At 40.8% G+C, this 144,179-nt stretch overlaps 2 protein-coding genes and 1 pseudogene across 4 annotated transcripts in view; 2 read left to right on the top strand and 1 right to left on the bottom strand.

Annotated features, from left to right (window-relative positions):
* Positions 1 to 55,088: 55,088 nt before the first annotated feature.
* On the bottom strand, positions 55,089 to 113,182 carry LOC307053646 (SH3 domain-binding glutamic acid-rich protein-like; the record flags this gene model as incomplete). Of its 2 annotated transcripts, XM_079705146.1 has the most annotated exons (6): positions 55,089 to 55,208; positions 63,469 to 63,498; positions 71,796 to 71,888; positions 90,846 to 90,926; positions 105,309 to 105,494; positions 113,138 to 113,182. In XM_079705146.1, the coding sequence occupies 6 exons, from the start codon at positions 113,180 to 113,182 to the stop codon at positions 55,089 to 55,091; spliced, it is 555 nt and encodes a 184-aa protein (XP_079561272.1). The 2 variants fall into 2 exon arrangements, with proteins under 2 accessions (XP_079561272.1, XP_079561273.1); XM_079705147.1 differs by lacking the exon at positions 71,796 to 71,888.
* LOC307053173 (dihydrolipoyllysine-residue succinyltransferase component of 2-oxoglutarate dehydrogenase complex, mitochondrial-like) lies at positions 58,911 to 60,311 on the top strand (annotated as a pseudogene). The gene has a single exon. The product of its transcript is annotated as a dihydrolipoyllysine-residue succinyltransferase component of 2-oxoglutarate dehydrogenase complex, mitochondrial-like (transcript).
* A 25,257-nt stretch (positions 113,183 to 138,439) lies between the features above and the next one.
* Positions 138,440 to 144,179, top strand: part of LCA5L (lebercilin LCA5 like) — a gene marked incomplete at both ends in the record, with an annotated part of 21,137 nt that continues 15,397 nt past the window's right edge. The window contains 2 exons of the mRNA XM_079704409.1: positions 138,440 to 138,755; positions 138,992 to 139,138. Coding sequence (XP_079560535.1) covers positions 138,440 to 138,755; positions 138,992 to 139,138 — 463 coding nt within the window. The remainder of the gene's footprint in view (positions 138,756 to 138,991; positions 139,139 to 144,179) is intronic.

Raw genomic sequence — 144,179 nt, 5'->3', positions numbered from 1 at the left:
GAAATTCTCTTCAAGGATCAGTTTTCTCACCTGTATAATGTGGTTCATAGAATCCTAGGTGTGTCATAAGGATTCAGTGTCAAGGTAAAGGTGAAAAAGCCTTTTGGAAACTAAAACATCTATGCACAAATATTCTCATTTTAGTCACCATATGAAAAAGGAGGTTTGAAAAGAAAAAGAAAAGCAACGCTCTGATTACTATGCCCCAGGCAAATCGTGGTTGGACCAACTTTTACAAAGCCCTGTAGTTAGCATCCTGGTCCCACACCAGCCCCGTAGATGGTGCACAGAGCAGGAGGATGGCTCAAGATGTGTATGCATGTGGCTGCCCCGACAGAGAGACCTGGCCAAGCCTGCTTCCTGGTGACTGTGGCCTCCTTGTTCCCAGGATGTACTGGTTCAATTGAGTCAGCAAATGTTTCTGGGCACTGACTGTGTGTAGCCTGTAAGCTCCACGAGAACAGGGCTCAGGCCTGATTTAGGTATCACTGTGTCCACCGCCACCTGAGACACGTCTGCCCAGCACAGCATAGCTCCTCAATAAATATTTCATTGACAGACCATCAGGCAGTAGCCTAGGGACAAGGGCACCAATCATTAAAAGTCAGAGGAGACAAGGAGTGGCCATGATACAAACAAGTGACAGTGTGTACTGGACCAAGGCAGGAGCCGAGTTCTATGGCACAAAGATAGAACTTTGCTCCATAGATTGTGATTGATTCTGTTGGGCCACTGGGACGAAGGAAGTGCCACTCAGAGGAACTGCCAGAAAAACTGGACCCCCCAGGACAGGTGGAACTTCAAACAAAGTGGAGAAATAGAGAAAAGGTGTTCCTGGAAGCAGTGTAAGCACCAGCAAAGGCTCACAGATGCCAAAATGGATAGGGTATGGTTTTTCATTGTGGCTGAAACAAACTACTACAAGCTTAGTGGCTTCAAATCACACAAATTTATTATCCTACATTTCTGGAGGTCAGAACTCCAGTGGGCTCTGCTGGCTTCTTTGCTTTGAGTCTCTCAAGGCCAAAATCAAAGTGTCACCAGGACTGAGCTCTGAGGGAGAATCCATTTTCAGCCTCACTCAGGCTGCTGGCAGAATTAAGTTAGAGGAATGAAGTCCTTGCTTCTGACCAAGGTTAACATCAGCATACCAAGGGGAAAGGTGGAAAGTCTTACTCAATTACTTTGATGTTTATTTTTTGCCTTCCTTTTGATCTAGTCTTCTTTTCCTGGTGTGGCAATTTTATGGCTTGAATCTTTTTTTTTTGAGAAATATATTTTTTTATTAGTTTCTGCTTTATAACAAAGTGAATCAGTCATACATATACATCTGTTCCCACATCCCTTCCCCTATGGCTTGAATCTTAAAGGAAAAATTGGACGGAATTTGTACTGAGAACTAATGTGTGCTGGGCACTGGGCTTCAAACGTATGTAAAGAAAACCTTCCCACTTTACAGCAGCAGTTGGCAAGTACTTATCAAAATAGATGCTGTGTTTCTTCTCAACTGGCTCCAACCAACTGAAGGGACCTGGGATGTCAGACCCATTGGACTTAATTGAAGACACTTTCCTAAGCAGTGAGCAATGGGACTTCTTTTGACCAACAGTGTACAGACCTATGGAGTCATTTCATCCTATCCAGAAGATTCTTCATTAGCATAATCGCTATGAACTTCCCCTTTCTGGCATTTAAAGCCCCCTGAATTTTTCCCTCAAGCAACTACTTGTGTTGGCCAGGGTTCTCTAGAGGAACAGAACCAACAGGACGTGGACAGAAAGAGAAAGAGATTTTAAGGAATTGGTTCATACAATTGTGAAAGCTGGAAGTCCAGAATCTGCGGGGTGAGCTGGCAGTCTGTTAACTGATTAGATGAGACCCTCCCCCATTGCAGAGGGCAATCTGCTTTACTCAAAGTCCACTGATTTAAATGTCAATCGCATCTAAAAATACCTTTACAGTTACAGTTGAGTTTTGAGAATTCTTTATATATGTGTCTGTATATGTATATAATTTAGTAGGTTCTTTTGTTTTGTTTTGTTTTTGGCCTCGCCATGCAGTGTGTGGGATCTTAGTTCTCTGATCAGGGATTGAACCCATGCCCCCCAATGGAACCACAGAGTCTTAACCACTGGACTACCAAGGAAGTCCTACCAGTATTTTTACTTTACATACACTAGTCCTTTGTCAGATACATGGTTTGAAAATATTCTCTCTTTGTCTGTAGCTTGTCTTTTCATCCTCTTTCACAGAGCAAAAGTTTTCCATTTCAGTGAAGTCCAGTCTGTCAGTTTTTCCTTTTAGGGATTCTGCTTTTGCCTAGTCCTAGATCCCAAAGGTTTTCTCCTATATTTCCTTTCCACAAGTTGTATAGTTTTACATTTTAGTACATGATCCATTTTGAGTTAATTTTTGTATAAAGTGTGAGACTTTTGAAGACTTACTTTTCTGCTTATGCATACCCAATTGTTCCAGAACCATTACCTGGAAAGGTTATCTTTCCTTCACTGAATTGCTCCACCTTTGTCAAAAACCAGTTGGGCTTACTTGTGTGAGTCTATTTCTAGGTTTCTGTTCTGTTCCATTGATCTATGGGTCCACCCCTCTGCCAATACCACAGTGTCTTGATTACTGTCGCTATGTAATAAATCTTGAAATTGAGTAGACTGTCTCTTCCCACTTTATTCTTTTTCAAAATTGTCTTAGCTATTCTAGGTCTTTTGTCTTCTCATATAAATTTTAGAATAATGCATATTATTTTTTTCTTTATATGTACTTGTAGCTTTGTTTGTTTAGTTTCTTAAGGTGGAAGCTTAGATTATTGACTTGAGAGCTCTTTCTTCCTATTAAAAGCATTTAGTTCTGTACTATTTAATTCCAGAAGCGTTCCTCTATGCACAGCCTTAGCTGAATTCCACCAGTTTTGATAGGTCATATTTTCCTTTTCACTCAGCTCTACATATGTTCTAATTTCCCTTGTCACTTCAGTAATCCCTATGGATTGCTTATAATTGCCAAGTGTTTGGGGGTTTTCCAGATATCTTTCTCTTAGTGGTTTCTAGTTTAATTCTACTATGATGAGAGAACATAGTTTTAATGGTTTCAATTCTTTTAAATGTGTTAAGGTTTGTTCTGTCCCCCAGAAGGTGGTCTGTCTTGGTCAGTGTTCTGTGTGCATTTGAAAACAATGTACATTTGGGTGAAATGTTCTATAAATATCAATTATGTCAAACTGGTTCTTAGTGTTATTAGGGTCGTCTATATCCTTGCTGATTCATTTGTTCTATCGATTACTGAGAAAGGAGTGTTGAAGTGCCCAAGTATAACTATGGATTTAACTACTTCTACTTTTTAATTCTTTTCAATTTTGCTTCATGTATTTTCAAGTTTAGGTGTATACACATATTAGGATTGTAATTCTTCCTGGTGATTGACCATTTATCAATGTATAATGCCCCTCTTTATCCCTGGTAAGCTTCTTTGCTCTAAAGTCTACTCTGTGTGATACTAGTGTAGATTATTGATTAGAATTTCTATTGATTAGAATTCTTATCACACATCTTTTTAACTTATGTCATTATAGTTAAAAATTGGTTTCTTAGACAATACCATATGATATTGCTTATATGTAGAAACTAAAATATGACACAAATGAACTTATCTGCAAAACAGAAACAGACTCACAGACACAGAGAACAGACAGGTGGTTGCCAAGGGGGAGGGGAGGTGGGGAAGGGATGGACTGGGAGTTTGGAATTAGCAGATGCAAACTACTATATGTAGAATTGATAAACAACAATTTCCTACTGTATAGCACAGGGTACTATATTCAATATCCTGTGATAAACCATAATGGAAAAGAATATGAAAGAGAATGTATGTATATGTATAACTGAATCACTTTGCCATACAACAGAAATTAACACAACACTGTAAATCAACTGTACTTCAATTTTTTTTTAAATTGGCTTGTAGAAGTCAGCATACAGTTAGGTTTTACTGACATTTTATTAGCCAGTCTGACATCTCTGGATTTTAATTGACATTTTTAGATCATTTACATCTCATATAATAATATGGTTAGTTGCCATTTTATTAAATATTTTTATCCCTTTGCTTATTGTTCCAGTTTTCCCCCTTCCAGTCTTCCTTTAGATTATTTCAATGGTTTTTAGTTTCCATTTTACTTTATCTATAGGCTTCTTGGCCACATTATATATATATATATATATATTTTATATATATATATATATATATATATAATATATATATATTTCATATACATATATATATATATATATATATATATATATATATAGTACTTTTTTAGTGGTTGCTCCAGGGATTATAATATGAAATGTGTGTGTGTACATATATATATATATATATATATATATATATATATAAAATATAAATTTCACAGTCTACATAGAGTTAATAGTTTACTGCTTCAAGTAAAATGTAGAAGAAGATTTATAACCGTATAGTTTTATATGGCTTATATCATAAAATTTATAGTTGTCATATGGATTATGTCTTCATATATAATCAGTCAGTGTTATTATTTTTTTATTTCAATGGCCATACATATTTTGAAACACCTAAGAAGTGAAGAAGAGTCTACTATATTTACCCAGATAGTTACCACTTTTGTTACCCTTCCTTTGCTCCTGTTCTAAGTATCCTTCTGGTATCATTTTAGCTTAGCCTGAAGAACTTCCTTTAGCATTTCTTTTAGAGCAGGTCTGATGATGACAAACTCTCTTAGTTTCCAGTCATCTTAGAATGTCTTCAGTTTGCCATCAATTTTGAAGACTGTTTTTACAGGATGTTGAATTTTGTGTAGACAATTCTTTTTTCAGCACCTAAAGATGTTATTCCACTGTCTTCTGGCCTCCATGGTTTCAGGTGACAAATCTGTAGTCATTTGAATAGTTGTTCCCCTATTTGTAAAGTGTAGTTGTCCTGTGACTACTTTAAAGTAGTACAATGTGGACTAGAGAAAACATTACCCTCATGCAGACCTAACTTACAATATCCCACGTTCCCAAGGCCCCTCCAGCTTGTGCATAGGGCTTCCATTTTTCTGTTCAGAGGTCTTGCCCGGGACCTTGGCCAACTGGCTAATACCCTAAGTGGCCAGCAGGGGCAGCAGCATCAAACATCTCTGCAAGCACCTCCCAAGAGGTGGGTCACAACCCCCAGGCCCACCTGCCCAGTTGCACTTATGCTGTCATTGAAAAGAAAGGTCAGGAAGAAAGGGAGAGTGTATTTCTGGTCATCTTTCAAATTCAACTGCATTACAGAGAGCCCAGATACTCCATCAGGCAGGACAATGCCAGGCATAAAGTAGGACTGAGCTGGCAAAACTAGGACGTCTGGACCGCATTTCCTCTCAGATCTCATCACCCCCTTCAGGTCTGAAGGCTGAAAGTTCTATTCAGATTCAAGTGCATTCATCCAATCTCCTCCCTCAGACACAGGATTTCAGGCTGCCCAGTGGCCGAGTCTAGTTATCCTTCCAGATCTGGCATGAATCTCTGTCCTCAAAGACATCCCTACAGCTGTGTCCCTGCCTGGGCCAGAAGCCAGCCTGAGCTGTCCGTTCCCCCACATTGTCTGGGAACCCCACCTGCCCAGCCCTGGACTGACTTAATCCACGCAGTATTCGGCCAGAAACAGAACAGATCAGATTGCATCCAGAAAAAAAAGAGTTAAGGAAAAGCAAATTTTACCACTCCCTTGAAAAAGTACAGGAAATATTGAGTGAACAAAAATTTAGATAAAGATATGTTGAGTAGAGAAAGGAGATTAAATAGGAATATGTACAAATAAAATGAGACAGCCCTTTTTTATCTTCCAAGGCCAATAGTGAATAGAGGCAACAGAGCTTATGCTTTAAAAAACAATAAACTGGGGAGGCTCATGACTGGCTCACACACCAAACATGACCACACAGCTGCCCACAGTGTTGGACAAGTCCATGGTCTAAAAAAAAAAAAAAAAATGAGACAGCCCTATACAGTGAATCTAAAGGCAAAGCCCTTCCATATACAAGCTCATAACCTTGGGCAAGCCTCTTACACGTTGTCAGACCTCAGGGTTGTCCAGATTCAGTAACAATGGGGCCTGGCACACGGTGACCCCAGCAAGTGCTAGATGAAAGAGGGACGGAGGGAGGGGCGGAGGGAGGGAGGGAGTGAATGAGTGTAGGATGGGCTGAGTCCAGAGCAGAAGGTGTTAAAAAAAATAGGTAAAATTTTATTTAAATCTTTTATTGCTAACTAAAATTGTATGAAGGCTGGCCAAGACCCGTAGAGTTAAACCCAAAAGGAGTATATGTTTTTCTGGCAGGAAAGCAGTGAACTCTCCACACCCCTGAGAGCAGGATCAACGTGGATGTGGAAGACACCCCTTTCCGTGCAGGGCACTGAGGTCTTGGAGGGTCTTGCGTGGAAAGCCAAGTCCAGAGATTCCCACATATTTAGTAAGTGGACCGCTTGTTTTTGGGGGGTTCTTTTCTTGACATAAAAAAAGACATCCTGCATTCCTGACGTCTGTTGCCTGAGAAGGTAAACACTGTTGAAAAAGCCTCATAAATTTTAAATGATTTTGCACCTTCTGTTTCACAAGTGTCTCTACACATAGTTGAACAACAGAGAACACGTAGGAGGAAAACTCTTTATCTGGGACATGCACGATGCTAATGGCACACACATGGGTTTAAAGTCCCTTTACAAAGCTCTCTGATCCTCAGGAGTTTGGAAACCCTAATGAGGGGAAAACATCCTGGCCTCTGAGTCAGAGTGACATTTAAAGTTATATCCGGCCTCATAAAAGCTGTGTGATTGTGAGCAAGTTAAGAAAACTCTCCGAGTGAGCCTTGGCTTCTGTATCTCGAAAATGGGGTGATACTCCCTTGTAGGCGTCCTCTGATGATGAACTCAGACAATGTAGCCAAAGAGCTGGCATACAGCAGGCACTCAGCAAAGGCCTGTGCCCTCCCTCTCAACAGGGGAGTCACGTTTAAATTCACATCCAATAATAAAACCCCAAGAGAAGAGGATCAATATGATTTTAATTTTTTTTTTTTTTTTTTTTTTTTTGCAGTACGCGGGCCTCTCACTGCTGTGGCCTCTCCCGTTGCAGAGCACAGGCTCCGGACGTGCAGGCTTAGCGGCCATGGCTCACGGGCCCAGCTGCTCTGCGGCATATGGGATCTTCCCGGACCGGGGCACGAACCCACGTCCCCTGCATCGGCAGGCGGACTCTCAACCACTGCGCCACCAGGGAAGCCCTTGAATATTTTATATCAAAATAATTATTCGATAAATCAAGTTTTCTCTCTATACATTTGGAAATTATGCCTTCCCCTTTCTATTCTTTGGGTGGTTATCCTTAAAATTAGACTAGACATACATGGCAGACGCCCAAAATTAATCCATCCTCTCATCCCACCCGGCAGCGCAGACCTTACAATGTGGAGTCTCCAGCCCTCTTCCTGCTGTATCTCCCTGCCTTGTTGTCCTGCATTTTCATTCCCTTTATTTAGAGCCCCAAACTAGTCATCATTGTTTTTGTTATTTTATATAGTCCATGCTTTTTTCTTTCCTAATAGCTGTTCTCTTCAGTGAATTCAGTGAAGGTCTACTGGTTTCCATCTGGTTTCCGTTTTATTTGTCTGAAAATGCCCTTGTTGTGCACTCACACTTTAATGATCACCCCAGGTATAGAGTTCTAAGTTGAAGGTATTTTCTCTCAGCTATTTGAAAATGTTCCTGTATGGTGTGAGAGTTATAGGCACAGGCTCTGCCTGGCTTCACCAACTACTAGCTGTAGGAACTTGGCACGTGACTCGGAGACTCTGGGCTTAGCGTCCTCATTGGCAACACCCGGATAATATAGGTCCTACCTTGTAGGATTGTTGTAAAGACATAGTAAATGTAAAACCCTGAGAACATAACAATGCCTGCCATAAGGTTAACTATTCTTTTTATCGTCACTTTACTGTCTTCTGACTTTACTGCTGCTGTTGAGAAGTCTGATGATGTCTAATTTTTGTTCTTTTTTTTTTTTTAGATAACCTGACTTTGCTCCCTGCTTCCATGTAGGATCTTTGTTTTACAATTTCGTTCCCATGTGTATCTAGCTGTTGTTTATTTTTACTTATTTAGGTCTCACTGAACTTCCTGAATCGAAGAACTTGTTTTCTTCCTTGAGATTGGAAAATTCTCAGACATTATTTCTTTGAATATTGCCTCTATCTCTTGCAAGCTCAACCTTGCATTTAGAAGGATCTTTTTTTTTATGTCATCCAGTATTTCTAGGGTTTTCTTTAATAGCAGTAATGTTTTCCGTGTATGTGGATAACCTCATTGAGAGAAATAAAAGTCCTAACCTGTGCACTTTTCACGTTCTTTAAATTTAGCATTAAATTCAAATATAATGCCAAAGAACTCTTTAGAGCCCCAAATTACTTATTTAAATGGGAAAATCTGAATACACTGCATACAATGACATTATTCTTATAACAGTGCTAAGCTGATCATTGAAAGCAAGGGAATGTTTGAACTTAAATTTCCTCTGACTGACACTCAAAGGATATTCAAAAACCTTATTGTGCCAACATCTTTTTCCCAAAAACTTATCTGCCTGCAGAAACCTCTTACCAAGGCCAGTGAGTAAAAGAAGATACACCATGCGTTTCTTTTTTCGGGTCACCAACCTGCCCATTTCTATTCTCTTGTCTGTGGGCTAATTAAGCATCATGATTTCATTCCATTAAACATACCAACATTAAATTTATATTTTTTTCAGAATACTTGATAGCATTTTATATACCTGCCAACTTTTGTTTCTTTTTGCCTAAATTCACACTCAGAATCAAATTTCCCTATTTCTTTTCTTTCAACTTAACTCTGCTGAGAAAAAGAGAATATATTCATTTCTAAGTTAAATGTTCCACTGCATAACTACATGCCTTCGGTTTTTCCAGTCTCCTGCATTGGCATTCTTTAAGTCTGGACTTTGTTGAAATCATTAAATCATAAAATGTGAGCTCCGAAAGGGCAAGGACTTGTTCTTATTCAGCCCTATATCCTCAGCCCTGTAGGATGCACTCAACAAATATCTGTTGAATGAATGTAAGAAACTTTAAGCTTTTTCAAATGAACTTCCCTCCCAAAGCTGGAATCCCTTTTAGTGGCATCAGAGTAATCCAAACTCTGCCTAAATATCTCCAGTGGCAAAGAGCTCTCAACAGCATACAGAAATCTATTCCACTCACCCCTAGACCTTTCCCCTACTAGACCCAGTTGTTTGGTTAGTTTGGGCTTTTTTGTTTGAGTCACTCTACTTCCTACACCTAGTCTATCTGGGCCCCAGTTGATTCTTCTGCAGTAATGCTTCCTAGGATTATACTTGATTCTGCATGATAACCTATCTTAAAAAATCTCTCCCTTATCTTGTAATAGATTGTTAGAGTTGGACAGGATCTGAGGTTGGGTCAGTTTTTGGAATTTCCCCAGTGGCTTTGGATGCAATTGGTTTATGGGCCTGCACTAATTTGGTCACTATTCTGGCAACAAATTCTCCTCCAAATTTCTCCTCTCTTCAGTGAAACAGTCCTCATCCTTTTAACTGGGTCTATAAAGTGATGTTCTCCAGTTGCCTTCTTCTGTATTTAGTCTAATCTGGACATTGCTTCCAAAACTATGTCACACATATAAATGGATTCAATACTCTATGTATGATCTGCCCACCACAGGCCATAATGAGACCAGATGGACACCATTTTTCTATTAGTGTGGACTGAGCTTTTCCGTGGCCCCAAGTTTTGTCCCATTTTTAACTCATTGTCAGCTAATTCACAGTCCACTTTTTTCTCATAGGCATAGCACCTGTAGTTGGAGGGGGTGGGGGAGACAATAAACTCAATGCAGAAATTTATGTTCACTCTTTTAAAATCTTATATTGGCTTTTGGCAAATGTTTCAGGAATTGGAGAAATATTTTAATCTTGAGTATCCAATAGGAATTTCCATTCAGCTTTTTGGGATTTGCAAATTTAATTCACATGCATTCTGTTTCTTCATTTATTCACTCAACAAACACTGATAACCCACCATGTGTAAGTCATTAGCTAAACCCTCATGTGGGACATGAATTTCTACAAGACACAATGACTGTTTGCAGGGACCCTGCACTCTAACAAGCACATCTAAGTCTTCATTTGTATGACTGACAACAAAAGCCACCCCGGGCCAGAGACTTGTGGCCCAAGATTACAACTCTTTACCTCCAGACGGTGTCCTTCATCAATGCTATTTGAAGACAGTCCTTCATCAGGTCAGAATCCACCTCCTGGACCTTAGCCCATAGTTCCTTATTTCTCCACTGTATCAAAGAACATTTCTATAAGAAACTTCATCAAGTATTTTAAGGAGATGAAAACATGCATACAGTATTCCTAAATTCACTAATTAAAAGCAAGAAGAAAATGAGGCTAATGGTGATGGTTTTATTCATCAGGAACCTCAGCTGGCACCCAGTGTTTGTTATCTCCTCTTGTACATATTCAGACGCCATCTGTTTCATGTACCATTCCCAAGGCTACCAGGGACTGACCTGAAGTTCACCAGTCCAGAGTCTCCATTTTCCCATTTCATGAAGGGACTCACATGAGTCCAGTGTCTGGAGCCCCTTCCCAGGACTGTGACTCCTCAAAGGTGCCTGGTGGGAGCTTTGGGATGTGACTGGTCTGAAGCTGAAGGATCTACTTGCCATTTAAATGCTTGACCAATTTTCCGACTATCTTTTCACTTCTCCTGTGTCTACCTCCCTTTATATGTTGTTCTATGCTTTCTAACCAGAAGACCCCCTTTGAAAGACCATAGATTGAGTGAGTCTGTTGGCCTTCCTCCATCTAGGGACAAGAGCATCTTCCTCATAGAAAGGTCTTACACTTCTCGGTCACCTGACCCTCTTCTTACAGGTCCCTGCCAAAGAGTTTTATTCTATTTATATAGAGCACCTCCCCCTCCTTCCTTTGTACATTATTTCATAAAGTTGAGCTCAAAGACCTTCTTATGCAGCCTTCTGTCTTCTCTAGATGTCTTTCCCTTTAGTATTATTTGTGAGTTCTAAATCATCATTTTATTTTTTTTCAAAGCTTCTATTCCTTACAGATGAATATCCCTTTTAAGAGTCTGTAGTCAGATCACTGAATCTTAACATCCTTTTAAAATAAATAGAAAAATCCAGAAAGTAGGGAAAGTTGAGTACTAGTAAGAGATTAAGTCGAGAGGATGCCAAGAAAATAATTTGAGAAGTTTGTAGCTGATGAAAAAAGCTCACATTCAAAATTTCAAATACAAGAATGCAAAAGTAGGAAGGCACTTTAGTTACTATCGGAACATAAAAGGGCTATTTGGGAATGAAAGCAAAGAAGCACATGATTTTTCCCATACTTGCACTAAAAACATCAAAAGTACACGTGCTTGCTGTGGAAGAACCCAGACATTCCAGAGCTGCACCGAGTTCTACAAATGCCATGATCACTACCCAGTTACAAACCACAGTAAACAATTCTGTATGTCTCTTCCTAAGATGTAGGATTTCTTCAAGACAGTCTTTATTGAACCTGAAGATTCAAATGAGGTTTCATGGCAGAGAGATCAGAAGCATCAGACTTAGTAATGTTTAGCAAGCAGGATGTTCTAAACCCAAACTGACAAAATCATTTCTAAATAAGTCATTCAGTCTTCAGGGCACCTACCCAAGGTGAAATTCTAAAGCAGCCTCTCATAATGTTGCCATATAACTCACCTTCCCTGGAGGACAGAGGGTGGCAGCTTAGCCCCCAGCCAAATACACTTACTGAAGAGTTCTCATATTTTCCTATTTAAAAGGATGCCCCATTCCTCATACATAAATAAAATGAGACTACAAACATATGTATCTTCATCTGTATCTGTATACATATGTACATATACATCCCTCTTTCTTGCCATCATACTTCTCTTGAACAGGAGGTTTCCTAAATAACTCTGAATCTGTCAGTCACCCCGTTTTAATGTTCTCAGGCTGCCATAACAAAGTACCCCAGATGGGGTGGCTTAACCAACAGAAATGTGTTGTCTCACATTTCTGGAGACTAGCGGTCTGAAATCAAGGTGTTGGCAGGGTTGGTTCCCTCTGAGGGCTGTGAGGAGAAGATCTGTTCCAGGCCTCTCTCCTTGGCTTGTTCATGGCTCTTTTCATGCTCACATGGCACTATCCCCATCTGCAAGACTGTCTCCAAATTTCCCCTTTTTATAAGGACGCCAGTCATATTAGACTAGGGGCCACCATAATGACCTCATTTTAACTTGATAAAAACCCATCTCCAAAAACAGCCACTCTGTGAGGCTCTAAGGGTCAGGACGTCACCATATGGTTAGGAGGATTACACAATTCAGCCCGTAAAACACTCCCACCTCCAGCCTTTGCCCTAAAAGTCACTTTAATCTAAAAGAAGCAGCTCTTCAGCAACAAACAACAAAATCACCTGAGAAGAACCAAGGCTCCAAAGACTATGCCCAGTTCTTGTAGAAATCCATGTTCTAGCTGGCTGAGTCTCTATGGAAAACCAGCCTTTCCCAGGAGAGTAAGAAACACAGGAGACATAAGAAAGGAAAAAAAATAGGAAAGGAAAGAAAAGTACAGCAGAGAAAAGTCCCCCAAGCAGGATGAGAGTTGCAGAGGGAGCTGCTGAGTATCTGTTTGTTTAGCCCATCCATGCAATCTCTCTCTGGGAAACAAAGTCAGCCATGCCTGTGGCTGGAAGCCCCCGGGCCCTGACAGCAGACAAGAAGGACTCCACGCGCCCGCCGTCCAGACCTGTACAGGCACTCGGGGTCGTTAGCTGCCACGTTTCACACCTACAAGGTCACAGTCGTAGCCTACCAACTAGATTGCTGTGTAGATCATTCATTGTCACTGAGATCCCTTCCACACTGTAGATGTGGGTGAGGGTGTCGCAGGATACGGGAGTGAATCTACATGCAACCCAATCGTTGGTCCACTACATGCCAACATGTATTTATTGAGCTCCTGCTCTGGACCAGGCACTGTGCTAAATATTGTATTTCAGTGTAACTGGGAGTCTAAGTGGAGATCGAGTGTTGATGGGGTGTAGGACTCTGGTTCCTTCCACCCCACCCAGGCATCCATTTTCATAAGCTGATTGGGGGTGGGGAATGGCATTGGAGTTAAAGAAGGAGGGGAGAGATGGTGCTTGGGGTCTGGGGAAGAGGCTTGGAGGGAACCAGGGGAACTTTGTGGGAGAATGTGGGGAACCCAGTCCCTCCCTTATTTCCCCTTCAGAAAGTAAGGTTGTAAGTCAAAGGCAAAGAGAAAGGTTTGATTAAGACTTTGTGACTTTGGGGCTCAGGGACAAGTTTCTCCCCTTTCCTGTGTGGACCCTGTAGCCACGTCCAGTGGGGGCCTGAGAAGGTCAGCAGAGCAGACTGCTCTTCCCTTAGGATCTTCTAAAATTGCAAATTTTCCCATACTTTAGTCAACAATTTATTTTGCAGGTATTTACTGAACCAGTTTTTCTTTCATATCCTCAAAATATTTTGTTTCCATGAACAAAGTTCTGAGACTTGTAAATAATTGCAAATGTTTTGACTTAACTAATTGTGAATTATTGAATTACATACATTCTTCAATTACTTAGGTAGCCATTACAAGAGACACATCTCCATGCTGAGACTAGTCACTGGGGGAGTTTTTCAATGATGCCCTTTGAGAACTTATAACCACACCTGTTTAAGAAGGAACCACAGGACTTCCCTGGTGGCGCAGTGGTTAAGAATCTGCCTGCCAATGCTGGGGACATGGGTTCGATCCCTGGTCCGGGAAGATCCCAGATGCCACAGAGCAGCTAAACCCATGTGCCACAACTACTGCTCGCCTAGAGCCTGTGTGCCACAACTACTGAAACCTGTGCACCTAGAGCCCGCGCTCTGCAGCAAGAGAAGCCAGCGCAATGAGAAGCCCGTGCACCGCAGTGAGAAGTAGCCCCCACTCACCGCAACTAGAGAAAGCCCGTGCTCAGCAACAAAGACCCAACACAGCCAAAAGTAAATTAAAGAAGGCTTCCCTGGTGGCACAGTGGTTGAGAGTCCGCCTGCCGATGCAGGGGACACGGGTTCGTGCCCCGGTCCGGGAAGATCCCACATGCCGCGGAGCAGCTAGGTCCATGAGCCATGGCCGCTGAGCCTGCGTGTCTGGAGCCTGTGCTCCACAATGGGAGAGGCCACAAGAGTGAGAGGCCCACGTACCGCAAAAATTAATTAATTAATTAATTAATTAATTAAAGAAATTTATTAAAAAAAAAAAAGAAGGGACCGCTACATTATAAAAGAAAGCATATTAAATTCTTGGCTTGGTTTTAATATTCACAATAATGTTTTAGAATTTGCCTCTCCACATTTTAAAAATCCATTTCTATCCCACTTAAATAGCCATGATTGACTCTGGGCTTGCAACCTGCAAGGGTATTTCAGGCTTAAGAACACCATATTGTCTTCTGTGCGTTATTCCGATAAGGCTACTAAGTCATTAATTTTGCTTTTTTTATCCAAGAAAAAGGCTATTTCCTAAAGTATAATTTCTCAAGCAGCAGTTTATGGTTCTCTTTCCTCCACCAGTGTATAAAGGCTTCTGTTATGATTTGCATAAACTTGCCAAGTGAATTAGATCAGTGTGCAAAATGCAAATGTTACCATGCAAATGTAGAACCCTGTCTGAGTGTGAAGGAAACCCACCCACCCTCATGCCACAGAGCCGGGGAGCTGCCCAAACACAAGAGAAGTTTGGCTGAGGGCATAAAACAGTCATTTTATAAACCATTTATTGGGTTCCAGAACAGTTCATAATTCAACTTCCTGTAGTCTCAACTCAAGGCTTTCTTTGTTAGCGGACTGATGCTCTGTGCCGTCTGCAGATGGGCCAGCCACTCGCCCAAAGATTGGTTTCTATGTGCTTCCAGCTATTCCCTGGAGAGTTCTTCTGATCTTTCACCCAAAATTAAAATAAACATGGCCATCAACTGGTTTTAAAGTCTGTACATATCTTTTCAGGATGCATTTATAAGCAATAAATATAAACCATACTTTAAAAAATTCTAAATTTAGCCAAAATCGTCATTCCTTCCTTTCTCACCAATATTTAAATTTCTTCTCCCCATCTTCTTCTCTCTAACCCCACCCCACAACCATCCAACCTCTCCTCCTGGTCTGTAATATTTCCAAGATAGAAATGGAGAGCAAAGAAGCGGTGCTGAGAGAGAGGCACGTTACCCTCCTTAGCTCCTCTCCCTACAAGATGTGCACCTATGGTACCCAGCTTCTGAGGGACTTTGGAGGAACTCAGTTGCTTGAAAGGAAATTACAGCAATGTACTGAGGGAGCATTTTTCCCCACTCATCTTTGTCTTTTGTCAAATTCCAAGTGCCCTCTTCTTCCCTGAATCCCTGATTAGAGCTGTGAGATGCTCTCCCTAAGGAGAAGGCATTTATTCTTTCTGTGCCTTCCTTGGTTCCTTTTTTTTTTCTTCCAGTTTTATGGACATATAATTGACATACAGACTGTATAAGATTAAGGTGTACAGTATAGTGATTTGACTTACATACATCATGAAATGATGACCACAGTAAATTCAGTGAACATCCATCCTCTCATATGGATACAAAATTAAAGAAAGAGAAAAAGATTTTTTTTTCCTTGTGTGAGAACGCTTAGGACTTCCTCTCTTAACACCTTTCATATATAACGTACAGCAGTGTTACTTATATTTATCACGTGGTACTTTACATCCCTAGTAGTTAATTATAACTCAAAGTTTGTACCTCTTGACCACTCTCCCCCAACCCCCTCCCCCCACCTCTGATAACCACAAATTTTATCTCTTTTTCAATGCATTTGTTTCTTTTTGAAGTATAACTGACCTACAACACTATGTCAGTTCCTGTTACACAACATAGTGATTTGATATTTCTATACTTTTAAAAATGATCACCAAGATGACCTAAATGGGAAGGAAATCCAAAAAAGAGGGGATATATGTATATGTATAGCTGATTCACTTTGCTGTACAGTAGAAACTAATGCAACATTGTAAAGCAACTATACTCCAATAAAAATTTTTTTAAAAAGAAAATTAACAAAAATGATCACCATGATAACCCTAGTTATGATATATCACCATAGAAAAAATATTATAGTTATTGGCTATATTCCCCACACTGTACACTTAATACTTGTGACTCATTTATTTTGTAACTGGAAGTTTGTACCCCTTAATCTCCCTCACCTATTTCTCTCCTCCCCCAACGCCCCTCTCCTCTGGCAACCACTTGTTTGTTCTCCATATCTATGACTGTCTTTCGTTATGTTTGTTCATTTGTTTTGTTTTCTAGATTCCACATATAAGTGAAATCATACAGTTTTTGTCCTTCTCTGTCTGACTTATTGCACTTAACATAATATGCTCTAAATCCATCCATGTTGTTGCAAACGGCAGGGTTTCATTTTTTATAACATATATATTATTATATATCACATATGTCACATCTTCTTTATCCATCCACTTATTGATGGGCGCTTAGATTGTTTCCATATCTTGTCTATTGTAAATAGCGCTGCAATGAACATAGTGGTGCATATATCTTTTTGAATTAGTGTTTTCATTTTTTTTTCAGATAAATATGAAGAGTGGAATTGCTGGATCATATGGTAATTTTAGTTTTAATTTTTTGAAGACTCTCCCTACTGTTTCCATAGTGGCTCCACCAATTTACATTTCCACCAAAGTGCACGAGTTCCCTTTTCTCCACATCCTCACCAACACTTGTTATTGGTTGTCTTTTTGATAATAGCCACTCTGACAGATGTATGGTAATATCTCATTGTGGTTTTGATTTGCATTTCCCTGATGATGAGTGACATTAAGCATATTTTCATGTGCCTGTTACCAAAATCTGCACATTATTTAGTTTCAAGGAGCAAAATTGTATATTCTGCTGTTGTAAAACTTGGGAGTGCTTAGGAAACTGAGTACTTAGCAGACCACAGATTCAAACAATGAAGGTCTATACAACAAGAGGAATGAACTATCTACAACAACATGCAAAAAAGTAGATGAAATCTCACACACATAATGTTGAGAAAAGCCAGACAGCAAAGAAGACCTACAGTAAGTTTCTAATGACACAAAATTCAAAAAAATAAAAGGCAATATTAACCTCCAGTGTTAGAGGTCAGGAGAGCGGTCACCCTGGTGGCATGGGAGTGAATGGAAGGGGGCCTGAGGGGCACACCTGGGGTTCTGGTTATGCTCTGAGTCTTAATCTGAGCTCATACACAGGTGTGCTCTGTCTATGAAAATTCATTGACTTGAGCACTTAGGATAGCTGCTCTTCTCTGAATGTACATTATATGCCAATAATTTTTTTCAAGTGTGTGCCTTTTTTGGTCCATTTCCTACTTTGGCCCTCACTAACACTTTTTTCCTCAACTTTGAATTTCAACACAGATTTTCAGAGACAGAATCCAAGTCCCACTCTACCGTGAATGTAGTTCAGTATTTGTGCTACCTCATTGTCTGAGTACATTGCACAGATGGAGAGGTGAGCCCTAGGAAACCAGGCTTTAAAACAAAACACACAAAAAAATTTTTTAAAGAAAGCATATTCAACAGCAGCTGGATACCACAGGGGAAAAATGTCGATTTGCAGATTTAACCAAAATAAGTCACTAAACAAAGGAACAAGGGAAAAAAACCAATAAAAACATTTGGGGGAAAATCAGAATTGAGAGTTGATACAATATACAACCTCAGAGATCAAGTTTTCAAAAAAAAATTACAAGATGTAAATAAAACAGTGACCCATACTCCAGAAATACAAAAATTCAATAAACCCTGTCATTGAGTGTCCCCAAATGTTGGGTTTAGCTGACAAAAACTCCAAAGTAGCTATTATAAATATATTCAAGGAACTAAAGAAAACCACATGTAAAAAATTTAAAGGAAATTATGAGAACAATGAATCAACAAATGGAGATTTTCAATAAGGAGATAGAAAATTGTAAATTCTGAGGGTGAAAAATCCAATAACTGAAATGAAACTTTCACCAGGAGGACTCAGCAACAGATTTGAGAGAGCAGAAGAAAGTTTCTATGGACTTGAAGGTAGATCAATAGAAATTTCCAATCTGAAGAATAGAGAGAAAAACGATTAAGTAAAAATGAACAGAGCCTCAGAAACCTATGAAAAACCATCAAGTATAATATCTGCATGCAATGAGAGTCTCAGAATAGGTGAAGAGAGAAAAAGAAGCAGGAAAAAAATTGAAGGAATAATGGCCAAAATTTTCCAAAATTTATGGAAAAGTATTAATCTACCATCTTAATTCAGTCTGCTAAAGCAATTACCATAAACTGGGTAACTTAAACGTCAAGCATTTACTTCTCACAGTTCTGCAGGATGGCATCCAAATCAGCATGCCAGCAAGGTTGGGTTCTGATGAGAAACAACTTCCTGTTGTATCCTCAGATGGCAGAAAAAGACCACGCTAGCTCTCTGGCCTCTTCTAATAAGGGCACTAATCACCTAATTACCTCCCAAAGACCATTCCACCTCCAAATACCATCACACTGGAAATTAGAATTCAACATATGAATTCAGTCAATATTCAACAAATATACAGTCAATAACATCTATGTATCCAAGAAGTCCGATGAATACTGAATAGGATACATTCAAACACTGCGTAGTCAAATTGTAGAAAGACAAAGAGAAAATCTTGAAAGTATCAAGAGAAAAACAATTCATGTACAGAGAAACATCAGTATGATTGATGGATATCTTTTCATCTGACAAGTGGAAACCAGAAAGCTGGAGAATGACATATTCAATGTGCTTAAAATTGAAAAAAAAAAACTATCAATCAAGAATTCTACTTATTGTAGTAATCATTTTGCAATATATCGGTACATCAAATCACCATGTACACTTAAAACTAATGCAACTGTTAGATGTCAATTATTTCTCAGTAAAACTGGTGGGGAACACAGGGAGGTCAGCTCAGTGCTGTGTGAACACCTAGAGGGGTGGGATAGGGAGGGTAGGAGGGAGACGCAAGAGGGAGGAGATATGGGGATATATGTATATGTATAGCTGATTCACTTTGTTTTAAAGCAGAAACTAACACACCATTGTAAAGCAATTATACTCCAATAAAGATGTTAAAAAAAAAACTGGTGGGGAAAAAAGAATTCTATATCCACCAAATCTGTTCTTTGAAAATGAAAGCAAAATAAAGATATATCCAGATGAACAAAGAGTAGGAGAATTCGTTGCTAGCAAAACTGCATTACATGAAATACTAAAGGAAGTCCTTCAGGGTGAAAGAAAATGGTACCAGATGATAAAAAAAATCCAGGGAAAGAAATTAATAGTTCAGGAAATGGTAAATATGGAGGTTAAAGTCTATAAATATTTTTTTTCTCATTTATCCTCTTAACTTCTTCAATAGACATAGATTCTACAAAGCCATAACTCCAACACTGTATTGTGGATTTCGAACATCTATAGATTTAATATATAAGACAATAACAGTACAATTGGAGGAGGGAATAAAAGAAGAGGGGAATGGAACTATATTGGAGCAAAATTTCTACATTTTTGCCAGAATTAAGTTAGTATTAGTCTGAAGTGGGTTATGATAAATTAACAGTCATATTGTAATCCCTAGCTTAACCACTAAGAAAAAAAAAACTCAGAAGAGATATAATTTTTTTTACATCAACAGGAATTTAAATATGTTTTAAAATACTTATTTAAAACAAAAAGTCAATTTTTAAAAAAGAATAGAACATTTATATTCATAATATGATTCTAAGCATTGTAAGCAGCATTATTGTTTTCAGAATTTTTTTCTCATCTCAAGCAGTTTGGTTGGAAGGAACATCAGATCCAGTAAAAAGGTGGTTTAGAAACATGCCTGGGCCTCCCAGGCACTGTGGATGTCCCAGGAGCCACTCCCCCTCTGAGACCCCAAGGATTTTGGTCTGTGCTCCTTTCCGCACGTCTGCCTCCTTCACCGTCCAGCTTCGGTGTTGGTTTATCAGCACATACAGAGCTCCCAGTGGTCGCCAGCCCCTGGGCTACACGCGACCTTACAGACCTGGCTCACCTGTCTGACCAGGTGCATTCCTTCTCTCAGATGGGCTCAGAAGAGGTTCTGGTTGGTTGCTGGTAGGCAGTGGATAGGCAGGCATGTGTCAACCCGCGGGGATCACCTTTCCTTCTTGGTGGTGGGAGAGGCTGGGCAGGAGGATCTCAGCACGGGCTCAGAAGGGGCCAGCAAAATGACTCACGTGGCTACACTACTTTCTTTTACTGAAAAGGAACATCACTTGGCTTTTTTTCCCGTGTGCTGGCTTGTTGGGTGGACACGTTTAGTTCCATGCATTCCTTTTTAGTCAGAAATCTTAACAAACGGCCAGAACCTAAGCAGTGGTTGGTGGCCCACAGAGGGGCCTCCCCTAGGAGAAGCAGTGAGTGTGAGCTGCAGCTGGGGGACTGGGGGCAGGGCCCCAAGGAACCCGGAGGAGGGCAGGCAGACCCTGGCAGTCGGTCTCAGCCCTAGATGCACAGCAGAAGCACTGGGGGAGCTGTTAGTTCCAGGAGATGCCAGGGCTGCATCCAAGATGGACTGAATGGAAATCTCTGGGCAGGGAGGCCCCAGGGGACTTTAATGTGCTCCTAAAGCTGAGAGCCACCTCTGTAAAGGAAAACGTTGTCAAAATAGTGACGTCGGGCTTCCCTGGTGGCTCAGTGGTTGAGAATCCGCCTGCTGATGCAGGGGACAGGGGTTCGTGCCCCGGTCCGGGAGGATCCCACATGCCGTGGAGCAGCTGGGCCTGTGAGCCATGGCCGCGGGGCCTGCGCGTCCGGAGCCTGTGCTCCGCAACGGGAGAGGCCACAAAAGTGAGAGGCCCACGTACCTCAAAAAAAAAAAAAAATAGTGATGTCAGGAATTTTAAACGACCTCAGAAAAACTCAGGTGATATGGGGAGGCATGTGTGAGAATATAGCCAGGGAAAGAAACATACTCCAAAGGATTGTATATCATATCCTGGACATTGTGAGCCTTGTATTTTGGAGACTGAGTCCTCTGAAGGATGTGGGTGTTTGTTTGTTGAGCAGGTATTCATTTTTTGGACTCAGACTGCACACTCTCTCTCTCCAGCAGGAGCTCGTTTCTCAGTTGACATCCTTTCCCTTAGCTGGGCTCTGTGCCATCTCTGCTCAGTTCAGGGAATCAGGCAGGATGGTGAAGCTTCCACCCAGAACTGGGGACACCCTCCCTCTAGTCCCCTCCTTCCCAGGATCACCCGCTCACTCTCCAGTGCCTGTAGTTTCACCAAACTCTGTCCTCTGACCCTTCAGGAAAGAAAGAACAGGGGGGTTTGCTGGGGTTTTGTCTTCTCCACAGGGCTTGGCCTGCTGCCAGACTAAACGCCATGGAAATGGGGAGCTCGTCCCAGGCCACTCTCATCTTTCAAGGGTCAATGCTGAATTATGTGCTTTTTCTCATTCTCGTGTGTTGCTTTTGTGTTTTTGTCCAGAGTTTTACTTGTCATCTGTTGTGTGCTCGGAATGAGGGGGGCAGGAACAAGCTGGGGTTCCAGGGCACCTGGCAGTGACTGACACAAATAAACTAAAAGACACATGGACATGAGTCACGGGGGACACAGGCCAGTGCCTGTTGAGGCTGTGGGTGTTGGAGGTGAAAGAGGTACAAGATCCAGGTTCCCTCCACCCCAGCCCGCCCAGATGGAGGCAAGGATTCTGGGAGAGAATAGCATCTGAGGCTCCCGCTGGGGCCTGTTGAAACCCATTTTGGTGGATTATACAGACCAAGAGAGCCGTGCTCCTCTTCCGGGGCAGGAGTGCCCCTGACACTGTGGACCAGATCAAGGGAGCAGGTAAGACAGCAGGCTCACAACCTGAACCCCTTCCCTTCTCCTTGTAGGTCTGTCCCTTACCAGCCCCCACGTCCAAGCAGCCTTCCAGCCCCCCGCCCTGGGTCTAAGGTGGACACACTGGCAGTGTAGTCTACCTGCAAGAGGATGGACCCATGGGACTTCCCTCGCGGTCCGTGGTTAAGACTCTGTGCTTCCACTGCAGGGGGCATGGATTCAATCCCTGGTCAGAGAACTAAGATCTCTCATGTCCCGTGGTGCAACCAAAAAAAAAAAAACAAAGAAAGAAGGAAAAAGAAAGCACTGGGAAAATAATCTAGAAAGGAGTAGATATATGTATATGTGTAACTAATTCACTTTGCTGTGCGGCAGAAGCTAATACAACATTGTAAATCACCTATACGCCAATAAAAATTTTTTTTAAAAAAGAAAGAAGATGGACACAGGAAGCGCTCACACTGGCCCTAGAAGTGGCCTGGGACACTGAGGTTGAGGTGTGCTCAGTGGTGATGCCCCAAACTTCCCAAACTCGAGATGTAGAATTTGAATCACACACCAGCTACCCTGCTTTGGAGATAGTTCCTGCTAAGCCACCACATCTTCTGGAAACTGTCTTCTGGAAACCTCTGGATAAACAAATGGATGGGAATATGGGCACTAAACTTACACAGGAAAGAATCAAGTGATATTGAATCCAGTCCCAGACCAACCCACACTGTAGGTAAATACGGGTAGATCAGGAGCTGGGATGCAGGAAGCGGAAATGAACCAGTACTGCCCAGGTGCCACCCAGTGAGACAGCTGCTTTTCAGGGCACCAGAAACTAATCCTTTAGTCCCTGGATTGCTGCACTCCAGGAAGTTACAACAGGTCATATCCCTGGCAGCGGGCGATTTTGATTACTCACATGACAGTAAGCCCAGAGTTGTATCTTTCCAGAGGACCCAGGAGGAGCTGCCTAGGGTTATGGAAGTGTCTGCAGCCATTCCTAAAGTGATATTTCCCACATTCTTTCATCCTTTGCCAGAGGTGGCAGAATCCATAAGCCCCTCGGTGAAGGTCTGGTGCTATTACCAGAAGCTATGCCAATGTGCGGTCATTATAGATGATGTTAAGCCACCATTTGCCTCTTATTCAAGAGAATATTCTTCTACAGAGAGGATGTGCCACAATCTGACCAAGAGCCCAAACGATAAAGACAGTGAGTCAGATACCTTTCAACGTGCCTCTTCAAGACCCGCTCCCCAGGCTTCTCCGCCATGGCTTTCATGGGGATTGGGTCGACCACACACACAGCCCTGGTGATCAACAAGCCCCCTTGCTCTCTGGCTTCAAAGTTGATTCAGCAAAGGGGATCCCCACAGGAGATTGGAAGGAGGAAGAACAGTACTTTCTTGGCATTAATTCTCTTGACTGCCTCCTGCAAGGTGACTTGGTCACTGCTCTCCTTAAGGCAGGATTAATCATTCTAGGAGAGAGACTCTCCCCTTCTTGATCCTTTGGACCATTTCCTCTTTCTCATTCTTTGATCCTAGTGTGGCAACAGCTATTACACCTTCCTCCTGCTCTCACTACTGCACTCACCCCAATGGTTTCCCTATACCCTGCCTCCACACCTTTGTACCTGGTGCTTTTTATTAAGCCCTTCTTGGCTTTGCCCTGTGTGATGTACTTCCTACAGGGACTCGGACTGATCTTGATGCCCTATCGTTATGATAAGATCCAGCTCTCTATAACTGTATGCCTGGGCCCTCAAATGGGCTTATTTAATGACTTGCTTTTAAGAAACACCTATATCACCAATCATTTTCATTGTATATGGTTTGCTGGAGTCTTTTCTCAGTTCTTAAGTTTTAAAGCTGTCCTATATTGAACCTTTATGATATTCCAACTAAGCACCTAAACACTCCAAATGCATTTTTCCTTTTTAACTCAAACAACTCCAATAAATAAAGCACATCGCCATCCTCATTTTGTTAGTGAGGACTCTAAGGCTCTTGGCAAGATCACCCAGTCAATAAAGATTATACTTATCTATGGGATATTACCAAGAATCCTTGATCAAGATCTTTACTGATTTGGCATTATCATTTTGTGGAAAATTTTACTGGTGATAAGTTTCTTCTCAAAATGGCTCGGCTTGTAATACTCTTTCAAATTTACGTCAACAATTGTCAATTCTGTACCAGTTACTTGGAGCTCTCAGATGATTAGAGTATTGAAAATGAGTCTACATTTACCTAAAGTTTTAAGATTATTTGCCTCAATTAATATAATGGGCTAAATAGTGTTGTAGTGAACCAAATGGACTAAATCCCCAAAATTCATGTCTACCTGGATCTTCAGAATGTTGTTTTATATGGAAATAGAGTCTTTGCAAATATAATTAAGTTAGAGATCTCAAGATGAGATGATTCTAGATTTAGAGTGGATCCTAAATCCAATGGCTGGTCTCCTTATCAGAGGAGGGGACACACAGAGACATGGGGGTTGTAGGGTGACCACAGGAAAATGGAGACAAAGATTAAGGTGATGCGGCCACAAGCCAGAGAATACTGGAAACCACCAGAAGCTGGAAGAAGCAAAGAAGAATGCTCCCTAGAGCCCCTAATGACTCCTTGATTTTGGACTTCTGGCCCCCAGATCTATGAGAGAATTGAGAGAATAAATTTTTGCTGCTTTAAATCACCAAGTTATCATCAACAAGTGATAACTTGTTACCTAGGAAACTAATACAGTTAAATTAAATGTGGAAACATGAACCTTATTTGAATCACGGAAATACTTCATAAGCAAACAATCTGAAAGAATCATAAAAAATAATGCAAAATTGGAAAACTTTGGTGATTGTGGTTTGCTAACCCATCATTCCATGTCTGCAAGAGAGAGTCTGACCAAGTCACTGACTGGACTAATGTCTCTGGATTTGTCTCAACTGACATCCTTTGGGTTTTCCCTGGAAAACCCAAGGGATGTCTACAAGGGAAAAGGAAGATATTTTGGTTGCCACACACCCTGTACCTATTCTTTGGGCTTTTCACCCAAGCAGCTGTCTCAGCAGAAAACTCGGGAGCTGGATCAAGCAGAGCTTACCCTATGAACTGGGACCAAAGGCCCACATCCCATGACATTCAGTAAATCAGGCAGAGCAAGATCTCATTCCCATAGGAGACATCTACAGAGGTGTGCCCCTGCAGTGGGCTGCTAACCACAGATCCAGAAGCATTCCTGTGAGCACTAGGGTGGAGATATTTTGGTTAGACTCCCTGAAACTTCCTCAGGGTAACAAAGTAAGGAAAGCAGCCATTGTTCTACAATGACTCAGCTGCTTCTCCAATCTCAAGACCTTCAATAAATAAAGCATCGCCACTGCTATAATACAAGGTCAACCTCAAGAAAGGGTCCTCCTTAGCTAGTTAAAGACTGCTGGTCCCAGCAGCCATAAAAGATGCTGGTAATTTAACTCTGTAACCCTTCTGAACTTCTGTGTGAAGAAAAAAAAACAAAAAACATCCTAACCAAGACAAATGACAAATGATTAAGCTGTTCTCAATAAGCATGGTGTATATACACAAGAGCCTGTTTCTTCACTTTACAAAGAGGTCTTACAAATCAGTAAAGAGCCACCCAATAGCAGAAACAAAATGGAATTTAAATAGGTAGTTCACATAAAAGTATAGGAAAATAGTCTCAAACTGGCACATAATTACAGAAACTAAGACAAAAATAATAAAAATCATTTCCTTTCAATGTTGGCAAAAATTTAAAGGTTAGATATGGGAAACAAGCATTCTTATACAGCATGGGCTGGAGTGTAAGTACCATATCTGGGGAGGAATTTGGCAATATATATTTAAAATGTACAAGCTAACACAGTTTAAACTCTTAAAATACTCTTTAAGAATTTAGCTTATGCAAAGAAGACATTCAGATGACCAATGGGTACACGGAAAGACGCTCAACATCACTAATTATCAGAGAAATGCAAATCAAAACTACAATGAGGTACTACCTCACACTAGTCAGAATGGCCATCATTAAAAAGTCTATAAATAACAAATGCTGGAGAGGGTGTGGAGATAAGGGAACCCTCCTACACTGTTGGTGGGAATGTAAGTTGGTGCAGCCACTATGGAAAGCAGTATGGAGGTTCCTTAAAAAACTAAAAATAGTGTTGCCATATGATCCAGCAATCTCAATCCTAGGCATATATCCAGACAAAACTATAATTCCAAAAGATACATGCACCCGAATGTTCATTGCAGCACTATTTACAATAGCCAAGACATGGAAGTAACCTAAATGTCCATCGACAGAGGAATGGATAAAGAAAATGTGGTACATATATACAGTGGAATATCAGCCATCAAAAAGAATGAAGTAACGCCTTTTGCAGCAACATGGATGGACCTAGAAATTGTCATACTGAGTGAAGTAAGTCAGACAGAGAAAGACAAATATATGCTATCACTTATATGTGGAATCTTAAAAAAAATGGTACAAATGAACTTATTTACAAATCAGAAATAGAGTCACAGATGTAGAAAACAAACATATGGTTACCAGAGGAGAAGGCACCATGGGGAGAGGGATAAATTGGGAGATTGGGATCCACATACACACACTACTATATACAAAATAGATAACTAATGAGGACCTACTATGCAGCATAGGGAACTCTACTCAATACTTTATAATGACCTGTATGGGAAAAGAATCTTAAAAAGAGTGGATATATGTATATGTATAACTGATTCATTTTGCTGTACACCTGAAACTAACACAACATTGTAAATCAACTATACGCCAATAAAAATTTTAAAATAATATAAAATAGATAAACAACAAGGTCCTACTGTATAGCACAGGAAATTATATTCAATATCCCGTAATAAACCATAATGGAAAAGAATGTGAAAAAGAATATATATATATATATATATATATATATATATATATATATATATATATATATGTATATATATAAAACTGAATCACTGTGCTGTACACCAGAAACGAGCATAACATTGTAAATCAACTAGATGTCAATTAAATTTTTTTAATTTAAAAATTAAAAAAAGAATTTAGCCTATGGATAGTTGCATAAATATATAAAATGACTGCTCAAAAATGTTCGTAATAGCACTATTTGTTACAGCAAATAAGTAGAAGCTACCCCCAAATTCTACAGTGTATGTCTGGTTAAGTCAGTGTAGTAATATTATATGGTTTTTCAAAAAAAATAAGAAAAATTTATATATGCTGATATGGAAAGATTGCCAGAATATTTTAAGTAGAAAGAAAAAAAAGTCAGAAAGGAATGTAAATCCCATAATATACTATATTTATTATACTATACATAGTCTTCTTAACCATTCTACAACTTGGTTTTTCACTTATAGAAAATATATATTTGAATTCCAGAAGAATATACAAAAACCATATTAATAGTTTTTATTCATTATGAATAAATTACTAATATTAGCCATTATTAAATGGTTACTTCTAAAGACTGGGAAAAGGATCAGCAAGACAAAGGGAATTTTGACTTTCTCTTCTGTTTGAACTTTTTTTTTTTTACCATAAACATGTATTCTATTTATAATTTTTTTAAACTGACGCTTATGTTGAAGGAGATCCCGAAGGCGGAGGGCTCGCCTTGTAGGTCAAGGGCACTTGGTGCAAACTTCTAGGCTTTGTTCCTGTAAGTCCTTGTTTATTGATATCCCAACATATTTTATACCCACACTTTGGGGCCTTTACCCCTTCAAGAAAGTTCTTGACTTTCCTTGGGTTGTTACTCTACATGTGTACAGTTAATTTGGTCTTCTGGAGTGTGGTAGGGTTTGCCCCGCCCTGTAGCTTCTATTGCTGCCTTACTGAGAGTGACAGAGACACAGAAAGGGACAGAGAGAACTACCTCTCTATTCCAAGCCAGCTTTGCAGAGGTGTTGGGTCCTGCCACAGAGATCTCTGAAGGCTCTAGGAGCCAACAGCCTTTGGCAAGCTGGTTACTTTTCCCAAACATGTTGCCCAAGGAGACTCCATGAATTTTTGCAGCCCAAGGTGGTGGGACAGGCAGAACATTTGTGTCTACAGCCCAGAGTCCCACAAGTCCCTGCCCACCCCATGCCAGCCCCACAGGGAACTCACCTAATTTGGAGCTACAGGGGGATGTTGCAGGGAAGCCCTTGCATTATGGCATTTAGAAGTCCCTACACCTAATAGGAAGCCCTTATGCCTAATTTGAGCTGGGGGCTTCGGAGGCACCATGAGTTGTGCTGGACACTTGGAGTATATTTTCATATGATCAACATATCATCCTGTGGGTTAGGTTCTAGTATTCTTCACAGCTCTCCTGATGAACCAAGGCTTCTCGAGGCCACACAGCCACAGAGCAGAAGAGCCGGGAGGCCTGCCCTTTCCCCACCAGAGCCATAGACTCATGACCTCACACACGGGCTCCTGGCAGATCCCGTTCTTAGGACCTTATGAATTGAGGAACCAAAACCCAAGCCATCTACTGGAAGACACAGTCCGACTTCCAACTGTTTTCATGCTCGAATTTAAGATCCACAGAATACTCTGCTGTCAGGGATTTGTACCCACAATTCAAGCCTCCAGAGATGGAAATGGGCTGGACCCTCGTCTATGATTCTTTGTCCTTAGAATTCCCCTTAACGCTCCCTTTTCCTTGCTCTAGACCCCAGGCCAGCAGTTGTCCAAGGAACACAGTGCATTTCTAACTCTTGCCTGTTGGAAAAAGAACTTCCCTCCCGTTACCAGGGCAGGATGTTGCATAAGGAGCAGAATGGTTTTCCAATCCCATAGTGAATCCTATGGTGAGCTGTCAAGTCCAGAAGTTGAAGCTAACGTCTTGAATAACTTCCAATCCAAGCCAAGAGATCGGCTAACTTTTACTGTACCCTTCCACCACCACATTCTCTACTGCATAATAGTTTCCAAAGAAATGCACACATGATCTGATGAATGTACCCATAATTGATCCATTAAGCATGCACTGATTTTATAAAGCAGTACTGAACCCTTACTGTCACAGAACTAAGCACATCACATCGATTATCTCATTTAATGCTCACAATATTCTGAAGGGTAGTGTTATTTTTATCCCCATTTTAGAACTCAAGAATCCAAAACATATAAAAGGCGCATACAACTCAACAACAAAAAACCAAACAACCCAATTTAAAAAGTGGCCAAAGATCTGAATAGACATTTTTCCAAAGGAGACATACAGATGGCCAACAGGCACTTGAAAAGATGCTCAACATCACTGATTATTGGGGAAATGAAAATCAAAATCACAGTGAGGTATCGCCTCACACCAGTCAGAATGGCTGTCATAAAAAAGACAACAAATAAGTGTTGGCAAGGATGTGGAGAAAAGGGAACCCTGCACTGTTGGTGGGAATGTATATTGATGCAGCCACTGTGGAAGCCATTATGGAGATTCCTCAAAAAATTAAGAATTGAACAAAAATACTAATTTGAAAAGATGTATGCACCTCCATGTTCATTGCAGCATTATTTACAATAGCCAAGGTATGGAAACAACCTAAGGGTCCATTGATGGATGAATGGATAAAGAGGATGTGGGGTATATATATATACATATATATACACATACACACACACACACACACAATGGAAAGCTATTCAGCCATAAAAACAAATGAAATCTTGCTATTTGTGACAATGAAGATGGACCTCGGGGGTATTATGTTATGTGAAATAAGTCAGGTGGAGAAAGACAGATACCATATGATTTTACTCATATCTTTTTATACTCTAAAAAAATTAATGAACGAACAAAACAGAACAGAAACAAACTCATAGATACACAGAGCAGTTTTGTGGTTACCAGAGGGGAAGGGGGTTGCAGGTGGGCGAAATGGGTGAAGGGTGTCAGTTGTGTGGTGACGGACGACAGCTGGACTTCCTGGGCTGATCACTGTGCAGTGTACACAGATGTCAAATTATAATGTTGTATACCTGAAAGATAATAATGTTATATACCAAGTTTGCCTCAATTTTTTTAAAAAAGAAATCGCCTAAAAAGAGGTTAAGTAATTAATCCAAAATCTTACACATGGAAGATTAAAAAAACAAGACCAAACCACAAAGCCTAGGATTTACCGTTGTAACTTCCAACATAGCTGTTGTCATTGATCAAAATGAACTGGAATTCAGACACATTTTCGTTGTCACTAAAACTTCCAAACTTAGCAATTCTCTTTCTTTAAAATTCAAAATTAAACCTTTTTCCAGGCTCAATACTTCCCATCCCAAACATTTTATTAACTTGGGATCTATTTTAGTCTTGAATTTGTAACACGCTTATTATCTGTTAGTTGACAATAAACTCGCTAAACAATGGGACTAAAGTAGACAACTTTGGGAATCACACATCATGGAAAAGGTGCTACTTTGTTTTTAATTTTTATTGGAGTATAGTTGATTTACAATGCTGTGTTAGTTTCAGGTGTACAGCAAAGTGAAAAAGGTGCTACTTTTTTTTTTTTTTTTTTTTTTTTTTTTGCGGTACGTTGGCCTCTCACTGCTGTGGCCTCTTCCGTTGCGGAGCACAGGCTCCGGACTCGCAGGCTCAGCAGCCATGGCTCAGGGGCCCAGCCGCTCCGCGGCATGTGGGATCCTCCCGGACCGGGGCATGAACCCGCGTCCCCTGCATCGGCAGGCAGACTCCCAACAACTGCACCACCAGGGAAGCCCAAAGGTGTTACTTTTAATACTACTTCATTTCTGAGTGGGGAACTAGTGGCAAAACCAACTAAAGCAGCACCTAATGGAAGCATAATGTTCTAATAGTGGAGGTTATTTTAAAACAAACTCTGAGAGACGATGGCTTTTACAGTCCCTTCTAGACATTCGAGACAGCTTTGGCTACTGTGCAATTTGTATATAAAATGAGAAATAGTTAAAGAACACATTCAGACTCTGTGGACCATCAAATGCGTTTATGTGGTAACATGTCGAATGAAGCAAAGATAACCTTTTGGGAGAGGAGCCCGAATCACATAGGCACATTCATCGGGTTTGCTGACATTTTTCATTCATCTTTTCATAAAATAATTAACGGTGCAACAATTAAGACACATTTTTCCCTCACAGATCCTCGGGCTGAAGGCTTGTCATGGCCACTGTCACAGCCTGTGCCTTTACTGGGTCCACCTAAACACAGAAAAGACTTTGTTGTAGGAATTAGCCTCTCAGCCTGAGCCCCTTGAGCTCTGAGAGCCATTTCATGTGGCAATGCTGTTGCCACAGTTACCAGGCCCTCCTAGGGTGCTTTCCAGATTACAGATATTGCTTGAAAACAAACTGGCATCTTGGTCTCCATTCACACAGTTTCCTCTGTTTTATTCTTGGATGAAAAACCATCGTGACCCTCTGACATCAAAGAAAAATCCATCTCGGTTCCAGTACTCAAGAGCATTGTGAGCTTCATGTGGTTTTATCAACCATGGTGCACACTGCTTGGTTTGACGAATGGAATTTATGCCTTTATGTAAATGTCCTTACGTTATGTCTATTTCACATCTTGGTGGGGTTTCCTGCCAGGGAATCCTGTGATGAGTTACTTCAATAAGCAAAAGAAAAAACAGAAAAACACTCCTCTTCAAACATGTATTACTGATATAATAAAGTACGAATTGCAGTGACCAGCTGAAAACCATCGTTAATGTCTTGCAGGCATAAGTTCTTTCCCAGTGGTCAGAATTACTTAAGGTGAAGCACGGATGGACCATACTGGGCCCTAGAGGAAAGCAAAGATCTCGGGGACATTGTCTGCATCACTTCAGCAGCCGCAGCTCCAGGAGGGCTCTCTCAGAGAGAACCTGCCGGAAGCTGGCCACACACACTAGCCAAGGTGAGGGCGGCACATGCCCATATGGGCACCAGGTCCCGACTGTCATTATGAAGTTAAGTCAACCCAATCTACGCTAGTATAAAACAATACCAAGGGCGTTATTACTGATCTTGGAATATTTTTTTAATTTATTTATTTTATTTTTGGCTGCGTTGGGTCTTTGTTGCTGTGCACAGTCTTTCTCTAGTTGCGGCGAGCGGGGGCTACTCTTCGTTGCGGTGCGCGGGTTTCTCATTGCGGTGGCTTCTCTTGCTGCAGAGCATGGGCTTCAGTTGTTGTGGCTTGTGGGCTTCAGTAGTTGTGGCTCACAGGCTCTAGAGCACAGGGTCAGTAGTTGTGGCACACGGGTTTAAGTTGCTCCGCAGCATGTGGGATCTTCCTGGACCAGGGCTCGAACCCGAGTCCCCTGCATTGGCAGGCGGATTCTTAACCATTGTGCCACCAGGGAAGCCCCTGACCTTGGAATTTTAAAAAACATACAAGGCCTGAGCACCACTGAACCCATGCCAAGAGGGAAAGCTATGTGCTTTTTTTTGCACAATTAAGATTTACAGATAAGTGGATATAAAGGCACTGTGCTTCATGATAGTTTAAGAGCACCAGCTATAAAGTCAGGGAAATCTGGGGTCAAATCCCAGGCCCTTGCTAGCCCTGAGAACTTAGGTGAGCCACGTAATGTTTCTGAGTGTCAATTTCCTCGTGGCAAAATGGGAATGATGACACCAGTTGTATGAGAAAATGTATTGAGATACTGTAGGTGAAATGCTTGATACAATACTCAAGACACAACATAGTAAACATTTGATAAGTGGTGGCTATACTAATAATAATGAGAAGAAGGAAGGCCGGGAGGAGGAGTGGGGGGAGAAGGCAGAGGGGGCAGTGGAAGGAGGAGCCCTGAGCAGGAAGAAGAAGCGAGAAAGAGGAAGAAGGTTCAGGAAACGAGTATTTACAATACTTACAGTGTTTACACCATCTGTCATGTATAAACAGGGATGGAGATGGTGAGTCATGGCCTTGAGACACGGAGTGATCTGGGCTCAAATCCTGATTCTGACGTGTACCTATTCATGACTCTGGAAACATCTCTATTTGTTTCACCTTCCCTTCAGACCATACAGATTCACTTTTCTGCTTATAGTTTAACTAAATGAAAGAATCCACCCAACCACCCCCGACTTTCACAAGAACATTATTTAGAAGATAGAACAAGGATCCAGCATTAAGAAACTCTCAGTTTTACCCACTTTCTCTGCAGAACAGTCATTTTGTCCCAGTGTCCATTCTCCAGAGCATAGCTAAGGAGGAAGCCTCAGAGACTGGGTTGTGACTCAGAATTCGTTGGGGCCACTTAACCACCGTCCTCATGAAATTGGCCCCTCCAAGTGCCACCAAGCAACAAGGAGCCGTAAAATCAAGTATTGGCTGGACTTCAAGGAATAGGAACTATATGAGGTCATCTGCTGCCTTTTGCAACGTTTGTTGGCTTCAGAACTGGGCCTGGGAGGCAGAGAGTAAGGATTACCAAAGAAACAAGGCTTAGGGAAACAATGCTGGGCTGATTTTCATCTTTCGCTGAGACATTTCCCCAGCATATTTCAAGCTAAGAAGCAGAGTTATTTCCCTGATTCCAAGAGCAGGGTAGCTGTGCCATTTTAGGAATTTGGAGTGGCATATCCAATTGTGTGTGTGCGTGCATGCATGCAAAGTGTGTGCGTGCGTGTGTGTGTGTGTGTGACCTAAGCATTTGAAATACAATTAACAATTAGAAATTGTTAGACATCAACTCTCAGTTTTCACACACAACAAACAGTTTGTTTGATAAAAATACAAGCTGGACAGAATACTAAAGTATGGTATACATTCTCAACTTCCAACAGAACAACTTGAACAAGTCTAAGGTTATAGAGAGTAATAATGTCTGGGTGTTGGCCAAAATTTTAGTGAAGAGCTCATAACTTAGTTCAATTATTTTACAGTGTGCCTGGAACTGATAACATATAAGCCCCTGTGAACATTACAACCACTTTAGGACACAGGTCCCTGGCACCTTCCAGGATCTGTTCAGCATCTTCATAGACTTAAGGTCCTCATAGACTTGGCTTGTTCCATCTGGCTGTTATAATTGCTTTTCAGACCCAGCTCCTCAATGCTTGGCCACCCCAACTGTTGGAAACCCCTTTATAGATGGCCTCCATGCACATTCCAGTATATACTTGACCTGCAAACCCTTCTGTATTCTCAAAACAAGACACCTCAGGATTATCTTGGTTTCCAAGATCTAAGATCTAGTGCTATTTACCCTTCAGGTGTATTAACCATGACATTTTCTGTGTCCTGATGCTTTGGCATCCGGGATCTTGCTGACCCTTGAAAGATTGCCCCTCCCAGGGCTAGCTAATTCCTAGAGATAGTCAACAACTCACGAGATCTCCAAATGCACACCAACCTGTCTAGAACCCACTCTATGACCACTTCTTCTCACATTCTGGGCTACTATCCCCCTGTCCTAATCAGGGCCAGGTACCAGACAAGTAGGCAGTCCCTAGGCCCCAGAGTCCACTGGAATTATTCAAACTAGCCCATCCTAAGCCTGCTTGCCTGCCTAGGCTGTTCCTTTCCACAAGAGCCACAATCAAGCCTTTTGCCCATATTTCTCTCACTCCCTTTGCTTTCTGACCCACCCTGGTGCTTCCCCGTGTGGCCCCCACCATGGCACAGAAGCACCCCCTCCTTTGGGAACTGTAACAAACGATCATTTCAATGGCAATCATTTCCTGATCAGTTGGCCTTAATGAGCCTCAAGTTTTCTATTAATACACTATAAGTTTTCCTGGGGGGAAGAGAGTAAAAGATTGAACGTTCGTTGCTGGGCCCACACAGTTGTAGGCAAATTGACCCCAGAAAGGAGCCTTTAGTTACTCACTGAGAGAAGAGAGTCTTACATCTTATAAAGTCCTAAGTCTATACTGAGGTTTTCAACCCAAACCTAGTTTCACTAAGTCACTTTCTCATGGTAACCTAACATGAAAGTGTCTCCATGTCTGCTCTCTTTTCCTCATCTGAGCAACAATCTTCTTATCCTCTTCTGGAAAGGACATCTCTGCCAGCTTCAATGTATAGACAGTGGACCCTGGAACAACACAGGTTTGAACTGCGTGGGTCTACTGATACATGGATTTTTTTAAGTACTAAATACTACAGCACTACACAATCCAGGGTGGTTGAATCTGTAGATGTGGAACCCCAGATAGAGAAGACGGCTGTAAGTTATAGTCAGATTTTCAACTGTATGAAGCATCATCGCCCCTAAACCCCACAGTTGATATTGTTCAAGGATCAACTATATAGTCACATTTATTCAATCAACTAGACAACACATATTTATTGAGCACCTACTGTATGCACTATTCTAGGCTCATGGGATACAACAGTGAACAATACAGACAAAAATCTCTAATCACTTACCTCGGTGAGGTAAGACAAACAGTACACAGAATAAATGGTATAGTAAGTTGAGATTAGCAGGAAGATAAATCAAGAAAGGGAGATAATGAGTGTCAGAAGGACAGGGAATTCACTTTTTATGTTTAATAACAGCTTTATTGTGATACAGTTCACCCTTTAAAACTGCCCAGTTCTGTGGTTTCTAGTGTATTCACAGAGATGTGCAACCAAACCCACAATCTACTTTCAGGTCATTTTCATAACCACCAAAAAAAAAAAACCATACTCATTAGCAGCCACTCACCTTTATGCCCTCTCCCCAGACCCTGGCAATCACAGATCTCCTTCCTGTCTCTGGATTTGCCTGTTCTGGACATTTCATATAAATGGAGTCCTACAATATGTAGCCTTCTGTGTCTGGCTTCTTTCAATCACATAATGTCTTTAAGGCTTATCTGTGTTGGAGCCTGTGTCAGCCCTCCATTCCTTGCTGTGGATGAATAATACTCCACAGTATGGAGAGACCACCATCTATTTATCTATTCGTCAGTTGATTGAACATCTGGGCTGTTTCCACTTTGTGGTTATTGTGAGTAATGCTGCTGTGAACATTTGTGTACAAGTTCTTACATGGACATATGTTTTCCTGTCTCTTGGGGATAGACCTATGAGTGGAATTGCTGGGTCATATGGTAACTCTATGTTTAATTTTGAGGGAGAGAGTTCCATTTTAAATTGAGTGGTCAGAGGAGACCTTATTGATAAGAAGACATTGAGCAGACATCTGAAGGTGGTGACCTAAGTGAGTCATACATGGAGACAGAAGGAGGACATGCCAGGCAGAGAACAAAAAGAGAGAAGGCAAGAGGAAATGCGGTGTGTCCGAGCAACATCTAAGTACACTGTGTGGCCAAGATAGAACAAGAAGGAGACCACACATTGACCTACAGGGCCAACCACCGAGTTAGAAATATCACATTTAAGTACAACTTGTTAATATGTTCTTGAGCAAATGGGGCCACATAGTCCAGCCTCATGAACTGAATTTCTTGCCTCAATATATTCACAAGAGTTTCCTTAACTGACTGATTCCCATTTCATCCAGTGTCATCCATGATTCTGTGTTCTCCAGACACGTTTCATAAAGGAATATGCATAATGTAAGAGCACAATGGTTATAGAACAAAGACTCAGTTACAGAGGTGTCTCTGGGTTCGGGGGTGGCATGGACAGGTACACCGCTGCCCCAGCCGAGTAAAGAAAGTGAACTGGAAAGCCCATCACCAAGTTCTCGTAGTGCCCACCATTTCCCAGCCCTGGCAAAGCAAACCAAGTGAAAGCTCAGGAACAGCTGCATGATCACAGACCCCAGCAAGCTGCAACGGTGGTCACTACAGTTCCTGGATCACCTCTTCTTCTGTGCTGGTCAAATAGGAGAACTAAAGAGTGACCTGATGGGCTTAACCACTCACTCCTCCTGGAAGTCTTGATTTCTGTGGCTGTCACCCAGTTTCCCAGGACAGCCTTGGGTTATGATTTAATAGGGTGATCAGAGTTCTAAACAAATGGAGTGTGTGAATGGCTAGGGGAGGCTCACTAGACACAGAAGAGATAGGGGCGGGGGAGCTGTGGTCAGGTGGTGGTGCACTGAGGAAATGATGGCTTGGCTAAGATCTGAACAAAAAGGTTTTTCTAGGTATGAGCCAAAGCACTCTAGGAGAAAGAATAGCACGGACAGTGGCTCAGTAGGACCCTTTAAAAAAGCAATTAACTATGGCTCAAGTGTGATGGGGAATGCATAGAGAAGACCAGCCCTGGAAAGCACAGCCTCATTGTAGAGCGTTTTTAGACACACAGAAGAGTCTGGACTTCGTGTTAAAAGCAACAGGCAGGAAAGGGAGGATTTCAAGGAGGTAAGTGACATGATAAGGTTTGATGTGGCTGATGGTTATGGATTGAACCTGAGCAAGACCAGAGGAAAAGCATTTAGATAAAATTCACAGTTCTCTCCATGACTTTGGACTGACTGAGTGTGCCACTTTGGGATGTCATATATGCAGATTTGAATCCCACCTCTGCCACCAATTTTACTTAATATGAAGAGCATAAATACTCACTGACACAACAAATACACCCCAGTGAGCCAAAGCTGACAAGATCAGACCAGTCCAAATTCAGCCACATGAATGCTGTAATTATTTTGAAAAAGACCCATGTTAAGAGGGTTGGTTTGCCTACCTATCCTTGCTGAGTCTTTCTTTTTAACTTAAAAATTATTTCAGTTGAGTGAAAGCAACTATAACAGATATGTGTATATACACATGTTATATGTATACAGAAACACACTCATTGTAGTTTTTCTCTCCACTAAACTAACATGTCATCAATATAATCTTTTGCTTTGGAAACTTCCCAATGGGGGATGGGTTTTCTTCTATGAATGAAACGGGGGTTTGAGCCAAATTTTCGTAGATCTTAAAGGACAGCTACCTTTACCTGACATCAAGATTATACTGGTAAAAGGAAAGAGGACTCTGGGATATCCATTTTATTACTATTTTTCATAAAACAAAGAAAACCTTATCTGCAATTGCATCTTTGAAAATAATCTCCCATCATCATCACTTACCAAAAAAAAAATCTTTCCTTTTCTTAGGTATATTTCTAGTTTCTTCCTTTGTCTTCCCCAAGATACATCCAATGAACTTTTAACCAAGAATAGGTGTTCACAAAGGAAGCACTCTTATATGAAAATGGTCATAATCTTTTAGAAAAACTTATCTACCATCTATAGTCCTTTCTCCTTGGCTCTGTGTGTGGATGAAGGAAGAAGCAGTGGCTTAATGCACTGCCATCATGAGGACTGTGCATTTGAGCTAGAAGCTCCCTGCTCTCCATTTCTTGCTCAATGCTTCCATTTCTTTGGTGTTATTCTCTTCTACACACACACACACACACACACACACACACACACACACACATACACACACACCACAAAGCCTATCTTTCCATCTTATTTCTTGACACTTTTAGGACAAAAGCTGCTATATAGCTTTTGCCCTTAAAGCTGTGCCTGTCACATGAGATGGCCAACAGGCACATGAAAAGATGCTCAACATCACTAACTGTTAGAGAAATGCAAAGCAAAACTATAATGAGGCACCACCTCACACTGGTCAGAATGGCCAACATCAAAAAGTCTACAAATAACAAATGCTGGAGAGGGTGTGGAGTAAAGGGAACCCTCTTGCACTGTTAGTACGTAAATTGCTGCAGCTGCTATGGAGAACAGTATAGAGGTTCCTTAAAACACTAAAAATAGAGTCACCATATGATCCAGCAATCCCACTCCTGGGCATATATCCAGAAGAGATGAAAACTCTAATTCAAAAAAATACATACATCCCTATGTTCATAGCAGCACTATTCACAATAGCCAAGACATGAAAACAACCTAAATGTCCATAAACAAATGAATGGATAAAGAAGATGTGGTACATCTATATAGTGAAATACTACTCAGCCATAAAAAAGAGTGAAATAATGCCATTTGCAGCAACATGGATGGACCTAGAGATTATCATACTAAGTGAAGTAAGTCAGAAAGAGAAAGACAAATACCATACAATATCACTTATATGTGGAATCTAAAATATGACACAAATTAATTTATGTACAAAACAGAAAAAGCTGCACAGACATACAGAACAGACTTGTGGCTGCCAAGGGGAGGGGAGGTGAGGGAGGGATGGACTGGAGTTTGGGATAAGCAGATGCCAACTATTATATATAGAATGGATAAACAACAAGGTATAGCACAATGAACTACATTTAATATCCTGTTATAAACCATAATGGAAAAGAATACAAAAAAATGTGTGTATATATATATGTGTGTGTGTGTGTGTGTATGTGTATGTGTATAAGTGAGTCACTTTGCTGTACAACAGAAATTAACACAACATTGTAAATCAACTATACTTCAATAAAATAAAAATTTTTTAAAAAGCTGTGCCTGTCATTTCAATTCAGAAATATGGTCTTACCAAGGAAAAGAATGGCTGGGAAGAATAGGAATGTCGATATTTGTCATTAATTATTTAAAATCAAAGATTCAAACCCCAAGGAATTCGCAGGGTTTCTGACCAGAAAGCCATACTTCTTTGCTTTCAGTTGATTTTAGATGCAAGGCCCACAGTGATTGCCTGCTTCCCTCCAAATCTATAGGCAAAAAGAGTAAAGACCAAAATGCAAAACTCAAGCATTATGTTTGTCTTTCATTTTTAAAGCCTGTTTTCTCTTTACTTTCTACTATCTTGAACCAATTAATCCTTAGCAAAAGAATTTCTGACCAAAAAATGAAGACAGGAAAGCATGGAGCCAAAATCAACTTCAACAGGGGCTTCCCTGGTGGCACAGTGGTTGAGAGTCCGCCTGCCGATGCGGGGGACACGGGTTCGTGCCCCGGTCTGGGGGGATCCCACATGCCGCGAAGCGGCTGGGCCCGTGAGCCATGGCCGCTGAGCCTGCGCGTCCGGAGTGGGTGCTCCGCAACGGGAGAGGCCGCAACAGTGAGAAGCCCGCGTATCGCAAAAAAAAAAAAAAAAATCAACTTCAACAAAGTTGGTCTGAAGCCATAGATTAAGCTCTTTTGGAATTCACAGCGACAGCCTCAAATGTCTGAAAGGAGCACTCACTGAGTGAATCCACAAGAATTCAATGGAAATACAGTGGCCAACACTTTGGGAGCACCTGGTGTGAGGTCTTTTCACCCATTAACTCATTTCTCCCTAACAACAACTGTGAGGTAGATATTACCATAACCATTTTACAGATGAGAAAACTGAGGCATAGAGAAGTTGTGTGACTTGCCATAACCCACCAGAGATCACACATGCTAGGAAGTAGCAGAACCAAGAATCAAAAGTGAAGCTGGGGCTTCCCTGGTGGCGCAGTGGTTGAGAGTCCGCCTGCCGATGCAGGGGACACGGGTTTGTGCCCCGGTCCAGGAAGATCCCACGTGCCGTGGAGCGGCTGGACCCGTGAGCCATGGCCACTGAGCCTGTGCATCCGGAGTCTGTGCTCTGCGATGGGAGAGGCCACAGCAGTGAGAGGCCCGCGTACCGCAAAAAAAAAAAACAAAAAAGTGAAGCTGTCTGACCCCCAAATCAGTGCTTGTACTGCTGTGTTACAATGTCTGCTTGTGCTTTGGCACAACCAGAAAAACTTGGAAATAGACTTTAACCAATTGTTTATGCCTAAAACACATGCATGCCTCATGAAGGGATAAAACAACAGGTAGCTGGGTTTTTTAATAATGAAAAGTGGGGTAAAAATATGATTGACCCAATGCCTGTACATTTGTTTTGAAAATGACTTTTAGCCAGGAGTTATGTTCTAACTTCTTAACAATTTCATGTCATGAGGCCAACCAGTGGGAATGGACGGTGGCCAAGACATTGGAACAGGGTCCTGGGGTCCCCCTGTGGAGAAGGGTGCTAACCCTTTAGTTGCTGGATTGGGGGGCAGTGGAGAGGAGGGTATTCCAGGGGAGGAGCCAGAGCAGTATGCTATTTACCTACAGCTGCAGAACTGTTTCAACATTTTGTCATCAATAGGAGCAAACCAGTGCATCCCAGCAAGGTCAGCCTCACTTCCAGCCCACCCTGTCCTTATCCTGGCCCTGTGTGCCACACTGAACTCTGTTAGCAACTGCCCTCCTATATTTCACACCCACTTGAAGGAGATGGATGGATATAAAATCTTGAACCCTGGATCCCACAAAGATCTCTTTTTCCCCAAAAAAGATTCCCACGGTTCAAGAAAAAGGCTCCAGAATACAGAATAGCCAATGAACATGGTGGAAGTGTTATTTATTGTGAATCACCATGTGAAGAGCCAGATAATTAAATTTCCACAAGACGGCCATGGAGAATTCGTTTAACAGCCAAACATTGATAACATGGACAATGCAGGCAAAAATGTTAAACCCAGCTGATGATTCTCTCATTTTTAACCGTATATCATTTACAACAGTAAATAATACAGCATCCCAGGGTTATGGGCTAACCCTTAGAGGCCATCGCAGCAGGATCTGACTTGTGTCTGTGGCCAGAGAGGCTCTACTGATCCCACAGAGGCTCTCTGGAGAATTTAAGGATTTTCCCACAAATTAAACTGCCTTAGCTGTTTGAGGAGGGACCAAAAATAGTAGGAACAAATAAACCTGCCCTTTGGAGTCAAAGAGGGTTTGAATCCTAGTTCTACAACTTCCTAGCTGTGTGCTCCAGGGCTGACCACTTAACTTTTCTGAGCCTCCATTTCCCCAGCTGGAAATAAAATTCTGTAAAAATAACACTTAGGTCTTACAGTCATTGGAAGGATTAAGTAAGGCAATCAATGAAAAATCCTTTAAAGAGTATCTGACACCTAGCAAACATTCATTAGGTATTAGTTCTCTTTTCTGACCAAGAAAGTCACATAACACTTGGGCTCAAGGCACTGTGCTCTGGGTCACAAAGGTGAATGACAGATGCATTCTATAATGCATCTACAACCGAAACCTACAATCGAAACTCCCTTACTTGGTATTTCCGCAAGAGAAATAAAAAACATTTGCATACAAAAAAGACTTGTCAGTAAATGTTCAGCTTTCTTCAAAATAGCCAGAAACTGGAAAAGACTCAAATGTCCATCAACAGATGTATAAATAAACAAACTCTGGTAATCCCATACTCAGCAGTAGAAGGGCACAAACTGAAATGAGAGGCAAGGGGGCAGGGCACAACCATCAAAAGAATGACATAAGGACTTCCCTTGTGGTGCAGTGGTTAAGAATCTGCCTGCCAATGCAGGGGACACGGGTTCGATCCCTGGTCTGGGAAGATCCCACGTGCCGCGGATCAACTAAGCCCGTGTGCCACAACTAGTGAGCCTGCGCTCTAGAGCCTGTGAGCCACAACTACTGAGCCCAAATGCCACAACTACTGAAGCCCATGCACCTAGAGCCCATGCTCTGTGGCAAGAGAAGCCACCACAATGAGAAGCCCGTGTACTGCAATGAAGAGTAGCCCCCGGTTGTCACAACCAGAGAAAGCCCATGAACAGCAATGAAGACCCAACGCAGCCAAAAACAAAAAACAAAAAAGATGACATAGCCATAGGACATGACAAAAACTGGTTAGAGCCAGCTAGGTCCAAGATGGCAGAAGAGTTGACTTCCAGTGGACATGGAGCCTCATACACTCATTGTAATACATTAAAATAAGCTAAATGACACACCCACCAGCAGCATGACAGTTCTGAGACCGACCATCATAGATCAAAAAGTGGGCAGTGGCCCAATTCCTGGAAATCTCTGTCCCTCCCCCAAAATAGCTGGAATAATCCTCCCACTCATTAGCCTATGAAATTACCCTGCTCATGAAAAATAACCACCCCATATTTCAGGGCCTCTCGCCTTCTGAGGTGGCCCACCCTCTGTCTGCAGAGGGTGTTTCTCTCTAAATAAATCCACTTCTTACCTATCACATTGTCTCTCACTGAATTCTTTTTGCAATGAGACATCAAGAACCTGAGCTTCATTAAGTCCTGAGACCAGGTGTGTGATCTTAATTAAAAGACGGTGGGACTTCCCTGGTGGTCCAGTGGTTAAGAATCCACCTGCCAATGTAGGGCACATGGGTTCAATCCCTGGTCCAGGAAGATCTCACATGCCATGGTGCAACTAAGCCCATGCACCACTACTACTGAGCCTGCACCCTAGAGCCCACAAGCCACAACTACTGAGTCCATGTGCCACAACTACTGAAGCCCGTGTGCCTAGAACCTGTGCTCCACAACAAAGAGAAGCCACCGCAATGAGAAGCCCATGCACCACAACAAAGAGTAGCCCCCGCTCGCCGCAACTAGAGAAAGCACGGGTGCAGCAATGAAGACCCAATGCAGCCAAAAATTAATTAATTAATTAAAATAAAAAAAGAAAATACCATGGGTTCAAGTCCCAGTCTGGGTTGCACGGTTTCTAAACTACTGATTCAAGCACCAACATGGATGAATCTCCGAAACATTTTGAGGAGGGAAAGAAACCAGACAAAAAAGAGTAAAGAGTTGTTTTACTCATGGATATGAAGTTCTAGAAAGGGAAATCTATAGTGTCAGAGAGCAGTGTTGTGGTCGCCTGGGGATGGGGTGGAAGGGAGGGATTAGCTGCGAAGGAGCACAAGGGAATTTGACCAGGTGATAGAAAGGTTCTGTATCTTGACAGGGGTGTTAGCTACATGGATATGCACATTTGTCAGAACTCATCAAACTGCACCCTTAAAATGGGTACTGTGGCATAATATGAAATATTTCTGATCTTTGTCTCCAATTCCTGGCACAGGGCTCCTAAAACCCTTGGAATTTCCTTAGTGATAAAAGTGGATCCAAAAGAGCCCCTTTGAATCATGAGGTGACTCACTGAAGAGTCGGGGGGCAGTCTAGATGGCTTCAGGATGGGAGTTGATGGACAAGAAAACCAACCACATGATTCGAAGGTTAGAACGTTCATCGCTTCCCATCCTACCTCCCAGGAAGCGAGAGGAGATGGAGATTGAATTCAGTCACCAGTGGCAATGGTTTAATCAACTGTGCCTACGTAAGAAAACCTTAATTTTTCTATTTTATTTATTTATTTTTAATTTTATTGGAATACAGTTGATTTACAATGTTATGTTAGTTTCAGGTGTACAGCAGAGTGATTCCGTTGTACATATATATATATATTCATTCTTTTTCAGATTATTTTCTCATAGAGGTTGTCACAGAATAGTGAGCAGAGTTCCCTGTGCTGTACAATAGGTCCTTGTTGGTTCTCTATCTTATATACAGTAGTGTGTGTATGTTAAGAAAAAACAAAAACAACAACTCAGATAAGTTTCGGGAAGCTTCCTGGTTGCTGAACATGGTGATGTACTTGGAAGTGGTGCTGCCCAACTCTGTAGGGACGGAGGCTCCTGTACCCAGGACCCTTCTGGACCCAGCCCTATATACCATTTACCGAATAAAGTTTGTGTGCCCAACACACAGTGAGGCCCAAGAAACTGAAACATCGGAGTTTGGAGCAGAAAAAGGTTTACTGCATGGCCAAGCAAGGAGAACGCGTGCTCAAAAAAACCCCAAACCCCTGATGGTTTGGGGGAAAAAGTTTTTCTAGGCAAAATTTGGGGTGAGGGCTGCAGGGTGTGTGGCTGTTTTCTGATTGGCTGGTGAGGTAACAGGGCAGTGCTCCAAGAATCTTACCCTGGGCCTGAAGTTACCATCCTCCACCCGGTGGGAGCTCTGGTTCTACAGAAGAACTCAAAGATATTATTATTTATATTGTATCCCTTGAGGAGGAGCCAGGACCCTGCCCCAAGGCTGCACTATTGCTCCTTGACTGCTCCTCCCTTGTCTCCCCATCTCCTCCCTTCCCTGATTAGCAACTGTTTGTATCTAACCCTTTGGAACTCAGGGAAGGTCAAGGAGGCTGAATGAAACCTATTTCCTACAAACAAGAAACAGAGGACACAGAAGGCTTTTGGACCAGGAGCCCCACAGGGTCCTGCTGGGTTTCATACCTGTGCATCTGGCTGTTCCTTTGTATCTTACATAATGGATTATAATTATACATATAGTGGTTCCCTGAGTTTTATGAGTTATTCTAGCAAATCGTCAAACCTGGGGGTGGGGTGGAGAGGAGGGGCCTCTGGATCTGTAGTCCACCGGACAGAAATGCAGAAAGCCTGAGGACCCCATTTTCCACTGGTGTCTGAAGTTGGGGCAGTCTTATGGGACTGAGCTAACCCCAAGAGACAGTGTCGGAATTGATTTGGAAGATATCCAATTAGTGTCAGAAAATTGAAAAATTAGCTAGTGTTGGAAAAACAACACAAGTGCATATTATTGTGTAAATTAACCTCAATGCAGTTGACCTAAAAAGAAAAATCTACAACCAAGCAAAGGGTTTTCAAACTGTACTCTGAATTGAGTCTCCTTGGGGGTCAAGGTCCCTGTAATTACATTCAGAGCAGCTCACCTTCAACCTGATTTTTATGTGGAGATCCATTTAAACAAAGTGTTCCATGGCTTAAATATATATATATATATATATATATATATATTTGAAAACCACTGGTTCCTTCATAAAAGTCCACGAGGAGTGATCAACTTTATTGTCCCATACAGGTGCGGGAGAAAGAATTGGGTGTTTCCCAGGATCTAAATGCCTCCTGGCCAGCATTTCTTAAACCCAGCTTCACATCTGAGGAGCTTCTAAAAATACTTTGGTGCCTGACCCCACCAAGAATCTTCATAGTGAGTCGGAGATGCCATCATTGTACTAAAAACATTCCAGGAATTCAAGCCAGGTGGATAACCATCAACAGGTGTGTTCAGAAACCACGCAAATCTCCCATTCTCCTACCTAGATATTTTACAGATAATCTCCACATACCATGGAAATCCTCCTGTAACCACTCTGAAACACCATCAGGTACATTTTTAGTGGATTTGACCTACCAGTATCTCAAGGTTTAAATCTCTCTGAATGTAGTTAAAGGCTGGAGAAAGTTATCTATAGAGATATCTATCTAAGGAGTAACCCTTAGAGAAAAATAAAGCCAGGTTGCATTTCCCTGCTTTATTTTTGCAGACTCAGGAGAAATTATTCTGAGTGTGATGTTTTCTAGTAGGAGCTTTATTTTCCTCCCTAAATAACTTTTGTTTCATCCCAGCGGTAGACCAAGAAGACAAACATTTTTTATAACAGACCACAGAGAAAAGTGACCTGCTACAACACAAGCAAACTAAAATTCATGTCCTGGGACTAAGGTATCCTTTATCTCATTAAGTCATTCTAGGAGCCTGAAGGAACCATCCTCTCAGCTACAACTACCGTGAGAGGTTGGCTGCTATGGGTGCATCACTGGACAGTGGCTGACAGGTAAGCCCCAGAGGACTTCTGGGCACTCCTTCAGCATCAGTGAGTGGAGTGTACCCAAGGACAACCAGACTGGAAAAGACAGAAGACAATTTTTAGTTTTTCCTCTCTGCACCCTAAGACTTGGGGTCTAAAGCCACCAGTCAATTTCTAGGGTATTGTCGGCTGACGGTGGTTCAAATCCCTCTAAAACTGGGGCTGGCATTGGTGGCCACAGTGAGCAGCCCAAGAACTTGAGAATGAGGGGAATGGAATTACCTTCTAATGTTTTTCTTCTGTTTGGTTTTTTTGGGGGGGGTTGTTTGTTTGTTTGTTTGGACGCTCAGATTGCAGGATCTTAGTTCCTCGACCAGGGATCGAACCCGGCCCCGGCAGTGAAAGTGCCGAGTCCTAACTACTGGACCACCAAGGAATTCCCATTTTATCCTTTTTTTTTTTTTTTTTTTCTTTGATGGTTTAGCTAAGAAAACAGCACACAGTGGATCACAGCCAACAAGTACAAGTCACCTTTCTCTGGGGCCTGGCCCTGAGTCTAAAGACAGAACACGTGGACCAGAGGAGGCCGGGGAAGGAGGCGTTCTGTGGGCAAGGTCCCACTGCCCACCACCCAGCCAGGCACTGTCCCAGGGGCGTGGCAGTGGTCAAGGGCAGAGAGGAAAGTGTTTGTTGGGAGGCTGGTCCTGGCCTTGGATCAGAGCACACATAGACCTCCGTCCCAGCATGGCCATTTTCAGGCTGTGTAACCTCACATGAGGACTCGACATCCCCGTGCCTCAGCTTCCTCATCCGTGAAATCGGTACCATGTCCACCTCACCAGGTTACTTCAGGGATCACATAGAGCCCTTGATACAGAGCCCGACTCACAGCAGGCACCCCATAAATGTCAGCAAGCAAAAGTACTGTGAAACACAATATCCAGCAGCCTAATTTTAATCCTAAACGGTGAGTTTGCTTCCCGTGAGTCGGTGAGGAAAGGCGTCACCCTCCTGAGCTGACAAGATGCGTCTGCTGGACTTGACCGAGTTCCCCCTGCGTTCTTCCCAGACACCCGCACCCTCCATGCTACTCACCCACCTGGCGCAGCCCTCCCCCCCGACTTGAATCGTCCACGCCTGAGAGCATTACTACATCTGTAAACAATCTCCAGATGTCTGGTTCCGGAAGACCTGTCTGACCGACTGATGTGTTTTAGAGATTACACAACTCATTTTTTTCTATTTACTAGAAAGTCCTTCCAAAACAAATAGTCAAAAAGCCGAGTATCTCAGGCACCCGTGAAAAGAAGGCTTTTGCAAGGATCATGAGTCTACTTCTAAACATTTGGAAATATGTTGTATTAGGATTAAAAGGCTTAAAACAGGTGAAGACAATCAGCCATTTGGCTAATCGGGGTTCTGTTTACACTTCAGTGAGGAGCTAGAGCCATTTACAGGCTAAAGGACAATCCTGTACCTTGATCACAATTGTCAGTAGGCAATCAGCTGTTGACCAACTTTAGGCTCCTATGTAACGCAACGGTGTGAAATTCAAACATCAATGACTGGTGGGTTTTCTTGTTGTTTTGTTTTTGTTTTTGTTTTTGTTTTTGCAGTACACGGGCCTCTCACTGCTGTGGCCTCTCCCGTTGCGGAGCACAGGCTCCGGACATGCAGGCTCAGCGGCCACGGCTCACGGGCCCAGCCGCTCCACGGCATGTGGGATCTTCCCGGACCGGGGCACGAACCCGTGTCCCCTGCATCGGCAGGCAGACTCTCAACCACTGAGCCACCAGGGAAGCCCCAATGACTGGTTTTAACGGCTTTTAAGAATGCACAACATTTTGCCCAAAATTAATTGTCTTGGATAAAAGCATTATAAACAATATACTGATTAATTGACCAATGGGTTTGGAGGGGTTTTGTTTGTTTTTCTTCTGTCTGGTGGACAAATACTTTAGGCCCACCTTCTTTTGTGTGTGTGTTTGTGTGTGTGTGTGGTTTTTTGGTTTTATTGTGTTTTGTTTTTGCTTTAATCCAATAACTTTATTCCTTGGCATGTATTATAAGAAAATACTCCATTATCAAATGCTTTACATACAGAGACGTTTGTCATAAAATTATTTGTAAGTGTAATGATGTATGCCCACCTTCTGACCTCAACAGTACCCTAAACCGCACGCGTAGCCAGCGAGCCTCCGGGACAGCAATGCTGTATCAAGGAGCTTGTCTTTTATCACCACCTAGTGGTCGTTCTCTATTATTACAACTCACTAGGGTCGCCTTACCCTTGCCAGCCTTGCACAGGTTTGACACTTACATTGTTTTTTAAAGAAAAGTTTTCTAAATATTCCTCAAGGAACTTTGTAGGCAAAACATCCACTCCCTTTCTACACCTCTCACATTTAATTTAGAAAAGTCGATGACAACGATAAACCCTCCTTACTCCATACTTTGTATCCTTGTACCAAAAGAAGATTACAATCCAAAGAAATGCAAGAAAACCCCAAAGGGGAAAAGTGGAGAAGGAAGTATTTACTGTTCAGTGGTTTAAAAATGCACTCAAATTTTTGTGTACGTGCTTTTTAAATTAAAGAATAAAAATGAAACAGTTACTTTGAATATTCAGGCCCTCTGTAGACTAATCAACTCTTTGAAACTCTATTACCTTCAGATCATCATAGAATTGCTCCACGTCTCTGGTCTTTTCTCTTTTTTTGCAGATGGATTTTGCTTATTAACTTGGGTTTTTCTTTTGAGTTATTCTATTTTGCAAATTTATAATGCTGTTTAGTTTCTAGAAAGTTCCTATATTGATAAAGCATGTGGATTTTTTTAACTACATTTTGATATCACACAGCCCATATTTGTCACTGTGCCACTGGACCCACTAGCCACTGGAGGTTATTGGGGAAGCCAAATCTGAAAGAGAACTGATACTAGTTACATGGTGTTATTGACCTAAGCGATTTTTGCATTTTAATAATATTTAATAGAAAATGAAATGTGAGTGACTAAAGAATATTTACTAGAATATTAATTTCCTAACTACAGGAAGACAACATAAGGAAAAATTAATTCAATTTAAATAAGTGGTCTACTCTGCTTATTATTAGCACAACTATTTATCTTCATTTAAAAATATGAGAAATAGGAGGGAAATTGGCACCTAGCTAAGTAAATCTATCTCTATCCTACTCTACCACAAGAGCTAAAAGTCAGCCCAAGCAACAACAAAAACTTAAAGCCTATTTGGGTGTGGAGGTGCTATAAAATAGTGATGCTTTTTAGACAGGACATAATTTAATGCAACGAAGTACAAAATAGGAACTAATTTTTAATTATATGAATTTCCATCCCACTGCAGTCTCTCACCTTATTTTTAACGAGGGAGAAATGTCTTCAAAGTAGTCTACTTCAACAATTTGGAATAAAATCATCTTCATTCTCTTCAAAATGCCTCTTTTTGTTACTAGGGTAACAAGAAAAGAGCTGTTTGCCCGAGTTCCTGTGAGCCACACGACTTCTGCCACCAGAGACTACATTCCCCAAAGACACCAACAGGCTTAGCTGCAAAATCAATAGGCAGATTCAGAAGGAGGAAACGTTTATGGCCACTCCAAGCTGATGGCCATCATTGTCCTTAATTAGGAAAACAGCACGGGGAAGGGCCCTTCTGAGAGTACAGAAGCAACGTTGGCTACAAGAAAAATACACGGAGCAGCACATACACAGATAGGGGAGAGATGTCAGCAACTTCTTACCATAAAGAAAAACATAGCTCTCAGACACTGAGATGGGGCATGTGAGCAGAGAATCGCTTCAAACCTACCTGGTGAACAAGTCATGGGGCCAGACCAGCTCTTGCTGAGCAGACACTCAGCATCAAGAGGCAAAATTACAGTCTCGGGCTTTGCACGTAGCAGCCATGACTGCAAATCAATCAACGCAAGAGAAGCAGGAGCAGCCACTCCCTCCAGCATAGAAACGAGCAAAGGGCACTGGCGTGGCAGATTTATTTGTCTGCATCATGACCCCTACACATGTGGACAGTAGTGACATTTAAACAAGGCTTCGGAGACTATGTATGCAGCCGTGTGAATAATATAAAATACGACATAACAAGACATAACATTTGAAAACATGGACCAAATAATCAGTGCAACAAGAAGGATCCATCCCAATGGAGACAGAAAAGTTCTGCTGAGCATTCAGACTCTGCAAGAGACAGACTGAGTTCAGGTTTACACAGAGAGACTAGAAATGAAGAAACCTCCTCCTTGGGACAAGATATTTGCTATTCATCTTTATTAGTATGAATGTTCTCTATAAATCTCTTCATTTTCAAAGCTAATTCTGAGAAAAGTAGCATAAAGCACATACAAAGAAATACTTTTGTTATATCACAAAGAGAATTTCTATATTTTGAAATTTTTTTCAGGGTATTAGAAGGTCTATTCATGCAGAGCAAAAAAAAAAAAAAAATTAAGCAAAGGCCACAAATGTCAGGTGCATGAAGGTAGGCATGTGTTGTCTTCACATTTGATTTCATGTTGATATGATTAAGCAGGTATATGCATGGAGATCTAACCGTGTCAGATCATCCAATTCCTCGGTGAACCCTGGATGTACTGACAGACGTGTACTAGCTTCGGGCCAAAGCATTTTGTTGAATTTGGTTTGTGGGAAGAGAGTTGAAATGGTGCTTCGTGGCTTGGGTTTCCTAAAAGAAAGGGGAAATATTAGGGAGAAGACTGTTAACAAGAGACAGAGAATGTTTATCAAAAACTGAACTCTTCAACATACAGTCAAGGGAAGTATTGCTTTTTATTCTAGAAACCACTACTCATCAAGTACAAAAAAAGGAAATTAAATTTTTCTCATGGAAAACCAAATGATGTTTATATCCTTTCTCTGTGCTACACTATCAGACATAGAAGGAAGTTGATATCTTCCACAGACGTAGAGAACAAACTTATGGTTACCAAGGAGAGAAGGGAGGGCTGGGACTAATTGGGAGACTGGAATTGACAAATATACACTACTATGTATAAAATAGATAACTAATGAGAACCTACGGTATAGCACAGGGAACCCTACTCAGTGATCTGTGGTGACCTAAATGGGAAGGAAATCCAAAAAAGAGTGGATATATGTATACGTATAGCTGATTCACTTTGCTATACAGCAGAAACTAACACAACATTGTAGAGCAACTATACTCCAATAAAAATTGATTAAAATTTTAAAAATTTTTAAATGCAAAAGGAATTGAGAATGATTAAAAGGGAAGTGTTAAGTAAATACTAAGCAGATATTACCGTAAAAGGGATGTAGACATTGTCTCCTAATACTGGTAGGAATGTCTGTGGGCCGTTTCTCTTATAATTCTGAAATTAAATAGTCATAAAATACCATTGCTTAAGGCAAGAAAATGTAAGAATGTAAAAATAAAGACATAACAGCCTTTGGAAATAAATTGGATTTATTGGATTTCAACATTAAAAAAAAAAAAGAAGGAAGTTGGCATCTTCAATTATAGTTTCCCCACTGTATTTTCATGGAAAATGGAGAGGCTGAATTTACAACTTAGTCCTGGGGGAGGAAATTGAAATGGTCCACGGCTAGACTAGAGGACAGTATTTAGCAGCAGCCTGTTAGGAGACAGAACCCAGTCTCAGACTATACACTGTTTCTCCTGGGGCATCAATTTAGCATCAATTTCAAACACAGGAAATGAGAAATGTTTCATAGTTCCATTCAATGCCACAGTCCTAGAACCATCTTTTCAAATAAAATGCCTGGCCGATCCATGAGCTATGAGATGGGTTTGTCTTTAGACACTGAATGGTCTGCCCAATGAAATGCATGATTGCACTGCCATGTTGCATTTTCAAGAAGGACACTGTATCTCTCCGGGGGTCGGGAGTGGGATTTAGGAAGCTGTCTGATTCCCTCCTTCACTGTCAGGCATTTTGACCTCATGACAAATACAGTAATTCCAAACTAGAAGCCATCAGAGAAACAGTCAAAATGAGCTGGCCACAGCGATATTTGCCTTTTTTTTCCCATAATCAGCCTATAAAGCCATCTGGCTACATGAAGGATTCCCTCTCAGCTGTGTCGTTTCACATTCAATATTTTTTATAATTACATTAAAATTGAATAATTTTAAAAGAACTTTACAAACGGAGTGAGTGGAAATGAATTTAAACAGTATTTATGAGTCTTTTACTGTTGCGGGAGTTAGTATAATGATAAATATTGGCATATTTTCCTTTCGCATCATTCTTCAAATAAAATTTCTAAAAGTAAAACTTGCCAGTTTTCTTTTTTTCCAAAACTGAGCCCCTATTCATTCCTTAGAAATTGGATTAGGGACACTAATCAGACTGACAACAGACTGCTCAATAGTAATTTTTTATTTTCTTTTATTTAGAAGAAAATAAAAAAAGGAAATGGGATCACTTCCAAAAAGACAACCATTGGCCCTAAAATAGATGTCTATGTGTCCACAACATGAAAGAAACCACCTGGGAAAACATCAAATAATGGGCTGGATTTGCTTCGTAATTTGAATAAAGGAGTGATGAAACTTTCATGGTCCGATAATAAAATGTGATGGCTACTCCCACCAGCTCCAAGATTTCCTAAAAATATATTCATTTTTTAATAGTAATATTTTCTGTATAAGTGTAAGTAAATTAAGAGGGGGAGATTCTAATGTTCACATTGGTCTTTGGTACATAGAGCAAAGCTGTTTGTTGGCCGATATTTACAAGCACTGGGGGTTTCTTTTTCCTTATCCAGCTGAAACTTTTTGTCCACCCTTCACTAGGCAGGCTCCAAGTGTGACCCCAGACCTTAACTGAAGACCTGCTGTGTGTCCAGTGCTCACTCCCTCATTCTCCTCTTCTTCCTGCTCCCCTGATATCAACAGCCCCCAAATCTATCTTACATGTTTCAGCGGAGGCATAATATGGACAGAAAGGAGAGTAAAAATTTTTTAATTTAAATTAACAAGAACACTTATGGCACCAGAGCAAACCGTAAGCCTCACTGCCCTAGAGAATAAACAGCTGCCTTGGTTGCAAGGTCAAATAATGTCAATAAGAACATAACATTTACATGGGTATTTGCTAACTGTCTGTTAAACCAGATATTTTTTACAGCTCTTAATGATCTTTTGATGTTTTCATAGCTACCATCTTATCTGTATGGCCCACGATATTTGAGCATTTCCCCTGTGATCTCAATATCCACTATCATTATCTTATTAATATATTTATGTGGCACTCACCAGACTATTAAGAAGTACATAATTCTTTTTCATCGTCAGTATAAGTTTAAAATTACAAGGCAGCACTATGGAGAACAGTATGGAGGTTCCTTAAAAAACTAAAAATAGAACTACCATACGACCCAGCAATCCCACTACTGGGCATATACCCTGAGAAAACCATAATTCAAAAAGAGACATGTACCACAATGTTCATTGCAGCTCTATTTACAATAGCCAGGACATGGAAGCAACCTAAGTGTCCATCAACAGATGAATGGATAAAGAAGATGTGGCACATATATACAATGGAATATTACTCAGTGATAAAAAGAAACAAAATTGAGTTATTTGTAGTGAGGTGGATGGACCTAGAGTCTGTCATACAGAGTGAAGTAAGTCAGAAAGAGAAAAACAAATACCGTATGCTAACACATGTATATGGAATCTAAAAAAAAAAAAGGTTCTGAAGAACCTAGGGGCAGGACAGGAATAAACATGCAGATGTAGAGAATGGACTTGAGGACACGGGGAGGGGGAAGGGTAAGCTGGGACGAAGTGAGACAGTGGCATGGACATATATACACTACCAAATGTAAAATAGATAGCTAGTGAGAAGCAGCTGCATAGCACAGGGAGATCAGCTAGGTGCTTTGTGACCACCTGGAGGGGTGGCACAGGGAGGGTGGGAGGGAGATGCAAGAGGGAAGAGATATGGGGATATATGTATATGTATAGCTGATTCACTTTGTTAAAAGCAGAAACTAACACACCATTGTAAAGCAATTACATTCCAATAAAGATGTTTAAAAAAAAATTACAAGGCAGCAAGTGTACTTGTCAAAGTTACCTCAAGTGACTTCACCATATTCCAAAGAGTTTCTACATGAGTGTTTGGGCTAATATTGAATACATGAGTATTTTGATATAAATCAATGAATATAATTGAATAAATGTAATATCAAGCACTTATCGTTGAATCTCTAGTAGCAATATCTTTTTTCATGAGCAGCCAGCTTTGTGGTATTTTTAGGTTGTAATTTATTGCCATCATTATGAACATCGATTGTAAACTCTCCTATGCATACGTAAGTATGTTGGTCAGTAAAGGAGTCCATGTGATAGAACGCTGATAACAGAACACGTCCTGTGCTTTCACTTAAATAAAGAGGAAGAGGAGGGAGCAAGTACAAACAAACTCTTCCTCCCCTCAAAGTTATGCTTTTTCCTAGAAATCATACCAACCACAGGCCTTCCTCGCCCTAGCGCCCAAGAAAAGGGTCCTGTAGAGTTCACCAGCCCTGCGGCTCCAGGAAGGGGCAGCCCAGGGCCTCGGGAAGACAGACAAGTAGATCGAATTGAAATCCACTTCTATCACCAAGTGAAATGTGGTCTACATGGCAGACTGTAATAAACAAACCTTCAACCCCAGAGCGATGTGGCTACCTGGACACGTGGAAGAATAAAGCATGAAAAGGCCTAAGAATCTTCTTCTTCCTCTCCTCCTTCTTCTTCTTCTTCTCCTGGCTCCTCCACTTCTTTCTCAGCTTCCTCTTCCTCCGCTTCCCCTTCTGCTTCCTCCGCAGTTATTTCTTCTGTCTTATTTTAACAAAAATTACATTATTATTGAAAAGTGTAAGGGTCAACAGATACAGTGAGGAAAAGAGTGTAAAACATCAGGCTAGAGTTGAGGGCCTCCTACACACCCCACCCAACACACAAACACACTGCACACATACAACACACACACACACACACACACACACACACAAAGACATCATCTTCCTAGACACAGACCCCACAATCTGGGATGGTTCTGCAGGGCAAAGCATTAATTCTAACAAGTTTCATGACTCCTCTTAAGCATATAGTCTTTACTCATATTAACAGACTGCTCTCGTCTTGTTGCCTTTAAAAATTCAGAAGGCAGTTGGAAGAATAAAATACAAAAAGAATCTCAGCAAATAGAATTTTTTCAGAAAGGATGAAGGTTTTAAATGTATAAGCTGGTTATATTTGTTATAGCAAGCTAATTTCTTGAAGCCAAAGTTATCAGTAACCTACATATATAATCTGAAACTACTTTCAAAGTAATAATGCGTTTGTCTTATTTTTATATATAAAAATGGGATTTTAAAAAATGGAAGCTTGTCTAGTAAGAGAGAAACTAAAGAAATTATTATTGGAAAGATATATAGATAATGAAAAGTCACTGTATGGAATAGGCTAAAAATAACTTTTAGGTCTAAGAATAGAGATTAGTTTGATAAAATAATATTAAAAATAATGAAGCAGATCTATATTTACCATCCCCCCAAAAATATATAGATTAATTACATGAACAAAAGTAGATTACAGAAGTGTATTTATCAAAGTTTGATAAATATGTGTATGTTTATGTGAGCATGTAGCTAGTGGTTCTCTCTGGGTAATGGGGTTATAAGATATTTTTATTTTCTGTTTTTATCTGTATTTTCTGAATTTTCTATAAAGATTATGAATTTTTTGTAATTTCAAAAATCAACAAAAGTTTTGGGAAGGAGTTTCTTTTGACATTTGGGACCTTCTTTAATGTTGATGACCTTCCACTGAAATACCTAAACAGTACATGTGACTTTTGGTTAATATTCTCTCTGTCCTTGAGTTTTCATTTTTAATTTAGCCCTCTGATTAGCATTTTTAAATGATTAATCCAAAAATGTTCAAAAACAATATTCTTAAAAGGCTTGATTACAATAAAGGTCACTGAGATTTAGCTAACGTGAGAGGACGGAATAGAAGTAGGGAGAATCCGAGAATGTCACTTTGGACCTGCCCCCAGAATCCACTAACATCCTCGGAAAAGACTCATCCACACATCGACATGATGCCATCCCTGATAGGGGTTAAAGTTAAAACTCCCCAACATCCAGCTAATAAAGTGCAGATTCGACAGTCAAGCCGCAAGGTGAGAATCTCAGTCCTGCTTCACTGTGACACATAGTACCTCTTCCCCATTGTCAGCAATAGGGGAAACAGCATGCTGACCTTGCCATGCTCAGTTAATGAAAATTATCATAAAGCTCCTCAACATGGAGTCCTCCCCCAGTGCCTGTGAGGAAGCAAAACAAAATTTCTCAAACAAGAAAGAGACCATTCTTTGAAGCTTTCAAAATAAAACAGTAGAATTTGAGTGTTTCAACGAGCAGGGAAAGAATGGAAAAGGAGAGGACTCATTTGTGAAAACTTAGATTGAGTTAATGACTGTCCTCGGTCTTGGCAGCCTTCTCTTTCTCCTTTCTCATTTTCTATTACTCATTTCAGTCACCAAAAGAAAATTAAGAGCTCTTTCTGTTTCAACCAAATGCAAGTTCCTAATGTAAAGTAAATATTATTGTGCTGGAGATTAGATGGACTTTTTATTACGAGCATCAGAACAGCAGGAGTTCTTATCTTGACCTCTACTTGGCAACACATGGGTCACCTAGAACCTGTGTTCTAATCCAGTGGTTCTCAGCCTTGATGGAGCATCAGAATCACCTGAAGGGCTTCTCAAAGCAATCTGCTGGGCTCCACCTCAGGATTTCTGATTCAGTAGTTTGGGGCCAACCCTGAAAATGTGTATTTGAAGAGGTTCCCAGGTGAGGCTGCTGCTGCTCTGGGAACCCCACTTTGAGAACCTCTGCTGTAGTCTGTATTCTCTCTCTTAAATCACACTGGTTGATTAAGGCACAGTGAGCCCTGGCAACTAGCAGGTTTGGCATCACCACCCACCAAAGTCTTCATTTACAGGGGTGGGTTATGTTTGTTCCCATGCTGGTGTATCCAAGTTAGTCTTATTGTAATTACACAATTTAAATAAGCATCATGGAAGTCAATGAAATATGAGCATGAAAAGAACTTTTTTCCCTATGTAAAATTAATGTAGTACTTTGAAAAGACCCATATATGTAAGTCACCTTAAAAACTTGTCATCAAATGAAGTGTCAAAAAGCTTGGTTGGCAGGGGGGAATCTGAAATCCAAAGAGATTTATGCACCTAGAGTACTTTGCAAGTGCCTTTAAATTTCTGCTGTATTTTTAAAGAAATCAAAACTGGAATTTCTAGACAGACCAATGAGTATGTTCGTTAGAAAGACAGTGGGTAGTTCTAAGCATTGGGCTATTATTTAAAGAAAAGACCTTTGTCCTACATCCAAAAAATTGGCAGTAAATATACATTTACATATTTCAAGTTCAAATAAATGTTTAAGCCCTCTACATGTTTATGATTTACGACTTTAATTGAATTATTCAATTGGTCAACTAACCTCCAGTTCCAAACATGGGATATGAGGTCTTCCTGGGAATGTTCGTTATTATTTAAGCATAGACCCTATAAACAAACATGTCAGCCAGCCCAAAAATAGTTCAAATTGCATGTTACAGAGGATACATTTTATCCCTTTAAATTTTATCCTTAATAACACTAATACTGTTTTCTAATTTTTCTTTAATGTTTTAAATGTACTTTTAAATCTTATATCCTCAGTACTCAATTTTTTAATACTTCTTATTTTGTGCAATTCTTAATCTTTTACCTTTGTGAAACTTGATTCCCTTATATTTCAGTTCCTCTTATTCTACCTTTATTCATTAAGACATCTCTTTCTTAAATTATTTGTCTTAAACTGTATATGTTTCTTTTACATTCCTAATTTTATTTATTTATTTATTTATTTATTTTTGCGGTATGTGGGCCTCTCACTGTTGTGGCCTCTCCCGTTGCGGAGCACAGGCTCCAGACGCGCAGTCTCAGCGGCCATGGCTCACGGGCCCAGCCGCTCCGCGGTATGTGGGATCTTCCCGGACCGGGGCACGAACCCGTGTCTGCTGCATCGGCAGGTGGACTCTCAACCACTGTGCCACCAGGGAAGCCCCCTAAACTTTAATTCTTTTTACAATCTTTTTCTTTCTTGTTGTTGGTGTTTCCTCTCACGGGCATAGGAAGGACAGCAAAGAGGAAGGCTCTGTCCCAAACCGGTGGAGGCCCTTAATATCGCTCCGCTTGTCTCTATGTGCTCTGTCGTCCCCTTCAATCCTGGCCCCCCACAATGAAGATGCTCCATCTCAGCTCTACAGGCAAGCTGAAGGCATGCTCAGCCCTGGAGGGTCTTATCCATTGGCCAACAGAGGCAGGCTTCTGAAGGTTCAAATACGCCACGGGTGATTCTAACACACACCACCAGATGAGAACCACTGCTCTACTATAACCTCAAGTTGGGGAGGCAAGTTAAAAATTCTTCTCAAGGCTCTGCCATCGCCGCCGCTGCTGCCGGCGCGATGCTATCCCGGTCCCGCTGCCTGTCCCGGGCATTCAGCGGCTCGCTCTCTGCCTTCCAGAAGGGGAACTGCCCTCTAGGGAGACGTTCCCTGCCTGGGATCTCCTTATGTCAGGCACCAGCTTACCCTGACAGCAGGAAGATTGTCACTAACAGCAGTAGTGTCTTCAGTGTTTGCTTTTTCAGAGCTACAGCGTGTGCAAGGACGGTGTGATTACAAGTCAAAACCCCAGCACTTGCAGAATCTGTCACAGAAGGGGGGGTCAGGTGGGAGAAAGCTTCACGTTGCAGAAGGTAAAGTGGTTTGTGAGATTGAACCTGACAAGTCATCTGTGCAGGTTCCATCACCAGCAAATGGCACGACTGAAGCTCTTTTGGTACCTGATGGGGGGAACGTAGAAGGAGGCACCCCTCTTTTCACACTCAGGAAAACTGGCGCTGCTCCTGCTAAGGCCAAGCCAGCTGAAGCTCCTGCTGCCGCAGCCCGAAAAGCAGAACCTGCAGCGTCGGCAGTTCCTCCTCCCCCTGCAGCATCCGTACCCACTCAGATGCCACCAGTGCCTTCGCCCTCACAACCTCTCACTAGCAAACCAGTGTCTGCCGTAAAACCCACTGCTGCCCCTCCAGTAGCTGAGCCAGGAGCTGGCACAGGTCTGCGTTCAGAACATCGGGAGAAAATGAATAGGATGCGGCAGCGCATTGCTCAGCATCTGAAGGAGGCTCGGAATACCTGAGCAGCGCTTACCACTTTCAGTGAGATTGACATGAGTAACACCCAGGAGGTGAGGGCTCAGCACAAAGATGCTTTTCTGAAGAAACATAACCTCACACTAGGCTTCATGTCGGCATTCGTGAAGGCCTCAGCCTTTGCCTTGAAGCAACAGCCTGTTGTAAATGCAGCGACTGACGATACAACCGGAGAGGTGGTGTATAGGGATTATATTGACATCAGCGTTGCGGTGGCCACCTTTCGGGGTCTGGTGTTTCCTGTCAGCAGGAATGTGGAAACTAGGAATTATGCCGATATTGAGTGAACCATCAGTGAACTGGGAGAGAAGGCCCGGAAGGATGAACTTGCCATTGAAGATATGGATGGTGGTACCTTCACCATCAGCAGCGGAGGGGTTTTGGCTCGCTCTTTGGAACACCCATCATCAACCCCCCTCAGTCTGCCATCCTGGGCACGCACGCCATCTTTGATAGGCCAGTGGTCGTGGGAGGCAAGCTGGAGATGCAGCCCATAATGTACGTGGCCCTGACGTATGATCACCGGCTGATGGATGACAGAGAGGCCGTGACTTTCCTCCTCAAAATCAAGGCAGCGGTAGAGGATCCCAGAGACCTCCTATTGGACCTGGAGGAGGAAGCCATGTGCCCTACACATCAACCATGCAGGAACTGAAAACCAGCCTTCTCCCCGTCCCCTCACAGGTCCCGGGTTAGCCTGGTGACAGACAGGCATATGATGTTGTTCTGAAGCAAGGAAACCAGGGCACTATGTAACCAGCAGTCACAGCTCTCTCCTTGGTGTTCCTGCCAGGCTCTCTCCCTCTCTGCACTCTTCTCTTACACTCGAATATCTGATTTCCTTAGGCTTGAGGGAGAGAGAGAGCCTTAATGGATGCTCATTAATATTCCTGCCTTTCCTCCATTAGCCCTCCGCAGAGATGATTTTGCTTCTCCCCAGTCCAGTATACCACAGGGAAACTGCCGGGGACCATGTGATTAAGTTTCTATCTCTTGAAAGTCTGTTCTTCAGAGACACCTAGGAGGGTGCTGTGCCTCCCAAGCTCGGAGCAGCCTCTGTCCTGGCTGTGCACGTCCTTACTCGGTTCCACCCATGTGGAGGTATTGACCAGAGGCCAGGAGGCGCTGCTTTGCTTCTTAAATGGCATCTTCATTCTCAGCTGTCATTGACTTCAAGCTGCCTCTTCTACCTTTTCCAGGAAGCACAGGCTGGGGGATCTGGAGGGGCAGGGGATGGGTAGGCAGTGTTGAGGGGGAGGACAGATTCTGAGGTCACAGGTTATCAGTGAGACTGAAGCAGAGCCCAGGCCTGCCCTCACACTCTCCGTCATAGCTTTGTACCAGGAAGACCCATTTTGGCACAAGCACGCCCAGCTGTTGTGGTGCCAACCTTTCCAGACTGCTGGGACCATTCTACCACATTGTTCTCATCTAGAGCAGATTCTAGCACATCTTGGCAGTGAGACAGAGTGTGTCACAAGCAAGGGCTGGATGGCGCCTGGTAGAGATTGGAGTGAAGGAGGTTTCCTGTGGACTGGCTCACATTGTCTTGAGCTTTTAAATTCCATTGGCTTAAGCTTGTGGGTTGAAGGGGCAGTTCTGTTCCTTCCTGTATCGTGGCCCTTAGCCTCAGCTCTTCCGCCACAGAACACAGGTCTGGGAGAGGATGGATTGTGGTGGAAACCAGCCCAAGATGCCAGTACACAGTGGGGAAATGGCCGATGTCACCTCTGAGGTACTGCCTTGGGTCTGGGCACAATCATTGGCATTCTTCAGGGCACGGTTAAATGCACACATCCTGTCATGAAAGCTACTGGGCTTCATCACTTCGTATCCAAAGGCATTCAGTCCTGAGGCTGCTGACACTTGACACGGGGAGCCATTTATTTAGTGCAGGGTGCCCATATGCATTTTGAGCAAAGAAACAAGGCTTGGGGGTTGGGGTAGGGGGAAGGGGTGGGAGCCAGTACTGAGTGCCTGCAGCATCTCCTATGTCTTCACTATTCAGAAGTTGTAACTAAAGTATTTAAAGAAGCTGATTTTAAATGCAAATTAAAGGGCAAACGTTCCCAAACAGGGTTAAAAAAAAAAAAGAATTCTTCTCAAGTCATTACTGCTCCCCTTGTGGGAAGGGATGAATTAGGAGCTCGGGATCGACATATACACACTACTATGTAAAAAACAGATAACCAACAAGGACCTACTGTATAGCAGGGAAACTATACTCAGTAGTTTATAATAACCTATAAGGGAAAAGAATCTGAAAATATATATATATATTCTATATATAGAATATATTGAATATAAATATGGATATATATAGTCTATGTATAGAATATATAGAATATAGACATGGATATATATTTTTTCTATATATAGAATATATAGAATATATATATGGATATATATATTCTATGTATAGAATATATAGAATATATATGGATATATATATTCTATGTATAGATTACATAGAATATATATGGGTATATATATTCTATGTATAGAATGCATAGAATATATATATAGATATATATATTCTATTTCTGGAATACATAGAATATATATTGCATATATATATATATTCTATGTACAGAATATATAGGATATATATGATATATATATTCTATATATAGAATATATGGATATAGATATCCTATGTATAGAATATATAGAATATATATATGGACATATATAGTCTATGTGTAGAATATATATGGATATATAGAGAATACATATATATATCACTTTGTTGTACACCTGAAACTAACACAACACTGTAAATCAACTCTACTCAAAAAAACAAAAAAATCCCCCCACACACACATACAAATAATAATGCTCCCCCTGGGTAGATCCCCACTAGAAATTCTGGAACCATGTGGTTACCTAATGTCAAATATCTTCCAGATGCTAAGCGATGAGCTGCATGTTTAAACCTCATGGTGTCTAAGGTGTACACCTTTGGTGCAAGACCTAAAATGAAGACTCAATACTATCTGCTGCCTTAACATCTAGTAAAATTGGGAAGACCTAAAATGGCCTGACCACTGGTTCACCTCCCCTTCTGCTCCCACAGATTGGGTCTCCCACCCGAGCAGCCCTCCTTATCAAGGGACCAGACACAGTGCCTGCTTATCCCCCAGAATTATGCAAACAGGCCAATCACATTCTCCACGTGGACCAGGGGACACCCTACCCTCTTGATACTACAAAGCCTGCCTCCCACTGCCCCCAATTGTTCACTCTGGTCCCATGTGACCCCCCCCGCCGTGGGGCCCTGCATGCGTGGATAGCCTCATCCCTTGGGCTTGGAGAATGTGTGACTAATAAACCACTGTCCATCTCACCTGTCCAGTGGCAGGTGTTGTGCCATTCCTGTAATCAGAGGGAGAGAATCCCTCCCTCACCAACAAAGTGAATAGGAGGCAATCAAACAACACCAGTAAGCACCATGAAAGCTGCATAAAGTGTGTGCTACTCAATGGGGTGAGAAGAAAAAATGGAGAAGAAGTCTCCACTGAAGGACTGGGCCCAGCCTGGCCTGACTTCACTGATGACACCTTCACCACAGGAGGCTCAGAAAAGAGTCCAAAGCCACACCCTGTTTCCCCATCAATCTCCCTTTGATAAATGTATCTCCATCTTATTTTATTTCTCTTCTTGGCAGGCTAAAGGAGGACTTTCTGGGAGTGTGGGTTGCATCCGCTTCTCTGTGTCATGAAGAACAAGGAGAATGTGGCTAAAGGTGCAACTCTCTCACCTAAAAGATGCTTTTGTTAAGCACAACACGACTGTGAAATATGCTACTGTACCTCTTCTGTTGCTGTCTCTCCCTCTTCTTCCTTAAGTCCATAAACAGAAATGGAAGAAAAATATAAATTTGCATAAGTTTTAAGTTGAATCTAAAAATTAAGCAAACTGTATAGCCAATATTTTGTAATAACTGTAAATGAAAAGTAACCTTTAAAATTGTATAAAAATAAAAAAATTAAAACACATAAAAATTTTTTAATTTAAAAAATAAATGAAAATTAAGCAAACTATAATAAAATACATGTTTATCAAAATGAAAGACATCTATTTATTGAGAAAACATATCAATAGCAAAGATATGATGAATGAGCAATGCCTACGTATTTCATGCATTAGATTTCAAGCCCTTGGAATATTATGAAATTAAAGACATATTTTCATCACTCTTATTCCTGAGAAAATATAACTAATTAGTAATACTGCTTAATTATATGTTTGATCCTTTGTCTATATCCAAAGCATATTGCAGACGTATAGAGCTATCAGGGAAAATTCAAACCATATACGTAAGCAATTAGAAAATTTGAACAACATTATGGCTTTTTGGCTTTTATTTCCTTATAAGCATGCCTTTACTTCAGTTCTGAACGAATTAATAAAAACAGATCAAAGTCTTTTTCACCATCAGAACAAAATTATAACATTTCTGAACCATGTAATATTTAAACACGGATTTCTGGTTAAAGAAAGAAACTTTAAAGTAAGAAAGGGTGAGGCCATCCTGTGCTCAAACAGGTCTCCACTCTGCCAACCCACTGGAATTTCTATTTCCCCCAGATCAAAGTGGGAGAACCAGGCGATATCTCCTAAAATTGCAAAGAAATAAGAACCTTCCCATCCCTGAGCTCATGGAATTTTGGACTGAGGGAGTTGAAAACAACCTCATATTTGCTTATATCCTCTTACCCAGTCCCTTCTATGGACAGATGAGGACACCAAGACCATAGAGTTAAGTAATTTGCCCAGAATCAGAGCACAAGTAAGTAACATGATCAGGACTCACTTCAAGATTCCTGGTTCCTAATTTAGTCTCATTCCTACTCTACCGTGCTGCCTCTCAAGATTCTCATGGAAGGCAAGTGGTGGAGGCCCCACCACACTGCCACCTTCTCTGGCCCAGCCTCACGTTTTTGGCCAGCTCCAGAACAATACTCTCAGACTTCTGAGACTGGCAAAGAAAATACAAAAATGTGAAAACCTGATCCAGCCAGCCAAGACTGAGTCAGCCCAAGACGTTCCCCAGCACTGGGAATCTCCAAATCAATTCTGGCAACACAGCAAGTTTTGAAGCTAAACTAAAGTCCAGGAAAAGAGAGTCCTGCACTTGTTGCAAAATCCAGGTGTTGGTTTCTCAGCAATGTGTTGACTGAACTTCTTTAATATTGTCTCATCCTGCCCCTGCCTTGTCCTTCCTTTGCCAGGACCGCCATCTTCTCTCACCGGGGTTACATCACCTCTAGCCTTCCTTATCTCCAACCTGTTCTCCACACAGTAGCCAGAGATACCACTCTAAAAGACAACCCACCTTACCATGCTGCCCTCGTGTTGAAAACTTTCCATCTTTTCAAGATAAATCCATAATCCTTAGAACGTTTGAAAGGCCACCATGATCTGGCCCCTGCTCACCTCTCTAGCCTCATGATTCTTTATTTCAGCTAACAGTCACATACAACTTTCTCACATCAGTGACATCTTCCAGGACACTGCTTAAAATGATCTTTTCAAGGAAGACTTTCCTGACCCATAAGCCTGAGTTAGGGGACTCCCTTATTTGCTACCATAATCATCATTTATTTATCTGTCTCCCTAACTAGTCTGTGTACTCCTTGGGGCACAACTTGTATCTTTATTCATTTTTGGATCTCCAGGACCCAGCCACGGTCTGGAACCAAGGTATACGCTCAATAAATGTGTTAAGTGACTAGATAAATGAACCTATAAAGTCTGCTATTAACTCTTTAGATCTCAAAGAACATTCATTTTCTTCTTATCCACATGAGATCAAATTAAAATTCACTATATGCAACACAGAATTGTTAGCTATGTCGAGTTTTACACTTTTCTAAATCCAATTATGTTTATTAACTGTGTACAGCTGAAACAAATGAATTAACAATAAACACACTATTAAAAATGGGATTATTCTTAGAGCTAGGCTGGAAAGCAGTAGGGGTTCTTACAGGAATAAGTGCTAATCTCAACTTTTACAGGTTAGCTAGCAGCAATTACCGAGGGACCTAGGGCTTTATCAGTATCTGAATTGACCTTAATTTCTTGAAAGAGACATTAAATAGAGAAAGTAACTGCTCAGAGAATTTATAGAAATACTTAGCCTCAAAAGGTCAGGTAAGCTTTGAAGAACCTTGGCTATGACCATCACCAGCTCCACCAGAATAGAAGCTCATTTTCAGTCCCTGGACTGCCCCGCATATGGCAGCATTCAGTCTGTCAATAAAATGTTGAATGAAGGTATTTATGTATGCCACTCATGCCTCAAATCTTTCTTAGGAGGAGGTGGGATATATTACTTAAATAAAAACTTAAACATCCATCCTTAGCTCACAGAATTATAAAGTGTCAGAATTAGGTAGATCCTTAAAAGTCATCTATATACAATGCTTGAATTGATTTTTATGGCTGGCAAATAATTGTATAGGCAAAAGGTTATTTTTAAGATAATTATAATCACGTGGTCAATTAAGTTGAGATTTTGCAGGATCTTAGGATAGGGTATGAATCATTCACTTGACGAAGCTACAACTTAAAATCATTTTATCTTGTTGTTCTTCTAAGAAAGCTAATCAGAGGAAGCCTTCAAAGTCTTAGAACCTCACCAACAGCTATTTCTGTTGGGAACTTGGCCAGGGAGGCAGGCTGCTGATGTGGCACGTGGCCAGGGTTAAGGACAGGTGTCAGCCACGGTGAGTGTCAGGCAGTGGCTGGTTAGGACAAGTGGCTGGTGTGGAAGGAGGGCGAGGGCCAGTCCAGAGGGACCTGAGGAGGGCAGCCAGCCTCAGAGTGGCTGAAGGTCAGCGGCAAGAGCAGGGTCCTCTCCATCTGCAGACAGTACAGGGACGCAGCCTTAGACTCACGAGCTTGTGGAGGACCTAAACCAATGCCCACCCCTTGGTTGAGCAACTATCCTCAAGACAGATTTTGGAGGAAGCAAAGTGGGGAAGATATACAGACCATAATCATGTAGTCAGACAAGCCAAGGTCTTAGAAGATTTTGGAGAGGACCATTGAGTTAGCAAAGAATACCATGTAAAATACTTTGACCTCAATGGAAACCAAACATCAGGATGAACAAGCTGCGTCTTCTCCATTTCCAGGGTTTCATAGTGTTCTCATGACACCCCCAGTCTGTAGTCCCCTTCTCAGTGTGTCCAGAAGCTGAGGTGGCCTGCTTTCCTCCTTTACTCCTCTGGTACAGTTCACAAGCCTCCCTTCTCCTCTTTAACCCCTCATCCCTCCCTGCATCATCAGGGAAGGGGACCATGAAGTCCCCTCTCTACAGGGGGACTGAAGCTACAGGTGACATCTTCTTAGGCAGGAATGAATGATCTTTTCAGTGTGCACCATCTTGCCTCCCAAACGCTGCCCCAACCTGTCAGCAAGTAGGAAATATGCACCTCGGCATCTTGTGTGTAAGAACCCCAGAGGCTTGGGTTGGTGGTCAGGGGAAGTCCATCTCGCTAAAGGAGAGGACAGTTTCTGTCCACATCTCTTTTTTTCAAATCAATGTGATATTCTTCGGTAAATATTTTCCCCATTAAAATGGCATCCTTTGAACATTTGCAAGTGTGTACTGAGTAAACATGTGCAATAGTTGAGATCAGATGAACACAACTCAGACACTCACTTAGCTGGTCTGTCACTCGTTTTAACACTGCCAGCCACTGGAAGGAGCCTTTACCACTGCACACTTGAAAATGGTTCTTAACACAAAGAAGAATGACATTTAACATACAAATGAAAGGTTTGAAAAAAATGGCCAACCCTGAATAAGGTCTGCAAGTCTACTTAACAGAGATGCACCAATGTCATACTCCTGGTTTCCATCTCCTACTGCAGCCATCTGAAATGTCATCATTAGCAGAAGCCAGGCAAAGGGCACACAGGAGTCTGTACTATGTCCCTGTGAGTCTGTAATCATTTCAGAAGAAGAGGTTAAAATACATTTGTGTTCCTTGTCATGGATAGTATGGCTGTATATACCAGAATAAGAATTCTCATTTTGTTCTCCCTACTACCCAAAATTAGAGGGAGGGAATAGAGTTACTGTCATTCCCCACACTCCAAGAAGACAGCCACATACTTTTTCTGGTTCTCTGCCTCTAGGGAAGAAGTTATAAGCCTTGCTTATCAAAATCCTGGGCTGAAAGAGTCGAGGAAGCTAGATAATCCCTGGAAAAATGAGCTTGGAGCTTAGGGCTTGGAGCTGAGGAGATGAAGCAGCCAGATTGCAGAGAGAAGGGGGCAGAAGGCGGTGGGTGTTCCAGGTGGTGCTACCCAGGCCCTGCTTGATGTAGACGCTGAACCAGGGACCACTGGGGCATCTGGGTAGCACCTGGACATGACGTACGAGGAAGCATACGACTGGTCACTGTGAGAGGCATGGCCACGTCTAGCCAGGGCAGAGGGCCTGAACCAAGCTGAGGGACCAGCCTCAACAGCTGCCAACAGGCAGCAGGAAACCCATGTCACAAAGTCACCACCGCAAAAAGCCAGGGCCCTCTCCCCTCCAGTCACCACTGAAGACCCAATGATGACTCTAAGTCCCCAAGAAAGAGTGAGTCTCCGAAACGCTTCACCCAGATTGAATCTCCTGCCAGCCAGGAGGAGGGGGCATAAAGCAGATATTATGGTGTCTAGAGAAATTAGTGAAGCTGACGGTCCACGGCCAGAAGTGTTATGAACCAAATCTGGACCCGCAAAGATTATGTTATTTATATCCCTCACGGAATGTTGGTTAGAGAAGGAAGCACAGGGAGCTGCTGTTTAGATACAATGGGCTGGAGGAGAAAAGGTACAAATCCATGAGATTTCCCCAAGATGGTTTCAACAGAGCCAGAGATTTTATCTAAAAGCCTTGGATTTATCTGAGAAGAATCTACTGGATGTGACTGGTACTTTAAAAATTCTCATTAACAATTTATTGGGTTGGCCAGAAAGTTCGTCTGGCTTTTTCCCATAACATCTTAGGGAAAAACCCAAACGAACCTTTTGGCCAACCTAGTACAATAGCCAACACACGGAAACAACCTAAATGTCCATCAACAGATGAATGGATAAAGACCATGTGGTACATATATACAATGGAATACTACTCAGCCATAAAGAAGAATGAAATAATGCCATTTGCAGCAACATGGATGGACCTAGGGACTATCATACTAAGGGAAGTAAGTCAGAAAGAGAAAGACAAATACCATATGATATCACTTATACGTGGAATTCAAAATACAACACAAACGAACTTATCTACAATCAGAAACAGACTCACAAGTATAGAGAACAGACTTGTGGTTGCCAAAGGGAAGGGGTGTTGGAGGAGGGAAGGATTGGGAATGTGGGGTTAGCAGATGCCAACAATTATATAGAGAATGGATGAACAAGAAGGTCCTACTGTACAGCACAGGAAACTATGTTCAATATCCTGTGATAAACCATAATGGAAAAGAATATGAAAAAGGATATATATATAATATGTATAACTGAATCACTGTGCTATACAGAAGAAATTAAACACAACATTGTAAATCAACTATACTTCAATAAAATTTTTAAAATAAAATAAAATAAAAAATCATGTTAAAGAGGTAAAACACATGATCTAATTGGCCTTTCTGATCATCACAAATAAGCCCATGTAAGCCTGGGTGCACAGCCGGGAAAGATGTGATATCAAATAGCCAAGACGGCCTTCCCATCTTAACCTTGAAAAACAACCTAAAAACCAGAAAAACAGACAGAAGTTTCTTGAAGCACAAAATGCAAGCATCCCAAATATCAGATAGTTTTTGTCTCTTTCTTAAATGTAAATCGAGTTTCCTATATATTCAGTCCCAAAGCTAATCATGTTATGTCATTTTTAATGTTCACTGACCAATCATAGTTTTTTCCTTATTTAACTGAATTACAGCAAGTCAAAGCGCATGTACCACTTGTCAAATGGGAAAAAGTCAAAATCTCTCTTTATGTAGAATAAATATTATTAAAGAGTTGATCATTAATGTTAATACTATATTCATCTAAAATAAAAATGTCTTCCATGTAGTCATTTCTTCATCACAGCCCAAGCAAAAATAACACAGTGATGTATTTAATTCCTGTTAGGATTCACAAGACTATAATTTACTTTGTAAAGGGCTCACAATTTTTAAAAATATTAGCAAAGAGAATCCCCAAGCTGGATGGCTTATTACTTCATTGAACTAACCCACCCAGAGGCTGAGAAGCTGAAGCCAACCCTGCCCTTGCTGTAGAAGTCAGGGTCTGATTTTTAAAATGCTGTCTTCCTCTTGGTCTCACGGGAGAAAGGGATTGGGGTGTAATGTTTTTACCTTTGTCTCTCTGTCTTAAAAGCAGCAAACTGAATTTCAACATGTAAATCAATAATGCTGTACCAGTGCATTAGGCAATTCATGGAAAGTTCAAATTATAAAATGTTTTTAAAGATTTTTATAAATTACAGGATAATTAAATTGTCACTCTATTTCACCTTAACTTGATTATTTCTGAATTATACAGGCTGCCATGAAACCCCACCTAACTTCTAGATCAAGACTGAAGATTTCATCTTTCTTCAAAACAGAAACGTCAAAGGGTCTTAAGTCATCAACATTTTGAAACAGCAGTATTCAAACATAAGGGGATTTACTGCCTTGGTTCCTCCTAAATTTAAATTCCTTATGATAAAGACAAACTGATGCCACCCCCATTTTCCACAACGTGGTTGTCAGTCTTGGCCCCTTTCCTAGTCACATTCCATCTGCTGAAAACAAGAATCCAGTGATCTTAAAAGCTAGCCACGTCTCTCCTGGAACCAATAAATAGGTACAAAGGCAAACCATCGGGGTTTGGTAAATAGTCTTTGCTACAATTGGCCTAAGGCAGAAGCCCACTGAAATTCTCCCAAGACGAGGCTCAGCCCATTCGGGCTCCCTCGGTGGCTCCAGGGTTTCCCCTTTGCCCAGCTTTCCAACCACATTTTCAGAATTCCTTGAATAAGTAGCCCATCTGATCCACCATTATCTTAGCCTGGTGCTTCCAGAACCACAGTCTCCCCTCGGCCTTTTACCCTGTGGCCCCTGCATTGGAACGCTTTAGAATTAGCTCACAGGCCTTGCATGGGCGGTGCCTTGAGAGTCCCCTGATTGGCTTTGAATTGGTGTCAGTTTCCCTCCCCCAGGGACCCTATTATCCTCAGCTCCCATTGGCTTCCCACAAATCCTCTTGGTAGAGTATGCCAACTACAAACTGGCACTTGCCATCTGCCTCTACAAGGATTAAATCATGAGCTGTTGCAGTTGCTGACCTTCAACACCCCTTGAAAGGAGCTCAGGGTGGAGATCAGGAATGAGGCCCTCTGTGCTCTGGGAGAAACTCGCAGAACAGGTCTTCAGATAGTTCGATGCTTTCAGGAGAAGATTTTATGAGCCCAATTCTTGCATCTCCTCGTATCTAGAAAAGCACTAAAATCCTTCATGGTGACGTCTGCTCCTCGTGACTAGAAGTAACCTTCACGAGATGAACAGAAACTTCTGCAAAACATATGCTCTTGATGGCATTGACTCCCCTTTATCAAAATCACATATGTACTGACGTTTCCCCCACCTCTTCGGAGCAGTTTCTCAGAGTTCTCTGAGATGCTGTCTCCCGGGCTATAGTCCTAATTCTGCCCCAAATAAAACTTAACTCACAACGTTCACGTTGTACATTTTTTTTAAGTCGACCAGTGTGATAGGAGTCCATCACTACACATGACCAAGGCATAAGGTCCCTTGCTTTAGAAAGAACATGAACCCAACCTAACCGTAACAACACAATGACAAATCATTAAAGCCTTGCGTAGCCTGTCACTCCAGGCCTGGGGTCAGGGTCCTTCCTCTGGCTTCCTTTCAGCCTTCTACCCACCTTGAACACAGCCGTTAACACATTAAGTGAAAATTACCTGCTGCCTCCTGGCTAAACCCTCAGTTCTTTACTTTCACGCCCACTCTCATGTGCCCAGAAAGATTCCTGGCACCTGGCAGAGCTAAATAAATGCTTGTTGAACAGAACTGAATCCAGTGAAACTACAGTGAAAACAGCAAACACTCACATGCTTCTCTGGGGATCCGGTGAGGTCACCCTCATCTTCATTGCCCTCTTTTTGTGCCTCGTGTTGTCCACTTTCTTCAGCCTTCTCTGTTTCCTGGTCATAAAGGAAACCCATGGTATCACTAACCTTGGATAAGCTTCTAAGGCAACACCAGACCATACGTACTGTGGTTTCCTTATTTAGATACACAATACATCAACAAAGCAAACATGGACATAAGTGTATTAGTCACTTAACCCCTAGAGTATGGGATCACCAACCCTCGATATTGCTGATTGGATCTGTCGGTGTAAGTCCATAGACCCGACTCATGTGCATGGTAGAGTAATAAAGACCCTAATAGGAGTTAATTCACCTATTTAAGGCTTGTGAAGAGAACTCCAAAGGATTCCATATTTAGGGAATATTTATTTTCTATTGCTTGTGTGGAAAGAAGCCTTATAATTTTAGAGATTAAAAAAGATAGAAAGATAGATGATAGAGAGATAGCTAGATGATAGATAGATAGAAAGATAGATAGATAGATAGATGAGGTAGACAGATAGACAAACAGATATGAAAAGATTAGAACCTAGTAGACATTCTGAGTAAACGAGTCTCCAGGAGATGGTTCAAGATACCAGTTCTTACCTCTGTGTTGCTCTGTGCTTCTCCTGCCACATCACCATTGGGAAGGGAAGATGCTTCCTCGGGCGATTTTGTCACCTGCATCATAGAAATTGAGAATGTCTGAGAATTTTCTTGAGGATAAATAGCTTGCATTTCAATACCATTTAACTATCCAAATTATGTTTGTCTTCATTCTTCATTTTATCTTCACTATGACACTGTAACCTAATTCCATAAGGCAGTCACCACCACTCACACCTTAGAGGCAAGAAAATAAAGGCAAAAAATGTCACATTGCAAGTTAGGGGCAGGGCTAGGATACACCTTCTACTTTATGTTCTCTTGACTTAACCAGTGGTTCCCAGTCTCTTAAAATATTAGGTTATTTTTCTCATCAGAAGGAAAAAAATTGTAACTATGTGAGGTGATGGATGTTAACTTATTGTGATGATCATTTCACACCACCTACATATATTAAATCATTATGTTGTACCCCTTAAACTCATACAATGTTATATTTCAATTATATCTTAGTAAAAATGGGGTGGGGGTAGGATTTGGTGATTTTGATTACAAAGGCACTTCAAGCTCGTGGGAAAAAATTAAGCCATATACACAATTTCCAGTTCCAAGCTTCTATGATACTCAATATTAAAAATTTTATATGTACCTAAGACTACCTTAATACATACATAGAGGCTATTTTTGTTTCATTTTTGTGTTTTTTTAAACAGATATGGGAACATACTATGCACAATTTGATTTTTTAGCTTAGTATATTGTGTACATTTGTCCAGATTAATTCATATGGTTGTAACTCATTGTTATTAACATCTGCTTAATATTAAATATATAACAACTTATTCAAATATTTCCCAGTTGATGGTTTTTCAGACAACTTATTCAAATATTTCCCAGTTGATGGTTTTTCAGAAAGTTCACACATTTGTGTCTGTACAAACAATGCTATATTAAAATGAATAAAATGGTGGGGAGGATTAGATTTCTTTCTAAAAAAAGAAATTGCAGCAATTTACATTCCCATCGTAATATGTGCCTGGCCACTTTTCCTTTATCTCCATGAGCAATGAAGATGATTGCTCTTTTTAATCTTTGCCAACCTGTTGGGAGAAAATGGAATTTCATTTCTGTTTTAATTTACATTTTCCTCATTACTGGAAAGGAAAGGCATATTTTTCATTAGTTTTAGCCACTTACATTTGCTATTCAGATAAATGCTTTCATATGTTTTGCCCATTTTTACGAGTTGTTTGTGTTTTATTATCAATTTTTAGAGGTTCTTTATACAATAGAAATATTAGCCCTTTGTCAGGTTACAAGGTTTTTTTTCCAGTCTATAACTTTTTACAAATTTTGTTGGGTTTTTTTGTTTTGTTTTGTCGCCCTTTATATACACAAATTTATCTAAGTTTTATTCTCTGAAATGTATTTCTATTGTTTTGTATTAATTATTAACATCTAGAGACTTAATCCACCTGGAATCTAATTTTGTATATGCTATAAGGTAGGGGTCTGTTTTCTTCCAGATAGATGACAAATTATGCCCGTACCATTATTTTTCCCTTGAATTGAGATGTTATTTTTGTCATTTATAAAGTTCTATGTATGCATTTGGATCTGTTAACACACTAGTCTATATATAAATATATAAGCATATCCATGGATGTATTTATCAGTTCCCATGCCAATATACACCTTTTATCACTGTAGTTTTTAACATAAATTTCAATATTCAGAAAGGCAATACTTTGCTACACAAAGTCTCCTTTTTCAAAATTTTCTTGGCTCTTCTCAGACATGTATCATTCCAATTCATTTTAAGATCATTTTTCCTAGTGTCAAAAATATTAAATAGGCTTTTCATTGAAATAGCACTAAATGTATTTATTAGTTTAGGGATTATCACTTCTTATTGTTAGGTCGTCCTACTCAGGGCATCATAGGTCTCTCCATTACTTTAGTATTTGTTGGTGTCTTTCAGATAAATTTATTCTTAAACATTTTAGAGATTTTTATCACTATTTTGAGTGAGATATGTTTTTTACATTTTAACTTCCTATCCATTATAGTTGATATAAATAAAAGCTACTAATTTTTGCATTTTTTAATCCAGAAACTTAATAAACTATAATACTAATTCTAATGGATTTTATTGGAGTTTGTTGAGATTGCTAGGCATACATTTACATCATACACAAATAAAGATAATTTTTATATTTCATATATGCTACATATATAAGAGATATTTCACTTTCTTACTTTTTTGTAATAACTACATCTTCTAAAACAATGTTTAATAATATGGTGATGACAGGCATGCCTATCTTTCTTCTGATTTTAATAGAAATTCTTCAGCATTTCATGGTTCATTAGGATACAGTTTTCTTTTGATAATTGGTTTTTATCATATTTACTCAGTTTCCTTCTACTTATATTTTAATCCATGTCTATTTTAACTAGGAATGTCTGATGAATTATATCAAATATCTTCTTGGTATTATGGACAAAATCTTACAGTTTTTCTCCATCAATAAGTTCATGTAATGAACTACTTTGATAGAAAAAATTCTGCTCTAATCTGGTGTATTACCTTTAATTCATTTCTGGATACAGTTTGCTAATATATTATTTAGACTTCCCATCTGAATTAATAACAGAAATTGATCTAGGTATAACTGAAAGTTTTCTAAGTAATGTATCAACTGGTCAGGGATTTCATCCATTTCATTTGTCTGTTCAAATTATATATAGTCAAATTACATATAAATGTATTCAAATTATATATATTCAAATATATATAAATTGTATTCATATATGCACACACAGAGGCACACAGACACACACTTTCTCTTTTGTATTAAATTAATCTTGGTTTTTCTTTTTATTGATTCACTGCCTACTCTTTTTTTTCTATTTTCCTAATTTTATAAGTTGAATATTTATTTTACTAAGTTTTTACCTTTCTGCTTTAATTATAAGAATATTTAAAGTTAACAATTTTCCTCTGTATAGAGATATGGCTATATATTGGGGTTTGTGTATGAAATAATATCTTTTGCTTATTATTTGATGACTTGTAATATCAGTTTTGTTTTCCCTTGGATATGGAGTTATTTGAAATGGCATATATTTATTTCTTAAGTTTTTATGATATTTCTCTTCCAGATTGTAATTCTATACTTGGGATAAAAATGTATCCTGTAAAATCATCCCTTTTTGAAATTTATGAAAGTTTCCTTTGTGACCAAGAACATAATAGATTTGGAAATTGTTTAATAAGTGTAAGAGAAGAATACATTCTATTAATATCTATCTAATATATTCTTATTTTTGTGTGTGTATACATATATCTCTACATATCTATTAAATTGTTTGCTGTCACAAAAGACCCCAAGTAGCCAAAATAATCTTAAGAAGGAAAGACAAAACTGGAAGTATTATGCTCCCTAGTTTCAAACTATACTACAAAGCTACAAAATCAAAACTGTATGATACTGGCACAAAAACAGACATACAGATCGATCGAATAGGGACCCTGAAAATAAACCCACACATTTAGGGTCACTTAATCTATGACAAAGGAGGTAAGAATACACAATAAGGAAAAAACAGCATCTTCAATAAATGGTGTTGGGAAAACTGGACAGCTACATGGAAAAGAATCAAACTGTACTACTTCCTCATACCATATACAAAAATAAACTCAAAATAGATTAAAGACTTAAACATAAGACCTGAAACCATAAAACGTCTAGAAGAAAACATAAGCAGTACGCTCTTTGACATCAGTCTTAGCAATATTTGTTTGGATGTGTCTCCTCAGACAAGGGAAACAAAAGTAAAAATAAATAAACTGGACTACGTCAAACTAAAAGACTTTTGCACAGCAAAGGAAACTATCAACAAAACAAAAAGGCTGCCTACCAAATTAAAGAAGATATTGCAAATACTACATTTGATAAGGGATTAATATCCAAAATATACAAAGAACTCATATAGGGAATTCAGTGGTTAGGACTCCACTCTTCCACTGCAGGGGGCATGGGTTCGATCCCTGGTCAGGGAACTATTGATAAGATCCCACAACCCACATGGCATGGCCAAAAAATAAAAATTTAAAAAACCATGGGCTTTCCTGGTGGCTCAGTGGTTAAGAATCCGCCTGCCAATGCAGGGGACATGGGTTCGAGCCCTGGTCCGGGAAGATCCCACATGCCGCAGAGCAGTGAAACCCGTGTGCCACAACTACTGAGCCCATATGCCACAACTACTGAATCCTGCACATCTAGAGCCTGTGCTCCACAACAAGAGAACACCACAATGAGAAGCCCACACACCACAATGAAGAGTAGCCCCTGCTTGCCACAACCAGGGAAAAGCTCACATGCAGCAACGAAGACCCAACACAGCCAAAAATAAAATAAATAAAATAAAATAAATTTTTTTTTTAATTTAAAAAAATAAAACTCATATAACTCAACATTAAAAAATGTTAAATGGGCAGAGGACCTGAATAGACATTTTTCCAAAGAAGACATACAGATGGGCAACAGGCACATAAAAAGATGTTCAACATCACTAATCATCACGGAAATGAAAATCAAAACCACAATGAGATATCACCTCTCACCTGTCAGAATGGCTGTTATCAAAAAGACAACAAATAACAAGTGTTGGTGAGGATGTGGAGAAAAGAGAATCCTCATGCACTGTTGATAAAAATGTAGATTGGTACAGCTACTAGAGGAGACAGTATGGAGCTTCCTCAAAAAATTAAAGGTAGAACTGCCACACAACCCATCAACTGCACTCCTGGGTATTTATCTGAAGAAAATGAAAACACTAACCTGAAAAAATATATGCCCCAATGTTCATTGCAACATTATTTACAATAGCCAAGGTATGGTAGCCACCTCAGTGTCCATCAATAGACGAGTGGATAAAGAAGATGTGGCATATATATATATATATATATATATATATATATATATATATATATATATATGGAATATTACACAGCCTTATAAAAGAATGGAATTTGCAACAACATGGATGGGCCTAAAGGGTATTATGCTAAGTGAAATAAGTCAGAAAGAGAAAGACAAATACTGTATGATTTCACTTAAATGTGGAATCTAAATAACAAAGCACATGAACAAACATAACCAAACAGAAACAGAGTCATAAATACAGAGTGGTTGCCAGAGTGGAAGGAGATGGAGGGAGGAAAGAAATAGGTGAGGGAGATTAAGAGATACAAACTTTCAGTTACAAAATAAATGTCACTGTTATGAAATGTACAATGTGGGGAACACAGTCAATAATTCTGTAATATCTTTGTATGGTGACAGATGGTAACTAGACTTATGGTGGCCATTTTGAAATGTACAGAAATATTAAATCATTATGTTGTATACCAGGAACTAACATAGTGTTGTTCGTCAGTTATACTTCAAAAACAAACAAACTCATAGAAAAAAGTCTGTGGTTACCAGAGGCAGCAGGTGGGGAGAAGGGAATTGGATGAGGTAGACAAAAGGTACAAATTTCCAGTTACAAGATAAATAAGTACCAGGGATGTACGGTACAACATGATAAATATAATTACCACTGCTGGGGGTTATATACGAAAGCTGTCAAGAGAGCAAATCCTAAGAGTTCTCACACAAGGAAAAATTTTTTTTCTAATTCTTTCATTTTGTATCTGTACAGGATGATGGATGGTCACTAAACTTCATTTCATGATATATGTAAGTCAAATCATGATGCTGTATACCTTAAACTGCAGTGCTGTATATATACAGTGCTGCAGTTATATCTCAATAAAGCTAGAAGAAAATTTTTTAATTTTTAAACTTTTAAAAATTAAGTTGGCTGATTACATTTGTTTGCTTGCTTCAAATTGTGTCTGATATGTAATAAGTACAGTATATGTATTGAAAGGTATGTTTTTAACAAGTTTTCATTGTATGTCTAGGAGTTTCTGATTTATGAAATTGACTGCCATGTAGTATGATCCATAAAGATCCATGACTACTATATTTTCTTTATAGATTTTTACCATTTCTCATAATACCTCTTTTACCTAGTTAATGCTTTTGGTCTTGAATTCCTCTATATTTAATATTATTAATGTCACTCCAGCTTTCTTTATGTTTTGTTTATGCCCTTCATTTCCATTTTCCTTTGAATTATTGTTTTATTGTTATAAATAATATATGTCTCAATCTATGTTAAAATCTAATACCACTGACAACTCCAATTCCAGTGTAGGCAAGTAATATCCTATAAACTCTCTAACAAATAATGACTATAAACTCTAGGTGAATTTTTAAAAATAAATTTTCTTTAAAACAGAAGTAAAGGAAAAACAAGAAGAGAATGAACCAAAGTAAGAAGATCCAAAAGGAAGTTGACTTAAAAGATGAGAATGATTTGCACACTCAGGTTCACAGCTGCATTATTCTCAATAGCCAAGAGGTGGAAACAATTCAAATATCATCAGTGGATGAATGGATGAGAATACATACAATGGAATACTATTCAGCCTTAAAAAAGAAGGAAAGGAAATCCTGACACATGCTGCAACATAGATGAACCCTGAGTACATTATGTTAAGTGAAATAAGCCAGTCACAAAAATACAATACTGTTTGATTTCACTTATATAAGGAATCTAAAATAGAAAAATTCATAGAAACAGAAAGTAAAATAGTGGTTACCAGGGACTGGGGATAGGGAGAAATGAGGAGTTGTACGAGTATAGAGTTTCAGTTTTACAAAATGAAAAAGTTCTGGAGATTTTTTGCACAACAATGTAAATATACTTAACACTACTGAACAGTAAAGTTTTTGAAAAATGGTTTAAAAAAAAGTGAGAATGGCACTGGGTGAGTTGCTGTTCTCAGGGCTTAAGCCTGAGAATATGTAAATCTTGTGAGAGACATAAAACCACAACAGTAAACCCACAGTATTTTTTGCCTGAAAAATCCAAAAAAAACAGAATTTGGGGCACCCACAGCCCCTAGAAAATGAGGACAGAATCCTGGACAGGAGAGAGTCAGATGGAGGGAGCCCCAAATTCTGTTTATAAACTCTGCCAAAATCTCCAGCTGAGCCCAGAACAATGTGTGCATGGGACTGGTTTCAGCTAAAGAAAAAAGAACTCAACTCAGATTTAAGCTGCTACTAGAAACATAGAGTTTGCAGTTTGAGTACGACAAAGTAAATGCCTACTGAAATAAACAAACAAAAAATCAACATTTTTCAGAGGAATGTAACAAAATACAGTCTGCACAACACAACCTTCACTATCTCCAAGCATCCAAAACACTTGAAGTATAAAGAACAAGGAAAATGTAACCCATCCTCAAAAGAAAAAACAATAAATAGAGACCAATCCAGAAAGAACCCAGATGTTGGAATTAGCAGACAAAACTTTAAAGCAGCTATTATAACTGTGCTCAAAGATGTAAAGGAAAATATGCATATGATGATGAAACAATTAGAAATCTCAGCAGAGAAATAAAAACTATAAAAATCAAACAAGTGGGACATTCTATAACAGAAAAAATAAAATATCTGAAATTTAAAACTCACCAGACTGGATGCAGAATGAAGATGACAGAGGAAAAAATAAGTGAACTTAAAGATAGACCAACAGAAATTATCCAATTTGAAGACCAGAGAGAAACAAGATTTTTAAAAAATAAAAAAAGCTTCAGGGAAATACGGGATAATGACAAAAGACTTATGTAATTAGAGTGTCCGAAGGGGAGATGAGAAAAAATGGGGCAGAAATAATATCTGAAAATATAATGGCTGAAAACTTCCTAAATGTGGTAAAAGACATATATATTTACAGATTCCAGAATCTCAGCAAATCCCAATAAGGATAAACAGAAAGAAAACTATGCCCAGGTACACCATAATCAAACAGCTGAAAACCAAAGATGGAGAGAAAATCTTGAAAGCTACCACAGAAAAATGACATATTACATACAGGGAACAAGGATTCAAATAATCTTCATGTCTCATTAGAAACAATGAAGACCAGAAGACAGAAGGAAACAACATATTTAAAGTGTCAAAAAATTGTCTGAGTAAATGTAAAAGGTTATATTTACTCTTTTTGAAAAAAAAATACATAGGATTGTTCAATGCAAAAATTATAATACTGTATAGTTGAGGTGATGATATAGAAAAATGTAATATACATGATACATATAGCACAAAGGATGGGGATGGTAAATGGATATATATGATTGCAATGCTTGTTCATATTATAAAGTGTTATAAGATTAACTATAGACCATGAAATATTAAGAATGTACACTACAATCACTAGAGCAACCAAAAATAGTTTTGCATTACAAAAAAAATGGAAGAAGTATCACTAAAAAGCCAAAAAATAAATTAAAAGGGAATTCTAAAGTACATCCAAATAACCCAAAGCAAAGCAAAAGCACATAGAATAGAGGAATAAAAGGAGAGGGGACAAATAAAAAACAAGTAATAAAATGATAAATCTAAACACAATTAATTCAACGATTACTTAAATATTAATAAACTAAATGGTCCAGTTGACAACAGAGATTGTCAGAATGAATTAAAAATGCACAAGATCCAATTCTATGCTGTCTACATGGGTAAGTTGAAAGTAAACAGATGGAAAAAGATATACCATGCAAACAGTAAGCATAAGAAGTCTGGAACATCTTTTTAAAACAGCTTTTCTTTTTAATCATAATATACAGATAAAAAGACAAAGAGTATTACCAGGGATTTTAAAAAGATATTTGATAATAATAAAAGAGTCAATTCATTAGAAAGTCATAATCATAAATATGATTGTGCTTTTAAAACGTATGAAGCATAAGTTAGTCAGATTAAAGGGAAGAACAGACAATTCACATAACTGGAGATCTAACACCCGTTTCTCATCAACTGTACAACAACTATTCAAGAATCCAGGCTAGGAAATTTCAGCCTCTCCAAATTTTTTAGAACAACTGATAGAGTTGCTTTGATTCTTTCTACCATATTAATTCATTAGAGCTCTTCTGTCTTCTCTCATGTTTTTCCTTCCCTTCATTTTGCTGACTTAAGTTTGTCTCCATTCTGTTTCCCTCAGCTCTGACCCCGTTCTGCTAATCTAGATGTTCTGCAATGTTTTTCTATTTCACTATTGCTTACCTTTCTGTTCATAAATCTCACAGTTCTCTCTTAATAAATCACAGTTACATAATATGAACGATCCCCAACAAAATGATTTACTTCCCCTGCCCCCCACTGAGCCCAGACCTTCAGAACATTGGTATTTCCCTCCTTTTCTCCATATCCCCAAACCAGAATGGATATTCTCACATATGTCATTGTTCCCATATGGCCTTCCACAACTCCTGGCTTTTTCTGAGGTTGTTTAAAATTCCTGACGTCACTATTTGGACAAGGTTTTCCTTTACAGAAGTGGTTCTCAGCTTTAGGGGCACATTAAAGTCCCCTGGGGCCTCCCCGCCCAGAGATTTCCATTCAGCCCATCTTGGCTACGGCCCTGGCATCTCCTGGTACTAACAGCTCCCCTGGTGCTTCTGCTGTGCATCTAGGGCTGAGGCCGACTGCCAGGGCCTGCCTGCTCCAGGTTTCTCGGGGACCTGCCCCGCCCCCAACCCAGCTCACACTCACCGCTTCTCCCAGGGAAGACCCCTCTGCGGGCCACCGCCGGGACTAAGAGCAGGATGGAGGTGGGGTGAGAGGGGTTCAGGTGCCAGGCTGCTCCAAATCACTGCCCAGGGCCCCTCCTGCAGTGCAAATGCCCCATCTGGGCCTGCAGGGCCCTGAGAGCTGCGCCCACCTTGGCCAACACCAGGGCTCAGTTCCTCCTTCAAACCAGCCCTTTCTGCTTTCCATCTTGCAGGGACTCTTGCCTAGTTTCTGGTCCTCAGACGGCACCCTCTGGTTTTCCCGCCCAGTCAGGAGACAAGGGGCTGGAGGGGAGGCTGCAGCATCACCTTCAAGTGGAGGGCCCTCTGTTCTCTCTTAGTCATGAGTTCTCTTCTCCTGCTCTTCACGCTTTTTTTTTCTCCTCATGCTTTTTATTTATTTATTTTTGCAGTAGGTCCTTGTTGGTTATCCATTTTATTTTTTTTCATTATTTTCTTTTACTGTGCTAAAACTCACATAATCTAAAACATACTATTTTAACCATATTTTACTGTACAGTTCAGTGGCAGTAAGTACATTCACATTGTTGTGAAACTCTCACCATCAACCATCTCCCAAATTTTTCACCTTCCTAAACTGAAACCCTGTCCCCATTAAACACTAATTCCAATTCCCTCTCCCCACCCTCCCCACCCCCCGGCCCCTGGCATCTACCGATGTACTTTCTGACTATGAGTTTGACTATTCTAGGTACCTCGTATAAGTGGAATCAAACAGTATTTGTCTGCACCTAATGTATACTGGAATGCATTTTAATGCATATATTACATTTTAATATATTTCTGGCAAACAGATTGTTCCTTTTTTTTTCCCCCTGTGCTATTCAGTAGGCCCTCACCAGCCATCTACTTCATACATAGGTGTGTACATACGTCAATCCCAATCTCCCAATCCATCCCACCTCCCCCACTTGGTATCCATACGTTAGCTCTCTACATCTATGTCTCTATTTCTGCTTTGCAAATAGGTTCATCTGTGCCATTTTTCTAAATTCCACATATATGCGTTAATACACGATATTTGTTTTTCTCTTTCTGACTTACTTCGCTCTGTATGACAGTCTCTAAGTCCATCTACGTCTCTGCAAAGGGCACATTTTCATTCCTTTTTATGGCTGAGTAATATTCCATTGTATATATGTACCACGTCTTCTTTATCCATTCCTCTGTTGATGGACGGTTATCCATTTTAAATATAGTAGTGTGTGCATGTCAATCCCAAACTCCCAATCTATCCCTCCCCCTGACAATTCTCCCCAGTAACCATAAGTTCATTCTCTAAGTCTGTGAGTCTCTTTCTATTTTGTAAATAAGTTCAATTGTATCATTTTTTTAGATTCCACATATAAACAATAGCACACAACATTTGTCTTTCTCTGTCTTACTTAACTTCACCTCGTATGATAATCTTCGCTCTTTCTGGTTCATGTCCTAGGTCTCCTGTGGCTGACTTCCAGGCTCTGGCTTTCCCAAATGATTTCTATTTCTTTGCATTTTATTTTGTGTTGGAGGTATTTCCCCCTGTTGATCTTGAACCACACATGGGTCTCAATGGCATCCACTCTCTCTGCCACTCATCTTGCCGTTTTAAATTAGGAAATTTCAGAATGTCTGTTTCTGCTCCAAATTCATGTCTTTTACAGTGCTCTTCAAATGTTTCTGTCTCCCTCTCCTTCTCCCTTTCACGCTCCTTCCTTTGAAGGCACCTGGATCATCTGTTCAGTCTGGTCTTCCTCCTTCAGGTTACTGGGAAACCCTGCACTTATTGAAATATTTTTGCCGTGACTCAAAATTGCTTTCAACGGAAGCTCACTAGTCACACCAGAAAATGAGGATCAAAACTTTTTTTTTTTTAGTTTTTAGTTTTATTTATTTATTTATTTATTTAACATCTTTATTGGAGTATAATTGCTTAACAATGGTGTGTTAGTTTCTGCTTTATAACAAAGTGAATCAGTCATACATATACATCTGTTCCCATATCTCTTCCCTATTGTGCCTCCCTCCCTCCCACCCTCCCTATCCCACCCCTCCAGGTGGTCACAAAGCACCGAGCTGATCTCCCTGTGCTATGCGGCTGCTTCCCACTAGCTATCTACCTTACGTTTGGTAGTGTATATATGTCCATGCCTCTCTTTCGCTTTGTCACAGCTTACCCTTCCCCCTCCCCATATCCTCAAGTCCATTCTCTAGTAGGTCTGTGTCTTTATTCCTGTCTTACTCCTAGGTTCTTCATGACATTTTTTTTTCTTAAATTCCATATATATGTGTTAGCATACGGTATTTGTCTTTCTCTTTCTGACTTACTTCACTCTGTATGACAGGATCAAAACTTTTAATCACACGTCATTTGGGGCCCCAAATTACATTATCCAGACATATTATCTTCACCTTCTTCACCAGACTTGGATGTGTCCTAAGAGAGAATCCATCTCCTGCTAGAGGATGCGACCATGACCCCATCAGACGATTGGAACCTTCTTGAGCAATGTCAGTGTCACTGTGGGAAATATCAGAACGTCCTGGGGTGGCTGCTGTGACGACGGTCCCCACTGGGATGTTCAGACTCTGACACTGAATAGTCACACCTTGACAGCATTCTGTAAATGTGATGCTTTGTCGTTGTGATGACTGTACGTACCTCTACCAGTTACGGGAAAATCTATTTACATATATACATATATATAACTGGATATTTTCCATTGGTGTCTTAATAATACTCCCCTGACTAAAATAACATATAGAAGACGTTGATCCTAGTGGTTCCTGGCATGATATTTGACAATGATGGTATAGGTTATCAATCCTAACTTTAGTTATTTGCTTTAAATGTTAACTTGGTCATACCTTTACTTCTTTAATTTCAATCTAGCATGATCTAGGGCAATAATTTTCTATTAGAGATTCCCATCATATACTCATGTAGTTTTACTAATATATAGTTGTTCAGGATCTACTCCAGGCCGACTGAATCTCATTACTTGATATTCTTGATATAGTCCTACCATATATGGTAAGAATATGCTTGTCATTCATAGCATATTGCATGGTACATATGCTTGGTATATTCACAGTATAGTTCTCTGGATAATTTTGTTGTATCAAGATTTTTCCTCTATTCATCCATTTTTATAAATTAGATAGAATGATTGCTGTTGTCTTTGAAAATAGATTTAGTGATTACATTTATATTTTGCCTAAAATTTTTTTGGAGTGACTTTAGTACTTCATTTTGCATGCCACAGAAACAACCTAATTTTTTAACCTATCACTAAGTACTTTTTTAAAATTTTTTTGAGGTAACATTGATTTATAACACTGTATAAGTTTCGTGTATACATTACATTTCTACTTCTGTATATCCTACAACGTGCTCACCACCAGAAATTTAGTTTCCATCCATCACTATACAGTTGACCACCTTTACCTGTATTGCCCTCTCGCTCACCCATCCCCTCTGGTGACCACTACTCTGTTCTCTGTATCTACGTGTTTGGTTCTGTTTGTTCATTTATTTTGTTTGTTTGTTTGTTTGTTCATTAGTTTTTTATGTTGCATATATTGAGTGAAATCATACAGTATTTGTCTTTTTCCATCTAATTTATTTCACTTCTCATAATACCTTCAAGGTCCATCCACGCTGTCACAAATGGCAAGATTTCATCTTTTTATGGCTGAATAGTATTCCAGTGTGTGAGTGCGTGTGTGTGTGTGTGTGTGTGTGTGTATCACATCTTCTTTATCCATTCATCTATTGATGGGAACTTAGGTTGCTTCCATATCTCGGCTATTATAAATAATGCCACAATAAACATCAGGGTGCATGTATCTTTTAGAATTTGAATTCCTTTTTGAGGAATCTCCATACTGTCTTCCATAGTGGCTGCACCAACTTACATTCCCACCAACAGTGTATAAAGGTTCCCTTTTCTCCAAATCCTCCTCAACACTTTTTACTTGTTGTCTTTTTGTTGACAGCCCTACTGACAGGTATGAAGTGATATCACTTTATGGTTTTGATTCACATTTCCCTGATGATTAGTGATGTTGAGCATCTTTTCATGTAACTGTTGGCCATCTGTATGTCTTCTTTGGAAAAAATGTCTATTCAGGTCCTCTGCCTATTTTTAACAGGGTTGTTTATTATATTTAGAATGGATAGCACAGGGAACTATATCCAGTATCTGGGGATAAACCGTAATGGAAAAGAATATAAAAAAGGAATGTCTGTATGTGTATAACTGAGTCACTTTGCTGTACAGCAGAGATTGGCACAACACTGTAAATCAACTATACTTCAATAAGGAAAATAAAATAAAATAATGATGCTCATTGAATCAGACATGACCAGATGCTTGTGAAGGACTGAGGTTGATTTTATGGAGGCAATGCTTACTTACAAAGCTCTCTTGGGAAAACTGGCCTGGTACTTGGCCTGGTACAGCCTGCCTAAGATAAGAAAACTGTTCTACAAGCAATAATGCTGCTTATAATGCTTAATATCATTTTATAAGCATACATTTTCTCCATAACAGTCAAGAGTATCTATTTTTAGCTTGAACAAGATTGATTTCCTTGCTGACACTTCTCCACAATGTTGTTTGCTACAAAACGATACTGTGACAAATAATATCGCTTCCATAAATCATCAAGTGTCTGTCTTCCCAAAGGATACTTGAAGGACTTTGCCACAAGTACACACCAACACCTATAAACCCGAGCAATGCTGACAGCACCAAAGGTTCTAGCATGGGCTGTGTTGCTAATTAGTGGAGTATCTTTGTGCAAATCACCTAAACTTCTTGGGCTTCGAGTTCCTCCTTTGTGAAGAGAAGGCTCTGAACTGGATGTTAAGTCCCTCTAGGCTGAGCTCTATAATTCCATGGCCATCCCTTTCTTCTACTTAGTCAAAAAGAATTTCATGCAATAGGACAAAACCTAAGCACAAACCAGGGTGAGATCTAAAATCTGAGATTAGGTAATTTTTTTAACGGGACAAGATGACGCAGAGCAGAGGGTGAGATAAAATTACATATATTAGGGTGGCTGTGTCTCAAAACGTAATGAAAAAAGCAATGTGCAGAAAATTCCAAAAAAATATGATACCAATTAAGCATTAAAAATACAAAACAACACATGTACTGCTTGTGGAGATGAATACATAGTTTTATATATAGTCTTAAAATACCCATGATGTTAGTGGCCCCTAAGGAGCAAGGGAAACAAGGATGGGGAGAGAAACAAAGTGAGCTCATTGTTTCTCTGTAATGTGTGAGTTCTTTAACTAAAGCAAATATGATATCATCTTCATTTTGGCGAGCCATATCTATGAATATTTGCTAAATGAGTCCTTAACTTAATGGTTGTTAAACAGGAGTGTGCATCAGAATCAACCAAAGAGCTTTTTTTTTTTTTTTTTTTTTTTTTTTTTTTTTTTTTTTTTTATTTTTTTATTTTTTTATTTTTTGCTTTATCACAAATTTAATCAGTTATATGTATACATATGTTCCCATATCCCCTCCCTTTTGCGTCTCCCTCCCACCCTCCCTATCCCACCCCTCCAGGCGGTCACAAAGCACCGAGCTGATCTCCCTGTGCTATGCGGCTGCTTCCCACTAGCTATCTACCTTACGTTTGGTAGTGTATATATGTCCATGCCGCTCTTTCACTTTGTCACAGCTTACCCTTCCCCCTCCCCATATCCTCAAGTCCATTCTCTAGTAGGTCTGTGTCTTTATTCCTGTCTTACCCCTATGTTCTTCATGACCTTTTTTTTTCTTAAATTCCATATATATGTGTCAGCATACAGTATTTGTCTTTCTCTTTCTGACTTACTTCACTCTGTATGACAGACTCTAGGTCCATCCACCTCATTACAAATAGTTCAATTTCATTTCCCAAAGAGCTTTTTTAAAATGCAGATCCCTGACCCTCTCCCCTTGGTCTGAAGCAGAACTCAAGCATCTTAATTTTTTAAAAACTGTCCAAGTGATTCTTTTGCAGAGCAGCCTATAATACAATACTAATATTTAAGATAAAATTAAACAAAAGATACAAATGGTCATAACAGCATTATTCATAATAGTCCCAAAGTGGAAACAACCCAAATGTCCGTCAACTGATGAATCAATAAATAAAATATGGTCTATTCATACAATGGAATATCATTCTGCCATAAAAAGAAAAGAAGTACTGACACATACTACTACATAGATGAACCTTGACAGCATTATGCTAAGTGAAAGAACCAGAAGCAAAGAACAAAATATGTATGATTAGTCCAGGAGGCCCAGCAGTCAAATAAGAGGAATTTCAAAAAGACCAAAGAAAAGAAAATGGAAACTAATGGGAAAAGAATGACCACAGAAATAGTACCTCAAACATCTTCCAGAACTGAAGGACATGACTTTCCAGATTTAAAAAAGGCCCAGCAAGTGCCCAGCACAAACAAGGAAGAAAAGACCATTCCAAGCACCTCATCGTACAACTTCAAAGCAAAAGAGAGGAACCTAAAGTCTCCCAGGAATGAGAAAAACAAAAACAGACACAAACACAGGGTCAGTAGACAGACTGGCACCAGGTTTCTCAACAACAGCCCTGGAAACTACTAAGAATATGGACCCGCAGCTTTCCCATCCTCAGCAGAAGTGATGTCTGGCCTGGAACTCAGCACCTTAGCACACCGCCAAAGAAAAGTCATCCATGAGGGATGAAGGCAGGACCTACCATTTTCTGTAATAACCCTTGTAGCACTACTTGACCTTTTCAAAATTATACACATATTAATTGGATAAAAATTAAATTTTAATATTCAAAAAAACAGTCTTTTCATGAGAAATGAAGATACGCATTGGGGTACAAAGATGCACTTAAGATAAAAACTCATCACAATACAGTCCCTCTTCAGAGCACAGCAGAACCAGAAACCAAATTGTAAAATAGAATCTGATGGTCCTAAAATCAAGGAAGTTAAACCCTCTCATTGCTGATTCAATCCATCAGCAATTCTTACCAATTCTTCCTCCAAAACAGATACTTAAATCATCCACTTCTGTACTGATCTATCCCCACCACCCTAGTCCACACCACCATGACATCTCATCTGTTTTACTATAGTAATTTGTACCACTTCAATCCATTCATCCCATTGTAGCCAAAAAGAGTTTTAGACAAGGAAATAAAATTACTCCTCTGCTTAAAACCCTTGCAATGTCTTAACGGCCCCTAAGATAGACTCCAGAGCACTGCTGTGGCCCATGGGCCGCCCACCTGCTGCTCCCACCTCACATGGTGCCCCTTCCCTCTTCACGCCAGCAACTCAGGACTCAGGGCAGTCATGGCAGGTCTTAGGAATCCCCAAGCCCTTTCCTGCCTCAGGGCCTTTGCATTTGCTCTTACCTTTGCCTGAAACACTCTTCCCTCCACCCTTCCTTTCCTTCTTCAAGACCCAAGTGACCTGAGTGTCCCCACCAAGAAATATATCTTAACACTAAGGTACCATCTCTTAAACATAATAACTAAACTAACGTGACCCAGTTAACAAACTCCTATACCAAATAAAAAAGATCAAATTGCATGTAATAGCTTTTAGCACTTTTTTAAATGGTTAATAATGTGTATGAGATATGTTGCATTTAAGCTGACCAAAGCCAGAAAGGTATTTCATTAAAAGGGAAATACCTTTATTTCCCTGTATAGAACCATTATCCCCTTATAGAACATTAACCAACTGTAAAATCTACATGTTACCATTTGGAGAAGGAATTCGTGTTACACCTGCATGTGTTAACCTAAGCACTAAGAGACCTCAGGTGTCATTACCTGAAGAATGTGGACGCATGGAAGACAGCACATCCACATGCCTCTGAGACACACCCATCTCTATAAGGTAGGATTTTTAGTTGTGTCTCCTACAGTGAGAATTAACTGGGACTCAGTCATCACAAAGCTCTTTTGAAATGAAGCTGGCCACAAACAGATTAGTTAAGAAATAAATGAATTAGACAAATGTATGCTTGTCTTGTATCTAAGGAAAGTCATGTATGAGATGCTTGGTAGAGGTGAGGAATGCAGTGAAGGTAAGGAATAAAACCAGGTGATCTCCACCAGACATTCAAATTCATGGTATTTGCTTTATTAGCATAATTCTTTATTTAATTGATATAATTATACATAATCAAAGATGAAACAACACCAGAGGGGGAAAGAAGCCTGATGAAATTCATCTTGTTCTTGAGTCTAGATCTCACTTTTCCCCTCCTCATCAGACAAAAAAAGCAAAATTCAATTCATTTTCAATAGAAATAATTAATATAGGAGTACATATCATGATAAAATTAACTAACATAAGCTGTCATGAGAAATTCATAACAAAATAATTTCATAGACACAACCTGAGAATTTATACTTTTACATATTTAATTAACGCACTTAAGATTATTGAAGGCAATGATATTTCTTAGGTATTGTAAAGCTTACTATAACAAGGTGTAAACAGAGCAGAAATAATAAAAGCATAGTTTTGAAACAGGCTTTAATAGAAACCATGCATTATCTCTATGCATAAGACTTCATCAGAATAAGAAGTGTATTAAAATCATGGTAATTTAAAGATCATCACTTATTAAACAGTGTCGGTGCTGATTTTATCCTCACTTCTTATGACCTATATTGGACCCCAAGGGGGTGTTCAAGCTTACCTTTGAGCCTGGAGGGGGAGCCAAGCCAAGGAAGGAATAAATAATATTCTCTTCTTTTGCAGAGAAGAACGAGTCAAAATCCTTGAAGCAAAGAAAAAGAATGATTAAACCCAGTGCACACTTGTGAGCCAGTATATTGACATAAGTTAATATTTTTTATTTATTAGTCATTAAATGAGGAGCTAACACAAAATGTTATCCCCATTTGCCTGGCCAAAATGATCAAGCCCAAATTTAGGAAACTGAACCATGAAGTTTACATTTGTTTTTTACACACCTTCATTGTGCCTATTACAGTACAGTGAGAACACACACACACACAAATTGTTCCTGCTCAGGAATTGCTGACAACACGCAAACATACATACTATGGAAGAACCTAGGGGCAGGACAGGAATAAAGACGCAGATGTTGAGAATGGACTTGAGGACACGGGGAGGGGGAAGGGTAAGCTGGGACGAAGTGAGAGAGTGGCATGGACATATATACACTATCAAATGTAAACTAGATAGCTAGTGGGAAGCAGCTGCATAGCACAGGGAGATCAACTCGGTGCTTTGTGACCACCTAGAAGGGTGGGATAGGGAGGGTGGGAGGGAAACACAAGAGGGAGGAGATATGGGGATATATGTATATGTATAGCTGATTCACTTTGTTATAAAGCAGAAATTAACACACCATTGTAAAGCAATTATACTCCAATAAAGATGTTTTTAAAAAAAAACATACATAGTGGAAGGCTTCTCTAAAAGTTTCACATCTTTAGCTGGTTTTCTTATAATTTGACTCTATGGATTTGGACCCTAATCAGGGTCCAAACAACACAGGACTAAAACAATTAAACCAACACAGGATTTCTCTGCTGTTATTATAGTAGCTTCTAAGGGCCCAGACCTGTCTCAGGCCCTTCTGATATCAGTAGCCACAAGAATACGGAGGGTTTAGAAAAGCGCTTGTTTTGCCAAAATGGGAAAAACCGCACAGCGATCTGAAATCTGGTAGCAGATAGAAACAGGAAGCTCAGTGAAACTCCACTCCCATGCCAGACCACATCCAGGACAGTGCTTCATCAGGTGGGTCCAGCCCTAAACCAACTCTCCAGTAGTGTAGTTATCAATAGCTCGGAAGAGTTTCATTTTTTATCATTAAACATAAAAGATACTCCCTGGCCACTTTCTTACTGCCAATCTTTGTCATTGGGGCTGTGATGCAATTTCAACAGTGTTGCCAAAAGGCTCAGAAGATACAGGGTTAGTCTGGCCTGAACTGAACAGGACACTCAAACCAACGTGGTCATGTTATTGCCTACCCTCCTCTCATGTGTGTTAAGAGCTTAAAACAAAAGACAGGCCACCTATATTGGGAAGAAAATATTATGTACTTCTCGTGTGTTCATCTTAGCCTAAGATTTATTTTCCTACCTGTAGCCCTGATTCTCTCAGTGATTAATTTTCTTCTTTTGTACTGAATGTATTTTTGTAAACTGCCTCAAATCTTAGCTGAGGGAAATATAGCATGGTAAGTGATTCTTTGGTATCAGAAATTCCCAGAGCACACACTTACTAGGTTGTTGTTAAAGATTACATGATAGAATTCATTAGTAGTATAGCACTAGTAAGTAGGTAAAAGGTAATACAGTAAATTTATGCCACCTTCTTAAAATTCCATAGATAAATATGTGACGATCTCTAGTTGTCAACTCTAGAAGCTTTCAAGTCAAGATAAGTTTTCTTATAATTGAACAGATTGTGTTTTGCTTCAACTTAAGTCCATATAGCTTCTTCAGAATTTCAGAGGACTGAAGAACAGTTTGTCCATATTTTTTACTTGATGTTAACAAATAGATATAGAAAATAATGAGTATGAAGTGGTTTTTTCAACTTCCAGTTACGTTAGTGTGGCAGATTAGATGCCCTAAAACACCATCTTGAAAAAAAAAATTTTAAGCCAGATTAAGAAAAAAGTATAAATGCATTGCTAAGCTGGTACCAGAAAAAAAAAAAAAAAGTATAGCCAAGTGAGATCAAGAATCCTAAGAATAAGCACACAACCAGGCCACCATCCACGTTGAGAGTTTCTTACAAAACTAGGAAATCTTTATCTTCCACTCTGATGCCACAGAGAGAAAAGAGGGAAGTGGATGAAGCCTGGGTCTCCTTAAGGTGGGGAGTTCTATAAAACACACACACATAAACATACACACACATACATACACACACAGAGATATACATTTGCACATACAGACATATACATACATACACATGCATGTGCACATACATACACGTATATACATAGATGTATAGATACACATACAGACACATATATATACACCTGCATACATACATATGCACATGCGTACACACATATACATAGATACACACATACATGCACATATATACATATGTACACAGACACACACACCAGAACCCCACTGAGGGCTCTACCCTCAATGTAAATATAAATGAGAAAAAACTTTGCCATGAAAAATAGAATGGAAGAAAACTTCCCTGATTCAACTTTGGTGCTCAGTGAAAGAGAAAACATTCTCTGAGAATTTATAGCTACAAGCCAAAATTCATGAGAGTTTTTGATCCAAATTACCACGACATGTGTGGTCCAGAAAATCTTCAAAGGAAATCAAGTTAAAAGGGTTCTAACTTTTATAGAGCTCCCAGGAAACTAGCAGAAACAAATTCCAGGCTCAAAGAGTATCTGCAAATAACATTTTTTAAATGAGCAATTCAGAGTCAAAAATCACAAAATAAATAAGGAAATAAAAATATACCATGTGTGAAAGCCAGCAGAAATAATGAAAAGCAGAATCAGACACTGGAATTATCAGGCAGAAAATATCAAATATCTATATTTAATATACATAAAGAAATGAAAGAAAAGCTTGAAAACACAAGAAATAAACTAGAAAGAACAATTAAGCAAATTTGGAAAGAACCAGAAAGTCCTCCTAACAATGAAAATGTGGATTAAATAGCTAATTAGACCACATCAGAAGAAAACAATTTAGCTAACTGGGAGATTCAACCAAAGACATTATCTGGAGAGGGGGGAAAAGGATGAAAAATATGGAAGAAATATTATTATAGGAAGACAGAATGAGAAGGTCTAACACACATCTTATAGGAGAAGCTAACAGAGACAATGGGGGGAAAGCCATACTTAAACACATATGGCTAATAATCTTCTAGACTTGCTGAAGATACCAATCCTTAGACTCAGGAAGCCCAAAAATAATCCTAAACTGGATAAATAAGAAGAACTCTAGGGAATTCTCTGGCGGTCCAGCGGTTAGGACTTGGCACTTTCACTGCCACGTGGCAAAAAAAAAAAAAAAACTCTAAATCTAGACACGTCCTAGAGAAAGATTATAATGCAGCCCATGGAGGGAGCTGTAGAAGGGAGGGGAAAAGGAAAACGTTTCCCCCCCAAAGTATGGCATTAGATTGACAACTGGCTTCTCAATAGCAATGCAGAAGTCAGAAGAAAGTAAAATAATTTCAACATGCTTACAAAAAAAATAACCCTCGACTCAGAATTCTAGACTTAGTGAAACTATTTTTCATACATGAGTGAAATAAAGACACTTGTCTGGAAAAATGTCTTTTTTAAAAAAAAAAATTTAGAGGATTTACCACCAACAGACCTTCACTTAAAGAAACTCTTATAGGACGCATTTAGGCAGAAGGAAAATGATTCCAGGTGGATTATCTAAGATGCAAGAAGAAATAATGAGCAAAGATATTAATAAATATGTGGGTAAATCTAAATCTAAACAAACCTTGACTATAAAAACAACAAGTAAAAATGTTGTGAGGTGGTATAATGGCCAACAAATTAAAATACTAAAATAACCGAACACATGTAAATAAGGAAAGGGTGATTAAGGTTAAAGTAAAGATACAATCTTACCTAATTTAAATTAAGTATGGTTGTTAAAATAACTAAAGTAACCACTAAGAGAACAGGTAGCTTATATTAAGTAAACAGAGAAATATAATTAGGAAAAAAGACTTTAGTCAAAATAAAGTCAAGAAAAGATGAAAAAAGAAAGAAACTGCAAAAGTTGGAAAAATAAAAAGTACATAACAAAATAATAGAAGTAACTCCAAATATATCCAAATCTCAATGCATGGGTGAAAAAAGAAATCATATTATGGACTACAAATGTTTTAGAAACAACAATAAAAATATTGCATATCAAAATACATGGAATGAACTAAAGAAGTACTCAGAGGGCAATTTATAGCCTTAAATACCTACCTTAGAAAAGAAAAAAGCTTTAAAAGTTGTGAGTCAAGCATTAAAGTTGGGGGAAAAAAAAACCAAAGAATATGGAAGGAAAAAATAAAGATGAGCAGAGATTTAGCAAATAGGAAAAAAATTATATATAGATAGAGATGTATATAGATAGAGATCGGTAAGAATCAATAAGACAAAAAAATTGAAAGTTGCTAAGAGACTAGATCGTATAAGTTCTTACCACAAGGAAAAAATGGTAACTATATGAAGTGATAGATGTTAATGAAATTTATTGTGGTAATCATTTTGCAGTATATACATATATCAAATCATTGTGTTGCACACCTAAAACTAATACAATGTTATATGTCAATTACATCTCAATTTTTTAAAAAGAAGGGTAAATTTTTTAATAATTATTTTAGTTTTTTTAAATCACCAGTTATGTCATCCAATTGTTTCATCCACATTTATTAAAAACTCCATTCTATCCCCATCTATCTGCCATGCCAGCACTGTCATAACCAGTTGTGTATTGTGTGGGGCTCTATTTCTGGACATTAGGTCTACCTGTCTATTTATCCTTCAATATCACACTGTCTTCATGATCACAGCTTTATAATGAGACTTGCTTATTTTCTGCTTCTTCTTGCTATTCTTAGACCTTTCCTTTTCCATTTTAGGTAAATTATCTTGCTTAGTTCTACAAAAATTCTTTCTGGGATTTTGATTGAAAAAGTATTGGATCTATAGATCAATTTGGGAAGAATTAGGATCTTTAAGATACGACCTTTTTATAGAGATGGTCAACCCAAGGATATGTTCTATAGCATCATTTATTTAAGTCTTCCGTAACATTTAAATTTTCTCCAGACATCTCTTGTTAGATTCTTTTGGAGGGACTTCACATTTTTTATGCTCTTCTTAATTATGTGTATATATATATATACATATATATAATATATATTATGCTTGTCCTTTTTCCATCATAAGGAAAAGGCAAAAACTAAATAGAAAAATGTTCTAAATATATACAGAAGAGGACACACAAACATGAAGAGCTACGCAATCTCTTTACTAACAGCCACAGTTAAAGGATGCTTCCTGTGGGGCCTCCCCTGAGCTGCCACAGGGAGCCAGAGCAGATGGTTTAGAACATTTTTTAAATGGGAGAGGGGTTGAAATAGAGTTGATGGATTATTTTGTTAAGGAGGAAAATATTTTTAAATTATCAGCCACTGTCACCATCTTTTTTCATAAAATTGAAAAATATATTTTACCAAAAAAAAAGTGGTAAAAATGTGCAACTTGCAAAGGTTCTACTCCACTTGACCCCAGTCCTCACTCCCAGGACCTAGAGGTAAGGTCAGATCAAAACAACAACCAAAACCTTCTTAGAGTGACTGGAAATGTGGGGGTGATCTCACCAGTGCTTCAAACATCCACAAAGCTGTCTTCCCTCTCCTGGAATCACTGCCATCATTAGTTTCAAAGTGTAACCATCCCTCAGCTCAGCTTTAAAAAACTCTTTGTATTGTCTGTTAGAGCTAAACATACTGAGAGTGATGATCTAGGTCATGAAGGTGGAGCCCTCGTGAATGGAATTAGTGCCCTTTATGAGGAGACCCCCCAGAGCTCCCTCACCCCTTCTATCATGTGAGGACAAAGCAAGAAGGCACCAGCTGTGAAACAGGGGGCCCTTATCAGAACTCAACCACGCTGACACCTTGATCTTGGACTTCCCAGCCTCCAGAACTATGAGAAATAAATTTCTCTTGTGCATAAGCCACTAAGTCTGTGACATTTCTTTATAGCAGCTCAGACAAAGACACACACCAGTGTCCACTCTGAAGCAATGAAAATGAATAAACTAGGAACAACACCAATCAACATAGTTGTATCTTTGAAATATGTTGGTGAAAGAAGCAACTCAAAAAATACAGATAGTATGAGTCCATTTATATAAAGCTCAAAAATAGGCAAAACTAAACAATGTATTCCTTGGGTGTGTATACATGGGAGATGGGAGAAAAGGAAAGGAACGGTAAACACAAAATTCACTACCCTGGCTCCCTCTTGTGCAAAGGGAGCTGGACACGATCAGGGAGAAGCACGCAGTGTGCTTTTAAATTTCTGGAGATATCACGCTACTCACACCAATGGTGTGCACATGGTTGTTCATTTTTATTATCCCTCTTGAAACTACATATTTTTTATCATCTATGGCACATTTCATAATAAAATTTTAATAACATAAAATAGCTTGTTCAAGACTTGTGGTTGCCAAGGGGGAGGGGGTGTGGGAGGGAAGGACTGGGAGTGTGGGATTAGCAGATGCCAACGATTATATAGAGAATAGATCAACAACAAGGTCCTACTGTGTAGCACAGGGAACTAGATTCAATATCCTGTGATAAACTATAATGGAAAAGAATATATATGTATAACTGAGTCACTTTGCTGTATAGCAGAAACTAACACAACATTGTAAATAAATTATACTTCAATAAATTTTTTAAAGGCAAGGAAAAATTGCCCATAATGGCAAAACAAAAAGTAACGTTTATTAACGTGTTGGTATATGTACTGTCAAAGTTATATATAAGATATAATAAAATTGTGATCATCCTGAAAAAGAAATTTTAATTAAAAAATAAAATAAAATAGCCTGTTCAGTAACATCAGTGTGTTGAGAACGGCCTCCCCCTGCCCTAATTGGGCAGGCATCCTGTCCTCCCTTGCATTCCTGAGTCCCCACAGATACTTGCCTCTCTGCTGAATGGTCAAGGTCCCCTTTGGCTGCTGCATCCAGGCCCAGGTAGTCACCCCAGTCCTCATCTAGGCGAAAATGCACAGACTCCGACTTGGCATCAACAGACAAGTTGGCTACTTCCTGTTAGTTTTTTTCTGCCAGGCGGGTGACCCAGCCTCCACTGTGCTGGCTTCCCTGTGGTGTGCCCTTTCTGTAGCCAACAGTTGTCTGCCATGCCCTCACGATAACATCTTCATCTACTCTGCCCAGAGCAGCAGGGGTTCAGGCTGGCAGGGACACGATGGTACTCAGAACTACCTGTGACACCCAGCCCTCTCACTGCCCTGGTGCAGAGAAAGCCACTGCTTGCCCTTGAGGTCCCCTCTCCCTGCTGCCATCATCAGGTATGGCATATAGGTGACCATTCAAGAATCCAGAGTCCAGTGATTCAACTTAAATGGTAGCATTATTCTGACAGTCCACATTTCAATCGTGTGGAAAGATACATTGACCATCCAGATTTATGCCATTTTATTTTTTTAAAGCAGGTTTATCACTTTCTTTTTTTATTTAATTTTTATTTTATATTGGAGTATAGTTGATTTACAATGTTCTGTTAGTTTCAGGTGTGCAGCAAAGTGATTCAGTTATACATACACATATATCCATTCTTTTTCAGATTCTTTTCCCATATAGGTTATTACAGAATATTGAGTAGTTTTATGCCATTTTAAACCTGACATATCCTTCATAACCATTAAGTCTCCTTTCAAACTCAGAACCTACAATACAAATAGTCATTTTTACCTACTTTCTGAAAACAAAGTCCTTTGCCTCATTAATGAACTTTTGTTAAGAATATCCACAGACTGCAGAAAAGCAAATTTATCAAAGATGCTAGTAAGAAAAACTTGTAATACCTCTCTGAAGGCAGAACTGAAAAGAATTAAAAACAGTTAAACATAAAATAATTTGTATGCTTATCTCATTAGAGCCATACTTGTAATAGGAAAATACATCTTAAAAATAGAAGCCTTTTTTCTTACTTGGGAATTCTTTTCTTCTTCTTCCACAATTAAAATGAAAAGCATTGCTAGATCACAGCAAAACAGAATAAAAAATGCCTTTGAGGTTTTATTTTTATAGCAGAAAATAACTGCAGAACTTTTACCCTGGAAGTTAACATAGGTTGAAAGAAAATGCTTCAATATTGTTTCTACCGTAACTAGCCTTGATTGAAAAGGACAGTTAAAATAAGCAAAAGTAGGGGCTTCCCTGGTGGCGCAGTGGTTGGGAATCTGCCTGCCAATGCAGGGGACACGAGTTCGTGCCCCAGTCCGGGAAGATCCCACATGCCGCGGAGCAACCAGCCCCGTGAGCCACAGTTACTGAGCCTGTGCGTCTGGAGCCTGTGTTCCGCAACGAGAGGCCGCGATAGTGAGAGGCCCGCGCACCGCGATGAGGAGTGGCCCCCACTTGCCGCAACTAGAGAAAGCCCTCACACAGAAACGAAGAGCCAACACAGCCATAAATAAATAAATAAAAATTTAAAAAATAATAATAATAAGCAAAAGTAATAGGTTTTAAATCCTACTTTCACTGGGAAAGTACTAGAAGAAAACATGAGATGATTCCTTTGATGATTTTAGGGTGAAGAACAATTTCCTATACAACACAGGAACAATTTTTTAAAAAAAGATTAATAGATCTGTCTGCACAAAAAAATTTAAGTCCTGCATTCCAAAAAAAATCACTTTAAAAAGTCAAAAGACAAAGAAGAAACATGGGGAAATATTTGCAACATGGTAGTGACAGGGCTACTTTCCTTCAAAAGTAAAGACTCTTACAAACCAGTAAACGTTACCTGAAACCAAATAGAAAAATAGTAAGTCATAGAAGAAAACACAGAGAGCTTATAAACAGAGAAAAAGATGTTCAGCCTCACCCATTAAGACAGAAATCCAAGTCAAAGCAATAAGAACACATTTTTCACTTAACAGATTGGCAAAGATCCAAAAGTGTGCATATAGAGTGTTGTCAAAGTCACAGGGAAACAGCCACACTCAAATTACGTTTGAAAATGTAAATTGGTGCAACTATAGTCCAGGTTTAATATCTATTGAAGGGTGATAAGTGTATATGTTGTAACTCAGCACACCTTCTAGGAATTTATCCTATACATCTACTCAGACTGAATACAAAGCACTGTACCCATAAAGTGGTTTCCTGCAGCATCATTTGTAGCTGAGAAAGACTGGAAACAGCCTGAATGTTCCCCATTAGAGGACTGTGCCAATAAATCATGTCACATCCAATGGGATGTTTTGCAGCCACTAAAATAAACAGTATATGATCCAGCAATCCCACTCCTGGGCATATATCTGGAGAAACACATGGCTTGAAAAGATACATGCACCCCAATGTTCATTGCAGCATGGTTTACAGCAGCCAAGACATGGAAGCAACCTAAATGTCCACTGACAGATGAATAGATAAAGAAGATGTGGTACATATATACAATGGAATATTACTCTGACATTAAAAAGAATGAAATAATGCCATTTGAAAAATGACAAATACTGAATCGATCAATCAATAAATAATAACATTAAAAAATTAAAAATGATACAAATGAACTTATTTATAAACAGAAATAGACTCACAGACATAGAAAACAAACTTATGGTTACCAAAGTGGACAGGGAGGGAGGGATTAAAAAAAAAAAAAGAAATAGTGCCATTTGCAGCAACATGGATAGACCTGGAGATTATCATACTAAGTGAAGTAAGTCAGACAGAGAAAGACAAATATCATATGCTATCACTTATATGTGGAATCTTAAAAACTGATACAAATGAACTTATTTACAAAATAGAAACAAACTCACAGCCCTAGAGAATGAACTTATGGTTACCAGGGGGGAAGGATAGGGGAGAGGGATAGATTGAGAGTTTGGGGTTCACATGTACACGCTGCTATATTTAAAATAGATAACCAGGGACTTTCCTGGTGGCTCAGTGGTTAAGAATCCACCTGCCAATGCAGGGGACAATGGTTCGAGCCCTGGTCCGGGAGATCCCACATGTCGCGGAGCAACTAAGCCCATGCACCACAACTACTGAGCCTGCGTTCTAGAGCCCACGAGCCACAACTACTGAAGCCCACGTGCCACAACTACTGAAGCCCACACACCTAGAGCCTGTGCTCCGCAACAAGAGAAGCCTCCGTGATGAGAAGCCTACGCACCACAACGAAGAGTAGCCCCCGCTCACCGCAACTAGAGAAAGCCCGCGCAGCAATGAAGAACCAATGCAGCCCAAAAAATAATTAATTAATTAATTTTAAAAAAACAAACAGATAACCAACAGGGACCTACTGTATAGCACAGGGAACTCTGCTCAATATTCTGTAGTAACCTAAACGGGAAAAGAATTTGAAAAAGAATAGATACATGTATATGTATAACTGAATCATTTTGCTGTACACCTGAAACTAACACAACATTGTTAATCAACTATAATCCAATATAAAATGAAACCGTTTTTTAAAAAAGAGTATGTGCAGCTATGCAATGATAGCTGAGATATGGTTATTAAGTGAAAAGAACAAAGTGTATAGAGTACACCCCCATTTTTAAGTGATATGCAATTGTTAATGCACGTAGAAAATTCCTGGAAGACCAAACAAGAAATTGCCAGCACTGGTTGGTCAGAGCAAGACTGGATACATAATTTGCAGGCCCCAGCGCAAAATGAAAACAATGCTTCCCTTGTTCAGAAATCATTATGAGTTTCAAGACAGCACCAGTAGAGCGTTAAACCAAGCTGAGAGCTCTCTTGAGCAGGGTCTGGTGTGACTTCCCAGATGGCAGATCCATGAAGCTGGCCCACCTGAGAGGAAGGAACTAGAGGGGGCTGAAATGGGAGGGAGAAGAATCTTCACTGCAGGCAACTTTGGAGCCATTTTAATTTTTCCGTGCGCACATCTATTAATTTTTCAATTGTTAAAATTTTTATGAAAAATAAAAATTGCTCATCACCACTACCTCCCCCGAAAAAACTTATCCTCCCTTTCTTTATCCAAGAAGAGTTGCAGTTCTGAAAAATTCAGCTCAGGGACATCCCTGGTGGCACAGTGGTTAAGAATCTGCCTGCCAATGCAGGGGACACAGGTTCGAGCCCTGGCCCGGGAAGATCCCACATGCCACAGAGCAACTAAGCCTGTGCACCACAACTACTGAGCCTGCACTCTAGAGCCTACAAGCCACAACTACTGAACCCTGCATGCCACAACTACTGAAGCCCCTGCGCCTAGAACCCATGCTCCACAACAAGAGAAGCCACCGCAATGAGAAGCCCGCGCACCGCAACCAAGAGTAGCCCCCACTCACCGCAACTAGAGAAAGCCTGCATGCAGCAACAGGGACCCAACGCAGCCAAAAATATAAACAAACAAATAAATAAATAAATAAACAAACATAAGGTCAAATTCAAAAAACAAAAAATTCAGCTCAGGGTTGAGGGATGTCCGGAGGCCGGGAGGTCTGGAGTGGGGGGGGAGAGGAGTGTGGAGTGCAGGGGAGGGACCCTTCCTCACAGAGCAAGTACTCTCTACACTCTGGGAAGCCCCAGCTTCAATCCCAGGAGAGCTGGACTGGACCATATGTTCCACTAAATAACTGCTTGCCACGTTAAGACTGTTTGAAGACACTCCCACATCCACAGGACTTTGAGCTAAGCCTCTGAGGAATCCTAACACACCATGTAAATTCACACAGCCTGTACTGTCCCCTATAAAACCATGTCCACTCAGGACCTCAGAAAGTGACCTCATTTAGAGATAAAGATATTTACAGATGTAGTTAGTTATGATGAGGCCGTGTTGTACTAGGATGGAGCCTATTCCAATGAATTTTTTTCCTTATAAGAAGGCCTCGTGGGGACTTCCCTGTTGGTGCAGTGGTTAAGAATCCACCTGCCAGAGCAGGGGACACAGGTTCAAGCCCTGCTCCAGGAAGATCCCACATGTTGCAGAGCAACTAAGCCCCTGCGCCACAACTACTGAGCCTGCGCTCTAGAGCCTGTGAGCCACAGCTACTGAACCTGTGTGCCACAACTACTGAAACCAGCACACCTAGAGCCTGTGCTCTGCAAGAAGAGAAGCCATGGCAATGAGAAACCTGCACCCTGCCATGAAGAATAGCCCCCACTCACTGTAACTTGAGAAAGCCCACGCACAGCAACGAAGACACAACACAGCCAAAAATAAACAAATTAATTAATTAATTATTTTTTAAAAAGAAGGTCATGTGAAGACACAAAGAGACCTGCAAGAAGACCATGTAAAGATGGAGGCAGAGATGGGCATAATATGTCAACAAGCCAAAGGATGCCAGAGATTGTTGTCTGCAACCAGAAGCCACTAGAAAGGCAGGGAACAGATTTTCCCTCAGAGCCTCCAGAAGAAACCAACACTACTGACACCTTGATTTCAAACTTTGGCCTCCAGAACTGTGAGAATAAATTTCTGTTATTTTAAGACACTGTAATATCTTGGGCTGCCATAACAAAATACCATAGGCTGGGTGGCTTAAATAATAGAAATGCATCCTGGGTGCAGCATAGTTGGGTTCTGCTCTCTTCCTTGTTTACAGACAGCTGCCTCTGGCTTTTTGTTCACATGGTGAAGAGAAACCGTTCTCTCTCTCTTCCTCTTCCTGTAAGGGCACTAATCCCATCATGGGGACCCCACCCTCAGCACCTCATGTAACCCTAATCAGCTCCCAAAGGCCCCATCTCCAAACACCATCACATTGGGCATTAGGACTTCAACATATGAATTTGGGGGGGGACACAAACACACAGTCCATAAGAACCACCAGGTTTCTGGTGTTTTGTTACATCAGCCCTAGGAAATTAATGCAAACCCCCAACAACGAAACAATTCATGATGCAAATAAAAGGCCCAAAAGATTTTCTGTAAATGGGCAGATCATAAATATTTCTGGCTTTGTGGGTCATATGGTCTCTGTTGCAACTGCTCAACTCTGCCATCATGCAAAATTAGCTATAGGCACTAGGTAAGTGAATTAGTGCAGATGTGTCCAATAAAACTTTACTAAAACGGTCAGCTGCAGGCCTTGGCCCTCTGGCTATAGTTTGATGACACCTGCTTTAGGTGAGGAACGTAACAGTAAAGAGAAGCTAAGCTAAAGGACCAACAGTTTTGTGCAGCAAGAAGAGAAGAGGTGAGTGAAGATTCCTACACCAGGCTCCAGCCTTCAGAAGTAGTCAGCTCTGGGACTTCCCTGGTGGCACAGTGGTTAAGAATCCACCTGCCAATGCAGGGGACACGTGTTTGAGCCCTGGTCCAGGAAGATCCCACATGCCACGGAACAACTAAGCCCGTGTGCCACAACTACTGAAGCCTGCACACCTAGAGCCCGTGCTCTGCAACAAGAGAAGCCACCACAATGAGAAGCCCATGCACCGCAACTAAGAGTAGCCTCCACTCACCACAACTAGAGAAAGCCCACGTGCAGCAACGAAGACCCAGTGCAGCCAAAAATTAATTAATTAATTAAACAAAAAAGAAGTAGTCCGCTCTGGGCAATTGATTCCCTCTGCCTTCCAGAACCCTGATTGCTGTGTCTGAAAAACAGCCTAGAAGACTTAGAGGACCCCTAAGATAACTCCAGTTCTCATGCTCCAAAGCCCTTTAAGTTTTTTAATGTTTCCTTTCAACAATTTGATTTACTAAGCAGAATCTATAAACTCTGAGGAAAAAGTGATTTTATGGTAAAATGGACTACTAAATGTATAAAATAAAATTGTTATTATAATGAAATGTCCAGAACAGATTTTGTTTTTGTGTTTGGGTGGTTTATGAATAACAGCTATTTATTTCTCACAGTTCTGAAAGTCCAAGATCAAGGCACCAGCAGATTCAGTGTCTGGTGAGCCCCCTTCTTGGTTGATAAATGGCCATCTTCTAGCTGTGTCCTCACAAGGAGGAAGGGTGTCCAGAACAGTTTTTAAACTGTTTAGATACATTTACACCAAACTCTACTTTTGCAAATTATTCTTTACAAAATTGAAAACATACCTAGTGTCCCTGTGGGAGCATGTATGTGTACCCTGCAAGGTTGACCAGAATTTCTTTCCAACTAAATGTGTATTTTGCTTGAACAAGTGACCTCAATTCTTCTAAACAAAATAAGGAACCTAAAAGAATCCCAAGAACTTCTGAATCATTATTTTATTGTTTCCATCATTTTGTAAGTCTGAACTATTGACCCTTCACCATGGATCTACCCATCCAGGTACTGAATGGTAGAAATAGATCATGACCTGAAAAATGTCCAAAAAAATTCAAATGCTGCCTCGAAATTGATCTGCTTTAAATGACTTCTGATAAACACACATGCAGAAGACTTTTCCAAAAAACCAAATCTCACCCCACAGTACTGCTCTTCGTTGAATATCTGTGGGGGCAGAGGAATCCCATTCTGAGGTTTCTTCTCTCCGGGAACGTTCTCTCTCATCCACCTCCGATTGTCTTCATCTCCAGCAATATCGAACTCCTTAAAATCGATTTTATTAGCTTCCAAAAAGCCCACTACTTCTTGCTGTTTCTTCCTAATCTGGTCAAGAGTAGAGAGATTACTATTAGACAGTTTGTAAAAAAACATTTTATTTATATTTACATAAATTAAGCCCTTCCTTCAACTATACCATACAACACAAATAATATCGCTAAATATTTAAACAAGGAAATCCATAACATCATAGCTCTTCATTCCATAGGATCAACAGGGTCATCATTTAAATTCTGAAATCTTAATCTCATCCATGTTTAAATCATTGATGTATAATTGACGTAATAAAAATAGCAATGCTCTCATCATAACTTTTATTTGAAGCCTTCAAAATACTTTTAATTGTCTACTAAGCTTTAATGCCAAAAAATAAGTAAGAATTGCTTACAAAGAAAAAGATGATAGCGAGAAGGAAAAAAAGACAATTTACCATGAAACTCAAATACCAAGTATACCCACATTAAAAGGCACTTTATTCACAGTTATGAAAATAGGAACGAGTCACATTGAACAAAAACAGTTTTAGAAATAATACAGGAAACTGAAAAGCCCACATGGAGATTATTAGAAGAGAAAGAGAAAAAAAAGCTAGAAAAGCTGGTGGATATTTCTCCCAGAATATTGAAGAGAAATGCAGTAAAATAACCCTGTTCTCCTTTCGCACTCACACCCAGCTCTTCAACTGAGATCAGAGTGCCAGCCACACCTAAGTGAGAACATCCTAGGGCCCTTTTCTCTACCCTTGGTTCACGTACAAGGACTGTATCTACCGAATGCCATTTCTTTGTGAATGTGGCCATCTTGAAGGCTTCGAACTCCTTCCCCAGAAACAATTACAGTTTTCTCTCTTCAGTCAAAGAATTCACTCCCAGAAGGAATGATGCCCTCTTTTATTTTTTTATAAATTTATCTTTTTATCTATTTATTTTTGGCTGCGTTGGGTCTTCATTGCTGTGCACGGGCTTTCTCTAGTTGCAGCGAAGTGGGCTACCCTTCATTGCAATGCACGGGCTTCTCATTGCAGTGGCTTCTCTTGTTGCAGAGCACAGGCTCTAGGCACATGGGCTCAGTAGTTGTGGCACATGGGCTCAGTAGTTGTGGCTTGCAGGCTCTTGAGGGCAGGCTCAGTAGTTGTGGTGCATGGGCTTAGTTGCTCCACATCATGTGAGATCTTCCTGGACCAGGGCTCAAACCCGTGTCCCCTGCATTGGCAGGCGGATTCTTAACCACTCAGGCAGATTTACTTTTAATTAAATATTCAGAAGGCAACATCCTTTATTCTGACCAAACCCCTGTCTTCCTCCCCCCCTCAAATACCCTCCCGGGAGCCTCAGCCTGGCTGAGGTCCACTCCCTCACCAGCGTTATTTCCATCTCTATTAATCATGCCTCAGGACTTAACTGAATCACTGTGCTGTACACTTGAAACTAACACAACATTGTAAATTAACTATACTTCAATTTAAAAAAAGAACTTTAAAAGAAAATCATGCTTCAGGATCCAAGGCGGGATGGAAAAGGATTTCATTTTGTTCCACAGTTTCTACACAGATGAACATTTCCCAAAGTCTTGACTTACGTTTCTTCTGCTGGAAAGTCAAAGAAAGATGGAGAAAGCAGGAGAGGAAGATCTGTTTATTATGTAAAAATAGAACTACCATATGACCCAGCAATCCCACTACTGGGCATATTCCCTGAGAAAACCATAATTCAAAAAGAGTCATGTACCACAATGTTCATTGCAGCACTATTTACAGTAGCCAGGACATGGAAGCAACCTAAGTGTCCATCGACAAATGAATGGAGAAAGAAGATGTGGCACATATATACAATGGAATATTACTCAGCCATAAAAAGAAACGAAATTGGGGCTTCCCTGGTGGCTCAGTGGTTTAGAATCTGCTTGCTAATGCAGGGGACATGGGTTCGAGCCCTGGTCTGGGAGGATCCCACATGCCGTGGAGCAACTAGGCCCGTGAGCCACAACCACTGAGCCTGCATGTCTGGAGCCTGTGCTCCGCAACAAGAGAGGCCGCGACAGTGAGAGGCCCACGAACAGCGATGAAGAGTGGCCCCCACTCACCACAACTAGAGAAAGCCCTCGCACAGAAACGAAGACCCAACACAGCCAAAATAAATTAATTAATTAATAAACTCCTACCCCCAGCATCTTCTTTAAAAAAAAAAAAAAAGAAAGAAAAAGAAACGAAATTAAGTTATTTGTAGTAAGGTGGATGGACCTAGAGTCTGTCATACAGAGTGAAGTAAGTCAGAAAGAGAAAAACAAATACCGTATGCTAGCACATATATATGGAATCTAAAAAAAAAAAAGAAAATGGTCATGAAGAACCTAGGGGCAAGACGGGAATAAAGACGCAGACCTACTAGAAAATGGACTTGAGGACACGGGGAGGGGGAAGGGTAAGCTATGACAAAGTGAGAGAGTGGCATGGACATATATACACTACCAAATGTAAAATAGATAGCTAGTGGGGAGCAGCCTCATAGCACAGGGAGATCAGCTCAGTGACTTGTGACCACCTAGAGGGGTGGGATAGGGAGGGAGGGTGGGAGGGAGACGCCAGAGGGAAGAGATATGGGGACATATGTATACGTATAGCTGATTCACTTAATTATACAGCAGAAACTAACACAACATTGTAGAGCAATTATACTCCAATAAAGATGTAAAAAGAATCTGTTTATTATGATTCCTCTCAAGAAAAGCAATTACGTCTACAGGAAGTTGACTGACTGTTGGCTGCACGGTATTGTGCTACAGTTTATTTCTCAGCACCGCCCCCAAAGAAAGAAAAGAAAAAGAAAATCTGCCCCTCCGGACTCCCCAAACACCAGCAACTTAAACTCAAGTCAAGAGCATGGCTCTCCTGGCTGTTTGGAGCGCTTGGCTTCTGCCTGAGTCTGGAGAAGTGTCTTAGGATGAGCCCAGAGGAGGGACGGGGGGGCAGGGAGTGCACGAGCCCACCTGGCTGGCACGTGGCCGTGGCCCGCACTCTGATGCCCACGTGAGTGGGGCGCACCCCCCAGAACCCCCCCCCCGGTGGTCCTTGTTCAAGGGTCCCTACTAGATGCCGCTCCCACCACAAAGTACAGCCTTTCTCCGTGTGGCCTCCTGAGCTGACCCTAGGGACACAGCATCAGTCCCCAAAGGTCACCCCCCCATTATGGTTTCAAGGGCAGGGGTGTGCACAGCACCCCAGTAGCCCTCACCACAGGTACACTCCCCCCTGCACCTCTCACCCCTCTCTCCCCCCTCCAGGGCACCATGGCCATTGCTGGTCCCACAGGCTGCACCGTCCTTCTGGGCAGCCCCTATGGAGGATCCAGGGTCCTTGGGGTGTGTGTGTCACTTGGAGGCTTTGGGACCTCAGTGGAGGCTGAGAGAGTTCTGTTGTCTTATCCTGTTACATTGGGAATTCCCTGGCGGACCAGGGCTTAGGACTCCGTGCTTTCACTTCCTATCCTGTTACATTGACTCACAAGAATGTGCCATTCTCCTAGAGAACAGACTTGTGGTGGCCACGGGGGAGGGGGTGGGGGAGGGGTGGACTGGGAGTTTGGGATTCGCAGACGCAAACTGTTACATAGAGAATGGATCAACAACAAAGTCCTCCTGTAGAGTACGGGGAACTATATTCAATATCCTGTGATAAACCATAATGGAAAAGAATCTGAAAACTGAATCACTTTGCTGTACAGCAGAAAGTAACACTGTAAATCAACTATACCTCAATAAAATAATTTTAAAAAAAACAAACACGTCATTCTCTGTCCTGAAGTCACCAGCCACTGTTGGTGACTGTGCTGCATCAGAGTGATCTTTGGGTCACTCGCTTGGCATGTTCCGTTTATTGTCTTGTACAGTTACTTTCCAAACAAGTTCACTGTATTGTAGTAAAAAGCACACTGCATTTGAGTGAGAGGTGACCTGCATTTCCATCCTGGCTGGGAAGGTTGCTATCTGAGCACAAGTTCTTCCCATCCATTGCCTCATCTGCAAAATGGATAGAATGCCACCTTCATCCTGGGTGCTGGTGAGAATTAAGAAAGCATGGAAAAGCATTTTGCACCACAAGTCGAGAACCTGTGCAGTCAGGCACCCTGGTATGACTCGTCCTGATTGCTTTTTGCTGTATGCGGGCCTCTCACTGCTGTGGCCTCTCCCGCCGCAGAGCACAGGCTCCAGACGTGCAGGCCCAGCGGCCACGGCTTATGGGTCCAGCCGCTCCACGGCACGTGGGATCCTCCTGGACCGGGGCACGAACCCATGTCCCCTGCATCAGCAGGCAGACACCCAACCACTGCGCCACCAGGGAAGCCCCTGATCACCATTTTAAGATAACAAAGCTGAGGTACCAGTGAATTAAAGAATTTTCCAAGGTTCACATCCAGATCCATCTAATTCAAGAGCCATGTTTTTCCCTCTATATTTACACTCAATCAAGACTGGAAAAAGGATTGTGAAATCCGGGGGCCACCATTAGGGTCTGTCCTTAAAGATGGTGGTCCAGGGGCTGTGCATCTTGAAAACAGGGAGGGCTCTCTCCCTTTGTCCCCCAACCCCTGTGGCAATGGCCTTCAGGAGGAGAGGAGGGTCATCCACGAAGATGCAACAACTTTCTCCCCTACTTCCAGGGTCTCTTCACCCAAATCTGTGTGTAAAGTGGTAAAACATGGAACCACGCTTTGGCATCAACTGTTAAAATAAAGATGTGATACACAGCTGCATGCCTAAACCTCATCAAGAGATTACAATTGGTTTTTTCCTTTTTCATTTATTTCATTCATCCAACAGAAGTCATAATGCCCTCTTTGATGAGGTCACAGGCAAGAACCTGTTTTTAAAGTATACAGATTGAAGAAGTAAGCAGCAAAGACCAACTGCCACACACACAGCGTAAGTACTGGCAGCTGCTCTGGGGTCATCCTGCAAAGAAGCTTCTGGGTGAAATTCCCCAGCCGGGAAAAATCATTAGCACTCACACCGTGGGAAAAATCAGTTCTCATTCTTTAGGATAAGACAGAAATTCCTCCATTTATGTGGCTTGAGATAATTCTTCTGAAACATCATCACAGATGCAGATCTTCTAATATTAACTAATAAATATAACTACAAAAATATTGATTAATATTAACTAACATTAACTAATAACCAATAGTTATAATAATTATAATACTAACTAGCCATAGCTGATAACTATAACATTAACTAATAATGATAGGACTTCCCTGGTGGCGCAGTGGTTAAGAGTCTGCCTGTCAATGCAGGGGACACGGGTTCGAGCCCTGGTCCAGGAAGAGCCCACATGCGGTGGAGCAACTAAGCCTGTGCACCACAACTACTGAGCCTGTGCTCTAGAGCCCGTGAGCCACAACTACTGTAGCCCGTGCACCTAGAGCCGGTGCCCTGCAAAAAGAGAAGCCACCGCAATGAGAAGCCCGTGCACAGCAACAAAGAGTCGCCCCCGCTCGCCGCAACTAGAGAAAAGCCCATGCGCAGCAACGAAGACCCAACTCAGCCATAAATAAATAAATAAATAAATAAATAAATAAATAAAAACTAATAATGATAATATTTATTAAGCACTTGACACCCTGCTGGGCACCCTTTGCTTATTTCCTAAGTCCTCATGACAACACTATGAGATGAGTACTATTCTTACCCTCATTTTACAGATAAGGAAATTGAGGCTTAGCAAGGCGCAATAACTTTCCCAAGGTCACATAGTCCCAAGTGGCACCAAAACATTTGCTTCCGGCAGCAGAATGAACTTGGATTTTCTAAGATCCTGGAATAAACAGTACCCCTCCAGATCCCCCCAGGCTAACTAAATCATGCTCCCAAACTTCAAGAATGTAGGACATCAGATAATCCTAAGAAATCCATCAGTTTGCTCACTGTCTCCGGAAGAATGCATGGGGCCACTCAGACCTGATCTATGGAACATGTAGAAGATTGGCAGGTTAGTGGTAAAAGTTTCCAGCAATGAGTGTGTCAACAGCATATTTGAAGCCCACGAAAGCCATTCTCTACAAAAAAAAATTTTTTTAATCTAAACAATCCAAAATTGTGCTTTTTGTAAATCAACTAAAAGTTTCTGAGGTCATCAACAGCCACAAAAGATTTTGCAGTTCTGCATTTGGAATTGTTCCTCATCGTTTTCTGTTAAAAGATGTTCGAGAGATCACTAAACTGTTGCCCACCAGTTGTGCTCAGAAGGAACAACCAGGCTCGTGTTTTCCTCTCGTCCTCTCTGGAAACCGCGTGAACTTTCAGGGCTGGAGGGGGCGTGGAGGGGCAACGCGGGTGGCATTCAGGAGCTGCCATTAAGACAGTTCCCTGGGCCAACCATTTGTCTAGGGTATCATCCCTGGCTGAGGGACCACTGAAACCCAAGCTGCAACCTGAGAAGTTCCAGGAATCAGATATAAAAGGAAACAACCCCTATGCTGGTCTTCAACTCTCAGGATTAATAAAACTCTTTTTCTCTCCACAGCCTCCTAGATGCTAAAATGCTGGTCAAAATGTCGGTCCCAGATAGACACTGCAGGTTCAAGCCTAAAATCAAAGCCTGAATCATTTCCAAGGATAAACGAGTCCCTCCCTTACCCCTATTTCTTAAGGCACAGAATGAAAGCTGGACTTAGAGAGATCAATGAGTGGTTCCCAGCCTGGTCCCAAGTAAATCAGACAAAGCAATGCTTTGGAGGTTGGCTTTTAATACCTGTTTTTGGTCTGTTTGGATTCCTAGAGCATTTAAATCTTTAGCCTTAGAGACGTTTGTTCTTGTCACTGTGACATCATTATCCTCAAATAATAGTATTACACATGCTAACTTTACACTTTCATTAGGATTACATTGCATACACAAGTAATTACACCCAGGAGTCATTTTAGTAATCTGGCCCATCATACGCTCCAAATATTGTTACACAAAGTGTCATTTATTTGCAATTTTAAATTAGTCTGTCTTGCAGAAGGAATGGCAGAAACATTCCACCAAAAAAAAAGCCTCCCATTCTATCATATATGAGACACAACGCGACACAAATCACATGTTAAAAGTTCTAGTATCGGGGACTTCTCTGGTGGCGCAGTGGTTAGGAGTCTGCCTGCCAGTGCAGGGGACACGGGTTCGAGCCCTGGTCCAGGAAGATCCCACATGCCGTGGAGCAGCTAAGCCCGTGCGCCACCACTACTGAGCCTGCGCTCTGGAGCCTGTGTGCCACAACTACTGAGCCCATGTGGTGCAACTACTGAAGCCCGCGCACCTAGAGCCCGTGCTTCTCAACAAGAGAAGCCACCGCAACGAGAAGCCCATGCACCACAACGAGGAGTAGCTCCAGCTTGCCGCAACTAGACCCACGTGCAGCAACGAAGCCCCAACGTGGCAATAAATAAATAAATAAATAAATAAATAAAGTTCTAGTATCAAACACACCCCCTTCCTTGAATCCCCTTCCACACCCAGCTGTCCCAGATCACACACACTTCTTCACACCATTCAAACCAAGGCAGAAAGCAAAGGGCTCACAGGCTTGCTTACACACACCCCAAAAAGATATGTAAAGCCAGCACTGGGCCATACCCCCTCCTTCTACTTCCAAGTCTGAGTTATTCAGAAAATAGGACAGGAAGAAAGCCCCCAAATTCCATCAGACACCTACCGCTATGGACCCAGATGATGTGGCAACAAACACTTTGATAACCATTTTGAGAGTTGCAAAGAGGACTCCCCCCAACACACCCCTGCGAGGGAACGCGGAGTCAGACAAATCCTGACAGTAACACAGACAAGTGCCAGGTGGGGACTGGCGAGGGGCCCAAGGCTGTCTGAGCTCACGCCTCTCAGCTCAACTGAAGCCCTGCCTCTCCCACGAGCGGCCCAGGCACCTCGGGCTCTCCCCGCCATTGGCCAGGGAATATTTGGGGATCTGTCAGGAAAACAGTTGATTGGTTGATATAAGCAGCCGCTGGACCCTTTCCCTTATCACTTTGAAAGCCCGACAACAGTCCCTAAAAGGCAAGGCTGCGCTCCGCACCAATCAGAGACCTGCGGGGAGATGCCTTGGGCAGCGGGAGGTGGAGCCCGGGGCAGCAGAGGAGGAGAGAAGAGGAGGGAGGCGCGCCCCGGAGCTGGAAAAGCCCAAACAACACCAGCTCGGTGCCGGAGGGGGATTTGTTTACAGGGCTTTTGGCAGGCACACAGCATGGGTCAGAACAGCCACAGAAGCCTTTACCTAAATAAAGAGCGGCTTCCTTACTTTAAAATTTTCTGGCAGATTAAAAAAAACTCAATGACCTTCAACTGGAGTCAGCTTTAATTAATCTCCACTTGAATTCTGTGATGCATATGTCATGCTTTATTATATTTTGCTTCAGATAAATTTCACTGAGCAAGAAAAATCAGGGGAGCACAGTGGGTGAAAATTTACTCAAGAAATTAAGTTTGCCATTAATACAAGTGATAGGCCATCTGGATCAGCAATAACGGTCTGTTACTAAAGATTGTTTTTAAAGGGTGCATGATTTTTATTCTTAAACCGCTCAGCAATGGCACCTAAGGTACAAAGAGTGTATTTTAATCAGAGAAAGGGGCATGCTAATTAAGCAATACTTAATAATTGTCATGATCATTTATGAATACTCACCTTTTACCACATTCAAGTCTACTCTGAGGAACACCTGGAAACTTAATGAAACCTTCAAACACAATTCCTATGGATAGAGTTAAAAAGGAAAAATAACGATTGTTTTGCATTGAAAAACAAAAATTCCATGAACTGTCATACAATAGATTCCTTTAGGAGTGGCCTGTTCCCAGCTTTCCCCCTTTACCACCTGTTTCTCCTAAAGAACAGAGGCTGACAAGCTGAGGACCGTGTCAGGTTTCACTGACATCCCCGACCAGGCAGGGAGGGCTGGCTTACAAGCAAATTGCTTCCACTGTTTTAGAGACGCTGGGGGGAAGAAATGAATGATCTGTTTGTAACAGGCTCTCTCTCTGTCTTATTTGTATAGATAATTTGAATTGTGTTAAACGTTAGAGGCATTAAAAATCTACTAAGAAGCCCAAATGGTAGCCACCCCACTCTCCTGGTGGGTTTCAACGTCAAGATCACGGGCGTGAGGGGCAAAGGCGGGAGGGTATATTTAGTCCTCTTAAGATGGCTGCGTCTCTCTCTTCTTTTAAGTTCCTGACTGCTCATGAAGGTCGTGGCTGTAAGATCCCGGGAGCGGAGAGGGATCTTTTGGGTTTTGACCTCCAGCCCCTTCACCAGAGCCCAGGAGGTCTGGAGGCCTGTTCCCCTTCCCCTCAGGTAGGTGCCCTCCACGAAAGGCCACCCTGACCCTAGAATATATAGCTCAGCTTCATTTAGATCAGGATGAATGGTTGAGATGACTCCGCAACAATTTAACTTAGGGCATGCAAAGTTTACTCCCCAAATTAGGTGAAGATGACTCATGGTTCCCCAAATTTAAGTCACAAGCAGTATAAATTTTACTTATTTTTTAACATCTTTATCCGAGTATAATTGCTTTACAACGATGTGTGAGTTGCTGCTGTATAACGAAGTGAATCAGCTCTACGTATACATATATCCCCATATCCCCTCCCTCTTGTGTCTCCCTCCCACCCTCCCTATCCCACCCCTCCAGGTGGTCACAAAGCACCAAGCTGATCTCCCCATGCCATGCAGCTGCTTCCCACTAACTATCTATTTTACGTTTGGTAGTGTATATATGTCCATGCCACTCTCTCACTTCGTCCCAGTAAACTTTATTTTAAAGCCCACCAAAGATTATAGGTCATTTTTGCTTTTCTTCTTTGATGTATTTTCCAAAATTTCTACAGTGAGTATATACTATTTTTGTCATACGAAATATTTTTTCAAACACCTTAGTCTTAAATCCACCACATGAGCATACTATTTTGCTGCAAATATTATTTAAGAAAGTAATAAGCTCTGTGTATTTCTTAATGCCTTTGTAAGTTAGTGACATAAACTGTAGCTCATGTGCCCTAGGGAATATACATCTGCTAATCATATAGTATAACTGAGGAAGACCCTATGGGGCCTCCCTGGAAAGACCCCTCCCCCCATATCCTCTGCCTGCCTCTTGTCTGTAGAAAAGCTACAGTTATCTCAGGCCTCCCCTGAGTCACAAAAGCCTGGCTCAAGAATTAATGATTGAAAGGATGTGAACATGTAGTGACAAAAGTATCAGTTGGGCCAGGAGAACTGGTAACAATTTAAACAGTGAATCAGCCATGTGGCAGTCACAGAACCTTTAGTTCCTCCCTGAAGGACATAGATAACAGTATTTGATGCACATTCCTGAGCTGTTTTACAGATGCTAAAGCCTCCACCAAATGGAAGAAGCTAACTGCATGATGATGGTGAGCATGTAGCCCCCAAACCAACTGGAGCCTGATGATTGATGATGTTAACTCCTATGACACCATCCTGATGATTGGTTCCCTCACCGCCAACCAATCAGATAATTGTGCACAAGCTGACCACCCACCCTACAGCACCCCCCTCCCTCACTTTACCCTTGAAAACACTTTCCTGAAACCCATCAGGAAGTTCGGGTTTTTCGACCATCAGTTGCCCACACTCCTTGTTTGGTGCCAACAATAAATCCTGCACATTCCTTCACACTTGCACACCACAACCCAGTAGATTGTCAGTAGATTGGCTTTACTGCACACAAGGCCAGAGGACCCAATATTGGTAACAACAGGGCAAAACCTACTTCAATCTTGACACCCCCTCCAGCTGCCTGCCCTAGGGAGAAACAAATTTCCTACTTGAAATAATAGCTAACAATTTTGAGGTGTTTGCCAAGCCAGACCTGCTCTAGGGCTTTGCATAAACCACTCCCTTAAACCACACAACAGCCCTAAAAACGGGTCCTATTACTATTAGTCCTCACCCGTGAGGACTTAGAATGGGAGATGAGGGAATTCCCTGGCAGTACAGTGGTTAAGATTCAGCACTTTCACTGCCGAGGGCCTGGGTTCGATCCCTGCTCAGGGAACTAAGATCCCACAAGCCTCGAGGTACGGCCAAAAAAAAGAAAGAATGGGAGATGATAGGAAAGGTAACGGTGTATCCAGGATTTGAACCCAACCCCGTTTATGTCCACACCACATGAGAAAAACTCCTGATTTCCTACACTCAAATTCCCAGTGCTCCTTTATTTCACTATGAATTACTTTTAGAAGCTTATCCTTTTAATAATGACCATGAAAATGTACAAATCAGAAAGTTGAAAACTCCAGCTGACACATCTTTTGTTACAGCGACATCAGTGACCTTCAAGATAATTTATAGGAACACAAAACATTCCAAATGAGTCTTAAAAGAAAGCTCAATGAATCTCCGACTTTGAAAATTCAATTCAGAAATAAGTTGTCTAGGGCTTCCCTGGTGGCTCAGTGGTTGAGAGTCCGCCTGCAGATGTAGGGGACAGGGGTTCGTGCCCCGGTCCAGGAACATCCCACATGCCGCGGAGCGGCTGGGCCCGTGAGCCATGGCCACTGAGCCTGCGCATCCGGAGCCTGTGCTCCGCAACGGGGGAGGCCACAACAGTGAGAGGCCCGCGTACCACAAAAAAAAAAAAAAAAAAGAAGTTGTCTAATCGACTGAAGATGCAAGAGGCTAATTATTTCAGATCTCTAATCTTTGATGTTAAAATCAAATAACAGTACTTTTAGATCTGACCTAATTTTTAACAGAATTTACTCTTTTTTTTAAACTTTATTGAGGTACAGTTCACAAATAAATTGTAAGATATTTAAAGTGTTTAAAGTGTACATTGTGATGATTTGATATGTGTATACATTGTGAAAGGACGATTTGACATAATTTTAGTGATAAAAGTATGAGGTATTGGCTCCAAACTTTGCAGAGATCCTCGAGGGATCTTATAATAAATGATACCAGATGCTATGTTTGGTTTATTTATATAATTTTACAGGTAAAATAAAATGAGAAATAAAGGCTGGTTTTTATTCTTTTTTAATTTTTATTATTTTTTTCCCTTATTTATATTATTTATTTATATTTTTATTATTATAACAGTGGTTATAACTGCTACCATAGTAGCAGTAGTGGGTAGCATATTGTCCCCCCAAAATTCATGTTCCCTCCCAAACCTCAGAATGTGATCTTATTTGGAAACAGGGTCTTTGCAGATGAAATCGGTTAAGGATCTTGAGATGAAATCATCCTGGATTTCAGGTGGGCCCTAAATCCAATAACTGATATCCTTATAAGAAGAGGAGAAAACACACAGAGAGACACAGATAAAAAACACTATGTGAAGACAGAGGCAGGGATTGGAGTGATGTGGCCACAAGCCAAGGAACACCAGGAGCCACCAGGAGATGGAAGAGGCAGGAAGGATCTTCCCCAGGAGACTTCAGAGGGAACACGGCCATGCTGACACCTTGATTTTGGACTTCGGTCTCCAGACCCATGAGAGAATAAATTTCTGCTGTCTTAAGCCATCAGTTCTGTGGTAATTTGTTACAGTAGCCTTAGGAAACTCATACAGAGCAATAAAGGCCTATGTTAATACGTAACGTGATGGAGGTGACCACCATAATTACTAAAGGCAGTTCTTCAGCTTCGTACAGTAAAGGCCTCTCCTCCTTTCATAACACACAGACAGGAAAGAAGCACCTCTTTCCAAGGCAGAAACAAAGGCTATAGACTGGAAAGAGCTAGCAAAAAAGAGAGGGAGAGAACGTTCAGATGCGAAAGGACGTTCTGAGGAGACTCCATCTTTCAGGTTCCTCCAGTCCTGAGAACCAGGGTTGGGATGTTCCCTTAATAATAAACAGCCACTTTTGGACTTCCCTGGTGGCGCAGTGGTTAAGAATCTGCCTGTCGATGCAGGGGACACAGGTTCGAGCCCTGGTCCAGGAAGATCCCGCATGCCGCTGAGCAACTAAGCCCATGTGCCACAACTACTGAGCCCGCACACTACAACTACTGAAGCCCAGGTGCCTAGAGCCTGTGCTCTGCAACAAGAGAAGCCACCGCTATGAGAAGCCCACACACTGCAACGAAGAGTAGCCCCCACTTGCTGCAACTAGAGAAAGCCCACATGCAATGAAGACCCAATGCAGCCAAAAATAAATAAATAAATTTATTTAAAATAATCATAATAATAAACAGCCACTTTTGTTACTGTCTTGAGAGCACCAGCAGCAATGAACCAGCCACCTTTCCATGAATGACAAGTCTAGGGCAACACTTGTCTAATGCATGTCCACTTGGAGATGGTGCCCAGCTCACCCACAACAAAAACCACTATCCACCTTATATGAATAACTCACATCCAAGGTTGTAGAAACACATAACGCACCAAAATTAAGAGTGGGCACTCTAGGGCTTCCCTGGTGGCGCAGTGGTTGAGAGTCCGCCTGCCGATGCAGGGGACATGGGTTCATGTCCCAGTCCGGGAGGATCCCACATGCCGCGGAGTGGCTGGGCCCATGAGCCATGGCCACTCAGCCTGCGCATCCGGAGCCTGTGCTCCGCAACGGGAGAGGCCACAACAGTGAGAGGCCCGCGTACCGCAAAAAAAAAAAAAGAGTGGGCACTCTAACAGGATAGGGAGAGGAGCAGGTGGTGATGGGACAGGAAAGCCTTGCCCAGCACCAACCCCTAAAAAGCTGGAATTAAATGGGGTCGGCTTGAATCCCACTCCTGGGCATATACCCAGACAAAACTATAATTGGAAAAGATACATGCACCCCTATGTTCATAGCAGCACTGTTTACAATAGCCAAGACATGGAAGCAACCTAAGTGTCCATCGACAGATGAATGGATAAAGAAGATGTGGCACATATACACAATGGAATATCACTCAGCCATAAAAAAGAATGAAATAATGCCATTTGCAGCAACATGGATGGACCTAGAGATTACCATACTAAGTGAAGTAAGTCAGAAAGAGAAAGACCAATACCATATGCTATCACTTATATGTGGAATCTAAAATAAGATACAAATCAACATACCTAGGAAACAAAAACAGACTCACAGATATAGAGAACAGACTGATGGTTGCCAAGTGGGAGGGGGGTAGGGGAAGGAAGAAATGGAAGTTTGGGATTAGCAGATGCAAACTATTATATATAGAATGGATAAACAACAAGTTCTTACTGTATAGCACAGAGAACTATGTTCAATATCCTTTGATAAGCCATAATGGAAAAGAATATGAAGAGGAATATATATATATGTGTGTGTGTGTGTGTGTATATATATATATAACTGAGTCATTTTTCTGTACAGAAGAAATTAACACAACATTGTAAATCAACTATACTTCAATAAAATTTTTTTTAAAAAGAAAAAACAGGGTCTGCTTGGAGATGCCCACTGCCCCCTATTACATAAAAACAAAATGAAAAAAACATAAAGGGAAATGTGATAAATTTGAGCTACACAAATACAATATGCACTATAAACAAAATTTAAAGGTAATTGACAAACTGAAGGAAATATCTGCAACATATACCATAGTCCGAGTTTTATAGAATGTCAAAAGTTCTAACAAATCAATTTTTACAAAGATGAACACCAACTGAAAAAGTGGGCAAAAGGCAAATCACAAAATAAGTACAAATGGTCGCTGAAAGCACGACAAAAATGCCTATCCTTCCTAGTAATCAAAGTTGTGAAAAAATCAAAGTAAGGTGTCACTTTTTGACAATAACATGGGCATAAGTTTTTTTTTATTTTTAAAATTTATTTATTTTATTTATTTATTTTTGGCTGCATTGGGTCTTCATTGCAGCACACAGGCTTTCTCTAGTTGTGGCGAGCGGGGGCTACTCTTTGTTGCAGCGCGTGGGCTTCTCATTGCGGTGGCTTCTCTTGTTGTGGAGCATGGGCTCTAGGTGTGTGTAGCTGCGGCACATGGGCTCAGTAGTTGTGGCGCACGGGCTTAGTTGCTCCACAGCATGTGGGATCTTCCCGGACCAGGGCTTAAACCCGTGTCGCCTGCATTGGCAGGCAGATTCTTAACCACTGCGCCACCAGGGAAGCCCCTACATGGACATACATTTTTAAAAGAAATAAGATTATCCTCAAATGTGGATTAAGGATTGGAGACATTTGCCTGGAAGGCAAACTTTCGTATACCTTCAGAAAGCCTCAAAGTGAGCCTATACTTTGATCCTTCAACTTCACATGTAGGAATTTATCCTAAGGAAACAGTCGGGGTGACCCCTAGGATTCATCTACAAGGACATTCAACAGGGCATTGATACAACGGGAGGGTGAGGAGGAGGAGGGAAGAGGAAAAAAAGAAATAATGTTAATGTTCGTTAATTATGCCTACGCATCACTGAAAACGCCTATGCAATCACTAAAAATCACCTATAATTTTTATAGGTGATTTTTACTTTTTCTTGGTACTTTCCTGTACATGGTAACTTCTCTACACCAAACATGCATTGCTTTGTGATCAGATTTTCTTCCACCAAGAAATCCATCTTTATAAAGGTTAATAGAAGCGCTCTGCTCTTAGTCCACGGCCCTCCCAGGCTGGGAAGTGGACATGCGCATCGGACTCAGATTCAAAACACCCGGTGCGCGGGCGAGAGCTACCGGGCGCGGCCAGGGCGCAGGCGGGATCCCGGGCGCCGAGGAGGGGCGGCTGGAGGCATGTTTGTGAAAGTCTATGCAGCCAGCTGAGTTCACCCTCATGTAAGAGTCAGGTGAGGCAGCCCTCACAACCCGACCCTGGACACCTGGCTCGGGCGAGGCGCGGTCCCGGGTGCGCGTGCGCGCAGGTCTCGCGGCCCCGCCTCTGGTTCCACCCCTCCAGGCCGACCAGTCCCAGAAAGCCCCGCGCGCCGGTTTCCAGGGCGACGCGTCAGAGCCAGGAGTCCGCGGGGTTGGCGCTGGAGCGGCAGCCGCGCGGAGCAGGTAACAGACTAGCTGCCGCCGCGCCCCGCAGCCGGAGGTCTCCGCCCTGCCCCAGCCGAGCCTCCTGCTAAACTTTCCGAGCCTTCTGGTGTCGCCCGGTCCCTCAGTCCTGGCCCCTGCCCAGCTCGGGCCTCGCTGCCTGGCTCTGGAGTTGGTAATGTAGGAGGGCCGTCAGGCCGCTTCCTCCTGCAAAGCGCGGCCTGGTGAAGAGCGGCCCTTGGCGTCCTTCTTCCCAGTTCAGACACTGTGACTGCGCCCAGAAAACACACTCACAAGCCCACGCTGGCCTGGGGACCCGCGCCCGCCCGCACGCGGACTGGCCGCTGGAGGCATTCGGGCAGGGGGCGGCCCTGAGCTGGCCCGGCTATGGCCCGAGGGCGGGGCCCGGCCCAGTCACCTTCCAGCCCCGCCTTCCAGCCCCGCCTTTTTCCAGCCCCGCCACGCTGGGGCCGATTTCACCCCTTCAACTTGCAGGCTTTCGCCGACATTTTTCTTTTATATCTGAATCTGATACCTTAAATTTTGCATCTGCCTGCTTGCTTTTGCTTTGTTTTTTCCTTCTAACCTTAGCGCTGACATTTCCCTAATCCCCATCCCTGGGAAATCTGAATCCTTTGCAGTGTCTTCTGTGTTTTTGTCCCTCACCCGCTCAACTCAGCCTTGGAGCCCTCTGTCCACAATTTCCCGGTGGTGCTTTAACATTTCCTTGCCACACGTGTGCCAGCGGGTAAGTTTTCAGGCCAGTTTTTCACTGCCACACATGACCTTGAACTTTTTTTTTTAATCTACCCTCACTTCCTAGGTGAATTCATCCAGTCTCATAGGCTCAAAACCCATCTAAATGCGAGTGAACCCCACATGTGTATCTCCAGTCCTGACCCTCCTCTGAACTTCAGACGCATGTCTGCCTGCCCATATCTCTGCTTAGATGTCTAAGGCGTCTCCAGCACAGCAAGTCCAGAACATTCCCTCAAACCTGCTCCTCCCGTGCTTTTACCCACCCAAGTTACTGGAAGCCATTCTCCCAAGTTGTCTGGGCATTAGTGTCCTTGACTCCTGTTTTTCTCCCTCCCCACGTTTAGTCTGTCAACACATCCTTCAGAACGTATCCAGCGCCCACTGTCAGCACCTGGTCCAGGCCTGGATTATTTCAGTAGCCTCCTAATTGGTCTCCCTGCCTTGAGTATAGACAGCCTTATTCTGTTTTCTTTTTCTGTGTTATTTCATGTACGTTTTTTTTTGAAGGATATGAATTTTATAGTTTCCATAGATAAAAATACAACATTTTTAGTATGCATTTTTGCAACTTTTAAACAAAGTAGACGAAGCTACATAAGCACCTTACAATTAAGCTAAAAATTGAAAGATGCCCTTTAGCATTCTGAGGTATATGACAGTGTCTCTGGAAAGAACTATGGCAAGAACTTTAAAACTGACTTTACGGAAGAATGAAAGAATTCTTCCAACTGAGAAAGAGTCATGTAGGAATTTACACTCTGTCTGTTATGTATTCTTTCTTTTTTGGTTTTTTAGAGAAGCACCAAAAGAGGCCAATTGAAATGAAGACAAGTGAGCATTCCTACGCTGATCACTTTGATAGTAAGTACCTGGGCGCTGATACTCCAGTCAGGCACAGAGTGAGGCAGTGATTGATATGACAGGTCCCTGCCCTCAGGGAGCTAATGGCCCCAGACACCTGTCCCCTTGCCAGTTGCAAACCCCCAGCCTCCGTTGTCTCTTTTTCCATCTAGTGAAACCCTGACGGACCAAAGTATAACAGTAGGGCAGCTGCAACTTGCAGAGGGTCTATAGGATGTTCTGCTCTCCAGCCTCCCCTTCCCTGTCACTTCATAGAGGCTCTTAAAGCCACCTGAGGGGAATCTCCTCCGTCTTCAGCTGCCACAACTGCAACCCCCCTGTGCTTTGGATCTCACCCCCTCCCACTTGCTGTCACTCTCGGCTGTCCATTCTCTCACCTGTGTCATCACCTCTTCCATCTTGACTGGCGCTTTCCCTCGGCTTTTAAACATGCTCAAAACCTCCCATCGCAAAAGAAACAGAAACAAACTCCCTTGACCTCAATTCTCTTTCATTTTCCAGTTATTGCTCAATTTCTCATCCCCCTTGACAGGCAAACTTTGGTAAAGAATTGCCGTATTCAGTGTATCCATTCCCTGCCTCTCATTCCTCGACCCGCTCCAGTCTGCCCTCCACTCTCATCTCTGCACTAAAACCACTCATCAGACGTTCCCGGCCACGTCTTGTTCAGTCTCTCAGCAGCACATAAGTTTGACGCTGCTGCTCCCCTCCCACTCGCGAAGCACTGTCTTCCCTGGGCTTCTGCAACCTCAGCCACGCCCAGCCTTCTGATCCTCCGGCTCCCATAGGCCCAGCTGCTGGGCAGCAGTGCCTCTTAATACCTCTCAGACCCCTGCAACTCAACACGCACGAGACCTGGCAGTCTCCCACCACCCCACCCACTGGGACCCCTTCCACCGGAAACCAGGATTCCTCCTTGACCTTTTCCCTCACCCCAGCATCCAGTGGGTCACCAAGCCCTGGTGACATTGTTCCCTGTGTATCTTTCACATCATCACGGGCACCTTGGTCCAAGCTCCCGCCTTCCTTCGTCCCGCCTCCTGCATCCGCTGCTCTCTGACTCTTCCCTCTTCTGTTCTCCCCCCTTGCAGCCAGAGTCACCTCTTCGGAAGGCAGCGCAGATCATCCCTTCCCCAGCCTCTCTCTCTTTTGCTTACTGCTAGCTGGCTGTTCCTCTTGGCTGAAAGATCCAGACCATAAACATGCCTTCCAGTGACCCTGCAGCTGTTCACCCCACTGACCTCTGGAGCCCCATCTGGAACCGCTGGCCCTTGTCACGGGGCCCAGCCACAGGGGCCTCCTCTACACGCCAGCCCTGGCACTGCCTTCTCTCTCTGCACTGTTCTTCCTTCCCACCCTCCATTCCTCTTTGCCCAGTCAATTCCCACTGACCCTGCATATCTCAACCTAGAATGCACCGCTCTAGGGAAACTCCCAGGTCACTGTCTAGATCGGGCTTCTTTGCCATATATCCTCACAGAGTTGTAGCTCTTTCCTTTAAAACACTTAGAACAGTCACTGTTGTGATTACTTAATTACCGACGTATTAGCTCCACGAAAACGGACATGTTTCTGTGTTCATTATACCCTCCACACCTCACACAGCTCCTGGCACATGGTAAGCACTCAAATGTGTGTTGAAAGAATGAATGAAATGGACATTCGAATGTGTAACATCAAATGTGGGATATTTTCGTAGAATTTTATTAAAATAGACAGAGTGAAAATTCTAGTAAAAAAGAATCAGGTCAACACTGTAAATTAAAAAGCTATGTGGCAGTGGCCGGGAGGGGGAGCCAAAAGCTTACGCGTCTGTGAATGTAGCCCTAGAGCGTGGGCTCTTCCTGTAGCCCATGAAGTAGCTGCATTTGCCGCCGCCTGGCGGGAGCAGAGGGGCACAGCTTCTAATCCTGAAGGTGCTGCCTTGGGAAGCTGAGTCTGGTGATGAATTTGAGCTCTTTGTTAAAAATCAATTAAATATATAAAATTGTTAAATAACCAAAACCTACATAACTTGTCTATAACCATCCAAACCTTGAATGGCACAATTCCACGTTATCCAATAATGCCTGAGATTTCTGATGTATATAGGTATATTTAATTGATGGACTTTCATGCCGGACTAAACCTTAAACGACATTGAAAACAGCAAATTTCGTACATTAAACCATTGAGGCCAGGCAGCTAGCTAGTACTGGAAGAGCTGGAACTATAACTCAGACGTCTCGCCACACAAGCCTTTTTCCTTCTGTAGCAATACTTCTTCTCTTAATTCCAGTGTTCATTCTTTTTTTTTTTTTCGGCTGTGTTGGGTCTTCGTTGCTGCGCGTGGGTTTTCCCTAGTTGTGGAGAGCAGGGGCTATTCTTTGTTGCGGTGCATGGGCTTCTCATTGCGGTGGCTTCTCTTGTTGCAGAGCACGGGCTCTAGGCACGCGGGCTTCAGTACTTGTGGCTCATGGGCTTCAGTAGTTGTGGCTCGCAGGCTCTAGAGCATGGGCTCAGTAGTTATGGCGCACGGGCTTAGCTGCTCCATGGCATGTGGGATCTTCCCAGACCAGGGATCGAACCCATGTCCCCTGCATTGGCAGGCAGATTCTTAACCACTGCGCCACCAGAGAAGTCCCCCAGTGTTCATTCTTAAACTTCCTTTCTTCAACATTAGAGCAACCACATTTCTGAAGCCAAAAATCGGGACACATCATCTTCAAAGTGGACGCAGTGTTAGAAATCGTGTTCTTGAAAGCCTTGAGGTATGTGATCATCTTGCCTATTTTTATAACTATTTTTATAAGCTAAGGGAAGAGCTTTTCTGGTCATTTAACATTCTGCTGAACTTTAAGTCAAAGAGTTCAGGCCTTTTGTTCTGTAGGAAGACCCTCAACCTGGGTCTGGTCGGTGTCTCCCCCTGACCTGACTCAGGCCTGATCCTGTCAGGGAGACCACAGGAATGACCCTGTGCTCTTCTCAGTTTCTGGGAGGCACATGAGGTCCACCTGTCCCACTGGTGGTGCAGGCCTTGCTGACCTGGTGATGGTCAAGGTGTCTTCCAGGTTTCTCCACAAAGCCACCCTCTTCCCCTTTGTCTTTGATTACTATTATGCCAGATCCTGTTCCTCATCAGACTTACGTTCACTGGCCTTTAGCATCCACTGACAAGTCCTGCCCGTTTCAACTACCTCTCTGATAGCCATCAAACAGTCATCGCCCCTTTCAGCCATTCACTGTACATTTATTAGCCGTCATTCTACCATAAGGAAGAGCTTTCTCTTCCTTTCTCTATTTATTTATTCATTTGTATTAGTATGGACTCATGGAATCCTATCTTATTTAATAGATTGTCATCTTATTTCATCCTTATTTATTTTGATGCTCAAATTGTCCTAGATTTGATCAGTGAAAACTTCAAGTTGGCTTCTGTGTCCTTTTTCACATACCAGCCTTATCTTGTACTTTGCCTGCCCCAAGCCTGGAATCATCCATTTCTCTGAGGAACCCTGATTCCCTTTAGTAGAGAATGGTATTTAGTGGAGAATGATGCTCAGTGTCCTCATTGTTACCGGGGTGTCATTGCTTCTAGGCCTTCAGCAGTTAGGAAAATTACCCACACACGCATGCACGCACACACACACACATGCACGCATGCACATATATGCACATAGATTGGTAACTAGCTATCCTCGTGTATGTGTGTATATATATATTAGCCCAATATTCCCTATTCTAATCGAACACCTCAGAGTTATTTCTAGACGTCCCCCTTTCTATGTAAATAAAACCCTTTCAGGCAGAAATAAACTTGTCTTCTATGATTCTAAATATATTTATTTATTTCCTCAATTATCTTGTTTTCTCTGTGTAATTAATTTCCTGATCTTGCCGCTACCTGTCACCTTTTGTCACCCACCCCCCCACACTTCTCCTCCCCACCCAGCCCTCTCAGCCTCCGGGCATGCCTCCAGCGACGCCCCTGCGCAAGGGCCAGCCTTCTTGCTCTTTAAAATCCCCATCCTGAGTGTTTGATGAGAGAGTTTGCTCGTTTCTCCAGCTAGTTTTTCCAAAACCATCCCACCAGCTCCCCAGAGTTCGCGATCTTTCTCCTAGGTGTAGTCCAGACAAGGTATAGCAAGACGGTTTTGAGAGCGTAATTTCCCCAAAGCACGTGAAGTCATCCTCTTCATTGACTTCTTGAAGTTGATAATAGTATGTTTCATTTACATTTTAATAGCCTGCTTTTAGTCTCATTTTGATTTATGATATTTTTCATGATAACTTCTATTAGTCTCCTGTTGCTGCTCTAACAAATACCACAAACTCTGGCTTAAAACAACACAGATTTATTCTCTTATAGTTCTGGAGGTCAGAAATCTGAAGTGAGTCTCATAAGGCTAAAAATTAAGATATCAGCAGGGTTGGTCCCTTCCAGGGACTCCAGGGGAGAATCCATTCCCTTGCCTCTTAACAGCTTCTAGAACAGCCAGTATTTGGCCTGCGACCCCCTTCCTCCGCCCTCAAAGCCAGCAGGGAAACATCTGTCTCTGCCTCTTCCTCCCTCATCACACTGCTATCTTCTGACTGACTCCCCCTGTGTACCTCTTATAAAGGTCTTTGTAATTGTATCAGGCCCACATGGATAAACCAGGATAATTCAGGATAATCTCCCCACCTCAATCAGTATTCTTCAAGTGGTCATCTGCAAAGTTCCTTTTGCTCTATGCAGTTATCACATTGTGTTCATAGTCCTGGGGATTCACAGTTTCTAGGGATTAAGATGTGGACATCCTTCAGGGCAGGGGGCAGTATTCAGCCTAACACAGTACCAAATATGGCTTAAATCTTAAAACTAGGATTTTAACTCCTTTCTTTATGGCAGGTGATGAGCAACATGTAGACAGTGATTAGGAACATGACTTGGAGATCTCTGCATATCCACACATACAGAGATATATTTCAGTCTTTGATTTTTTAAACAACTATGCAGTATCAGCATTACTATTAATCATGGGTACAATAACAATGTTTCATCCAATTTTTAAATTTTTGCCATTCTGATAGGTGAAACAAATCTAATTCTTTTCATTGGCATTTCATTAATTAAGAGCAAGTTTGAAAAACATTTTATATATATTTTTGGTTGTCTATGTTGCTGTAATGTGCTTGTTCTGTAATGTGTTCATACCCTTTGCCCATTTTACTTATGGAGTATCATAAGAGTTCTTTGTAAGTTAAGGAATTAGCTCTTTGTCATATGTGTTGAAAATAGTTTTCTCAGTTTCTGAAGTGCCTTTTAACTTTATGATTTTTTTGTTATAGAGAAGTTTTAAATTTTTACATATGCATCCAAAACAGGAGCACTTAAATACATAACAGAAATAAAGGGAGAAATTGACAGCAATACAATAATAATAGGGGACTTTAACACTCCACTTACATTGATGGACAGATCATCCAGACAGAAAATCAATAAGGAAATTTTGGCTTTAAATGACATATTAGAACACATATATATATATAGAGAGATATTTTTTGGGGGGGTGCTTTATCCATCCAAAAGCAGCAGAATACACATTCTTTTCACGTGCACATGGGACATTCTTCAGGACAGATTACATACGAGGCTACAAAACAAGTCTCAGCAAATTTAAGAATATTGAAATATATCAAGCATCTTTTCTGACTGCAATGCTATGAGACTAGAAATCAACTGCAAGGAAAACAAAAAGACGGCAAAAAAACAAACACATGGAGGCTAAATAATATGCTACTAAACAACCAATGGATCACTGAAGAAATCAAATCAGGTATTAAAAAAAATACCTGGAGACAAATGAAAGCAAGAACACAAGGATCCAAAATCCATGGGATGCAGCAAAAGCAGTTCTAAGAGGGAAGCTTATAGCAGTACAGGATTACCTCAGGAAACAAGAAAATCTCATATAAACAACCTAACCTTACATCTAAAGGAACTAGAGAAAGAAGAACAAACAAGACCCAAAGTTAGTAGAAGGAAAGAAATCATTAAGATCAGAGCAGAAATAAATAGAGACCAGAAAAGCAATAGAAAAGATCAATGAAACTAAGAGCTGGTTCTCTGAAAAGATACACAAAATTGATAAAACTTTAGCCAGACTCATAAGAAAAAAAAAAAGAGCGACCAAATCAATAAAATCAGAAATGAAAAAGAAGTTACAACCGACACCACAGAAAAACAAAGGATCATAAAAGATTACTACAACCAAATATATCCCAATAAAATGTACAACCTAGAAGAAATGGACAAATTCCTAGAAATGTACAGTTTCCCAAGACTGAACCAGGAAGAAATAGAAAATATGAACAGACCAATTACAATTTCATTAGTAATGAAATTGAATCAGAAATAATAATTTTTTTAAAATTTTCAACAAACTAAAGTCCAGGACCAGATGGCTTCACAGGCGAATTCTACCAAACATTAGAGAAGAATTAACACCTATCCTTCTCAAACTATTCCAAAAAAATTGCAGAAGAAGGAATGTTTCTGAACTCATTTACAAGGCCAGCATCACCCTGATACCAAAACCAGACAAAGATATCAAGAAAAAAAAATTGTAGGCCAATATCACTGATGAACATAGATGCAAAAATGCTCAACAAAATATTAGCAAACCAAATCCAACAATACATTTAAAGGGTTATACACCATTATCAAGCAGGATTTATCCCAGGGATTCAAGGATGATTCAATATCTGCAGATCAATCAATCAATGTGATACACCCCATTAACAAATTGAGGAATAAATACCATATGACCATCTCAGTAGATGCAGAAAAAGCTTTTGACAAAAGCTAACATCCATTTATGATCACAAAAAAAAACCCTCCAGAGAGTGAGTATAGAGACCCAACATAATAAATGCTATATATGACATAATAAATGCTATATATATATATAGTCCACAGCTAACATCATACTCAATGATGAAAAGCTGAAAGTGTTTCCCCTAAGATCAGGAAGCAGACAAGGATGCCCACTCTCACCACTTTTATTCAACATAGTGTTGGAAGTCCTAACCACAGCAATCGGACAAGAAAAAGAAATAAAAGGAATCCAAATTGGAAAGGAAGCAGTAAAACTGTCTCTGTTTGCAGATGACATGATACTATACATAGAAAATCCTAAAGACACCACCAAAAAACTCCTGGAACTCATCGATCAATAAAGTTGAAGGATACAAAATTAATATACAGAAATCTGTTGCATTTCTATACACTAACAACAAGCTATCAGAAAGAGAAATTAAGGAAACAGTCCCATTTACCATCACATTAAAAAGAATAAAATACCTAGGAATAAACCTACCTAAGGAGGTAGAAGACCTGTACTTGGAAAACTATATGACACCAATTAAATATACTGAAGATGACACAAACAGATGGAAAGATATACTGTGTTCATGGATTGGAAGAATTAATATTGTCAAAATAACCATCCTACCAAAGGCAATCTACAGATTCAATGCAATCCCTAGCAAAATACCAAGGACACTTTTCACAGAACTAGAACAAATAATTTTAAATTTTGTATGGAGGCACAAAAGACCCCAAATACCCAAAACAATCTTGAGAAAGAACAGAGCTGGTGGTATCACACGCCCTGACTTCAGACTATACTACAAAGCTACATTAATCAAAACAGTATGGTACTGGCACAAAAACAGCCACATAGATAAATGGAACAGAATAGAGAGCCCAGAAATAAAACCATGCACTTATGGTCAACTAATCTAAGACAGAGGAGGCAAGAACACACCATGGAGAAAAGACAGCCTCTTCAATAAGTAGTGCTGGGAAAACTGGACTGCTCCATGTAAAAGAATGAAATTAGAGCATATTCTAACACCATATACAAGAATAAACTCAAGGGTACACTAATATGTATAAAACAGATAAGTAATAAGAAACTGCTGTATAAAAAAATGAATAAAATTTTAAAAATAAATGAATAAATAAACTGAAGGGACTTCCCTGGTGGTCCAGTGGTAAAGAATCTGCCTTCCAATGCAGGAGACATGGGTTTGATCCCTGGTTAGGGAACTAAGATCCCACATGCCACGGGGCAACTAAGCCCAGGCACCACAACTACTGAGCCCACACAACTCAACTAGAGAAACTGCATGCCACAAACTACAGAGCCCACATGCTCTGGAACCTGCGCGCCACAACTAGAGAAGAGAAAACCCACATGCCACACCTAGAGAGAAGGCTGTATGCTGCAACAAAAGATCCTGCATGCCTCAATGAAGATCCCGTGTGCCACAACTAAGACCCAACACAGCCAAATAAATAACAAATAAATCTTTAAAAAAAATAAAAATAAACTCAAAATGGATTAAAGACCTAAATGCAAGACTGGAAACCATAAAACTCCTAGAAGAAAACATAAGTGGGATGCTTTTCTTTTTTTGACCGCACCATGCAGCATGTGATATCTTAGTTCCCGGACCAGGGATTGAATCTATGCCCCCCTGTAGGAAATGTGGAGTCTTAACTACTGGACCACCAAGAAGTCCAGGTGGGACACTCTGACATAAATTGTAGCAATATTTTTTTGATCTGCCTCCTAAGGCAAAGGAAACAAAAACAAGAATAAACAAGCGGGACCTAATTAAACTTAAAAGCTTATACACAGCCAGGGAAGCCACTGACAAAACAAGAAGACAACCTACAGACTGGGAGAAAATATATGCAAATGATATAACCTATAAGGGGTTAATATCCAAAATATATAAACAGCTCATACAACTCAATGTCAGAAAAACAAACAACCCCATTAAAAAATGGGCAAAAGATCTGAATAGACATTTCTTCAAAGGAGATATACAAATGGCCAAAAGGCACATGAAAGATGCTCAACATCATTAATCATCTGAGAAATGCAAATCGAAACCACAATGAGATATCACCTCATGCCTGTTAGAATGGCTATGATCAAAAAGACCATAAATAACAAATATTGGGGAGGATGTGGAGGAAAGGGAGCCCTTGTGCACAGCTGATAAAAATGCAGGTTGGTGCAGCCACTGTGGAAAACAGTACGGAATTTCCTCAAAAAAACAAAAAATAGAACTACCACATGACCCAGCAGTTCTACTCCTGGGTATATATCTGAAGAGAATGAAAACATAGATTCAAAAACATACATGCACCACAATGTTCATAGCAGCATTATGTACAATAGCCAAGATTTGGATGCAACTTAAGTGTCCATTACCAAATGAATGGATAAAGAAGATGTGGTATATATGTGTGTGTATACACACACACACACACACACATGCACACATATACATATACATGGAATACTATTTAGTCATAAAAAAGAATGAAATATTGCCATTTGCAACAACATGGATGGACTTGGAGGTTTTTATGCTAAGTAAAATTAGACAGAGAAAGACAAATATTGTACGGTACCACTTATATGTGGAATCTAAAAAATAAAATAAACTAGTAAACGTAAGAAAAAAGAAACAGACTCATAGATATAGAGAACAAACTAGTGGTTATGAGTGAGGAGAGGGAGTGGAGAAGGAACAAGAGAGGGGTAGGTGATAAGTACAAATTATCATGTATAAAATAAATAACCTACAAGGCTATATTGTACAGCACAGGAAATATAGCCAAAAATTTATAATAACTATAAATGGAGTATAACCTTTAAAAATTGTGAGAATCACTAGGTTGTACACATGAAACATATAATATTGTAAATCAACTATACCTGAATAAAAAAACTTTTTAAAAATTTTATGCAGCCATTTTTACTAATTGTTTCCTTTGTGGTTTGTGAGCTTTATTTCTTACCACACTCCATGTTTTCTTTTAAGATTTGTTTTTAACATTTACATTTTTAATTCATCTAATATTTAAGTGTAAGAAATGTAATAAGAATTCACTTTTGTTCTGATTACCAGACAGATGTCTAGCATGTTGCCGCACACCATCATTTCTTGGAAGTCTGCTTTTCTCCACCTTTATCTTATACTAGGTTTCCATATGTATTTGTTTCTGTTTCTGAACTCTTTATTACATTATATTGCTCTGTCTATTCAAGCACTATTATCAGGCTCTTTTAATGACTATAGCTTTATATCACAATATCTGATAGAGGTAGTTCCTTCTCATCATTTTTTTAACTCCTTTTGTTCTCATGTATTTTTCATATTCATAATTATATGAATTTAGTATGATCTTGTCAGATTTCCAAAAAAAATTACTCTTGACATTTTTACTAGGAATACTGTGATTATGTATATAAATTAGGGAGAATTTATACCTTTATCACCTTGGTCCTTCTTATATAAGAACACTATATGTCTTTCCACCCACATAAATCTTTTATTTCTTTCAGTAGTTTAAAAGTTTTTTCATATTATTTGTATTAAACCTGTATCAGATGTTTTAAATTTTTAGCTGATATATAGTAAGTAGGATCTTTTCATCTATTTTCCAAGTCATTTCATTTAACATATAGAAAAGATTGATTTTTATATCCATTTAATAGCCAATAGTTTTATTGAATTCCCTTTATTTTATACTGTTGTATGGGGTTTTATAAGTTTAAAATCACGTTACCTGCACATAATAAATGATTTGCCTTTTCTTTTCCAATATTTATACATGTTATTTCTTTCTCATGTCTAATTTCATTGGCTAGTACCCCCAGAGCAGTATTAATTAGCAGAAGTGATCATTGGTATCTTTATCTAAATCCTTACAGCAATGTAAATTAATGGTTCACTGTTAAGCATGAGATTAGCTTTTATTTTGAGATATGTATTAATATTTCTTTATCATATTGGGAAAGCATTCATTTAGGGCATTTTGTGTTGGGTCAGCACTAGTGAGAAGTTTTTCAGGAGTAATGGATATGGAGAAAGGACTTAAGAAGCATAGAGGCACCCTGAACATTCATTTATTTAGTCAATCTTTATTGAACACATTATTTCCCAGGAACTCCTCTAGGCACAGGGGATACAGCAGTAGACAAAACAGTCAAAAATACTGCCATTATGAAGCATACAATTTAATTGAGAAGTCGGGCAACAAATCAGATGAATAAGTAAAATATGTATGAAATTAGACTAGTGATATGTTCTAAGAGGAAATATAAAGTGGGAAAGAGAATAGGAAGTGTTGAGAATGGGTGAGAAAAGAGAGAAAACTTGTAAGTCAAGCTACCGTTTCCCACGAAGCAGGACTGAGAATACAGTTAAGAATACAGTTACCTACCCACACAATAATTTGGGTTGGGAAACATAGCCGTAACCACTTTTTGAAAACTAAATGGTCCCTATAAATTAATTATAACTTCACTACAGAATATTTACCTTTAAGAATTAGGATTTTCTGGTTGTAATAAATGCCAAGAATCTGACAATTTGTGAGACAGATTGTTGAGTCAGAAGGATACATTTCAGTACATAATACTAAAGTCTATCAATATCAGTGCTTCTAAGATAAGATCCAGTGCCCACCAGTAGTACCTGTTGCTTTCAGGCAAGTAACACATAATCCAAAAACTTTCATTATTCATATTCAAATTTTTATTAGAAAGAAAGAACATGCAGGTGGGCCACACGATCTTTTGTTTTGTGCCCCAAATTTTGAGACGCACTGCTCTGCTGTGGCCCCTTCAAATCTTATTTCTGCAGGACTGTTTGATAACTACAACCAAGAATTTCCCAATCAACTGCTAATAACTGATTCACTTTGATAGAGAGAAAGCCTTATAGTGTGTGAAGTATAAAGCAATCCATATGCAAATGAATATATATAAATTAATACTGGTTCAAAACTTTTAACTTCCTATTATATAAATGTTTATTGATGAGCTCTTAACATTTGCCTTTTGTAATATCATTCTAGGTTTTTTGAAATGTATTATTTTCTTTTTTTAGTATAAATTTATTTATGTTTATTTAATTTTGGCTGCATTGGGTCTTCGTTGCTGCACGGGGGCTTTCTCTAGTTGTGGTGAGCGGGGGCTACTCTTCGTTGCGGTGCGTGGGCTTCCCATTGCAGTGGCTTCTCTTGTTGTGGAGCACGGGCTCTAGGCACGTGGGCTTCGGTAATTGTGGCTCACGGGCTCAGTAGTTGTGGCTCGCAGGCTCTAGAGCGCAGGCTCAGTAGTTGTGGCACACTGGGCTTAGTTGCTCCAAGGCATGTGGGATCTTCTCAGATGAGGGCTTGAACCCATGTCCCCTGCATTGGCAGGCGGATTCTTAACCCACTGAGCCACCAGGGACGTCCCTGAAATATATTATTTTCTTATAAAGAGATCCAAAGAATGTCAGAAAACACTACCCTGGAAACTTCATAAATATTACAGTGTGAAGAACCCTCCACTCAGGACATAAAGTTGATTTTTCATACATCTTAGGAACATTTGGTAAAGAACGGCAGGTACGCATTAATTCATTTTAAAACATTTTTGCATGTGTTTAGTTTTTGGTCCACCTTGTTGTAAAAGCAGAATTGAAGGCAACTACACAACACTGTAGTATTCAGAATTATTCAGATGTATATCTCGATCTTGAACATTCTCATTTCTCATTCTATAATTAAATGAATGTGATATACAGACTTACTGTATTTATAAGCAGCCACCCCTTTCACCGTGGTGCATTCCAGAAAAAACATATCATCAACAGGGTCACATTTTTCCATTAGGTTTTTAACTGTGGGTTGTATTCCTGAGTCATACACAACAGCAAAGAAACTACTATAAACTCTATAATGATAGCAATATAGTGAAATCATGCTTCAAGTGCAATTAAATGGGCACTGCTATACTGTAAACACTAATTGTTTAAAATATAAATGGTGCCAAAAATCTGAACTATACACTATCATAAATTTGATATCAAAAACTGGTATGCTAACTATATAGTGAGCATTAATTACATAATTACTAAATTTATTTTCAAATCCTTGAAGGCAGAGTTTGCCTTTTTTCCTAACCCCAGTGCCTGGCAGACACTAAATAAATGACTCTTGACTGAACATTTTAAATTAATTAATTAATCAATTAATTAAAAAGAACTTTAGATGGTTGGCTTAAAGCCTAGATTTTTAAATAATACACCACATAATCAGAAATCCATATATGTGGAGCCTGCTTACTTTTTTTATTGATAACAATGTGGTGTAGCCTACTTATATTAATACAAATATACTCTACAACAATTTAATCAACTTAAAGGTAGTTATAGGCCTGATACTAGTCCTCTATCAATTTTTAACAGATCAATGAGAAAACTACCATTTAACAGACTGAATATTCCAGAGAGCTTCTTGATATATGCTTTCAAGGTACATGCTGACTAGGAATAGCCAAAAATCAAACTTGGTTTTACTTTGCTGATGACTCTCAGATTCAGTTTCATGAATTAGAATGGAATTCTCACAGGTGAACCCAAACAAACCCATATTCCAGTTATATAGGTAGAAATTTTAGAACAGTTCTGGGTCCTGGGACTTTCAGAATTCTAAAAATGTTCTCTCTTGGGGGACTTCCCTGTGGTCCAGTGGTTAAGAATCTGCCTTTCTATGCATGGGACGCAGGTTCGATCCCTGGCCTGGGAACTAAGATCCCACAGGCCTGGGAACTAAGATCCCACATGCCTCGGGGCAGCTAAGCCTGTGAGCCGCAACTAAGACCTGACACAGCCAAATAAATTAAAAAAAAAAAAATGTTCTCTCTCTCTGGTGGGTATAATTTATGTTAAGCCCAAGTAACTCTTTTGGAAACTGAACCACCCTGGGAAGATACATCTGAGTGTATGAGTGACCTACACCTGTGTAACAAATCACCCCAAAATTTAACAGCTTAAAACAACAGAGTGGTCGGCCACCACTCCAAAAAACTACTTTGATAAGATCATGATTTTATTAAAATTAATGGATTAGAGATAGAGAAAATATGGTATTATATAGATTTTTTCAAAGTTAAGTAAATACACATTCTAGAAAGCATCTATTAACCTAAATAAACTAAGTTGTTTAGCATAAAATCCCGTTCTTCCATTTTTCTGCAAGATCACTGTTGGTTTCATAACCTCCTGGGATCGATTCACACGGAAGTTTTCTGCTTTATAAGTCTGTCTCCCATTCTCAAATGAGCACCTACTGGCTTGAAAAACAACAACGAACGTTTTTTATCCGGTGGGTCAGGAATCCGGGCACAGCTGGGTCCTTTGGCTCAGGATGTCTCGCAAGGCTGCTTCAGCATGTCGGCTGGGGCTGCAGTTACCTCCAGACTCAGGGGGAAGTTCCAAGCTCACCCGAATGGCTGGTGGTAGGATTCTGCTCCCGCAGCCCGCTCGACGGAGGGCCTCAGGTCCTCCCTGGCTGTGGGCCTGAGGCCTCAGTTTCCTGCCACGTGTGCTTCCCCGTGGGTCAGCTTACAATACGGCAATTGGCTTCCATCAATGTGAGCAAATGAGAGAAAAAGCGAGGGTGATTAAGAAGGAAGTCAGAATCCTTTAGTTACCTTACCTTGGAAGCGACACCTGAGTCACACTCGAGGGGACGGGATTATACCAGGAAGTGGGAGTCAGCGGAGGCCCTTAGAAGCTGCCCGCCACGCTGTGTGCGTTCCAAAGACAGCCTCAGAAAGGTACGTGATAACTCCCTTCTTTATCACTCTCTACGGAAGGAAAAGTGACTGACTACACATGGAGGAATCACCTGGTTGTTTTCCCAGCTGAATGAATGTCTGCAGTTAGGTGACCCTCAGCATCCGGTAGACAAGAGTGAGGTGCTACTTTTGCCTCTTGATAACCAGTGGAGAGGGCTTCGTATCTTCCAGACAGTGCCTGATCACCCTTTCCCAAAGCCAAACACAGTTCAGACTGAGTCTAAGGAAGCTCAAAGTGGTTCTTACAGAAAGATTCAGGAATAGAACTGGTTTGGGAACTTAAAGCATTCTTTTTTTGTTCTAGCATATATATATATATATATATATATATGTATGTATGACTGAATCACTTTTCTGTACACCTGAAACTAACACAACATTGTAAGTCAACTATACTTCAATTAAAAAAAAAAAAAAACACAGCCAGCCTTAGAGAATGAGACTGTAATTCACTAACTTTTAAATTGTTGTCATTGTTGTTACCTGATGTGAACTTTATATTTCCTGTGAATATAATCTCCCCAAAGTCCAGTCTCAGGAGTCTTACATTTTAGGTAGAAAAAAGTATAAAAACCAAACTGAAAATTTTTCCAGAAAATACTTCAAAATAACGTGTTGTTTTGTATTCCTAATTATTCATTTATAGTTAAATATATTAAAGCACAGGTTCATTTCAATGTCAATAGCTATAAATCTAAAAATACTTTTCTTCTATTAGGTTGTTTACTATGTCATTGGCTGATCTAACAGAAACAAATCTAGATGGACATTTCCCCAGTGTGGCCTTAGAAAACGGCAGGAGGTCTGCAAAATGCCAGAGCAGCAGCCCAGGTTTTCCCAGGAACGGCAACGATTCCGACAAGAGTGTTGATTACAGCAGATCTCAGTGTTCCTGCAGAAGTTCAAGTTCTCACGATTATTCAGAAGACTTTCTCTCTGAATGTTCAGAAACCACGGCTAAAAAGAATGATTTAGAGAAGCCTGTAGTAAAAGAAAAAAAGGAGGAGAAGAAAAAGTATGTTTCTAAAATCTCCCAACCTAAAGGTAAGAAGCAAAATTTCCCAACCAAGACCAAATTTCTGGTTATAATGACATTATTATTTAATGCACTACTATCTGAAGTGGTCCATATTCAGTTTTATTTTTTCCCAGATTGTAAATTATAAACATTATAAGTGAATTTTCATAGAAGGAATGGGAAATAGAGAAATTAAGGATAATTACAAAATAACAGAAAGTTAGGCTTAAAACATAAAGCCTAGCCCTCTTGCCGTTTTTAGTTAACAGGTGGACTTGTTACAGAATACCACAGTACTTGGAATTCACTGGCCTCTTGCCTTTCATCTCAGCTGAAGAACCAAGGTCTCAGTCACCAGTGAAATGTAAATATCTGTCTCAGCACCCCAGGAAGATGGTGAGGCATATTGGCAAAGATGCTCTTTAGAAACAAGGATGGTTCAAAAGGCTGTTAATAATGTCATTTCCTTGTGGATTTTAAAAGTACTCCATCAGCTCCTAACTATCCAAATTGGGATTAGCTTTGCAACATCCTAGACCTCTTCACTCCCCGCCCCCTGCCCAGGTGGTGATTATTCCCAGGCAGGCAATCCTAGGCTTATAAATATTCCCTATGTAGAAATAGCTGGAACTCTTTTTCCACTGTGACCATCAGAACTGCCCAGTCAGTAGCTGGAAAATAATGAAGAGCCTACTCTAACTGGAGCACACGTAGTGTCACATTTACCCAGTACCTGCCTCCCATCCCCAGCCTGCCATGACCAGCTGTGCCTGGGACCCCCAGTGAAGATCTAGAATCTTCGATTGCCCTTCTTCCCAGCTATACAGCAGGGATTCTTCGTCTAAGACCCACATCTGCAAACCCCAGGGAATCCTTTGCTTTTTTTTTTTTTTTTTGCGGTACGTGGGCCTCTCACCGCTGCGGCCTCTCCCACCGCGGAACACAGGCTCTGGACACGCAGGCCCAGCGGCCATGGCCCACGGGCCCAGCTGCTCCGCAGCATGTGGGATCCTCCCGGACCGGGGCACGAACCCACGCCCCCTGCATCGGCAGGCAGACTCCCAACCACTGCACCACCAGGGAAGCCCTCCTTTGCATTTTTGTGTGTATTTATTTGCGTTTGTGAACTTTCTAGGGAGAAGGACCCATAGTTTTCATACAGATTCTCGAAGGGTTAACAGCCCTTTCTCTGGAGAGGTGGGAGTCCCTCACATCCTGGCAAGGCCCAGGGCAGAAGACTCTGTCATGGGAAGTCTGTTCAGGCATTTGTAGAGATAATCACAACAGCACATACATCACGGACAGGCTCTACAGTCATGCTCCCTCAGCCACATTTGAAATTTACAAAACTCTGAAAACCAAACGTTTTTTATATCTTTGGCACCAACACTGATTTGGCAACAAAAACCTGATTTGAACTGACATGAGACTGATCTTTATTTATTTCACTTTGTGTGAAATATAATCGTATAAATTTCACTACAAAAATATTCACTACAAAAACAAAGCGTGATGTCCCCAGCCCTACTGGGCATACTTTGGAAAATACTATATATGCATCATGAAGAATAAACCCCCCAAAATTCAGAAACAGTTTGGCCCCAGGGGTTTATGACAAGAAATCCTCAAATGATATACTACATCTTACATGGAGTCTGGGCTTTTGTGGGACTGCGTGAGAATGCAGTTAGCATTTATAAAACCATTTCTACAAGAAACGAACGGTATTTTGAGTTCTAAGCACCTTATAATTTGAGTTTTAAAAACTGATTCCTCATTTATTTATTCCACAAATATTTATTGTGTCCTTTATGCAAGATACCTGCTCATAAATTGGGAGCAGCCTAAATGAACTGTCACTTCACAGTGGACTAGAACCTAAATTCCATGATCTGAGGGAGGGCTTGCTCTCCCTTGGGTACGCTTTCGTGTATGAATACTCTGAAATTATTTTAAGTAAATCTTGGCTGCATCATTAACCCAAACTATATGTCCCTGAGGGTCCTCGTACCGGTGTATGATGACCTTAAAACACTCATTGTAACATCAAGTTTGTCACAGAATGATAAAAGTGTCTCTTGGTTTATTCTTTTATTCTTTTGTTCTCTCCCAGCTCATGTTTTGCAAGTGTTTGCCAAAAAAAATTAATCAGCAAGTAATTGATGAATTAATGCTGGGGTAATGTAATTCTAACCCAAAGCAAAAAGGCGTTACGTTTTAGCCAGTGCAGTCCGTTCTCCAGTGAAGGTTCGATTTCTGTTCAGCTTTCTTATATATAAAAGTAGACCTCTGACCCTCAGGGGCTGGTAACCCTGGATCAGGAACCACCACTACAGACCCAGAATTCACTCAAGAATAGTAACATCAGAGATTATTTTCAATTCCCATCTTAGAAAAGTAAATTTTATGGCAGAAAAACATTTCATAGAGAAAAATTATAGGGATAAAAAGAGGACTTCAATATGATAGGATATTTGCTCTGGTCAGATATTGGAGATTTACTTGAATCAATGTAAATAGCGAGCAATATATTTCTATAATTTGATTTTCAAAACATGGTTATTTCTTCCTTTTGTAGAAAAATGTACTTTCAGAATTCCTTCAATTATATATCCTTCCTTGATGTGTTTTGTCAATACAATGCTAAAATATGTGATAGTCATTCAAAAACTGGTATACAAAAAAAAGTTATTTTACTGCATTCAATTGCTCTGGACAGCTTTTGCCCTGTTGTCTTTAGTCAGGGGAAGGTGGAAGCCCTGCGGTGGGGTTGAAGGGATGCACTCTCCAACACTAATGCCAGGGCTCTGGAGAACAGGAAGGGGAAAGGCCTGTCTTTGAACCTCTTCTTACCCTGGTCCTTGAAGGAAGTGAGCTACGTCTTTTAAGGTGACCTGGAAGAGAGAGAGAACCCAGCAGAGGGCAGAGCCAGCGCCAGCAGGGACATGGCTCAGGCTAAGGACCAGAACAAGACTGAGGGTGTGGAAGACTTCGGGAAAGGAATGGGACCGAGAGACCAAAGAGGAAAGTGACCAGGAGACGGGGCTACGACGGGGCCAGGGAAAATGGGGGAAGAGACAGCATGGGTACAGCAGTGAGACAGGAGGACAATCGTGCTTTTAAAAGGAGGGGCTGAGGGTGAGGATGCACCTGGGGAAATGGACGGGCTGGAGCCAGTGAAGAGGCGAGTGCGGGGCTGTCCTTAGGTCTGTTCAAAAGAGCACAGTTGGGCTTCCCTGGTGGCTCAGTGGTTGAGAGTCCGCCTGCCGATACAGGGGACACGGGTTCGTGCTCCAGTCTGGGAAGATCCCACATGCCGCGGAGTAGCTGGGCCCGTGAGCCATGGCCGCTGAGCCTGCGTGTCCGGAGCCTGTCGGGAGAGGCCACAACAGTGAGAGGCCCACGTACCTCAAAAAAAAAAAAAAAAAAAGAGCACAGTTCACTCTTTGTAGTGGGAAGCACGCCTACTTTTAAGCAATGAGAAGAGTCCCTTTTTGGCTAACATGGACTTAAAGGTACATGTTTTTGGTGAATTAAGTGTTTTAGCTTAGTGGCTTAACAATTAGTTATCTTAAGAGTAGCTTAATCATTCAGCTAAATCTGCCTTATTGTGTGAAATGGGACAGAAATTGTAAGCTTTACCATTCTTATGTATAGGTTAGGATAATGAGATATAAATCTTTAAGGATTAAACCCTATTTCAAGTTTCCTAACCTTTATTATTATGCAAGTATGCATGACATATATAGTATGAATTAATTCTACATCACTCAAATGCAAGTGGGATATTTACCTTTCTGAAGCAAAACAATCTGGTTCATTCTCTCACGCGCACCCACTAGGGTAGATAAGACATTGAATCTCAGTCATGTTTGGGGAGTGAAGGGAGTATGGGGGGCCTTACACAGACAAGGACATTTGGGGAAGGGTCTCTGGCTCTTCCATTTTCATCACGTCTGTGTTTCTTGTCCAGGCCCATGTGATCTTTAAAAGGCTGACACCTCCTGTTTTCGAAGCACCCAGGCCCTCAGTGCACATCTTGACCTGGGGCCTTGGCCTGTGCCCCATGCCCGTGGGGTTTAGTCCCCACTCATGCTGACTCTGCCCTCCCATCACTCGAGTCCAGCGTGAGGTGGGGACACAAGCCTCCAGTGCCCACGGAACCCACCACCCCTCATCCCTCCAGGCTCAGGAGAATCTCTTTCTCCTCCACGGTCACACCACCCAAGAGCTGGAAGGCATCACAAGCTGGGGTCAAGTTCAATCATGCTGGACATGGTGTGGAGCCTGAGAGCCCTCACCCACCCCTGTTTTCATCCAGCCTGATCCACACTGCCTGGGTCTAGAACTCCCCCAGCCAGTGCCCAAGGTATTAAGAGTGTCCGGCCTGAAACAACCGCAGACACCTCTTCTCTGGCCTTCTAGTAGGTGTCTTAGAGTCTGACCTCTGCTTCCCAGTTTTCAGTGTGCTCAAAAGTCTATTCCAAGATACTCAAGTATTCAACCATAGCCCCTACTACATTGTTCCCAGTGGGAAAATAAAAACCTCTGGGGGTGTAGTTGTAAAGACAGTCCATTGGTTATTGATTTGATACCGATCCTGTGGTCATTGTGAAATCTGTGTGGTCTGTCATGCTCAAGATTCACATGCTTTATCCTCAGAAAGCATCTTCTGTTTCTTTTGACTCATTGTTTCCATCACAGGCAGAACTGCCTTTCCCACCACCTAGACCAAACACGCTAAGCCACGTCTCAGATGATGTGTCCACGCTTGGCCAATAGCTTAGGGTTAGGACTCCAGTGACACTGGCCACTAAGAGCCTTTCTCTCTCCAGGATGAGGACCATTTTGTGTGTGTGTGTGTGTGTGTGTGTGTGTGTGTGTGTTTGTGGTATGCAGGCCTCTCACTGTTGTGGCCTCTCCCGCTGCGGAGCACAGGCTCCGGACGCACAGGCTCAGTGGCCATGGCTCACGGGCCCAGCCTCTCTGCGGCATGTGGGATCTTCCCAGACCGGGGCACAAACCCGTGTCCCCTGCATCGGCAGGCGGACTCTCAACCACTGCGCCACCAGGGAAGCCCGAGGACCATATTTTTTTTAGATTCTAGAATCCAGTTTCAATCTTCTCAGAGTATAGATATACTAATATGTGCACATGCACACACACATATATTTACATACACAGATGCACATATGAATATCATACAGATGCACATACAATACATATGGGGCAGGGACAAAGGTACATAGACGTGAGTCTGTCTCACCACTTAGCAGCTGTGTGCCCATTGATAAGTGACATCACTCAGCACAGTTTTTTCATCTTCAAAATGGGATAGTAATACAATGAGGTTACACATACATTTGACATACTCGAATTCGGTTACATAAGCTTCATGTAATATCGTTTAGATGCTTTTTGCTCAAAACAGACTCCCAAATACAAACCAT

Source organism: Hyperoodon ampullatus, assembly GCF_949752795.1.
Source record: "Hyperoodon ampullatus genome assembly, chromosome: 5".
Classification (NCBI taxonomy): Eukaryota; Metazoa; Chordata; class Mammalia; order Artiodactyla; family Ziphiidae; genus Hyperoodon; species Hyperoodon ampullatus.
The sequence above is the reverse complement of the archived record's forward strand: the minus strand, read 5'-3'. Positions and strand labels throughout refer to the sequence as shown.